The 144,179-nt window shown below is 38.3% G+C and overlaps 1 non-coding gene and 1 pseudogene across 2 annotated transcripts; one reads left to right on the top strand and one right to left on the bottom strand.

Moving 5' to 3' along the window:
- Positions 1 to 38,580: 38,580 nt before the first annotated feature.
- Positions 38,581 to 38,687, bottom strand: LOC145080732 (small nucleolar RNA R71). The gene has a single exon (XR_013695320.1). It is a non-coding gene; the product is annotated as a small nucleolar RNA R71 (small nucleolar RNA).
- A 4,963-nt stretch (positions 38,688 to 43,650) lies between these two features.
- On the top strand, positions 43,651 to 122,844 carry LOC145063059 (zinc finger CCCH domain-containing protein 64-like; annotated as a pseudogene). Its single transcript, XR_013687826.1, has 12 exons — positions 43,651 to 43,809; positions 44,821 to 44,913; positions 109,819 to 109,984; positions 110,137 to 110,266; positions 110,363 to 110,482; positions 110,567 to 110,692; positions 110,791 to 111,568; positions 111,734 to 111,790; positions 118,892 to 118,977; positions 119,039 to 119,077; positions 122,638 to 122,716; positions 122,819 to 122,844. The product of XR_013687826.1 is annotated as a zinc finger CCCH domain-containing protein 64-like (transcript).
- Positions 122,845 to 144,179: the final 21,335 nt, after the last annotated feature.

Raw genomic sequence — 144,179 nt, 5'->3', positions numbered from 1 at the left:
ATATTTCAACATTATAGCTAGATAAACAAAACCAACACATGAGCAAAACAACCAAAAACAAAATGTTGTTGTTATTGCTTTTGATTAATGAAAAATGGCATCGACCCAAAATTTACACTAGCTATCTAGAATAACTACAAACATGAAACGTAGATACGAACCACTTATATTTGACTTAGCTCGTTGGAAGGATACATTCATTGTTTAGATCATAAGAATCAAAGCGTATGAAATTCAAAATTGCAACAAAAAGAAAGGAAATGCAATTTAACATGAACCTAAAGTAGGTAGCAATGCTTGCATTTAATCCCTTTTTTCTATTTTCTAGTTTCGTGCAGATTCACCACTCAACTTCAAGTCCTTCCTCTACTGTTGGATCAAAATAAAATTAACCAAATTTCCAGAAAAATATGGATGGGTCAATCTTCGAACATTTTGTTTCATATATATTTCCTTCTAATCCAAATTTCAAAAATTATGAAACATGAAAATGACCAAACCTATGAGTAAACAAAGAAAGATGAATGCAACAAACTCATTTTGTTGTAATGAAACACTAAAGGGGCAATCTTGGAATACGTAGGATGCTTAACGAAAATGAACCCGATGGTATTATAGTATCCAACATCAACTCTACAATCCTATTTTTGATTAACTTCTATTACAAAATTTACCTAGTTCAGTTATCATCGTATTGGTTATTTTTTAAGAAAATGTACCTGATAGTATTGTAGCATGTAATTTCGCTTTCTCAAGAGTTCTAATACCTGCCAAATTTGGATATATCATGTCTTGCATACCTTTTTGAGATGATCAAAATGCACAGAAAAACCAAAATGACACTATACCTTAAATAATGCTAGAAAATCTATTGAAGATCGATTGATATCCAAGATTATAGATCATACATATGTATCCACATATAAATTTATAAAGAATGACAAAAGCCTTTGAAGATCAATCGACATATCTATCAATAGGTAATTTTATTGGAAATTTAATGAAATGTCAACTTTGATATAAGATGGAAAGTTACCATATTATTATAATGATCATAAGTGCTTCTGAAAATCAATTTTCAATATTGCTAGCAATAGAAACATACAAACATCAATTTTAATAAAAGTCGTTGCAAGGATATATATATATATATATATATATATATATATATATATATATATATAAATAAGAAATTTTTTTTTATTTTATTCATAAAATGTGGAAAAATTTGTCCTTACAACGTAATTACATATGAAAACTATGTTACTTAATATTTCTAAGCAATCTATCGTAACTCCTAAGAAGCAGCTCAAAAATTCGATCATCGAACCATGCGATCGAAATCCATCTATTCCAGACTTGATTCAGCTCATCCTTTAAGCTTCCTTTCTTTTCTTCGATCCTACAAAACATCAAAAGGCAATCTCATCACATCATGTATTAACTGAAACTTAGTCATACGTCTTGACTCTACCATCCTTATATTCTTTCAGGTAAGTATGGCAGCTTCATAACTAATGCCCATTCTCTTTGCATTAGAAACAAATAGACTCTTTTGGAACAACACATGGGACAACCTTTCTCCTTACCATCCAGTAAAACGATTTGACCTTGGCCGATCCCTTTCCATTGGGAAGAGAAGACTTTTCTGGACTTCCAATGTTGCCATTGTTAATGTCCATGGAAGTTTTGGGTGGCTGATCAACCTATAAAATTTGCTTGACGAGTGCGCCAAATCATTGTTGATTCAGCAGCAATAAGCAAATAGATAAGGTCAATGAGGGTCACGTCATGGTCCATCATCTAGTACTCTCTAATGAACTCACTCTATGAGTCAGGAAGCGATGAAAGAACCAAGTCAACCACCATCTTCCTTGAGATATCGACACCCAACATTCCCAACCTATCAATATGCAACTTTATATCCAAGACATGAGCATATACAAGCTTTCCATCTTCATGTTTGTTTACCAATACGGCTAGAGTGACCTTGAACTTTTCAAGTCTTCGAACATGTGGGTCAGGGGGAATTATTGGAGGAGGTGGAGAAAGTGAAGCATGATTTCCATTTCCATAATCCAATCTTGGAACATCATCTTCATATGGAAAACATTTTCCAAAGGATTCGGGAAGACCATAGTCATTTGACATCTACAAAACGGGAGAAAATTCAAGAGCTTTTACAACTTCCATCGCGATGTTTAACTGAAGCGGTCAGTTCAATGGTGAGAAGGCACCTGAAGATGGTCGTTTGGTGTCTTTGAGCATTACAAGTCGGAAAACTTGAGCGAGACTTGGACCTGGTGTGACGAAGACCTACAGTGGCATGATATCAGTGTGTTGGTTTCATTCTCTCCTGACATTTTCTTCTTTTGTTTACCCTTTTCGAGGAGGAAACAGATAAGTATACATAAGTGGATTAAAATTAACAAGAATCCAAAAATGGATGAACCGATTATGCTTATCAGTTTTGAGTAATGGATGTAACCGGGGATCTTAATGTTGTTGAGGCTTCAGGTTACAAATTTCCAAAAAAGAACTATTTTGATGAAGAGAACATGAAGTGAAAACTCTATAGTTGTTTTGAATGCATGAACTCGAGGTGAAAAGCAATTTGAGTAGTTGAATCCACATGGAGAAAATAGATTTAAACCGCTAAATCTGGTTCGTGAAAAAGACTCGTGTTGAAACTGAAGTTCTTTAGGCCACAAGATTAGGGAGTGCATAAATCTGGACTCATAATTGTAATGGATTATTGATGTTATATGGAGAAAAAGCGTTTGCAACCAACAATAGAGAGCAATATCATCTTCTTGAATCCTAGAAATGATTGAATCCGATGAGGAGTTTACATCCCCCCCAAAACTATATTCCCTTATTATCTTTTCTAATTCCTAAAAAATTTTCAGCACCGATTGCTAATGAGACGAATGAACATCCTGTGGAATGAGTTACCAATGATGGAGATGGGAAGGGTTTGAGGCGTAGCGACTCACGAAGAAGAAAGAGATGACGACAGTCGGTGTGAAATAATAGGTGTACGGTGGTTGGTCATAAAAGGACCAAATATTTAAGTTTATTAGAAATTGAATATATAAGGCGGAATATTTTTCCCTTTAAAAGTGAATATTGAATGACATGTAATTGAAATGACCGGTAAACCTTTTAAAATCATGAAAAATGGCTTAATTGATAGGTCAGATATTTAATGGTTTATTGTGCAAAAAAATAACTTTGGTGACCAAATCGGACAAATGACGAAACTTTAATGTGCTACAGTGTCATTTCCCCTAACATTATAATATAATCTAGTAATTATCTTAAATTTTGACCATAATCTTCCAATTTGATTAGGATATCTATTACTAAATTAAAAAATCAAATTTTTAATTAGTAAAATAACATATGGTAATTATCCTAACCTAAATTTAGCCAAAAATCTGCCATCAGAAAGCAAAAACTTATGGTACTCTCCAATTTGATTAGGATATCCATTACTAGATTAAAAAAAAAAATCAAATTTTTAATTAGTAAAATAACTTTTGGTAATTATCCTAACTTATGGTGATTTTCACCACCTCGTGGTTATCAGGCAGAAAGCAAAAAAAAAAAAATTCCAGCTTGGAACAATTCACATTTGCATCACATATAACAGAATAATGACCTAGGCTCTTATACCACTGATGGTTTTTAGCACTACAACATTCCAATGGTGTACATGCAACCCAAACGATTTGGATCTAGGTTTTCGTCATGTTATACATGCAAACAATCTTCCAAAGCATAAACCCTAATCTATCATGTCTAAGAACGAAATTCATATGTAAATAAGGTTTTGGAATGTTACCTTACTTGATATGTAGCAATAACAAGAACAATCCACAAAGTCATTGACTCTTGAAAGCATAGTTCCCCAAGTGGTGCACCTCTAATGGATTCATAAACACCACTAGCAACCAAGAAGAATATGAGAGAGAGGAATAGCCTTCAAAAACGTCTAGGACTCTCCAAGAAATCATTCGGACATTTGTGGGGGCCTTTAGGGTTCCTTTCATAGTTAAGGCTTCTAGGGTCATCAACATGGAAATCCTAATTCCCTTGCTTAGGCCCTAAGCAACATATGGACTCCTTAATGGACAAGCATTGGACTAAATCTTTATCGAGTCTCATAGAGATTTTATCCACCCTAGACCAATAAGGTCCATGAGCCCAAACTCTATATATTACAGATTTACATAATCAGTCCCCGTTAATTTAATCATTCTCTTTTGATCACCAAATTAATTCCAAATTAAATTTTGATCAATACTAATTAAATAATATGGTTTCTCAATTAATATATTATTCTTATATATATTCGTAAATCATAATTAATCATCCTTCTCCATAATTCATCCGATCAGTTGCTATGGTGAAGGCAACCTAAAAACACTTTAGTCAATTGGTCTTAGTTGGTCCTTCTCTTATCTAAAAAATCACAACTACCAATTAAAAATGTGCAAGAGTAAGAAAAACATTTTTTTTACTCCACATTTGATGGGTGTTATAAATCTAGTAAAGATGTGTCACTCAATGCACAATCTCGGAGTACGACTCTAAGACTTGTTTTTTTGAACGAAGTACGATTCACCTTTTGATTTAACCATTTCAACATTTTCTGATTAATCTTCTTAGCCATATTAGTGTACTATTGTTTCCATAGATGATCAATTCTGACACGGTTTCAAAATCAGTAAGTTAATCATAAAACACGATACTTAAGTGCTCTTCCTTCTTTTTAGATTGGAGAAACTTTCGTCTTTGTGCCTAATTGATTTTTCCTATTCTTTATGTTCTACATTGAAACCTTTTCAACGATTCAGAATTACACTTAATCTTGTAAGCATAACCATATTTACTAAATTTTTAACGAATCATGATGGATATACTTATCATTCTTTGTAGTGGACTTGACCTAGTGCACAACAATGCACACTAAATCCTTTAGTTCTTCACTTGACTCACATACTTGTGTGAACAAGGAATTAGTCTTAATTTCCCAAATGCGAAGGTTCTCGTTCATCAGACAATACAAGTCGCATGATTCCAAGTTTCTATCCAATTGAAACTTGGTGATGCGAATCATTTATTAATTGGTAAAATTTCGACATTGCCACATATAACAAAACTAAGAATCACACCAATTTTCAATATTGCTAGCAATAGAAACATACAAACATCAATTTTCATAAAAGTCGTTGCAAGGATATATATATATATATATATATATATATATATATATATATATATATATATATATATATATATAAGACAAAGAAAATTTTATTTTATTGATAAGCCGTGGAAAATTTTGTCCTTACAACGTAATTACAAATGAAAACTATGTTACTTAATATTTCTAAGCAATCTATCATAACTCCTAAGAAGCAGCTCAAAAGTTCGATCATCGAACCATGTGATCGAAATCCACCTATTCCAGACTTTATTCAGCTCATCCTTTAAGCTTCCTTTCTTTTCTTCGATCCTACAAATCATCAAAATGCAATCTCATCACATCATGTATTAAGAATGTATAAATAAGAACTTAATAGAGCTAGATAGTAGATTTTACCTGAAATTGAGTCATACGTCTTGACTCTACCATCCTTACATTCTTTCAGGTAAGTATGGCAGCTTCATAACTAAGGCCCATTCTCTTTGCATTAGAAACAAATGGACTCTTTTGGAACAACACATGGGACAACCTTTCTCTTTACCATTCAGTAAAACGATTTGACCTTGGCCGATCCTTTTCCATTGGGAAGAGAAGACTTTTCTGGACTTTCAATGTTGCCATTTTTAATGTCCATGGAAGTTTTAGGAGGTTGATCAACCTGTAAAATTTGCTTGACTAGTGTGCCAAGTCATTGTTGATTCAGCAGCAATAAGCAAATAGATAAGATCAATGAGGGTCACATCGTGGTCCATCATCTAGTACTCTCTAATGAACTCACTCTATGAGTCAGGAAGAGATGAAAGAACCAACTAAACAACCCTCTTCCTTGAGATATCGACACCCAACACTCCCTTCCCAACCTATCAATATGCAACTTTATGTCCAAGACATGAGCATATACAAGCTTTCCACCTTCATGTTTGTTTACAAATAGGGCTTGAGTGACCTTGAACTTTTCAAGTCTTCGAACATATGGGTCGGGGGGAATTATTGAAGGAGGTGGAGTAAGTGAAGCATAATTTCCATTCCCATAATCTATTCGTGGAACATCATCTTCATGTTGAAAACATTTTCCAACGGATTCGGGAAGACCATAGTCATTTCACGTCTACAAAACAGGAGAAAAGTTCAAGTTAGCTGATATTAATACTTGATATAACACCCAAATGAAATACCAAGGTTAGGATCCAATACAATATTCTGTAATTAGGAAGAAGGATGCCGTAATCCAATTCCAAAATATTTGAAAGTAGGTAAATGACGATTTACTAATTTCCAGCATGAAAAACGAAAATTGAAAATTAGGTTTTAAATGAATTAACACTCCCAGATCTTTTAAGATTCGCTGAACCTTTAAATGGCATGTTTAATCTTGATTATGCCCTTCAAGCTTGTGACTGGGATACCGAGGATCACAAACAAGGTGTGAATAACCATGCAAATTAGCTTGGTACTCTTGAAGACGTATATCATCTAATCAATGTGCCAACGAACAACACACACTTCATTGATCTATGATAATCTATGATCTACCCATTGCTATCCTTCATTGGTCCCATATTAGTGTGCCGCTTAACCACACACGCTTCACTAACGACCAACAAGGTGCAATGTGCAATTTCATGGATTAGCACCAAATTCACATATTTCCTAAAGTAACTAAGATTTGGGAATTTAGAAAAGGCATTTAGTTACTTCGTATTTCATTATACTTATATGGAAGGTTGGGTCCTATCCTACCTTTTCGGATAACGACCCTCCACTGGTCAAGTGTGCGGTGGGTAAGAGTGGACAACGAATGTCGGTCATTTTGCAAGCCGCTACCTTAAACACCCCTTATAAACCAGCTTCATTAATGATGCCTACTAACGGTAAGACTGAATTTTACTTATACATATATAATATATTAAACTTTTAATTTTATATAGTATAAGGGTGTATTTTCTACATTTAAAATACTAGATGGTTTAATCTATTAACAAATTAGACTCTTAATTTAATTAAATTTAAACCATGTCATTTTGGGTTTATTAATTCTGTTTTAATTAAATACTTAATTAAGTTAACAAAACCATAAGGGTGAAATTTGAACTATTCAAAATATCAAGGGCTTTAGAATTTTACTTTTCAAAATTAAAACTTTTTTATCTAATTTTAAATTCCAAAACCTGAGGGTAAGTTTTGAAACTTGTCAAAAATTTCTAGATCAAATTTAAAATAATTAAAATAATCATATAATTTTACCATTATCTAAATTTGACCTAATCTATTTTAATTTGGCAAGTTAATACAATTCAAAATTTACAAATAATTAGTTTATGGGAAAATGACACTGTAGCACGTTAAAATTTTATCGTTTTTCTGATTTGGTCACTAAAGTTATTTTTCTACGCAATAAACCATTAAATTCATATTTGACCTATCAATTAAGTTATTTTACGAGTATTTAATAGGTTACCCAGAAACATAATCTGATGTGGCATTAGTACTAATTTTTCTTTATTCTTTGGTATTGTGATGTGTGTGATGCGTATGGGAAGCTTCTAGTTCATCTCCATCTCTATCTTCTTGCCAGAATGTGTTACCCCTATCTCTCTATTATCTTTGTCTCTTGCCAAAAGAACTGTACCTGTTTCTTCTTTCTTCCGATTATGTTCATTGGAAATTCTCCCCACCAAAGAACCGCCACCGATCTCTTACTGTCTAACCTCCAAATCCAAGTCTGCTATAGTAACTATTTACTCACAACTCCTCTCATTTTTTTTAGATTTAACGAATTCCTAATAATTTCTGTGTTCCAAGCCTCCCATAGTGAAGCAGTCTTCATGTTTTCAATCATCTTGTTCCAATGAACCTAGCTACACAACCCCAATACGAATCTATGAGAATACTTGAACTTTGCATATCACGATGAGCAGAGGGTTGATTTAAGTGTAGAGAAATGCAAGAGCTTTTACAGCTTCCATCGCAATTTTTAACCGAAGCGGTCAGTTCAACAGTGAGAAGCCACCTAAAGATGGTTGTTTGGTATCTTTGAGCTTTACAAGTCGGAAAACTTGAGCGAGACTTGGACATGGTGCGACGAAGACCTACAGTGGCATGATATTAGTGTGTTGGTTTCATTTTCTCCTGAAATTTTCTTCTTTTGTTTACCCTTTTCGAGGAGGAAACAGATAAGTATACATAAGTGGATTAAAATTAACAAGAATCCAAAAATGGATGAACCGATTATGATTATCAGTTTTGAGTAATGTATGTAACGTGAATCTTAATGTTGTTGAGGCTTTAGGTTACAAATTTCCCAGCAAGAAGTATTTAGATGAGGAGAACATGAAGTGCAGACTCTATCGTTGTTTTGAGTAGATGAACTCGAGGTGAAAAGCAATTTGAGTAGATGAATCCACATGGATAAAAAATATTAAAACCGTTAAGTCTAGTTCGTGAAGAAGACTCGTGTTGAAAGTGAAGTTCTTTAGGCCACAAGATTAGGGAGTGCATAAATCTAGACTCATAACTGTAATGTATTATTGATGTTATATGGAGAAAAAGCGTTTGCAACCAACAATAGAGAGCAATATTATCTTCTTGAATCCTAGACATGATTGAATCCGATAAGGAGTTTACATCCCCACCAAAACTATATTCCCTGATTATCTTTTCTAATTCCTAAAAAAATTTCAGAACTGATTGCTAATGAGACAAATGAACTTCGTGTGGATTGAGTTACCAACGATGGAGATGGGAAGTGTTTGACGCTTAGCGACTCACGAAGAAGAAAGAGATGACGATAGTCGGTGTGAAAGAATTGGTGTACGGTGGTGGGTCATCAAAGGACCAAACATATAAGTTTATTAGAAATGGCAGAGATAAGGTGGAATATTTTTCCCTTTAAAAGTAAATATCGAATGACATATAATTGAAATGACTAGTAAACCTTTTAAAATCAGGAAAAATGGCTTAATTGATAGGTAAAATATTTATTGGTTTATTGCGCAAATAAATAACTTTAATGACCAAATCATATAAATGATGAAACTTTAATGTGCTACAATGTCATTTCCCCTAACATTATAATATAATCTAGTAACTATCTTAAATTTTGACCATAATCTTCCAATTTGATTAGGATATCCATTACTATATTAAAAAATCGAATTTTTAATTAGTAAAATAACTTATGGTAATTATCCTAACCTAAATTTAGCCAAAAATCCAAAAAATCTGCCATCAGAACCGAGTTCACGTCGTGGTGACTTTTACCACCTCGTGATGGCCCACCACCTCGTGGTGAGTAGACAGAATGCAAAAACGAAAATTTCCCAGCTTGGAACAATTCACATTAGCATCACATATAAAAGAAAAAACGACCTAGGCTCTGATACCACTGATGATTTTGAGCACTACAACATTCCTATGGTGTACATGCAACCCTAATCCTTTGGATCTAGGTTTTCGTCAAGTTATACATGCGTACAATCTTCCAAAGCATAAACCCTAATCTAACATGTCTAAGAATGAAATTGATACGTAAATAAGGGTTTGGAATGTTACCTTACTTGTTATGTAGCATTAAAAAGAACAATCCACAAAGTCCTTGACTCCTGACAGCTTAGTGGCCCAAGTGTTGCACCTCTAATGGAGTCACAAACACCACTAGTAACAAAGAGGAATATGAGAGAGAGGAATAGCCTTCAAAAAACGTCTAGGACTCTCCAAGAAATCATTCGGACATTTTTTGGAGCCTTTAGGGTTCCTTTTATAGTAAAGGCTTCTAAGGTTATCAACTTGGAAACCCTAATTCTCTTGCTTAGGCCCTAAGCAACATATGGACTCCTTAATGGACATGCCTTGGACTAAATATTTATGGACTCTCATAGAGATTTCATCCACCATATACCAATAAGGTCCATGAGCCCAAACTATAAATATTACATATTTATGTAATTAGTCCCCGTTAATTTCATCATTCTCTTTTGATCAACAATTTAATTCGAAATTAATTTTTTATCAATACTACTTAAATAATATGGTTTCTCAATTAATATATTATTCTTATAATATATTAATAAATCATAATTAATCATATTTCTCCTAATCCAACATATATCACCAAGGTTTCGTCACCTGGTAGGTGAATGTGAACGACCTTCTCGTAACACATAATATCGGAACGGCGAGGACTTAGCATGTCCATGCCGATGATAACATCAAAATTCCTTATGGTAACCGACATTAAGTCGATTTGAAAGGAGTGGTTATTCAAAGTTAGTGTGCATCCTATGAATACATCATTTGTTGTTTCGGTTTTTCCGTTGGCCATTTCTATGGTGAATGTTTCATTTAGTGTTTGAGGGTTTTGTTTGAGTAAATGTTTAAACTTATGACTCACAAAGCTTCTCTTCGCTCCACTATCAAATAGTATGCATGGATAAATGTTATTGAGGAGGAATGTATCGGTGACCACTACAGGATTTTTCATCGCCTGCTCGTGTCCTATTGCTAGGAATCTTCCCATTCCCTTAGTATTTCTGTTGTTGGCCTTTGGACAGTTCCTCTTGTAGTGGTCCGTCTCCCCGCAACCATAACATGCTTGGCTCACCCCAACGTTAGTGGGTTGGATGGTCTGTTGTGTGGCTGCTCTACAGTATTGGTTAGTGTGCCCCTTCTTGTTGCAGTTTGTACAGTGCATCTCCTGACAGGCGTCTTTGTGGTGAATGCTACCCTTATCACACTTTGGGAGGCTACCCGCATATGGCCTGGTGGGTTCTGTTGTGGTAGGGGCGGTAGCAGCATGAACCGCCACAATATGTTCTTTTTTCGCCGGTTCCTGAGTTGGTTGCCCCTTCGTCTTGTTTCCAAACATCCTCTCGTTATAATTTCCCTTTTTATGTTCGAGGGCAGGAATCATTATGCCTTTTGGTATTCCTTGGTCAACGAAGTTGAGGAGATAGCCACCATATTAAATGTTCTACTTTCTTGCTCTCATGAGTGATCTTTCCAAGTCATAGAATTTCCAGGTTGTTGACTATGGCAGTGTAGGCTTCGATGTATGTGTTATTCATAGTGAGATTCCAAAGTTCCTGTTCTAGCTTCTGTACCTCGCCCCTTGCGATATAGTCTACAAGCATCAAAAGCTTGAGAACCTCCCATGTCATCTAGTTCGCCACTGGGAGTCTTAGGGCCTTGACATGGCTATTCCACCATGAAAGGGCTCTATTAGAGAAAGTACAAGCTGCAAATTTGACTTTACTCTACTCTAGGCAGTGATAGATTTCAAATATGACTCCATCTTCTCAAAGCACTGTCTTAAAGAAATAACACCTCCGCTTCCATTGAAGGGCTTGGGCTTGTTGTATGTAAAGTCTTTATAGGTGCACACTAGTTGACGTCCCTGGTTTTCCCCTTGGTTGGAACTGACCATCCCATTCTTGTTTCCATTTTCATTTCCATTTGTACCATTGTGGGTGATCTGGGCCATAGCAGTACTTACAAAAGCTGACACTGCAGCCTAAAACATTACATAGTCCATTTCTGGAGGTGGTGGTGGTGGTGGCATTGTGGTGTTGTTGAAACGTCTATTATATCTTCCTGGCGGCATCTTTCTGGCACAAGTGGAATGACGATAAGTTTTTGATAAGACTTATGATTCGGACACTATTGTAACGGAACATCTTATTCATATATGTATTGAGTCTAGTTGTTATTGAGGGTTGTTTTGTATTTTTAATTAAAATTATACTACACCAAATAAAATGAAAAGAAAATACAAATCAGATAACAACATCCAATAAAATGAGATACATATCTATTTCAATGAAAAATAGAGTCCTAGAACATAACTTTCAGAGGATTGACCTCTAAGAAGGTGTACAATACATTAAAAGAGAAAATTTGGCAGCATAACGACCCTCCGAATAGTGTAATCACTTAAACGTAGGATCGGTCTGATATTGTGATATTTATACATGTTTTTAGGCAATATTTATTTACATTTTTACTAATAATTTGGTTTTTTGCATATAATATTGGTACTTATAAGCTTAAATTATATTTTGCAGCCAAATAGAAACATTTTCGAAGAGATGGGCTAAAGTTGACTAAACAAGGAACTTTGTGGGCTTGAAGGAAAGAAGAATAAAAAAATTCAGCAAAACATGTACTCGCGACGTGAGTAGTTATTGGCTCACGACGTGAGTGGAGTTATCTAGAAGATATGCACCGGATGAAAGAAGAGTCCTTTTCGAATACATTAATCTCGCACTCATGACGTAAGGCTTATTGGCTCATGACGTGAGATTGGAAAAATCGGAAATTATATAAAGCCTTGTCCATTACGACTTGAAAGAACTTTTGGCTACATGGACGGTTCTAGGAGATGATTTTTAGAGGAAAAGAAGGTTTCGAATAAGGTTTTAACACCAAAGGAGAAGGAAGTTCATAATTCGTTCTTTCGTTTGGTACATTAATCATGTCTGTTATTTTGATTTCTTCTAGTTTGATTTTGTGTATGAGCAGCTGAATTTAGTTACTCCTATTTAGCCAGATGAAACTTTGACTTATGGTTTAGCTAATTTATTATGGATTTGATTAGTTGGTATTAAGCTTGTGTCTGATTATTAATTCCTAGGATGCTAATATTTGATTCTTTAGTTACTTGAATTCATGTTCTGTGTAGCTTAGTGATAATTAACTTACATGAACTTGACACCTAGTGATTTAGTGAACATGAAATTGTAGAGCTAGGATCGACCAAATCTTAGGAAATCAATTGAACTAATTAAATTTAGCTGTGTTAGAGAGCATATGTTATGACCATAATTATGTTTGCCTAATAAATCTTACATAGCTTATTCATAATCATAACTAGTTCTGTGTTGGATTGTGTGACCATGTATAGTTTTACATGAATAAGCTAATTATTGGTAAATTTAGACCTAAATTACTAATATAATATAAATCTGATAACCAACTTTGATAATTCATAATTGTTCGCTAACTAGAAAGAAGAAGTGGATTCGAACTAAACGGGAGTATTTTTAGTATTGATTGAATTTGTGTTAAAGAGTTAAGTTCATCTAAATATGCAAAATTAGATAAATTTCATTTCTTTGTTAATAATTAGGTTAATTTAGCGGTAGATAAACTAATTAGTCATAAGCGTTCTCTGTGATCGACACCCGACTTACCTGACTGTTCTATAATTTGACTAGGTACACTGCCTAGGTGCAATTTAGTTAGTTAAGTTAGTTAGGTTATAAATATAAAATTAGGTGTAGCTACTTGCACGCATCAAGTTTTTGGCGCCGTTGCCGGGGAACGGCTTATTTGATTGTTTATTTATTTGCTTTAGATTGATCGATCTTTTTTGTGGGGTAAAACCTGCAAAAAGATAATTTTCCAGCTTTAGTTTAGTTTCAGTACCTGACGTGAGCCTTAAGCTCACGATGTAAATTCAGTAGTTTCTCGTTTTTTTTTTTAGTATTTTTTAGTTTTTGTTCAGTTTTACGTTTTTTTTTTTGCTTTTTTTGCAAGAGTTCATGACCAGAGGTTCCAACACACCTTTGGTCCAAGCACTTGAAGATCAAGAGTCGGTGTAAGGTCCTGAAACGGTTCTTACCAGTGATCAAACAAACAAAGCAATCAATAATAATAAGAATGAAGTAGAAACAGACATCAGAGCACGCTTGCACAAGCTTCTAGTAATTGAAAGACGTCTGGTACAACTTGTCTATGTCGACTGTGAACTCTGTGGAATCAACAACCATTAAATGACCTAGCTAGCATCCATATATAATGGACTTGGGCCGAGTTTGGGTTTACGGCCATAAAGAGGCTTACGACCGTAAACTCATAACACGGCCGTAAACTACCATTAACACTATCAAAATAGCATATCGACACAAAAGAACCTATTACATCGAAAGCCTAGATCAAACCATTAATTGGACCCTTCAATCTCCCCTTGGTTTGGTGCTAGCTTGAAGTTAATCTTCGTCAACCACCATCACATCTGCTTGCCCTATTGCCCCGTTCCACATACGTTTATTGATGATCAACCGTGGATGTGTTTTCCTTTGCGCCTGGCTCAAAAATCTCCTCAGGAACTATAATTTGATGAAGACTCAGATGATGAGTATCCCACTTTTTAAACTGGAACAAATCCCTTCGATCATAAAGACGGACACATCCACTTTTAAGCTTTATAACAGCAGATGATGTAGTCTCGTCAAAAACCCAGTACTCCATGGAGCTTAGAGATCCATCTGGGTAACTTTGACGCACAGGGATTTGTTTGACCTGATTGGTTGCAGGCCACATCACCATCTGAAGAGGATTACCAGTCTTGGGATCTATGACATCGGGATAATGCTTTATAATAGACTTAGCAGTCCTCATCGAAGGAAAACCCTTTTTCACCCGGTCTTCTAGAAAATGTTTGAACTGAGTTGCCTGTTGATTGTCTGAGGGAGTTGAAAAGGGAGATTTGGATAGCTCTGATAGATCCACTCTAGTACACGAATTGAAATCAGGACAATCTTTGTAGAGCTCCGTGTTGCCACTCTTTCTCCACACTAACCACATGTTTATGTATCATGAAATCCCCAAGAAATAATCCCAGACCTATCACCATATGTGTCTCTAAGGCGTACAGCCCCAAGATCCGTAACGGTGATTGTCGGTTGATCTACAGGGGCATTCTTGTCAGAACTCCTCTTAAACAAGAGTTGTTCCTTTTCAGTCGCTTTTTCTTGTCTATCCCGTACAATTTCCGCAACGTGTGGAGCATGAGCGAGCTCTTCTTCAAAACGATTAACGACCCGTGAAGTCTGAACGGTTGGCATGGCAACAGGCAAAGCTTGAGTATGTTGATTGATCCTGTACTCGCGTGCAGATGTTTGGTATTTGTCACCAAGATCTCCTTCAAGCTTCTTCTTCAAATCAAAGTAACTGCAGGTAAGGAGATTAAAATGGTATTGAAAATCAGAGATTTGCTTTGTCTTTATCGCTCAATCCTCCTAAATATTAGACACTTAAGATTTGAGTTTGGTATTCTCAATCAATAACTCATTGACTTGAATATCAAGTTCAATATTTTTCTAATCCAAGACACTGATCTTCTTTTGAAGCTCATCAACTGACGGTTTGGCTGCTCCTTAGTGACCTTCTTCGAAAGAAATTCCTTTGCCACGATAACAAGGATCTACATTTTTATTCTGAGTGAGATGCATAACCAATCGCACAGAGGCATCATCAAGACCTATCCTAGGAGGAGAGAATCCTGGTGGAGCAGAAGAGCCACCAACTTAAAAAGTGGTGCTAGGACCTCCATGAAACGGTTCTGTTGATACGATGGCAGGTGTAGTAGTTGGCGTAATCGGCATGTCATGAGACAAGTCAAAATTCAAAGGCCCAAACCTAGGATTCATGTCATCTTCTTTTAGATGGAGGCTTCATCACCCTGAAGTGGTTCAATAGTAGGTGAGGCAACGTCAAAGGGAGGAATCCCTGACACTGTCACCATCGGAGCAGTAGAATCAACCACTTCATCTGTAGACATGCTTGTCGACTCGAGAATGTCTTCTGGGTCCCTTATCTCCATTGTTGTGTGAGCAACATCACTGATATTATCAATCAAAGAGTTGAGGTTGACATTCGACAGAAAGTCATCATTACTTCCAAAGTTGGTTGGAATCTCATCTCTACCAAAACCTGTAAGATCAAGGTCTTCATACTGATTAGACTCAGTTGCGTTTGTAGAAGACCCTTCATTGTAATTAACTTCAACTTGGATTGATCGCACGTCATGCTCCTCAGCTACAAATACATTAGGAGCAATTGTCTCTTCCCCTACTTGATCTAATACCGTGATCACATCTTCTTCCGAGATCACCATTTCTGACGAACTAGACTCCGAAGATTTCTTATTAGAAGATCCGTGGGACTCGGTCGCTTCATTCGGCTCAGCAAATCGTCTGAATTTAACCAATGGATACAGTTCTTGAGAGATAACTTTCCCTTTGCGATTCTGTTTAATGAGCCCAATAATGTGAGGGCCCAAGGACTTCATATCAAGTGTTTCTCCCTCCTTTACCATGTCAGGAAATTGTTTGTTGATGAAGAGCTGGATGAATCTAGGATACATCAGGAAGGTATCCCGAGTGATGGCATTGATGTTGACTACAAACTCGTCCAGGATAAACCTAGAAAAGTTGAAGCCAATCCCCACAGCAAGAGAAAGAATAGCTCCAATGTTTCTCAGGGATATTTCATCCACACCAGACCTTCTGCGGGAGATGCAAGTCATGAACACGTGGGCTAAAAAACTCCAATAGGGCGGCATAAGTATTTTCACTGTAGGAGGAGAATCACCTTCATAGCCCATCTTTTTTAAAATCTTTTGAGCGTCTTCAATACCAATTTCAGTGGGAAAGCTGGGCAAGTCATTGATCAGCAATGTCTCTATTACGAACTGTTCATCGATCATAATCTTGCATCCTTTTACGACTACATCTACTGTCACTGCTCCATCATCGTCTCTTCTCATTTTGGCAGTCTGCCAGAACTCTCTGATAATTTTCTGATAAACGACGGCGTTCATGGTGATGGCGGAGGCCACACAACATTCCCTCAGTCAATGAATCATTGACTTAAATTCTACATGTACCACCGAAGGATCTGCCGGTACCATTGCCAGTGTGTGCATGTCTGCGAACTTTAAAGCTGCCATTTGATCTACACTAAAACATACCATATAAGAAACGAAAGACATTTGAGCAATGAATGTTTTTTTTTAGTTTAATTTACTTAAATCAATTTCAAGTTAATCCCAAAGTAATAAATTATTTTGACCAAAATCAATTTAACAGTCAACACACGATTTGCAATCAAACTGGAGTTTGCAGCTATAAACCCATGGCCGTAAGCTAATGGCAGTAAACTAAGTTTACGGATGTAAACTCTTGGCCGTAAGCTTGGGCGGTAAACTCCGACAGTTAGTTTTTCGTCGATTTTGGCTTCAAAACTCAACGATTTCAAGATGCAATTGCATATCCTTAGTCGGAATCCTCATACCTACGAGATGAAGGGAGCAATTTCACGAAAACAAAACAATTTTTTTTTGAAGTTCAGAGAGAGTGGGAGGAGTTTGCGGCCAGAATCAGAATAGTGAGGGGTTTCCGGCTATAAACTCATTTATATATCTTTGACCTTTTACCTGCTGTCCACACTGTGTAAGACATAGTCCAATATATTAAAAAAATTTCAAAAATAATACGTTGAGGACTTTAAAAATTAAAATAAGACTAAAAAATAGAAATAAAATTAAACTAACAAAAAAAATAAAATTAAATATTTCTAAAATTTTGACATACACAAAAATAGAATTAATGATAAAATAAAAATAAAACTAAAATTAAAACAAAAAAAAAATAATTTCCAAAATTGAAAATTTAAAATTTTGATAATTACAAAATAAAATAAAATAAAATAAAATAAAATAAAAAACAAAATTTAAGACAAAATAAACTAAACTTTATCTAAACGAACATTGAATATAATTTTTGTGGCTTATGGATCAATGTTGTTAGACAACCTTAGTCTACTTATCGATTCCTTTTTCTTCATGTCTATGTCTGATCGATCGTAGATATTGTGGTCCACTTAAACACGAAAAATTTATGACAATTTAGAATAGTCTAAGAATGACAAGACATTTTGATCCTATATTCTTAGATATATTTCCTAGGGACCATTTAGCTGACGACGACCAGGGATACTGTTGTCCACCTAAATTGAGCAGCGAGATCTACAGATAATCTGTATGTGTTCAATTTTAATTGTACAAGAACATGTTTCCCGCTTCCTGATATGCTCCAGTAATCAAGTATTTCCAGAATACTCCTTACACAGGGTGAGTAGACAATTATTAAGAGAGATGATAGATTTAGAATGCATATGTTATACACCTAGGTCAGATCTCTTACAATCATGTAGAGGATGAAACATATGACTAACTGAATTTTAGAGGGATTGAGGAAAAGAAGGATGCACATATTGTGTACCAGGTCGGATTGTGAGTCACGCAGAGGAGACAATATATGGCTAACAGATAGAAAGAATTGCATAGAATGAAGATGCAGAGAAATAGAATTGCATATGTTGCAGTCCAGGTCGGATCTCTCGATCACACAGAGGAAGCAACATATGGCTAACAGACAGAAAGAAAGAAAATAACCTTCTACATACCTAATTTATCGGAATTCCCCAGTCACCCCATCAATACCGGAATTAAGGATAGAATCCGCACATCGAGGAAAATTGAATCCACAGTTCTTGATATGGGTTCTTGTAGTGTGACCGGTAGATTCCCATGTATATCTCCCTGCTCAACCTATCCGAGCGTTGTATTGTCAGGCTAAACGGATCTATCTAGTTCAGTATTTGTCAAGTCCTTGAATTCCTTAAGTTCAACTCTTCCTAGTCAAGTCCATTTAAAATCTTTCGTGCCTACCGACGCATCGAGCACAAAGCGTAGACAATTCAATTTTGGTAGGTTACGTAGATTCAGATTGCCCGTTATTACATGATAATATCACTTCCCACCACATCACCTACAAACAAGATAATCAGCAACATATTTATGATTTTCTGATTTTTATTGGTTTTGGATTTTTGAATTTTTTAAATTTTTGTTTATTTCTCCCCCTAAATTTGTGCATGGGTGAGAATGAAGTCACGAAAATGCGCTAATTTAAACTAAGCTAACAAAAGATAAAAAAAATATAATAATTAAAAATAAAATTAAAATAAAAAACTTAAACTAAGTAAAAAGAAAAAAAATAAAATTATTCTTCAAAACAAATCATTTTCAAAAATCCCACAAGATCATCGAATCAAGCTTTGCTAAAAGGCTTGGTGAACAGATCCGCCACATTATTAGTAATGGGAACCTGTTCCAGCCGGATAAGTGAATGTTCTCAACAGTCTCTGATAAAATGAATTTTGATATCAATGTGCTTGGTTTTTGAGTGTTGGACAGGATTTTTAGCAATTTGAATCGCAGCCTCATTATCACAGTAGATTGCGGTTTCTAGATAATTCAACCCAAAATACAACAACTAATGTTGGATCCAGATGACTTGAGAGTAACAGGCAGATGCAGCAACGTATTCCGCTTCAGTTGTTGAAGTTGAGACGGTGTGTTGCTACATGCACTGCCATGACACCAGCCGATCTCCAAGATATTGACACCCTCCTGAAGTAAACTTCCTATCAAGCTCACAATCTCCATAATTACTGTCAGCAAAAGCATATAAATCAAATTTAGAATTTTTCAGATACCAAAGACCCAATTTTGGGCTGCCTTTAATATACCGAAAAATTCTTTTGACAGTAATAAGATATGAAAATTTAGGATTAGCTTGATAACGTGCACATTGACAAATTGAAAACATGATATCTGGTCGGCTTGCAGTAAGATACATCAACGATCCGATCATCGATCTGTAGTGTGTCTAATCTACGGATTCGCCATTAGCATCTGGAGTTAGAAGAGGTCTTTGAGCCATCAGCGTCGATGCAGGCTTAGCCTCTTGAAACCTGAACTTCTCAAGAGTATCCACCACTTACTTGGCTTGATGTAGCAGGATTCCGGTTGAATTTTGTTTGATCTGAAGCCGCAAAACATGGTCATTTCTTCCAACGAACTCATCTCGAACCGCTTTTTATAACACCTTCAAACTCCTTGCATAGTTGCAGACTGGTAGACCCGAAGATAATGTCGTCAACGTAGATTTGAACTAGAATCTGATCATTACCAACATGCTTTATAAACAGAGTTTGATCGATAGTGCCACGAGAGTATCCATGCTCGAGCAAGTGCTTTGTTAGAGTCGCATACCACACTCGAGGAGCTTGATGTAACCAATACAATGCCATGTCCAACTTGTAGACATGATTAGGAAACTTCGAGTTAACAAACCATGGGGCTGATCAACATAGACTTCTTCCTTCACCTTGCTATACAAGAAGGCAATCTTGACGTCCATTTGATAAACTGTGATGTTCATGTAAGAGGCATATGCAAGGAAAATACGAATGGCCTCCAAGCGAGCCACTAGAGCAGAAACCTCAGTATAATCAAGAGCCTCGACTTGTAGAAAACCACGAACCACCAATCTAGATTTATTTCGCACTATAACCCCCGAATCATCCTGCTTGTTTCGATAGACCCAGCGTGTGTGAAGAGACTTTTTGCCCTCTGGTAACTCAACCAATTTCCAAACCCTGAGTTTTTCAAACTAATTCAACTCTTCATGCATAGCATCTACCCAGCTGGGCTCATTCAGAGCCATTTCAACATTCTTGGGCTCTATTTGAGAGATAAATCAAGAATAGAGACATGTATTGACATCTCCACTCTGATTTCTGGTTTTAACGTCATCGACCAACTGACCAATGATGTTCTCGATCGGATGATCGCGATGAATTATTGAGGGTATCTCCTGACTGATATCATTAAGCGAGATGAGAAGATTGTGAATATTGACACCTCCTTCATTTGCTGATTGCTCCACACCAGATGACTCTGCTACAAACTCATTAGAAATGTCTTCAGGAAAGAGTAGTTCCATAAAAGTTGAAGTGATAGCGTAAGCATCTCTAGACATGAACTCCCTTTCAACAGGAGTGAGTGGTGTAGCCTCTGCATCAGGAGTATCATTCTGAACTGCAGATTTTGGACTATCAGGTGGTACAGATGACTCCCCCTCCGACGAAGCAGAGGAGTCCCCCTCAAATGGTGAATAGGTACCGTTGGGGGTCTGTAGACAAATTCTTCATCATCGTCTTCAAAAACATTCTTCGAACCAGAGAACGACCCATATGAGCTATCCGAAGACACATCTATGGACTTGACAAGCGATGTTTAATCAAATAACCAATCCGGGCTCACTCGAGCATCCATTTTGTTCTCCTCTAACCAGCGCACGTCATAGGATTCCACAATCTACTTCGTCTTCTTATTGTAGACCTTATATGCGGTGCGTGCAACATACCCTACGAAGTAACAATCATCGGCTTTGGCATTAAACTTCGGGTTGGACTCTACGTGAAGAAGGGTGCAAGGAAAGCCAAATACGTGAAAATGACTAACTGATGGCTTGTGACCATATAAAATCTCATACAGAGTCTTCATCTAAACTTTGTTGATCAACAAATGATTTTGAACGTAGCAAGCAGTGTTGATCGCCTCGATCCAAAAGAAAACTGGTAGCTTGGAGTCACACAACATCGTCCTTGCAGCATCCTTTGTGGTTCTATTTCTCCTTTCAGCAACACCATTTTATTGAGGTGTGTGAGCGGAGCTGTATTGACGCATAATCCCCTTTTCTGCGCAAAAATAATCTAGAATGGAGTTGTAGAACTCTGTTCTATGGTCGGTACAAAGCGCCTTCACCCGATGGTTGGGTTGATTCTCAATTAGCACTATGAACTTCTTTATCAGTTCAGCAACCCCAACTTTGTTGGATAAAAAGAAGACCCATGTAAAACGAGAGAAATTATCTATCACAACCAGACAGTATGAACTTCTGTTGATGCTAAGGATGTTGACTGGACCAAACAAGTCCATATGTAATAATTGGAGCGGCTGACTGATTGAGTTAACCTGCTTTGGCGGGTGTGGTTTTCTGTGATGTTTACCCTGTGCACACAACAAACACTTTTCAAATGTTATGAAATCTCTGACAGGTAAACCACGAACCATCTTTTTCTTAGCAAGACGATTTAGGTTTTTGGCATTAGCATGACCGAGTCTTTGGTACCACGACATTCCATTTTGTTCTGAGATCTTTAAAAAGAGGCACATAACTTGTTCTGGAAGATTGCTATTCATATCAATAATGTAAGCATTTCTATCCCTTTTAGATTTGACAAGAATCCACTCTATTGGGATGACAATGCCTAGCTTGAGAATCATACATTCCTTGTCAGTGAAATAAGTAGAATAGCCTTTGTCGCATATCTGAGACAGAATCAACAAACTATGCTTTAATTCGGGAGCAAAGTTGACATTCTCAAAACATAACACTCCATTTGTAACGGTTCCTCTCTGAGTGATCTTGCCACCTTCTCCACCCGCAAAGGAAACAGATCCACCATTAAAAGATTGAATGTTGTTCAGTTGGGAGATATCTCTTGTCATATGCCGGGAGCAGCCGTTGTCGACGAACCAAGGTATGACGACATTCCCCTGCAACTGTCGCTGCAAAATGTGCGGGATCCTTCAGATTTGGGAGCCCATGTCATCACTTTCCTGGATTGACCTGTTGCCATTTTAGATTTATCATTAAGTACTAATTTTCCAGAGGATACTGATGATGGATTGGAACTTATTTTGGGTAGGCATTGATACTTAGGTTTTCTAAAAGTCACCAATCGTTTTGAAATTGGATACTTATCAGTTTGCCTTGAGCATCTGGGTTTTCTTAGAGATCTGGTTGAAGACCCAGAGCTGCTCCTTGACGAAACCAATCTTGGATTTTTAAAAACTCCACGTTTTCTACTATGATCATCCTTCCTATCATCATTCCGAGAACGAGTTTTAGAGGATTTTCTAGTTAAAGACCTTCCTCTAAATTCGTTCTCTCCTCTTGGTGACATATAATGTACAAACATTCTATTAGGAGAATTAATGGCTATATGACCACCAATACCACAATTGAAACAAATCTATTTGTTATTGTTAAAACTTGTACTGCTCTTTACAGATTTGTTTTCCATACTGACACCCTTGCTTTTCTCCCAAGAACATGAACAAGAAGTAGGTTGTGAGATAAGTGAGGGTGTATCAGATGGAAAAACTTCTAAAACTGATGGTTTTTTTATTAATATCATCACAAACATCAGAATTTTCAACCATCTCATCAAACACTTTAAAAACATTAAAACCAGTATCAGAAGGTGTAGAAAAATCACAAAAAACATTGTCACTTTCAACATCAGAAAAATTAAAGTGTTTATTTAAAACTAAAACTTCAAGTTCAGACTCAGTTGTATTTTCAGAAACAGATCCTTCATCTTCGTGATTTGACTGATTTAAAGATTGATCTGCAGGAGAAGTAGAAATCTTAGTACTTTCAACATTAATAAATCCTACCGAAACAAAACCAGATGGCTTGTCATAAACCATAAATGGTTCATTGGCAATCTCCTCCTTGGACAAAGGTTGAAACTGATATGAATCGTTGAAAGGAGGAGGCACTTTATCATACCCTAGCTAGACCCTTTGACTGATTATGTTTAAATTGCATGCAGTGGTCTATCATGTTGGCAACTACTTCACTTGATACATCAAATTTTCTAAAATCAAAATCAGCAATTTCAAATTTGCTCTTTAATGTGTCAAGTTCAGTAATTAATTCAGTGTTCCGTCTCTTTATGTAGTCATAATTCTCACATTTATTACTGTAGTCTTCGTGAAGTCTTCTAAATTCCTTTATTTTAGTTTCTAACTGGGCCTTAAGGAGTTTTTGTCCTTTTCTAAGTTGATAACCCTCATATCTAAGGTCCTCTACTTCTCTACCCAATGTTTCTATTTCTTCATGAAGAATATTAACATAATCAATACAAGTTTTAGAGCATGAAGGTAGACTTACCTCAGTTTTCTTCGGTTCAGAAGTAGAAGATACCATCAACGCAAACTGAAGCTCCATCATCTTTTCTTCAGCAAAAATACTCTCCACAGAAGCTTCATCTTTGACTTGGGCTAGGTGAGTATTTTCAGGTTTTGAAATATTCAAGGCTTGCATTTGGTCCTCCCAGTAAAATGATTGAGCAACCATAGCCTTCTCGCTATTGACCTAAGCACCTCCCCGATTGTTTCCCGTCGCAACCATTGTACTGTCGTTGTTTAGTCTTTGGTCCGACATCGGGCACTCACGAGCAAAATGACCCAGCTCGTGACAATTGAAACAACAAAGCTTTCCTTTGTTGAACCCTACCTTCTTATCGGCACTCATACCCAAGTTGTTCTTCCCGGTCATCTTAGCAAACTTCTTCGCCCTGAATACTGCCATGGCAATTTGCCACATAATATCCATTTCTTCCATGTCTTGTAGATGAATCTGATCCAAATCAACAAACGACAATTATGGAGGAAGATCACCAGCTACAAGAGCATTATAGTAGTTAACAAGTCCTGTGGCGAGAGCAAGATTTTCATCACACTCCTTAGCACTTGACGTAGAAGCCCCAATAGAGGAGGAAGCAATGTGAGAAGTAGCAAATGATAGGTGTTGAGGAAGAGGCATGGATGACGCAGCAGGAAGTGAAGTAGCTGATGAAGTGGAAAAGGATTAAGTCTGAACTTGCTGAGCAGCATAAGGTTGACCTGTAGAGGGAAAAGTGAGAGATGAAAGAGCATTGTTAGATGAAATTCCAAGATTTGTAGCTGAATATGAGTTCACATGGTTTATCTCCCACTGTTTATCATCAATATCACAAGCCTTGATGATCACCATCATTTCAGCACGAGTAAGGCGATTTAGGTCTTTGGTCTTCTTGATAACAGCTACATTCATGTCCCATGACTTTGGAAGAGCATTTAGTAGCTTCTTGTTTATTTCAGACTTTGTCAAGAAGATTCCAGCTATGGTCATCTCAGTGGTGAGAGTTGTGAATCGTTGAAGCTGGGCCTCCAGGGTCTCACCAGGAACGTAATTGAACATGTTGAAATTTTGGCTTAGCATGTCCTGGCGAGTCTCCTTCATATCTTTGTTACCTTCATATACCTCAATTAGGGCTTCCCACAAAGCAATTGTTGACGTATACTCCCTAAAACATTGAGCTATATTTGGAGACAGGGCCCTGGACAGAGTGGCCAAAGCTCGTTCTTGCTCCTCAACCTTCTCAAAATCTTCATCATTGTAATTCTCAATCGCCTTGTCAAATACTTGCCCTGCAACAGTTGTGGTTATTCTAAAGGGATTCTTCATGATGCTTCTCCAAATTTTGAAGTCTTTCATTTTAATGTACTTCTCTATTCAGTATTTCCACTCTTGAAAACCATCTGCAGACAAGAGTCTTGGAATGCGAGTAGTTGTGCCCATGATAGAGTCCAGCTCATGGTGATGTGTTTGACTTTGTGAATCCATTGAATGTTAATTTAAATAAAAATTAAATTATTTCCTTAAAAAAATTGAGTTTCCGGTCAAAACAAGTGTTTATGGTCAAGGGGGTGTTTAGGGCCGTAAACTCGGTTTATGGTTGAGAGTTTACGGTCGTGAGTTTGCGGTCGGGAGTTTACGGTTTCTGTATACGGTTTATGAATCTATGTTTGCATTTATTGAAGATGCTTGATTTGCGGTCTAAGAACGAAGTTTACGGCCCAAGAAATTTCTTGAGCTTGCGGCCGTAAACTCTAGGCAGTAAACTCCAAAACTTCAAGAAAACACAATTTTTGGATTAAACTTGATTCCCTTTGCATAAAACACCAACTTCAATCGCAAGCAGTGAAGATTTTGGCCAAAAACTCGATTGTAAGATGCTTTGACACTGGTTTTGTTCTGATACCAATTGTAAGGTCCTAAAACAGATCTTACCAGTGATCAAACAAACAAAACAATCAATAATAATAAGAATGAAGTAGAAACAGAAATCAGAACAACCTTGCACACGCTTCTATTAATTGAAAGACGTCTGGGACAACTTGTCTATTTCGACCGTGAACTATGTGGCATCAACAACCATTAAATGACCTAGGTAGCATGTATATATAATGGACTTGGGCCAACTTTGGGTTTACGACCGTAAACAGGCTTACGGCCATAAACTCGTAACACAGTCGTAAACTACCATTACACTACCTAAATAGTATATCACAAAAGTATCTATTACATCGAAAGCCTAGAACAAACCATTAATTGGACCTTTCAATCGACCCTTCACAAAAAGAAGGATAAGAACGTGAAAGCAGATCAAACACCAAAGAAGACACCTTTACAAGAATTAAAGTCAGTGTTCTCAAAGAAGTCAGGAAAGAAACCGGAAGAGTTGAGTTCATCTTCAAAGAATAAGATCAAGGTTGAAAGTTAGATTAAATACCTATCCCAACCGAATCCGAGTACGACTCTGAGACCGAATTTGGACTATATACGAGTGAACCTGAGAACGAGCCAAGAAACGAGATGGAAAATATTGAAGAAATGTCTATAGGAGCTTAAAAGAATCGAATTCAAGATGATGTTGGCCCAGGGTTAGTACAAACCGCAATTCCTACCACTGCTACATTCAAGTTGAAGGGACACTGTGACAACCCGAAGTTTGTTCCATCGCCATAACCCGTTCCGTCAATAGAATACGTCCTCTTTTGAGTTGTTTCCGTTGCATTTTTTAATTAAGTCATTAAATTTGAGACTTTTATTATGACTTAACGAGTGTCCAAACACGTTAGTTACACAAGAAAACACCCCAAACTAGTAATTAGAAAAAATTTAGTTTCGACCATATCGGGTTACGACAACTTAATCGGGTGCGACCAAAAGCCTCGTCTAACGTCAGTATCGGGTAGAATTCCATCGTATCCCAAACCCGAACCATATATAAAGCTGAGTAAGCCTCATTTGAAGCCTTTTCCACTCTTTCTCTACTCTCTCTCCTCCAATCCAAGCTCTAGGTCCAAAATCATCAAATTAAAGCTCCAAATCATCAAGGTAACAATCCTAGCTCATAGTACAACATCTTTAGCCTTCAAATTCGTGTTTAATCTATGAAATAGGACCATTAACATGACTTTACGACCCTAGAACAGTTCTAGGTCGTGAACTCATATAAAATGGGTTTTGGAGCCCAAAAAAATCATCCCAAATCACTTATGGAGCTTGGAAATGGCCTTAGGACTTATTGGAATGGACTTGGAACACCTTGAACACATCATTTAGGGGATAAATATGAGTTTACTGCCCAATAACATGCTTGGGACATAAACACCATTTCATGGGCAGTAAACACATTTTAAGGTGTTAAAATGCCACTTAAACACCTCATAAGCCTTGGAATAAAGTCTAGAAGCAACTACAAACGAGTTAGGGACCTTAAACTTGACGAAAACCACCCCCATAGGAGCTTACAGCCGTAAACCCCCCAAGGATAGGTTCTTGGGCCGTAAACTCCTATATCTTAGTCAAATGATGCCCTAAATTCATTCCATGGCTTGTAAAATGAGTTTGAATTACATGTGATTAATTTAGGACCAACAAAACATCAAAGGAAGGTGTGTGAGGGAGCATACGGCCGTAAACTCTTAGTTTACCGCAATAAACTCCTTGTAATGGTACATATGTTGGTTTACTCACTTTCATAGCCTTAGAACCAAGCCTAGCATTACCCCACAAGAGTTGTAAGACCATTTAGCACCCAAGAACACCCCCACCATGAGTATACAGCCGTCAAATCATGGGGAGTTGGTCATTGTGCCGAAAACTCCATTCGGAGTTTACTCTTGAAGAGAAAACTCCATATTCAAGCCATGTACACACTTAGATGCCACCCGGGTCACTCCGAACATTGATTTGAAGTGTTTTCGCGTCTTGGAATGTATAATCGTATCTAATTAGTGATTTAAAGTCTAATTAGATACATTTGTGTATCATTTCATATGACATAGGAACCTTGCACATTCTCAAGCCCCAAATCGACATTAAGGATCCAAACCGACACGTTTTCCCATCTGGTGAGTTCATACCCCTACCCTTTTTCTGTGTTTTCAATGTTTTCAGGGGGGAATACAAGCAAAAGTATAAGGATATCTTGCACTTAAATTTATTATATCATTTGAAATGTTTTCATAATCCGTATACTTTTAACAATCGAAACCATATTAGCAAACTGTTTGACTTGCAGAGTTAGTTTTCAAACCAAGTTCAAATCTTATTATATAGTGTTATATTTTACATTTCACATATGATTGTTCACATTATTACTATTAAAAGTATGAACCTTATAACTTTAAAAACGTCCTTGATAACACTCCCCTTAGATACGAGAGTGAAGGACTAATAACAGTAAACTTAGAATATTAGAACTGTCCTTGGTAACACTCCCCCTAGATACGTGAGTGAAGGACTAATAACATTAAAACTTAGAACTTTAGAACCGTCCATGATAACACTCCGCTTAGATTCCAGAGTGAAGGACAAGTAAGTAGAGTTTTTCCGTATTAATATTACCTCTAAATGTCTTTAGTGTTACTCCCCCTAGATTCGAGAGTAAATGACAATTATTAAAATTCATAAATCTTATGATTGGAGACACGTCCTTGGTAATACTCCCCCTAGATACGAGAGTGTAGGACTACCCCTGTAACCAGAATCTCCTGGAGGGAGAGCGTGAGTTGAGTGTATAGATCTATATTGGATTGACTACCCCGCACCTGGCTGCTAGCTATAGCTGAACCGAAAGATTCAAGGGTGACAAAAGTCATAAAAAGATACTGGACCCGTTACGAGCCTTATCTAGTCTGTAGTATGGTTATGGAACTCACAATCGAGATTATGGAAACTTTTCTATTTACTTATTAGTTTTATATACATGTTAAAACTAATCTACTTTTTCAAGAATAACCGACTTTCAGGAAACTTCACGCACACACATTAAGTAGAGTAGATAGTTGTACATAACATTCAGATTCGATAACCAACCACAAAATTTTAAGCAAAATATGAGTTTTCCTGGGACAACTGAACTATTCTTAACTAGACCGTGTAACTAATGGATAACTAAACTTTACATATAAGAAAATATGGGATTTTCTTTGATTCGTAACTTTTTCAGAAAAGCGAAAGGAAACTTGTTCATTTTCATAAAACAAAACCACTTATGAACTCACCAGCTTTATGCTGATTTTTAAACTGCTTCTATTCTCAGGTTCTCCTTAGACAGGTATCCCGCGTTCTTTTGCAGAAGACGGAGCGTATGGAAGTCACGTCTTACTTTTGTTTAAACTTATGTATCTACAAAACTTGTATTACTTTACTTTCAAACAAATGTGATGAATCTATGTAATGTAATGTTTCGTGTTTACTTCGCTTACTATGTACATTGATTGTGATACTTAACATGAAGTCACCTCCACCCCGGAACGTTTCCGCCTTCGGTTTTGGGGTGTCACAGATTGGTATCAGAGCCCTTGTTTATAGCGAACTATGTATACCAAACCTTATATGGTCTAAGACTATAAACACTAAGGGGCCTAAGTGCTTTGAACTAAATGTATACTCTAAAATATAAGTATTTTCAAAAGTATACAAGTATACCTAACCGTAGAGATTCGTAACTACAAGTAGAACAAAACTAAAGTAAATGGGTGTTGTACGCTGCGGTTAAACCTTGGAAGTTATGTAGTCATGTCTAGGGTCAATATAGCCTGATCAACTATATTCATTCGAGACACGGCCAACATGTGTTTGGGAGTAACTGTGGAGTTCAGCATGCTCAAAAGTTACCCAATACCCAAACAACGAGCCATCGTCGCAGCGAAGCATAAAATACTATGGGAGTATTTCTCGAACCAATCCGTTGTAGAAATCCTCATTCAAGCGTTGCTCCTTGATCATTCCTTTAGCGACAGTTTATCTGTCTTGATAATCCATTCCTGCTTTATCGCTTTATAGAATTCTATGTCTGTCATAAAGAGATATCCCTTGTTTCATATCTCTTGATTTAATTCAGAGGACCTACCATCCTCTTTTTCCTAAACATTTTAGATCAAAATGTCTCCAGATAAAGGACCCAGCTCAAGGAACAACAACTCTCCGCCGCTATACTCTCCTCCGCTCGACCTCGTCTTATTTTAAAAAGCTGTTACTGCTGCAGTGACGGCTAAAATGACGCTTTTGAACCCTAGCAGATCCAGTGGACCACGAAGTAAGGTGCATCCCCAAAACCATGAAGATGACCAGGAGCACCAGAATGAATGTGATAAGAGTAAGCAGGTTATCTGGAAAAAGCAAATGGGTCAGAGTTCATAAGGACCCTCCAAGAAGCATGAAACTGTGGCAGTTCAAGCTGCCACTACTTCTGTTGCTGCGTCTATAGCTCAAGCACCTATCACTAGTTATGTTGGTAACCTACCTTGGTGCAACAGGTGCAGTTATCACCATTTGTATTCCTGGCCCATGCCGAGAGAGGATCTGCATCTGCTGTGGCAAGAAGGGCCACCTTGCTCGAAACTGCAGAACACCAGTTCAACAAACCGATCAAGCTCCCGGATCAAGTACCAAACATGCTGAACTGACCAAAAGCAGCAACCACCAACAACGCCAACAACACCGGGATGGCTCTGGCTATAAAGCCGGAAGAGGCAGCCACTGATCCCACTATCATCGCGGGTACGTATCTTCTTGACAATTCTCATACTCCCATCCTTTTTGAATCTAGTGTCAAAGAATTTTTATTAGTCATTCATTAAAATATATTCGTAAACATAGTCCTCGTCTAGTAACAAAAACATTTACCGTCGAGATGGCTAGCGGTGAGAATGAGTGCGCTAGCGACTTATTCCTAAGTTGTACCCTTAACTTGAGTAATCATTCTTTCCTCATTGACCTAATGTCAATTCAATAAAGTGCTTTGATGTTATCATTGGCATGTATCGATTGAGTCCCGGTCGTGCTGATATACTATGTTATGAAAAAGCTATTTGTCTCAATCTTCCTGCTGACCCGACTCCCATGAGCTATGACGGTAAACTTAATTCCAACTTTCGCATCATTTCCTATATCAAAGCTCTAAAAATTTTGTGAAAGGAGTGCTATGCATTCCTAGCCCATGCAATCAGCGGGAAACAGGAAGTTAAAGACCTTGAGAGCATCCCCAAAGTCTGCAACTTTCCTGATGTCTTTCCCGAAGAGCTCCCGAGAATTCCTTCCGAACGTCAAGTTGAGTTTCGCATCGATCTAATTCCTAGAGCTACCCCCGTAGCGAAACCTCCGTATCGCTTAGCTCCAGCAGAAATGCAAGAGTTACCCAGTCAACCTCTAGTTCACGAGAATGATGTTTCCAAGATGGCATTCAGGGCTCGACATGATCACTACGAGATCTTAGTGATGCCCTTCGTTATAACCACTTCATTTAGTCACGTAGTAAGCGAAGAAGACATACACGCGGATCCTCCAAGATCAAAGCAATAGTGAATTGGTCGGCACCAAGAATACCCACAGAAAACATATCAATTCTTGGGTCTCGCCGGCTATTATCGCAAACTCATTCAGAAAATTCTTTCAAAATTGCCAAACCCTTAACCACTCTGACACAAAAAGGTGTACCCTTTTTGTTGGAGTAAAAAGCGTGATACAACATTCCAAGCATTGAAGTACAAGTTATCATCCTCAGACAAATGGACAGAGTGAAAGAATTATCCAGACCATGGAAGACATGCTAAGAGCATGTGTCATCGATTGCAGAACGACTTGGAACAGCCATTTACTTTTGATCGAGCCCTCATATAATAACAGATATCGCACCAGTATCAAGACTGCACTGTTCCAAACCCTCTATGGTCAAAAGTACAGATTCCCTCGTATTAGGCTGAGGAAGGGGGCACACAGCTAGCCAAGAGTCGATTCCCTGGTAGTGCCCTCACTGGTCCTGAAGTCATCTGCGAAACCACCGAGAAGGTCATTCATATTTGACAACGATTGAAAGCTTCACGAGATCGACAGAAGAGTTACGCCGATATACGACAAAAACCTCTGAAATTCCAGGTTGGAGACTGTGTCCTGTTAATGGTCTAGCCCTGGAAAGAAATGATACACTTTCGAAAGCATGAGAAACTTAACTCGAGGTACATTGGACCTTTCGAGATCCTCGTTAGGATCGATCCCGTAGCCATCAAACTCCGAGTACCTTCAGAACTTAGTACCATCCATCTTGTCTTCCACGTCCCGAATGTTTAGAAGTGCCTGTCCGATGAAACCCTAGTAATTCCTCTTGAACAAATCGAGATCATAGACCGAGAGATCAAACGTACGAAACAAGTCGTATCCTGATAAGTGAAGGGTTCCCTCGAATGCCATGCAAGGACCCAAATTCACTTGAGAGCGCGACAATCCGATGAAACAGAAGTGTCTGTATCTCTTTCCAAATTCATGAGTCGTATCTAAAGTTTGAATTTCAGGACGAAATTCCCTCTAATGAGGGGATAATGTGATAACCCGAAGTTTGTTCCATCGTCGTAACCCGTTCCGCCAATAGAATTCGTCCTTTTTCGAGTTGTTTCTGTTGCATTTTTAAATTAAGTCATTAAAGTTGATACTTTTATTATGACTTAAAGAGTGTCCAAACATGTTGGTTACACAAGAAAACACCCCAAACTAGTAATTAGAAAAATTTTAGTTTCGACCATATCGGGTTTCAACAACTTAATCGGGTGCGACCAAAAGCCTCGTCTAACGTCAGTATCGGGTAGAATTATGTAACAACCCGAAGTTGTTCATCGCCAAAAACCCATTCTACCCGTATAACTCGTCGGAGATCGAAATGTCCCGATATCGTTTTTGGGTTTAGTTAACTAAAATTATATGTTTATTTTCATTCAATGAGGGTCCAAATCATTTAGGAACTCATGAATTTAGCCCAAAACATTTATTCCATAAGTTTTCGAAATATCCTCGTCGGGTGATGGAAACTCAATCGGGTGCGACCTAAAGCTTCGTTTAAGGCCGGTATCGGGTAGAATTCCACCGTGTCCAAGTTTTAGGAACTATATAAATGTCTTTAACCTTTCATTTGAAGCTTTTTCCTTCTCTCTTTACTCTCTCTCTAACCTCTCTCCTAAATCCAAAGATTAAGGGTCCAAAACTCAATTTTAAGGCCTCAAATCCCTAAGGTACCTTCCTAGCCTTAATCTATAGCATATTTGGCTTCCAAATTTGACATTTAATCATGAAATGGGACAACATATATGAGTTTACGGCCCAGGAGGCTGCCTAGGCCGTAAACACCAATTTGAAGTGTTTTAAGCCCTTAAACTCCTTCCTAAACTCATTTGGACTTTAGATATGACTAAGGGACTTCAAGATATGGACTTAGAACATTTAAAACATGAATTTTGAAGACTTTGAAGGAGTTTATGGCCAAGGCACAAGCTTGGGCCGTAGACTCATATTTAAGGGGTTTTCTTGACCTTAAACCCTTCCAAATCACTAGTATGGCTTAGATATGAATTATAGAACATTGGTTTTAGCATTTGGACACTTGAAACATGATTTTTGGGGGATTTAGGTGAGTTTACGGCCAAGGCATGTGCTTGGGCCGTAAACTCCTCAAAACATGGCATAAATTCAATTCTAAGGTGTTAGAAAGCCATCCAACACCACCAAAAGCCTTGGAATAAATCATAGGACCAACCAAAAATAGTTTAAGGACCTTAAACACATTATTTGAGGGATTTCTGTGAGTTTACGGCCAAGACTTGTTCTTGGGCCTTAAACTCCTTGATTCATGGTTTTAGAATGCTAACTAAACACCCCTAAAGCCTTTAGATGAATTGTAGAAGTCCTTCCATGCAAGTTTTAGGCCTTAAAACACTTTGTATCACCCTATAGAAGAGTTTACGGCCATGAGGGGGTCTCATGGGCCGTAAAGTCCATAAACCCCTCAAATGTCACATACAAACTCATGTTAGATCTTGAAATAATTCTATTAATCACATGTGATTTGTTCTAGCACCATTTAACACTATTTTCATGAGAAAATAGGAGAAAATAGCACCATAAACCACCCCCACCATGAGTTCACGGCTGTAAACTCATGGGGAATGGGTGTTTTAGACCAAAAACTCTTATATTAGTTTACTCATAGGGAGTAAACTCAAGTCCCAAGTCCCAAGTCCCTAGTCCCTAGTGTCATTTCACGTCCTTAAACGCCACCCGGGTCTCTCCAAACACTTGTATCGGAGTGTTTTCGCGACTTGAAGCAAGTGTCCCTAACATATAAATAAACTAAGTCCTAATTAGATACAAATGTGTATCTTTACATTATAATTAGGAACCTCGTGTAATTACAAGCCCCGGATCAACTCTTAGCGTTCAAATCGACACATTTCTCGTCCGGTGAGTTCATACCCCTACGCCTTTTTCCGTGTTTTTCATACCCCTATGTCTGATTCAGTTTATCTCCGTATCATTTGAATGTATTGCCAGGTAGTTTCTTGTATGTAACTATTTTCACTGTATCATGTCTTAAAATCTTTGTATGCCTGGTATCGTATGAGAATCCTGTGAATAGTTTAATACTAGCTTGTGAGATAGTCACTACACTTTATGGATGATCAAGTAAATCCTCTCCAAAAGTGTAACCAGAGTCTCCTGGAGGGAGAGCGAGGAATTTGTGAATAGATCTATTCGGGACTGACAATCCCACACCTTAACTGCTAGCTACAGTTAGGCGGGCATGCCTGGGGTGACAAATTCTGTATATCGTCCGACGTCTGACTAACGCCAAGGAGGTCTCGTTGTCGTATCAATATGGTTACCCGACTCACAATACATATTAATATTAACTTATTCACAGCTAGGATTTGTTTAGAATCTAAATCTTGTTCGGGATGATAATCCCATGGTCTTGTATCTATATCTCGTTCGGGATGGTAATCCCATGGTTTTATGTCTATATCTCGTTCGGGATGATGATCCCATGATCTTGTGTCTATATCTCGTTCGGGATGATAATCCCATGATCTTGTGTCTATATCTCGTTCGGGATGGTAATCCCATGGTTTTGAAACTAAATCTTATACGGGATGATAATCCCATGATTTTATCAATCTATCATATATCTAGTTTCGGGATAGTGATCCCATGGTTTTTATCAAGCTATCTTACATCTATTTTCGGGATAGTGATCCCATGGTCTTTATTGAATTATCTTATAATTGGTTCGGGATGTTAGTCCCAAGGTTTTCAAAATACTTTCTATCTACAGTTCGTCTAAATTATAGTTTTGTATGTTAAACTATACTCTGTGTTATTCAATCAATCTTGCATTTAGGAAAATATGGGATTTTCCTGGGGTTAACTTATAACTTGTAACAGAACTGTAACGAAAGATAACTTAACTACTTTACATAAGAAAATATGGGATTTTCTTGGATATCAAACCTTTTCAGAAAACTAAAGGAAACCGATATATTTTCACAAAACAAAACCGCTTATGAACTCACTAGCTTTATGCTGATTTTCAAACTGCTTGTATTCTCAGGTCCAAGTTAGACAGGTACCCGGTGATATCTTTTGGTGAAGACGGAGTGCATGGAAGACTCGTCTCTTTTATTCATATGATATATGTATAACTTTTGTACAATTTACTTTTGAACCAAATGTAAACTTTCATATATATGTAATGTAATGGTTGTTTACTGTGATTACTATGTACATTGGATTTGATACTCAACGTGGAGTCAACCCCGGGAACGTTTCCGCCATTGGTTTTCGGGGTGTGACAAATTCCATCATGTCCCAAACTCGAACCATATATAAAGCTGAGTAAACCTCATTTGAAGCCTTTTCCATTCTCTCTCTACTCTCTCTCCTCCAATCCAAGCTCTAGGTCCAAAATCATCAAATTAAAGCTCCAAATCATCAAGGTAACAGTCCCAGCTCATAGTACAACATCTTTAGCCTTCAAATTCGTGTTTAATCGATGAAATAGGACCATTAACATGAGTTTACAGCCCTAGAAAAGTCCTAGGTCGTGAACTCATATAAAATGGATTTTGGAGCCTAAAAAACCCTACCAAATAACTTATGGAGCTTGGAACTGGCCTTAGGACTTATTGGAATGGACTTGGAACACCTTGAACTTATCATTTAGGGGATAAATATGATTTTACTGCCCAAGAACATGCTTGGGCCGAAACACCATTTCATGTGTAGTAAACACATTTTAAGGTGTTAAGATGCCAATTAAACACCTCATAAGCATTGGAATAAAGTCTAGAAACAACTACAAATGAGTTAGGGACCTTAAACTTGATCAAAACCACCCCCATAGGAGCTTACAGCTGTAAACCCCCCCAAGGATAGGTTCCTGGGCCATAAACTCCTATATCTTAGTCAAATGATGCCCTAAATTCATCCCATGGCTTGTAAAATGAGTTTGAGTCACGTGTGATTAATCTAGGACCATCAAAATATCAAAGGAAGGTGTGTGAGGGAGCTTACGGCCATCAAATCTTAGTTTACCGCCGTAAACTCCTTCTAAAGGTCCATATGTTGGTTTACTCACTTCCATAGCCTTAGAACCAAGCCTGGCATTACCCCACAAGAGTTGTAAGACCATTTAGCACCCAACAACACCCCCACCATGAGTTTATGTTCGTAAACTCATGGGGAATTGGTCATTGGGCGGAAGTGTCCATTAGGAGTTTACTCTTGAAGAGCAAACTCCATATTCAAGCCATACACACACTTAGATGCCACCCGGGTCACTCCGAACACTTGATTTGAAGTGTTTTCGCGTCTTGGAGTGTATAATCGTATCTAATTAGTGATTTAAAGTCTAATTAGATACATTTATGTATAATTTCATATTACATACGAACCTTGCGCATTCTCAACCCCAAATTGACGTTTAGCATCCAAACCGACACGTTTTCCCGTCTGGTGAGTTCATACCCCTACCCTTTTTCAGTGTTTTCAATGTTTTCAGGGGGGAATACAAGCAAAAGTACAAGGATATCTTGTACTTAAATTTATTATATCATTTGAAATGTTTTCATAATCCATATACTTTTAACAATCGAAACCAGATTAACCAACTGTTTGACTTGCAGAGTTAGTTTTCAAACCGAGTTCAAATCTTATTATATAGTGTTATATTTTACATTTCACATATGATTGTTCACATTATTACTATTAAAAGTATGAACCTTATAACTTTAAAAACGTCCTTGATAACACTCCCCTTAGATACGAGAGTGAAGGACTAATAACAGTAAACTTAGAATATTAGAACTGTCCTTGGTAACACTCCCCCTAGATACGTGAGTGAAGGACTAATAACATTAAAACTTAGAACTTTAGAACCGTCCATGATAACACTCCGCTTAGATTCCAGAGTGAAGGACAAGTAAGTAGAGTTTTTCCGTATTAATATTACCTCTAAATGTCTTTAGTGTTACTCCCCCTAGATTCGAGAGTAAATGACAATTATTAAAATTCATAAATCTTATGATTGGAGACACGTCCTTGGTAATACTCCCCCTAGATACGAGAGTGTAGGACTACCCCTGTAACCAGAATCTCCTGGAGGGAGAGCGTGACTTGTGTGTATAGATCTGTACGGGATTAACTACCCCACACGTGGATGCTAGCTACAGCCGAACCGAAAGGTTCAAGGGTGACAAAAGTCATAAAAAGATATTCGCCCCGTTCCGAGCCTTATCTAGTTTGTAGTATGGTTATGGAACTCGCAATCGAGATTATGCAAACTTTTCTATTTACTTATTAGTTTTATATACGTGTTAAAACTAATGTAATTTTTCAAGAATAACCGACTTTCTGGAAACTTCACGCACACACATTAAGTAGAGTAGACAGTTGTACATAACATTCAGATTCGATAACCAACCACAAAATTTTAAGCAAAATATGAGTTTTCCTGGGACAACTGAACTATTCTTAACTAGACCGTGTAACTAATGGATAACTAAACTTTACATATAAGAAAATATGGGATTTTCTTTGATTCGTAACTTTTTCAGAAAAGCGAAAGGAAACTTGTTCATTTTCATAAAACAAAACCGCTTATGAACTCACCAGCTTTATGGTGATTTTTAAACTGCTTGTATTCTCAGGTTCTCCTTAGACAGGTATCCCGCGTTGTTTTGCAGAAGACGAAGCGTATGGAAGTCACATCTTACTTTTGTTTAAACTTATGTATCTGCAAAACTTGTATTACTTTACTTTCAAACAAATGTAATGAATCTATGTAATGTAATGTTTTGTGTTTACTTCACTTACTATGTACAATGGTTGTGATACTTAACATGAAGTCACCTCCGCCCGGGAACGTTTCTACCTTCGGTTTCGGGGAGTGACAGACACATCCTTAATGCACTTAAGGATGTTCCATTTTATGGAAAAGATCATGAGGATGCTTTTAAGCATCTAGATGAGGTCAATGACATTGCAGATTATTTCAATGTCCCGAATGTTAATATAGATACCATCTTGCTAAGGATGCTTTCCGTTACTTTTAAGGGAGCTGCTAAGGATTGATTAAAAGCACTTTCACCCGGTACAATCATTACTTGGGCTCAAATGTGCAAACAATTTATGGACCAATTTTGCCTACCATCAAAGATAGCTAAACTCAAGAAGGCAATGGCCAACTTTGAGCAACAACCAGGGGAGTCACTATACGAGGCATGAGAGTGTTACAAAGGATTGTTAAGGAATTATCCTCAACATGATCTTAATGTTCAACAACAAATGTCTATTTTCTATGATGAGGTCAATGTTATGACAAGGCAACTCCTTGATTCTCAAGGGCCACTAACAAAGAAAAATACAAGGGAAGTCAAGGAGTTAGTTGAATATTTCGCAAAACACTCTCGTGTGTCACACCCCAAAACCGAGAATGGCGGAAACGTTTTGGAGTGGCGGACGTCATGTATGTATCACAACAATGTAAAGTAGTAAACAAGCAGCAACATCATCCATTTCATTAATAGAATAATTTTGTTTACAAGTGTTATCTTTCATAGTATAAAACAACATAATGAATACTCAAAATAAAACATGAGTCTTGACTGCTTCATCTTGGCAAAACCTGGTCATCGTACCTGTCTACTGGTGACCTGAGAATACAAGTTATTTTGAAAGCGAGTGTCAGCAATAAAGCTAGTGAATTCATAAGTATTTAATGTCATTGTTCGTATAAGTTGGATGATAACGTTTGAAAATTTTCAATGTAATTGTTTGTATATGTCTTGAAAACTCCTAGAAAATCCCATATTTCCTACTAGTATAAAAAGTAGTCTTCTACCAAGACCTGACCGTTTTGAAAGTAGTCTTCTACCAAGACCTGACCGTTTAGAAAGTAGTCTTCTACCAAGACCTAAATGTTTTGAAACTAGTGTTCTACCAAGACCTGACCGTTTAGAAAGTAGTCTTCTACCATGACCTAAATGTTTGAAAGTAGTCTTCTACCAAGACTTGACCATTTAAAAAGTAGTCTTCTACGAAGACCTAAATGTTTGAAAGTAGTCTTCTACCAAGACCTGACCGTTTAGAAAGTACACATCACTATAAATGTGACGGTTTTTCCCATGTTTAACTATTATTATAAAAGTTATAGTCTACCTCGTCGTTTGTGTGTATGAGTCACAATATAAAGGTAATAAGGTAAATAGTTTATCTATATCGAATATGTTTTTAATACTCCCTGTGATTCTTTTGTTTAAGTAAAACTGGTTAAAATGGTGTTTATCCCGAATTGTGAACATGCTAATAATATCCCATGGTATAGTTATTACCCCCTGAGCATGATTGAGTTAAATGTATATTACTATGTACAAGAGTTGTTGTTTCCGCTGTTGGTAAGTTTCTCATAACCATACTAGACGTAGTACTAATGTCGACATTTGTCACCCCAAACCTGCCGGCCTAACTGGAGCTTACAGTTTAGGTGCGGGTTCGTCAAACCCGTATAGATCTATACACAAATTCGCTCTCCCACCAGGAGAATCTGGTTACAGATGGGGACTTTCCTTTTGGTACTAACAAAGCTATTGACTCACATGTTTGCTAACACCAAGTTCACAAGTAATATAATGAAATATCTTTTGTATGAAAAGATTATCCTTATTATGAAGAATGCATACTTGTAAATAAAATGTTGGTATAGACTCCTGAATGAACTGACTCTTGCGTGATTCCTTGTAATAGGACTAATGTTTTGTATCCCCTAAACTATTCCTATAATAGTTTACTGGAATGTAATTGATGAGTGTCCAAGTAGGTTTATACACCCTTGCTACCCAAGAGTGTCGGAAGTGAACTAACTGATGGAACTTTTATGTCTATATAGCTATACATGATCTATATAACTAATATTTAGACGACATTCGTACTAATAACTGATACCCTAAGGCCACATCCAAACGAAAACAGAAAAATAAATAAGGCGAGCTAGCCGTTCTAAGTCTTTTAAACCTTTCTTATTTAACTATACATATATAGCAATCATTTAACAATAAGTATAAAAGAAGTTTTGTAAAACCTTTGAAAATTTTAATAAATAAGAATTTATGACTTGATGTCAGTTTATAAAACGATTCGAAAACAGTTGACAAGACAGTTTAAGTGTAAGAAAACCTTTGTTTGAAGCACAACTATAACAGATTCAAAAAGGAAACATATGGTTTGTAAGACAATTTCTAAAAGTGTTTTAACATGAAAAAACGTTTGAGAAAGCTATTTGAAATACTCTGTTTGGTGAAACGGCTAAAAGTGTAGTAAGTCCAATTGTATGTTAGTTACAAATCACATGTAATTGATTTCATAACCAAAAAGTATAACAAAGATTTATGTCTTTCACACGGGGATAACCGTGTGTTTACTTGTATTCCTCCCCTTAAAAGTGAATAAAAGGTATTTATAAAGCATTTGAACGTGTATTTTATAGGGGTATGAACTCACTTGATTGAAGTGTTTGATTTGAAGTATTCGAGAGAGGAATCGAGCAGAACTTCGACAGGAAGAGTTGAAAACGTAGGAAAATCTCGGGATTCTCGGGAATTTCGGGAATCTTGGGAACACAAAACCTTCCTTCGGGACTTGAAGGTGAAAATCGGGGCTTTGGGAGGGTCTCGGGGGCTTAAACGCAGAGTTTCGGTGCGAGAAAGAAGGGAACTGAGCAATGAAACCCGGAGCCCTTGAAATCTATTTATAGGGGTATTTCTGGTGTGCCACGTCGTGTCAAGGGATGGCCACGTCGTGGGGAGTCAAACTTATCCTCTTCCATTCATTGGACGCCCTCAGTCACTTGTCGGGTCGCGGCAAAACTGTACCACGTCGTGGCAAGCCTGACAGCCTCGGATTTCGGGCCTCGAACTTGTAAAATCCGTAACTTTCGTGTACGAGCTCTGTTTTCAACGTTGTTTATATGCATGCATAGCTGAAAATATGATCTACAAATCTTGTTTAGACTTCATCACCAAATTCTGAATTTATTTTTAATTATATATTTTTAACGGGCCGGGACACGAAAATTCCGTTAAAAATCCATAACTTCCTCATCCGATGTCCGTTTTCGTCAGACTTTTCATCGTTGCACTACTATTGTTGAGACCTTCGATTCTGATTTAGGTTGTTTTGGCGAAAAGTCTCTCAATCTCTCTTTCGAGTTTTTAGCTGTCTACTGCTATATCCGGATCTTGGAAAAATCATAATTTCCTCACATGAAGTCAAATTTGGACGTTCTTTTTATGTATGTTTACGGTTTACTGTTATCTAGAACTTTCATTAAGATACTTAAGGCTAAAAGCTATTGTATTGAAACTTTGCGTTTTTCGTTTAATCGGTGTTGTCAGTTTTGTCAGGAATTTTAGAATGGTTATAACTTCTTCGTTATAACTCGGATTTTAGTGTTCCTTATGTGTATGAAAACCTTGTTACGATTCCTACTAATTTATTTAACCCAAATAAGATTTTAGGAAAGTTATATTTTGACCTAAATTTAACTGGTTTTACATTACATTGTCTCTAAATATCGGGTTGTCACATCGTGAGTACCACCACCCAAGACAAGATGGAGCAAAAGGCATTGGGGGTACACATTATGAAGAGATGGCTACTATGATGGTGATGCTCAATACTACGGATCAGAGATTGACCCGTATGGACCAATCAATTCATGCAATAAGGGTTGGATGTGAGAGATGCAGTGGACCACACTTGACTAAGGATTGACATTTGGATGAATATGGGAACAAAAAGGATCAAGTTTGCTAGTCGAGTGGGGATAAGCATGATGAAGACTAAAGGAAACCAAAGAATGAGTGGCTGCCATACGATGAGTATAAGAAACAAAAGGAATAGAAATATAAGAAGACAGGCCAAGACATCTACCTAAAAGAGGAACCACCAGCCGAGAACAAAGTAGACTTGGAAAATATTTTGACCCGATTTATGGTGGCATCCGAGAAAAGGCATGATGATACTGATGCACTGCTAAAGGAACACATGAACATGATGAAAGAACAACACAAAATGATGATTGACCAGCAAGCCTCATTAAGAAATCATCAAGCATCAATCCATAATGTAGAAGTCAAAGTTGGTCAACTCACTACGTTGGTGAGCAACAAATTATCCTCACAATTTCCCGAGAAGAATGCTCAATCACATGTTATGATGATTGATACTGAAGAAGAGGCCATCTCTGAGTTCTTAGAAGCACTAGAGTAGGAGCCAAAGCCATCCGGGGCGAAGCCAATGAAGTCGAAGCTCGAAAACAAAATTGTTGACAAAACACTACACTCACGTTGTGAGCCCGCCATGCTCACGACGTGGGCTCGGTTTGAACAGAAAAATTCAGAATCCGTTCCGGCTTACCGACCGCCTTTGACGTTTCCATCTCGAGCACATATCAGTGAACTGTAAAGGTAACATCTGGAGGTTATTCAGCAAATAAAGGGTATTCCTATTATACCCCTTTTATTGATTCACTTTCAAATGTTCCAGAATACACAAAGTTCCTACAAGATCTTGTAGACACTCGTCAGTAGTTGAAGAAAAATTTAAAGTTCATTCTTATTGAACAAAGCTCAAAAGCTTTATTAGGAGAGATACCTAAGAAAATGGGAGATCCTGGACGTCTCACTCTTGCATCTGAGTTTGGTAACAATTTGAAGACTTATTCTTTAGCCGATTCCGGGGTAGCATAAATTTGATGCCATATTCATTCTATCAAAAGTTGAATATTCAGAAAATGAAGGCTACAAAGATGACCATTCACATAGACAATCGCTCGGTGAAGCACCCAAGGGGAATCATAGAAGACATCCTTGTTAAAATTGGGAAATTTGTTTTCCCAGTTGACTTTGTGATTGTGGATATGAAGGAGGATGTAAATGTCCCAATCATTCTTGGTCGCCCTTTGCTAAATACTGCTAGCGCTTTAGTTGATGTTCGTGAATACAAGCTTACATTGAGGGTTGGTGATGATAAGGAAGATTTTGGAGTACAAGATGGGTTTCAAGGAGATGATGTTCAAGGAGAGGTGTTTACTATTGATAAAGATAGTGAACATGAAGAATTAGAAAAGATCATGGAGGAAGAAATCAACACAATTCATCAAGTCAAACACACCAAACCTAGAGCATCCGTCCCGTTCTTCGTTGAAGTCATTACCTACACAAGCCAACAACTTTGATGAGTGAGGAAAGTGATGATTTGTCAAGTGATGAAGACGAGGCTACTGCCAAGGAGACGATTCCAGTGGTGAAGGAAGAAAATATTCCTATGGAGCTTAATAAGAATAATGAAAAATTAAAGACTAAAGGGTTCAAACGCAAGCTCGATGTAAATGAAGTAAAAACTTAAAAAGAGAATTTAAAGAAGGCGTACATTAGACGAGTTCAAGTGTACAAGAGGCGATGGAAAGAACAAAAGGTGTAGGTGGTGGACTCCACTAACAGCTCAACGTAGGAAGCACGGAGTCCAGCTCACGACTCCTTCAAAAAGAAGTGGTTTTCGGGAGGCAACCTGAGTTTGGTTTGCATTTTCTTTTCTTTTTAGTGTTTCCATTTTTTTTTGTTTTTAGCCAATTTTGATTACTTCATCTAAAAATCCTCTGAATGGAAAAATCGAGTGTGGGGGTCCCTAACATTTAATGGTCTAATAATTAAGTGTTGTCAACTGATTTTTTTTTCAAAGAATAGCGACCTCATGTCGTGAGCACGTATGGCTCACGATGTGAGTCTAGACTGACATACATTTATCCATAAATCTTCTAGGCCTATTTATAATTATTTTAGTAGCCCATTTCCATTAAACAACCCAAATAATTGAGCCAAACATTACTCACGACATGAGCGTTATTGCTCACGACGTGAGACGCCAGACGCAGGACCACTTAATAAAGAAATGAGATTGACTTTTGACCTACCAATTCTTATTCCATCCTCGTCGGCAACTCTTGGTCCCCAACTCAAGTTCGTTTTCATATAAAATTTTCAATATTCCACTCTTTTGCTCATGTTAACATCAAGAAAAGGTACACTAAGCCAACTTTTAATGTTTAATTTTGACTTGTTTGGTTAGTTTAGGGGTTATGGTTTGTAGTTAATAAGATCAAAATACCCTCAAAATCTTGATTGCATGTGAGTTGAATTTACTCAGAATCCCATTGGAATGAAACCCCAATATAGTAATTGTCCCTATTTATGAATTGACTTGACGATTTGCGTTGTTCGTGACGAACTAATGATGTGAGCCTTAGTGCTCATGACGTGAGACCTGGGCACTTTGGTTTCTATTTGTTGTTAACTGTTTAACTTGTGTAGTTTTTGTTTTGTTTTTCTTGGTTTATTTGTTTTTCAGGGAATGGCTTCAAGGGGATCCAATGAACAATTTCAAGGGCATATGTCAGCCCGCCACATGTTATACCGCCTTCCCGTTGGCATGCCAACTCAAGTTTTAACCAACTTTACAAACAAATTAGGATGGCTGCACAACAGGGAGATTGCAATTTCTCCAAGAATTTATTGGGCTAGATTTGAGGAGGTTGGATTGATAGAGAGGATGGGTCCATTTTTAACACAACATTTTTTCTGTGGATAACTTTTCTTTCACTTGTAATGGGTGGAGAAACTTGTTTGCAATCAGTAAGCCTGTGTATCAGGAACTTTGTGTGGAATTTTTCGCTTCTATTTATTTTGAAGCTGAAACAGTTGATCCCATTTATCCTAGGGCACTCGTATTCCATCTTGGGTGCCAGTATATGTAACACCCCCAAACCAGAATGCCAGAAACATTCGGGGGTGGATGACTTCACATAGTATCACAACAATTGAATATTATAAAGAAAGTAACACAACCATCATATATATGATAAAAACGTATATTGTTGCGTTATACATATTTTCAGAAAGAATATTACAATATGATGATGTAAATGTTTAATAATAAACGTCCTTAGCGTTCCTTCTTCCAAAGCTGGTGGTTACTTGTATTACTGATTCCCTGAGAAATACAAGTGGTATCGAAAAAGTGTCAACAATTAAGTTGGTGAGTCCATAAGTGTTTTGTATTAAAAAGTGTGTACTTTTGGTAGAAAATCGATGAACGAACTTTTCAGAAAATCCAGTATTTTCTATAAATAGTATGAAAAGTTCCCAAAGTTGGAGTGCGTTAGTATTTTTTGTACTTGAATGATAAAGATAAACTTTGTGCTCAAAATAATGTAGAAACTGAATGCATATATGAATCTCGTAATTCAAACTTGTTTTTATCCTTTCCTATGAGTCTTATAACCATACTATTGACACAGACTGTCTGTAACAACATTCTTCAGGTATTGTAGTATTATGACATTTGACACCCCAGACCTCCCGGTCTAACTGTAGATAACAGTTTAGGTGCGGGGTTGTCAATCCCGTATAGATATATACACAAGTATCACGCTCTCCCTCTAAGAGGTTATGGTATATAATACAAGACTTGAAATGCATACATCACTTAGTATAAATAGATTTACAATAAGAAAGACTTTACTTCGTTTTTTGTTGAAAGCATTTCGTTTTTCAAGATGTATACGAAAGAGTGTATGAATAACTTCCTAACTATACCCATTATAGTTTTTCAGAAAGTATGTTCCATTTGGTGAAAATAACTTGATGATATACTAGCCCTTTATATGTAAAGTAAGATGTTGGTATCGATAATTAATATGATAGATGTAACATTTATGTTTACAAAACGATACTTTTACTTGTATTGTACTTGTATTTCCCTCCTAAAACATGAAAAGACTTGAAAGGTAGGGGCATGAACTCACTTGTTTGGTTTGAGGAGAGTGGGGCTAGAGTCGAGCAGAACTTCAACCACGGATAGCTGCGTCTTCGAGCTCTTTGGGGATCTCGGTAGCGTAGAATCTTCGTCGGGGGCTCGGGTGCGGATACCGAGGGCGTCGGGACAGCTTCTGGTGCTTGTAAGTATGTGGGAGTAAGTGGGAGTTTGAGAAGGTGTGCGAAAACCCGTAGCTCATGCCTTCTATTTATAGTGCTGGAAAGGCGAGTACATTGGGCGTACCACCGGAGTACACTGGGCGTACGCGTTATGCTGGGCGTACTTCGGTTACGCTGGGCGTAACTTTACGTCATGGCTTATGACTCGAGTCTAGCTAGGCGTAGAGCTGCAGCCGATGGGACTTGACCCTGCACCTGAGTATGTTGGCCGTACTCCTACATTACGCTGGGCGTAATCCTGGCTTCCGTCTTCTAAATTCCGTAACTTTCGCGTACGGGCTCCATTTTTCGTATTCTTTATATCCACGCGTAGGTGAGATTATGCTCTACAACTTTCATTTAGACTATGTCGGCTAGTTTTGAATTTATTTTTAATGATATGTTTTTAATAGGCCGGGACTGCTAAAGTCTATTAAAAATTCATAGCTTCTTTATTCGACGTTGGTTTTCGTTTATCTTTTTATCATTTTACTCCTATTGTGGAGACCTTCAACTTTCGTTTAGGTTGCGATAGCTAAATAACGCCCGATCTTCAATTCGAGTTTTTAGCCCTCTACTACTGTTACGAAAATTAGAAAATTCGTAACTTCTTTATACGAGGTCCAATTTGGGCGATCTTTTTATGTACGTTTACAGTTTGACGAACTCTACAACATTTGGGCTAAAATGCATTTTATTGTAATTTCAGTTTTTACGTTAAATAATGTTTTAACGGTGTGCCGTAAATATTCGAGTGGTTATAATTTCTTCAATATAATCCGGTTTCGAATGTTCTTTATGTTTTTGGAAACCTTGGCACGATATCTAACATTTGATGCATCCCAATTTAGATATTTGAACACTTTATTTTTGAGGTTAATTTCATTGATTCCAAATAGTTTTCGTTGTATTTGAGTTTTGAGTGTTACATCGCTTTTGGAAAATATAGGGTTGTCACAGTATAAGGAATGTAACCTGATCGAGTTTGCCTGGAGAATGGGAATTTTTGAGCAGTAGGAAACTCAAATACTTGCTTTTGAGCTTCTTTTGAGAACGGCAGCACAAGAGTATTTACCGGGCGCATTGGGACATAAGTTTTGGTTGATAATTGCCAATGGGATATTTCATTCTAGGGTATCACAATAGAGTCAGATTTGCTCCCCAATTTACCTTTTTCTCCATCGCTTGATCGGTTTTTCCATCAATCACAAGTGACATGGGGATAAGGTTACTAGCCTTAACCTATTTTTTTTTTCTGTGGACCATTGCTACACTATGAGTTTTCTGCAACATCCCGTACCATCTGGCTAACTATTTGGGCAGCAAGGATGCAATTTCTCGAGCTGGTAGCCCCATTAATGGGGGTCATTTTTTTACACGCCTTGTGAGATCCTATGGTCTGCTTATCCCATGTTTGACCTGGACTTTGATACGCAAACTTGGGGATGATCTCACTATAGGATACTTAGAGTCCATGCGTGTGGTAACTAATGAGGGGTCATATTGGAGTATCCTAAGGGATGATGATGTGGAGTACCAAGACCAACCACGACCTCGACGGAGAAATGTTAGAGGTAGAGGAGAGAGAGAGCAGCTGTAACATCCCAAAATTCAAGGCCAAAAATTTCTTTTGATTAAGTTACTACATAAAATGGCTCATCAAACATTGCCCAAAATCATGTCAATACATAAAACCATAATATCAAGTCACAAATCTGTCACACCCCGAAAACCGTAGGCGGAAACATTTCCGGGGTTGACTCCACGTTGAGTATCAAATCCAATGTACATAGTAAGTAAAGTAGAACAATCATTACATTACATATAAAAAGTTTTACAATTGTTTCAAAAGTAAAGTTGTACAGTTCTGATACATAGTATATATATATGAACAAAATGATACAAGTCTTCTGAGCACTCCGACTTCGGGCAAAAGGATCTTCAGTACCTGTTCTAACATTGACTTGAGAACACAAGCGGTTTGAAAATCAGCATAACACTGGTGAGTTAATAAGTGGTTTTTATTTTGTGAAAATGTTCATGTTTCCTTACTGTTTCTGAAAATGTAACACACGCCAAGAAAATCTCACATTTTCTTAAAAAGGTTGGTTGTTGTTTCACATTATGGAAAGTAAAGTTGTACACTGAAAACATGTTTACCATTGTGAAAATGTACATTTAAGTTATCTGTTTTGTTATACTATTCTGGTTATGTACCAATGGATCCCCAGGAAAGTCCCATACCATCCTGATTGTATGTTACCATTTGTCAAAGATGTAAGGTTATCCAGTTTGTTACACTTATCTAGTTATGTAATTGTTTTCCCCAGGAAAGCCCCATGCTTTCCTGAATGTTGGTTACCTTTTTGTAAAAGATGTATTCTGGTTAGACCTGGTTATGTACAAGGTTTCCCAGGAAAGTCCCATACTTTCCTGAATGTTGGTTATCAATGTAAAAGATGTATTCCGAGACATGAATATCTTGTGAAGTATATAAAGCTGTTCATTATTACTATAAGTATATCTCTGTTATCCTAATTGTGAGTTCCATAACCATACTATAGACTGAACCTGTGGCAATAAGTAGTCCACAACCTTATGACTTTCGTCACCCTTGAACCATTTCGGTTCAGCTGTAGCTAGCAGCCAGGTGTGGGATAGTCAGCCCCATATAGATCTATACACTCACGTCACGCTCTCTAAATCCCAGAGATTCTGGTTACGGGTGTAGTCCTCCACTCGCGTATCTCTGTGGAGTGTTCGCCGAGGACGTGTCTCCAATCATACAGGAATAACAAATTTACTAGTAATAATATAATAGTCCTCCACTTGCGTATCTCTGTGGAGTGTTACCGAGGACAAACAGTGTACAAATTATATTGTTCATATGTTCTAATATCATGCTTTTAACTGATAAAATATGGAAAACCATTTGTGAAATATATAAAACATAACAGTTTATAAAACTCATTTCACAAATAAACGCTTACGTCATATGCATGTTCAAATGGTTATCTGTCGTATAAATCAGTATTAAAAGCATATAAAATGTGAAATACACACACGAAAAGAATTTTTTGAGTACAAGAAACCCTTGTACTTTTCTTGTGTTCCCCCCCTGAAAACAGTGAAAAACAGTGAAAAAGGGTAGGGGTATGAACTCACCAGACTCGGAAATGCGATGGTTTCGGACACTAGACGTTGGTTCGAGGCTTGAGTACTTGTGATGTCCCTATGTAAAATGTAATAATGTCCATATATAACTAATTAGATTTACAATCACTAATCATATGGAACATTACACTCCAACGAGCTTAAACACCTCAAAACGAGCGTTTGGAGTGACCCGGGTGACATCTTCGGACGTGTAATGACACTATGGACTTGGGATTTGAGTTTACTCCCCAAGAGTAAACATATTAGGGAGTTTATGGCCATATATCACCCACACACATGAGTTCATGGCAGTGAACTCATGTTTGGGTTGTTTTGGGTGCTAAAATGGCTTAAATGGACAAAGGAATGTTGCAATGAACTTCTAAAATGCCTTGGATTAATTTGTTTGGATTTATACCATTTAAAAGGGAGTTCACGGCTGTAAAATTGAAGTTTACGGCCGTAAACTCTCCTATGGTCAAGAGAAAATTGATTTGAGGCACTTAGAGCAATCACATGTGATTCTAGTTAATTTCCCAAGCTTTGGGATGGTTTAAAGGCATCAAATGACACACTTTTATGAGTTTACGGCCTAAGAGTATGTGCTATGGCTGTAAACTCCTAAATGTGGGGTTTTGTTATGTTTAAGGCCTCCACACTAATTTTAGATGGTTCTATGATTTATTCCAAGGCTATTGGTTAAGTTTCAAGGCATTCTAACATGTATAAAGGTGTTTACTCCCCATGTTTGAGGAGTTTACGGCCCAAGCACATGCCTTGGCCATAAACTCCCTCTTGTCCCCCAAAATTCATATTTTAAATGTTTCAAGTCCCGATTTGTAATTCTCCAGGTCGTATCTAAGTCCCAAAAATGATTTGGAAGGGTTAATTGGCTTAAAACCCCCATTTTCAAGTGTTTACGGCCCAAGCTTGATCCTTGGCCATAAACACATGTTCCAGGACCTAAGTCTCAATTTAAACATCAATTTGAAGGCTAAAGAGGTTAGATAACAAGTTAGAGATGTTACCTCTTTGATTTGGAGCCTTAAATCTTTGGTTTTGGACCTTTGATTATGGATGAGGAGAGAGGTTGGAGAGTGATTAAGGAAAGATGCCCAAAAGCTTCAAATGGAAGCTTTGAGTCCTTTAAATAGTGTTCGGGAATTGGACACGACGGAATTCTACCCGATATCGGTGTTAGGCGGGGCTTTTGGTCGCACCCGACCAAGTTGTCGTAACCCGATATGGTCGATTCTTGAATTATTCCGATGACTATTATGGGGTGTTAGAATGATTTCAAATGGCATTAAGACACCCATTAAGTCATTTTAGATCAATACAAGTTAATGACTTAATTAAATGGCGAAATTGGAAATGGATTTGGAAACGGCGTTTAGTTGATCGAATTGGATTAGAATTTGAGTTACAAGAGGTGATATGAAATTTTGGGTTGTTACATTATCCCCTCCTTAGAGGGAATTTCGTCCCGAAATTCAAGAAAAGATACAAGACAAAATACAAATCATGGATCTGGAAAGAGTTGCGGATACTTCTGTCTCATCGAGTCTTCCCGCTCCCAAGTGAACTCCGGTCCCCGCTTGGCATTCCAGCGAACCTTCACTAACGGGATGCGACTTTGTTTCGTACGCTTGACTTCTCGATCCATGATTTTAATCGGTTCCTCCACGAAGTTGAGGTTTTCATCGATCTCGATCTCGTCTAAAGGAATCACTAGGGTTTCATCAGATAGGCACTTCTTGAGATTTGAAACATGGAAGATGGGATGGATGTTACTGAGCTCATGAGGTAAACGAAGTTTATAGGCTACCGGACCGATCCTGGCAAGGATCTCGAAAGGTCCATTGTACCTCGGATTAAGTTTCCCACGCTTACCAAAGCGTATAGTGCTTTTCCAGGGCGAGACCTTCAACAGGACATGGTCTCCAACCTGGAATTCCAATGGTTTCCGACGGTTATCAGCGTAACTCTTTTGGCGATCAAGTGAAGCTTTCAGTCGTTCTCGGATTTGGATGATATTCTCGGTGGTTTCACGGATGATTTCAGGACCAGTAAGAGCACTGTCCGGGACTCGACTCTTGGCTAATTGTGTATCCCCCACCTCGGCCCAGCACAGAGGGGATCTGCACTTGCGACCGTATAGGGCTTCAAACGGGGCAGCCCTAATGCTAGTGTGGTAACTATTGTTGTACGAGAATTCGATCAAAGGTAAATGTGTGTCCCATGACATTCCAAAGTCAATGACACATGCTCTAAGCATGTCCTCCAAGGTTTGGATTGTTCTCTCACTTTGCCCATCGGTCTGAGGATGATACGTCGTGCTCATATCTAGTTTGGTTCCAAGAGCTTTTTGAAGAGACTGCCAAAATCGGGAGGTAAACCTGCTATCTCGATCTGAGATAATGGATGCAGGTACACTATGGAGTCGGACTACCTCTTGGATGTAAATCCGCGCGAGTCTTTCCATCTTGTATGATTCTTTGATCGGAATGAAGTGAGCAAACTTTGTCAAACGATCGACAATTACCCAAATGGTATCATACCCACTCGGACAATTGGGTAGTTTGGTGATGAAATCCATGGTAATCATCTCCCTTTTCAATTCGGGTATCTCGGGTTGCTGGAGCAGACCCGAGGGTTTCTGGTGCTCAACTTTAACTTTGGCGCAAGTCAGACACATGCGCACAAATGTAGCTATCTCAGCCTTCATGTTTGGCCACTAGTATTGTTTCCTGAGATCTAAGTACATCTTGTCAGAGCCCGGGTGAACAGAGTATCTGGTTCAGTGCGCTTCCTCCATAACTATCTCTCTAAATCCTCCGAACTTGGGAATCCAGATCCGATCCATAAAACAATGGACTCCGTCACCTCTGATCTCAAGTTTCTTTTCCATTCCTCTCAAGGCTTTGGTCGACACATTCTCGGGTTTGAGGGCTTCTAACTAGGCTTCTCGGATTTGCATGGGTAGGTTGGAATGGATGGTCATCGTCTGGTTCTTCACTTTACGGCCTGCACTCTCCTTTCGGCTAAGGGCATCTGCTACCACATTTGCCTTTCCGGGATGGTAACGGATTTCACACTCATAATCACTGAGTAGTTCTACCCATCGCCTTTGCCTCATGTTTAAGTCTTTCTGGTCAAAGATGTGTTGTAGGCTCTTGTGGTCGGTGAAGATCGTGCACTTGGTTCCGTAGAGGTAGTGTCTCCAAATCTTCAATGCGAAGACTACGGCTCCTAACTCCAAGTCGTGTGTGGTATAGTTGACCTCGTGTGCTTTCAACTGTCTAGAAGCATAGGTAATTACTTTTCCCTTTGCATAAGCACACAGCCTAAGCCTTGATTAGACGCATCGCAGTAGACAACGAAGTCCTCTGTCCCTTCGGGTAGGGACAGAACAGGCGCGCTGCACAAGGCTTTCTTCAGCGTCTGGAATGCAGTTTCTTGCTTATCACTCCAACAAAAGGGTACACCTTTCTGTGTTAGAGTGGTTAAGGGTTTGGCAATTCTAGAAAAGTTCTGGACGAATCTTTGATAATAGCCAGCGAGACCCAAAAATTGTCGGATTTCTGTGGGTGTCTTCAGTGCTGACCAATTCTCTATCTCCTTTATCTTAGAAAGGTCTACATGAATACCCTCCTCGCTTACTACATGACCGAAGAAAGTTACCTTCCGAATCTAGAAGTCGCATTTGGAAAATTTCGCGTACAACTTCTCGGATCGCAGGGTTTCCAACACTAGCCTCAAGTGTTGTTTGTGGTCTTCTTCGCTTTGGGAATAAAATAGTATGTCATCAATAAACACAATGACAAACTTGTCCAGATAAGGACGACACACCCGGTTCATCAGGTCCATGAACACCGTCGGTGCGTTGGTTAGACCAAAGGGCATCACTACGAACTCGTAGTGTCCATATCGAGTCCTGAAAGCTGTTTTGGACACATCACTTGCATGAACTCGTAGCTGATGGTACCCTGACCGAAGGTCTATCTTGGAGAAGTAACTGGCTCCCCGGAGTTGATTGAAGAGGTCATCTATTCGCGGAAGAGGATATCGATTTTTGACAGTCAACTTGTTCAGCTCGCGATAATCGATACATCCGAAAGGACCCATCTTTCTTCTTGACAAATAGAACCGGAGCTCCTTAGGGTGAGGAACTCGGTCTAATGAATCCTTTACTGAGCAACTCATTGAGTTGACTGGATAACTCCTGCATCTCTGCTGGAGCTAAGCGATACGAAGACTTCGATATGGGAGTAGCTCCAGGAATTAGGTCAATACGGAACTCGACCTTACGCTCGGGAGGGATTCCTGGAAGCTCTTCGGGAAACACATCAGGAAAGTTACAGACTTCGGGGATGCTCGCAAGGTCTTTAACTTCCTGTTTCTCGTTGATTACATGGGCCAAGAATGCAATACACTCCTTTCGCAGGAGTTTCTGAGCTTTGATGCAGGAAGTGATACGAAGGTTGGAACCGAGTTTATCGCCATAGATTACGAGAGTTTGACCCGAAGGAAGGTTGAGCCGGATGGATTTTTCGAAACAAAGGATATCCACATGATTGGGACTCAACCAATCCATGCCAATGATGACATCAAAGCTCTTTATGGATACCAGCATGAGATCGATAGGAAATGAATGGTCGTTCAGGGTAAGGGTACAACCTACGAACACTTTGCTCGTGTTTTCTTTCTTACCATTCGCCATCTCGATGGTAAACGTTTCGGTTAAAGGTTGGGAATTATGTTTTAGGTTATGTTTGAATGCATGACTAATAAAGCTCCTCTCAGCACCCGAGTCGAAAAGAATATTAGCATATGAGTTGTCGAGAAGAAACGTACCCGAGACAACAGTGGGATCGGTGACCGCTTCCTCCCGTCCCATGGCGAGGACCCTTCCGGTGTTATCAGCAGTAGACATCTTAGGGCAGTTCCTTTTAAAGTGCCCAGCTTCACCATAGTTGTAACAGGCTTGACCAACGCCTGCTCTAGAAGATTGACTGGCCGATTGGGCCAGAGCATTGCAGAATCAGACTATATGCCCCTTCATACCACAATTTGTACAGGAAAGTTCTCGACAGGGGCCAGGGTTGTGGTGATACTTGCACTTGTCACAAAGAGGGAGATTACCAGCATACCGACTCGTAGGAGTTGGAGCTGTGGATCCCACAACAGAAGCAGCATCAACGGGGGTAGTAGCAGCATGGACTGCTACTGTTTGCTGTCTTTTGGAGGATCCTTGGGAAGATTGACCCTTCTTCTTATTCCAGAACTTTCTCTTCTCACCACTGCTTTTAGTCGACTCAGGAGCAGTAGTGGTTTCCTCGACATCATCACTATGGTCGATTATGGCTTGGGCTAAAGTCTTAGCACTATCATATGTGTCCGGGCGAGCAGCTAAGACATGACCTTTTGTTGGATTAGTTAGCCCCCAAATAAACCTCTCGATCTTTTTGCTTTCAGGAGTGACCAAACCAGGGCAAAGGAGTGCCAGATCATCAAATCGGGAAATGTATGCAGCAATGTCGGAACCTTTCATTTTCAGGTTCCAGAGCTCGTGCTCTAGCTTCTGCATTTCACCACGGGGACAGTATTCAGCAAGGAGGAGTTCTTTCATGGCGTCCCAGCCCATGGCATTGGCTACGGGTAGGGTCAAGGATTTGACTCGGCCATTCCACCAAGTCAAGGCTTTATCACTGAAGGTATAGGCTGCAAATTTGACTTTATCGGACTCAGCACAGGCACAAATTTCGAAGATGGATTCAATTTTCTCAAACCATCAGGACAATGAAATGACACCACCAGTGCCATCGAAGGATGAAGGCTTCCCATTCATGAAGTCCTTGTAGGAACCCTCCTTTCGGTGTTCCTGATTACTTTCTTGATCTTGAGTACCACCTCCCGAACCTCGGGTGTTTAATTGGGACATAACAGCTTCCACCGTGGCGGTAACAGCTGTTTGGAATAACACGGGATCAATTTTAGGAGGAGGTGGTGGCGGAGGGTTGTTGGTCTTTGAGCTGGGTCTCTTTTTGGGAGGAATCTTGATCTAATAAAATCAAGAAAGAGAGGATGATAAGTCCTCTGAATTGAATCGAGAGATATGACAGATATTTATTTCAAATAAGCGATAAAGCAGAAAAGAGTTATCTAAGCAGGTAAATTATCGCTAATGGATTGATCAAGGATCTATACGCGAACGAGGATTTCTACAAAGAATTGGCTCGAGAAATACTCCCATAGTATTTCATAATTCATTACTACGCTGGCGCGATGTTTGTGGTATTAGGGTAAGTTTTAGGCATGCCGCATACGACAGTCACTCCCAAGCACATGTTGGCCGTGTCTCGAATGAATATAGTTGGCCAGGCTATATTGATCCTAGACACGACTACATAACTGCCCAGGTTTAACCGCAGTACACAACACCCATTTACTTATGTTTTGTTCTACTTGTAGCTACGGATCTCGACGGCTCGGTATACTTATATACTTTTTGAAAATACTTATAGTTTGAAGACACTTTTATTTCAGAGCACTTAGGCCCTTTAGTGCTTATAGTTTTATACCATGTAAGATTTGGTATACTTTATTCACTATAAACAAGGGCTCTGATACCAATCTGTCACACCCTGAAAACCGTAGGTGGAAACATTTCCGGGGTTGACTCCACGTTGAGTATCAAATCCAATGTACATAGTAAGTAACGTAGAACAACCATTACATTACATATAAAAAGTTTTACAATTGTTTCAACAGTAAAGTTGTACAGTTGTGATACATAGTATATATATATGAACAAAATGAAACGGGTCTTCTGAGCACTCCGACTCCGGGCAAAAGGATCTTCGGTACCTGTTCTAACATTGACCTGAGAACACAAGCGGTTTGAAAATCCGCATAACGCTAGTGAGTTCATAAGTGGTTTTTATTTTGTGAAAATGTTCATGTTTCCTTACTGTTTCTGAAAATGTAACACACGCCAAGAAAATCTCACATTTTCTTAAAAAGGTTGGTTGTTGTTTCACATTATGTAAAGTAAAGTTGTACACTGAAAACATGTTTACCATTGTGAAAATGTACATTTAAGTTATCTGTTTTGTTATACTGTTCTGGTTATGTACCAATGGATCCCCAGGAAAGTCCCATACCTTCCTGATTGTATGTTACCATTTTTCAAAGATGTAAGGTTATCCAGTTTGTTACACTTATCTAGTTATGTAATTGTTTTCCCCAGGAAAGCCCCATGCTTTCCTGAATGTTGGTTACCTGTTTGTAAAAGATGTAAAAGATGTATTCTGGTTAGACCTGGTTATGTACAAGGTTTCCCAGGAAAGTCCCATACTTTCCTGAATGTTGGTTATCAATGTAAAAGATGTATTCCGAGACCTGAATATCTTGTGAAGTGTATAAAGTTGTTCATTATTACTATAAGTAAATCTATGTTATCCTAATTGCGAGTTCCATAACCATACTATAGACTGAAACTGTGGCAATAATTAGTCCACAACCTTATGACTTTCGCACCCTTGAACCATTTCGGTTCAGTTGTAGCTAGCAGCCAGGTGTGGGGTAGTGATCCCCATATATATCTATACACTCATGTCACGCTCTCTAAATCCCAGAGATTCTGGTTATAGGTGTAGTCCTCCACTCGCGTATCTCTGTGGAGTGTTCGCCGAGGACGTGTATCCAATCATACAGGAATAACAAATTTACTAGTAATAATATAATAGTCCTCCACTCGCGTATCTCTGTGGAGTGTTACCGAGGACAAACAGTGTACAAATTATATTGTTCATATGTTCTAATGTCATGCTTTTAACTGATAAAATATGGAAAACCATTTTGTGAAATATATAAAATATAATAGTTTATAAAACTCATTTCACAAATAAACGTTTACATGATCTGCATGTTCGAATGGTTATCAGTCGTATAAATCAGTATTAAAATCATATAAAATGTGAAATACACACACGAAAGAAGTTTTTGAGTACAAGAAACCCTTGTACTTTGCTTGTGTTCCCCCCCCCTGAAAATAGTGAAAAACAGTGAAAAAGGGTAGGGGTATGAACTCACCAGACTCGGAAATGCGATGGTTTCGGACACTAGACGTTGGTTCGGGGCTTGATTACACACGATGTCCCTATGTAAAATGTAATAATGTCCATATATAACTAATTACATTTACAATCACTGATAATATGGAACATTACACTCCAACGAGGTTAAACACCTCAAAACGAGCATTTGGAGTGACCTGGTGACATCTTCGGACGTGTAATGACACTATGGACTTGGGGTTTGAGTTTACTCCCCAAGAGTAAACATATTAGGGAGTTTACGGGCATATATCACACACACACATGAGTTCACGACCGTGAACTCATGTTTGGGTAGTTTTGGGTGCTAAAATGGCTTAAATGGACAAGGGAATGTTGTAATGATCTTCTAAAATGCCTTGGATTAATTTGTTTGGATTTACACCATTTAAAAGGGAGTTCACGGCTATAAACTTGGATTTTACGTCCGTAAACTCTGCTATGGTCAAGAGAAAATTAATTTGAGGCACTTAGAGCAATCACATGTGATTCTAGTTAATTTTCCAAGCTTTGGGGATGGTTTAAAGGCATCAAATGACACACTTTTATGAGTTTACGGCCTAAGAGTATGTGCTATGGCCGTAAACTCCTAAATGTGGTGTTTTGTTATGTTTAAGGCCTCCACACTAATTTTAGATTGTTCTACGATTTATTCCAAGGCTATTGATTAAGTTTCAAGGCATTCTAACATGTATAAAGGTGTTTACTCCCCATGTTTGAGGAGTTTACGGCCCAAGCACATGCCTTGGCTGTAAACTCTCTTTTGTCCCTCAAAATTCATATTTTAAATGTTTGAAGTCCCGATTTGTAAATCTCAAGGTCGTATCTAAGTCCCAACAATGATTTGGTAGGGTTAATTGGCTTAAAACCCCATTTTCAAGTGTTTACGGCCCAAGCTTGATCCTTGGCCATAAACACATGTTCCAGGTCCTAATTCTCAATTTAAACATCAATTTGAAGGCTAAAGAGGTTAGATAACAAGTTAGGGATGTTACCTCTTTGATTTGGAGCCTTAAATCTTTGTTTTTGGACCTTTGATTATGGATGAGGAGAGAGGTTGGAGAGTGATTAAGGAAAGATGGCCAAAAGCTTCAAATGGAAGCTTTGAGTCCTTTAAATAGTGTTTTGGAATTAGACACGGCGGAATTCTACCCAATACCGGCGTTAGGCGGGGCTTTTGGTCGCACCCGACCAAGTTGTCGTAACCCGATATGGTCAATTCTAGAATTATTCCGATGACTATTATGGGGTGTTAGAATGATTTCAAATGGCATTAAGACACCCATTAAGTCATTTTAGATCAATACAAGTTAATGACTTAATTAAATGGCGAAATTGGAAATGGATTTGGAAAAGGCGTTTGGTTGATCGAATTGGATTAGAATTTGAGTTACAAGAGGTGATATGAAATTTCGGGTTGCTACAAAATCCAAATCATCTGAAATAACAAAATATCAGAATACGATCCCAGAAAACAATCAGCGGAAATCATAAGTGTGCTTGTTTGATGTGTGACAACCCGAAATTTATATCTTTTAGACTTATGAAAATCTATCAAAGTCAGACTCATTTGTGCTATCTTCTAGCATTGTTTAGAGTCCAATTGAAAGTTCTAAGCCTAGTATAACCAAGGTATAAGGCTAGGGATGAGTGTACTTGAGTTTAACACCTTTCAATTGAGCCAAACACCCGTTCATGAGGTGTGTGCGGCCGCACACATGGGTGTACGGCCGTGTACCCATCCCAACCGTAGACTCTCATGTATAAATGAGACTCATAGCCTTCATTTACTTCTTTTAACACTCCTAAGCCAAGAAATCAACTTCTCTCTCAAGTATAATCCGATTTTTCTTCTAGATCTTCAAGTTGTAACTGTTTCTTTCTTTGATTTGATGATTCATTAAACTATCTAGTAAGGATCTATCATTTTATCCTTGAAATTACTCCTTTTGCTTAGATCCTCAATTGTTCTCCAAGAACACCTACTAAGTTTTTGGACCTCAAACACCCTTAAAGGCTTCTCTATTGTAAGTACCGCTCCTTATATTTGTTACATACTAGCTTTACTCCTTAGAAAACGTCAAAACCATGATCATTAGGGAGTGTACAGCCGTAGAAACCCGATGTGGCCGTACACCCCCTAGTTTAGTGTTATTTGGCTTCAAAATCATGTTCTATGGTAGCACTTGATCAATAACACTTAGGGGATGCAAGTTAGAGACTTAGAATATGCTTTTGACAATATTTACATGATCAACATGGGGGTAAGGCCGTACACTCCTTGTGTGGCCGTACACACCCTTTTTAAGTTCCAAAATGATATTAAACTTCCATTAAGGCTAAGCATTGGTCAAGACACACTTCCTAGATGCTTAATAAAACTTTTAGTAACTCAATGGCATGATTCACCATGAGTGTGCGGCCACAGACCCACTTGGTACATACACTCTGGCCGTACACACACCTGAAACACACCATTCTGGCCTTACACTCCTATGTGTGGCCATACACCCATTATATGCGACCCTTGGTACTTCTAGCACTTGAATCTAAGCGTTTTCTATGTCCTAGGGTGTATTTCCTTTCATAATTAGTTGTCTATACACTAATTATGTACATATATGTGTCATTATATGCTTATTAGGATCCATTGTGCTTAAGTCCTCACTTGACTCTTACCATCCTACAAACCGATATTTTCATCGTGTCAGTCAGTACAAGTGAGTTCATACCACTTAACTTATCTTTTAAATGATTTTAAATGCTTTTATGGGGGAATAAAAGTAGAAACATTATAGTTATTATGTCAATCACTTGTGATTAATAACTATCAAACAAACAAATTTACTATACTTCAAACTGTGTTATCAAACAAACTACTTCAAATCGTTTTACAAATTCTTTTATATGCAAAACTCCTTATTAAAGTCTTTCAAACTTATATTTTCAAAGTCATATCTATATAAATATAGTTATATAAGTAGGATTTAAAGGACTTAGGATTGATAACTCGCTTATTTCCTGTTCCTTGTTTGGTTGCGGACGTAGGGTATTCGGTTGTTTGTCCGACGGTTGTTTGAATCTTAGTTATATATTATGTGTATGTATATGGATTTTAATGTTCTACATTCAGTTCAATACCTTTGGGTAGCAAAGGTGTACAAACATGTTCATTTATACAAATAACTTTCCTATTAAACTTTAATAGGTATAGTTTAGAACGTCACTAATTACTATTTCTAGTAAAGTGAAACAAAAAAAGAGTCAGTTCATTCATGAGTCAATACAAACATACTATGATGAGAAACTAAGATAACATACAATACACTACACTATACAAGAGAACATACTATGATAGGAAACTAAGAGAACATGCAATACACTACATTATACAAGAGAACATACTATGATGAGAAACAAAGATAGCATACACTACACTAGTACAGAGAGAACATGCAATACACTAGAACATACTATATGTGACAACTGTCAAATTCAGGTCATTCTTGGACTCATGCATCTTTAAAAAAACCATTCATGCACATCATGCCATGGCCTAGTAGTATAGACTAGGTCAAAATCTTGCATAAACTAGGATCCAACTAAGATCTAGGACTAATATACTTGACACTTACGATTCTAGTAAGTTGCTTAACTACAATAGGAAATGCCAATGCGATAATTTGAATGAAACTTTCAAGCTTTGTTATAATTGAAAAAGGGTATAAAACCCTAAAAATAAATTTAAATATTCTAATTATACTTCATTATGATGATGAACATCAAACAATATTCCAAAAACCCCAAAGAGCCCAAAATCCAAATTTATAAATCTTAAAGCTTAAAAACTTTATAATGTTTGGCTATCAACTTCCAAATATCAAATTTTATTAATCACATTATGGATTATACTAATGAAATACAAATATAAATTAACATGCATTAATCATAATGAAGAGGGAAATTATTAATTTGAATTTTTGGAGAGAGAGGGCTCCTAATCCACTAAAAAACCGGCCATCTCCCCTCCCCCATGCTCCCTCTTCCCAAAAACTTCAATCATTAACTCATTTCCTACACTCTACCTCTTCTCTCTTTACTCTCTCACACTCCACACTCCTAACACATAAACTCTCTTCCTCTCTCTCTCTCTCTAACTCACGAAATTTCTCTCATTCCTCTGCCAAATTTCGAGATTTAGAAGACCTTGAAGTGTTCTTACTTCTCTCAAAGTCAAAACCAAGGTAAACAACAACATCTTCTCTCATAGTTTCATGATTTTTACTCCTTCTTCTTCTTAGTTTTCTCTTCTTTTCGGATTCTATGCCTTTCCATGGCTAGAAATACTTATTTTTCCCTTGTAGTTTGTAGATTCTCACCATAACACAATGCATGTGTTTGAAATGGTGAAAATCCTGGATCAAACCCATGCAAGGAGTGAAAATGATGCACATATGTTCATGTGACTTCAAAAACAAGTATTACATATTCTTCTCCATTTCTTTTGTGTTCTTACATGATCAAAAGCATTTAAACCATTTCTAGTACATCTTGGATGCTCATTCACTCCATGCATGTGCTAGAAATCGGACCTTAACAAAGGCATGCATGATGTTCTTGTCAAAATATCTTAAGAATGCACTCAAAGCAAACATGCAATTTGCCAGATTACTTTGTTCAAATTTGAACGACCATAACTCGGTCATTAGTTAACCAAATCATGATATTATTTTTTTTATTGGATAGTGCCATGAGTTAACTTTCAAACCCAACTGGTCTCACTGTAAAATATTAAATATCGGATTTTTGGCAATTTTTACAAAATAGTTGCGCAAACAGCTATTTTTCTGTGATCACCATTTTAGCCTTCCATGATCAATGGCCTTCAACCCAACCATAAATCTGATGAAAAATGCTTTAGAAACTTAACATATCCAGTGAATGATGGCTGAAATTTCGTGGCTTAAAACCTCACTGAATGGGCTACACGAATTCATGAACTTCAGCCACATTTACATCTCATGCACCATTGCATGCAACATTTCTTAACTTGTTTGGGTTCAATACCCCTATTTCCCTTCTGAATAAATTTTGAACATTTTTCCTTTAGAAAGCCCTCACATGCGTGTGATAATCTGTAAAATACCAAAAGTTTTTACTATTTATTATTTATTTGATTTATTAGAATTATTGCTAGAAACCAAGGGCATAAATCACATAAAATACTTCCAGAGGTAAATAAATCCGGAACAAATTCATGGATGACCCGTATGATGGATAAAGACCCCTCACTAAATTTCATCGATTTTTGTTGCTGTTTGGTATGATTTCCGATTTTCTTTTTGTTAGGATATAATAAATCACAAAACCACTTTTCGCATACCTTACCTGTGATGGGTGACTCAGAAAAATAATTTCAACATTTGTCATCGTGCCTTGCTATTTTTCCCGATTTTTGGTAATTATAATGGTTTTAAAATGGGAAAAATAGTTCTGATTATCCAAAATTCATGAAAATTTACCAGAACATCATATTGTACGGTAGGAGGCTACATAAAAACTTTGAGGATTTTTCTATACTGTAAACTATTTTTCTCTTATTTTCTAAAGTTAATTACACTTAAATACACATAAATACACATAAATACCCAAAACCAGATTATACATTATGAAAACCACTTTTGATATTTTTCCCAGATTACTTACACTGTAAATGATGTTACAAAATTTTTTTGGTAATTTATTCTAACTGTTTAATATTATTTCTTCAATTAATGATTATTTAAAGGAATAAAACAAGGAAAAATAGAAAAACCAACTGAAAAATATCTTTTATATTTTTCTCAGCCTAGTTATGTATAATAACAGTTAAATAAAAAGTTTGAGTAATTTTGGAAACTGTTTTCTATTTATTTAAATTTTTATTGGAATAAATGATCAAAAATCATAAAATATAATTAAACAGCTTGGAAATCCATTTTTATATTTTTCCCAGCTTAGTATTGTGTAATAACAGTTAAATAAAAAGTTTGAGAATTTTTATCCTTTGAATGCTATTTTTTGTGAAATTATGTTGTTATAAAGACTTAAAAATTTGGAAAATCAATATCCCAAACTTGTAATTAATCGCACGACTTGTAGAATTTCATTATTTCAGAAAAAGTGTAACCAATTAATCCAATACTAAAACATAAATTGGCATTTCACTATATGTAGAATTTAGTATATTAGCATTAGATTTCGACATGGAAACTCACTAGTGTGTGTTTGATGTCGTAGGATCCCGGTAGTAAGACGTTGGTGCATTCCGAAGTACCACTTGTACCTACTCGAAACATTGTGAGTATTCACGCACTCCCCTATTTTCAGTTTTTATGTTTTGGGGTGGAAAAGCATGTCCAGAAAAACTATAATTTGCATGTTGTATTTAAATTGATTTGTATCAAACATGATTGCTATTGTATTGCTATGTTTCTTTATGTATATCTATGCAACACAGAACATGAGCACTTATCGTACTAAGGCCCTTCCCTTATCTCTAACCATTAACTCTTTGAGCCAATGGTCATTATGGATAGCGCTATTAGGAATTGACAACTCCTCACTCGCCCGAATCACTGGAGTGCATGATACCATATTCATCTATGGAACGATAAGCATAGATCTCGATAGGGCTTCAGTCATAGGTTTGGTTGAGACTCATTGTTTGCTCATACACATACACACTTGTTTCTCGTTATAGCAATAAACTTGTATTCATTAATAGCAATCAACTCTGTTTATCATTAAAGCAATGTACTTGTATTTACGAAAAGCCTTATTTCAAGCTCGATTTTATAAACTTGTGAACTCACCAACTATTTTCATAGTTTACACTCGTTTTACATGCTTTTTCAGGAAATAATTAGTAAGTGGATATAAAGATTCATCATCATAGAGCATGCTACATCGTGTTGAAGCTATTATGAAGCTATATTTTGAACAATGTTGTTTTGGAAAAACTTGTACTCTGTTTCATTTTAAATTATGGGTTGTAAACTTTTAAATACTGCTATGGTGATGTATCTTTATCTTTTTGCAATGAAACCGTTATCGCTGTCATATCTTGCGTTTCCGCTTTAGCGGGGTGTGACACTATACAAACAATAGAACACTATAACATTAATGTGGGCCACTACTTCATGACATGCCAAGAAATTTTTTTGTCACGTTTTGCAACTACAGTCTCTTGGAGGGAGAGCGTGAGTTGGTGTATAGATCTATATGGGATTGACTATCCTACCCCTTGATGCTAGCTACGGTGGGACCTGCAAGTCTACAGGTGACTAATGTCATACCATTTCAATGCCTTAGAGTGTCGTGTTTTAACTAGTCAATCAAGCATGGTTACGACTATATCACATTTTGCCTGAATTAAAACAATGGTTTTAAGTTCGTAAAATATTAGTAGCTATATATTAATACTACAAGTACGTCATTATTATTTTCCCATTACATTCATATTGTGCGCTTCTCACGTAAACGGTAATGTAAACTATATTTCTGGTAAATGATAGTCTATCCTTGGGGAAAATTCCACACTTTTACAAAGAAACAATATACAGAACATTCAGAGCTTGGTAGAAGGCTACTTTTAGTAGAAAATATAGGATTTTCTATGAGATACAAACATTTACAAACAAACATTTACATACAAATATTTACAAACACTTTCATACAAGCAATGACATTAAAATAATTATGAACTCACCAGCTTTAATGCTAATCTACGCTTTCAAAATAACATGTATTCTCAGGTCATCAGTAGATAGGTACCGATGCCAGGTTTTTAAGAAGATGGAGCACGTTCAAGACTCATCTCTTACTTTCATTTATATTTTTGGTGTCTTATAATCTATACGGAACACACTTGTATTAAAATTAAATTATTAATGAAATGAATGATGTTGTATCTTGTTTACTATTATGCATCGTTGTGATACTATACACGACATCCTCCGCCACAAAACGTTTCCATTGTTCAGGTTTTGGGTGTGACAGGTTAATATCAGAGCATTGTTTATAGTCAATCTAGTATATCAACCCATAAAAGATATACAAACTATAAACACAACGGGATTAAAATACTCTGACCAAGAGTTTATACATTTAATTAATAAATTATTTAACTAAGTATACATACTAGGATGCATACTAAAATCAGTGTCACTTGGACAGAATAAAAGTATTGCGGTTGTTGGACAGCACAAGTACGCTTGGCGACATATAATCAGATCTGGGAGTGATATATCCTGATCAACTATATCTTTCCGAGAAGTGATTAGCATGTGCCTAGGAATGGTTGTGGTGTTGCAGCAAGTCTAAAAACTTACCAATACTACTACAATGAAAATAATAGAATAGAACATAAACTTCAAATACTATAGGAGTATTTTGTGTTACTATAATTACTTATCTGAGAACTAAAGGTCTTTATTAGTAAGTCGATAGCTGCCTGGTGGATACGCTAAGGTTATATGTGACTAGGATGTCATAGACTAATAATTTGTGATCTTTGCTTTACTTCCTATTCCTTGTTTGGTTGTTGATTTGGAGTTAGGTTCACTTATTCAAAGGTCTATCCTGTTTTGATTACATGTAACTAGTATGCACTATGCAAGTATTGAAGTAACTGATAAAGATCATGTTATAATTATCTAAATTAGTATGTCAAGTAATTATTTCTTTTATCCTTATTCTCGCATAGATAGCATGGTTGGATTCCATACCCACAGTGACCCGTACTTTCCCAACCAAGGTAACTGAGAGATGGCTCGATGTAGAGCCAGAAGAGAATCATCCAATCCCTCTGGATGACGACCTAGCTGAGAACTATTCGAAGGATTCTGGCTTTGAACACGAAGTCAATAACCATCCCCCAATGGCTCAAATCTTGAACCCTAACCCTCGTCCAACATTTTAAGGCCCCACACCTCTTTGGGCAACAAACTGGAATAGATAGAGCCACGAACAGGGTCAACCCTTACCTTACATCAGAGACCGAAACTTCTATAACTTGAGCGAGGGAGGCTCAACGGACAGAGTCCTGCCTATTCTGGTCCGTAGGATTCCTCGTAATGATGAGCATGGTAGAGCGGCCATCAACCGAATCCTGAAAGTTGATACCGATGCGGGAGTCAATACCGTAAGCAATCGCTATCTAGAGTCTGCTTATGAAAGGACTCAAAATTAGAATGCGGCTCTGCAGAGAGATCTTACTACAACCCAAGGGAACTTCGAGCTCGTCAGGCAACATATTAAAGGCACATGAGAGACATGAAGTGTTGTCTGTCAGAATCAAGGACTCATTCCAGTGGTTCTCGTAGTAGATAAATCCTACTCAACTTTCCCTTTTGGATGTAACATAAGTATATGTAAAACTCTAGTTTGAGTTTCCTATCTATGAGAAGACTTTGAACTTGTTATGTCTTGTTAGGTCTTAGTTCTGTCAAAATTTTCCTATCTTGGTGTGATGTAGGACCTACTCCTAGGTCATTTTCCCCCAAACTTGCTACATCTGTAATACCAATATTATTGACAACTATCTAATCTCATGGAAATTATTATCCAAGTGCTTTCATCTTTCTAGTGCTAGATCTACACTCAATCATACATTCATTGTGTTGCTGGGCTATGGTGAGTTAGTCCATGAGTAACTCTCATCATTCTGTCAATTGAATTCTTACCAATATCTTCATCATTGTGATCTTATAGCTACAAGATGCCTCCATGCCGATCAGCGAGGCGCACTACTCTGATAACTCCAATTCAACCACCAGCTCCTCCACAATACGATTTTGCAGCCCTCCAAGTTGTAGTATCTTCAGTTGTTGCGATAACCTTAGCGCAATTCGAAAATAGCGGCACTAGTGGTGGTGGCGCAGCTGCCCAGTCTGGTCAAGGCGATGCTCCAGTATCTGCAAGGGAGTGCTCGTATAAAGACTTTACCAGCTGCAAACCCAGGTCCTTAAATGTTATTGGTGGAATCATTGCCCTCTCGTAATGGTTCGAGAAAACGGAGTCGATCTTCGAGATATGGTCTTGTCCGGACGGGAGCAAAGTAAAATTTGCCGCCTGCACCTTCGCAAAAGAGCTATAACATGGTGGAATAGCCATATCAAGTCACTATCTCTTATAGTGGCTAATGCTATCAGCAAGGAAGCACTGAAGGAGCTCATGATCAAAGAGCACTGCCCGAGGGGCAAAGTTTAGAAGTTGGATCAAGAGCTCTGGAGCTTAACCATGAAGGGCTCTGACATAGTTTCCTACACTGCCATATTCAACGATTTGGTAGTGCTATGTCCGGGAATGGTCCCTTCTGAAGAAAAGAAGGTGGAAAGGTATATTTGGGGGCTAGTGCCTCCATTTCAGGGGAATGCAGTGCTCCAACTGCAACAGGAAGGGGCACACTGCCCATTTCTACAAAGCTCTGGCAAGGCCAATCAACCAAATCCCCAGTGCTGGTGTGGGCCAGGCTTGCTACCGTTGTGGCAAGGTGGGACACTACAAAAGGAACTGCCCGAAGGCAGGGAATGCTAGTGGAGTAGGAAGAGTTTTGGCTATAGCCCACGAGGAAGCCGTTGCCGACCCCACCGTGGTCACTAGTACGTTTCTCCTAGATAACTCTTGTGCATGTATTCTGTTTGATAGTTTAGCGGAGAGGAGTTTCATGAGCCAAAATTTTGCTCTCTTACTTAGCCAAAAATCATGAGCACTTAAAGAACCGTTCACTGTAGAAATGGCTAACGGGAAGACTCAGAGCACTTGTAGTATATACATAGGATGTACTCTAATTCTAGATAGCCATTCATTTGCAATCGACCTCATGCCGGTCTCAATTAAAAGTTTCGACGTCATTACCGGCATAGATTGGTTAAGTCTACATCGTGCCGACATCATGTGTTATGAAAAGGTGGTTCGCCTTAATCTGTCCTTTAGTGAAACTCTATTAGTGTATGGCGACAAACCTGGCACGAACCTTCGTATCATCTCGAGTGTTCAAGCCTAGAAGTATTTGTGAAAGGAATGTCACACATTCCTTGCTCATGTTGTCGATGTGAGCCAAGAGAAGAAAGACATAAAGAACATCCCAGTGGTACGCGATTTTCCCGACATCTTTCCATAAGAACTCCTAGGATTACCTCCGCAACGTCAAGTCGAGTACAAAATTGACTAAGTTTCAGAGGCTACCCTAGTAGCCAAATCGCCCTATCGTCTAGCACCAGCTGAGATGCAGGAACTGTCCGGTCAAGTTAACGAACTGCTTAGCATGGGCTTCATTAAGCCAAGCTTCTCACCTTGGGGAGCACCGGTCTTGTTCGTCAAGAAGAAAAACGAATCATTTCGTATGTGCATCGACTATAGAGAACTGAACAAACTAATCGTTAAGAATCATTACCCTCTGCCTCGCATAGACGATTTGTTCGACCGACTACAAGGGGTGAATTAGTTTTCAAAGATATATTTGAGATCCGGCTATCACCAGTTACGAGTGCATGAGGAGGATGTCCCGAAGACAGTCTTACAAACTCGTTACGTACACTACGAGTTCGTAGTGATGCCATTCAGGTTGAAAAATGCACCCGCAGTATTCATGGAATTAATGAATAGGGTATGTCGTCCTTACTTGGATCAGTTCGTCATTGTCTTCATCGATGACATACTTATCTACTCTTGTAGTAAGGAAGAGCAGAATAAGCATCTATGTCAGATCTTGGAAACATTACGATCAGAGAAGCTGTACGCGAAGTTCTCTAAATGTGAGTTTTGGATTCGAAGAGTCGAATTCCTGGGTCACATTGTTAGTGAAGAGGGAATTCAGGTGGACCCTTCCAAAATCAAAGCCATTGAGAACTAGTCAGCACCGAAGACGCATATAAAAATTCATCAATTTCTAGCCCTCGCTGGCTAGTATCGCAGGTTCATTCAGAACTTCTCTCGGACTGTGAAACCGGTTATGACATTGATCCAGAAGGGCGTGGCCTTTGATTGGGAAGAGAAAAAAGAGAAGGTGTTCCAAATGCTAAAACGAGCCTTATGCACCGCACCGATACTATCCCTCCCAGAAAGAATAGAAGACTTTGTGGTCGATTGCGATGTGTCCAATCAAGGGCTCGGTTGTGTTCTGATGCAACGAGGTAAGGTAATCGCCTATGCCTCAAGACAGCTAAAGACGCACGAGGTCAACTACACGACACATGATCTTGAGTAAGGAGCAGTTGTGTTTGCTCTGAAGATCTAGAGACACTACCTATACGGTAAAAAAAAGTTTTATCTTTACAGACCACAAGATCCTACAAAATATATTCGACCAGAAGAAGCTCAATATGAGACGACGGTAGGTTGAGCTACTTAGTGACTAGGAATGCAAAATTCATTATCATCCAAGTAAAGCCAATGTAGTAGCTGACACCCTAAATCGGAAGGAATACACTGGTCGTAGAGTCAAATCATTGACTATGACTGTCCATTCACACTTGTCCACACAAATTAAGGTGGCTCAGCTCGAAGCCTTGAAACATTAAAATGTGGCGGGTGAATCCCTGAGAGTGGTGGACAAGAACTTGGTAGTCAAGGGTAGCAAAGCCTTACATCTCATTGTCCGGATCTGGACACCGAAACACGGTGGCTTTAGAGACTTGGTCATGACCGAAGCGCACAACACTAGATATTCCGTCCACCCAGGTTCAGAGAATATGTATCTAGATCCTAAAATGTTATACTGGTGGCCTAACATGAAAGCAGAGATTGATACATTCGTGAGTAAATGCCTTACTTGCACAAAGGTTAAGGTCGAATACTAGAAACCTTCAGGGTTACTCCAACAACCAAAGATACCTGCCTATCAAAGAAAGTGACAAGATGGATAAACTCACTAGAACATACATTAGGGAGATAGTACGACTGCACGGTGTTCCCGTATCCATTATCTCTGATAGAGATAGTAGACTCACTTCGAGGTTTTGGCAGTCGCTACAAAGTTCCCTAGTAACCAGGCTGGACATGAGTACAGCCTACCATCCGCAAACGAATGGAAAAATGAGCGGACTATTCAAACTTTGGAAGATATGTTGTGAGCCTGTGTGATAGACTTTGGGAAGGCATGGGATACTCATTTACCCCTTGTAGAGTTTTCCTACAACAATAGTTATCATACAAGCATAAAGGCTGCTCCATTTGAAGCACTCTATAGCCGAAAGTGTAGATCCCATATGTGTTGGGATGAGGTGGGCGACACACAGTTAGCTAAAGGATGAGTTCCTGAAAGCACTCTCACAGGTCCAAAAATCATTCGGGAAACGATAGAGAAGATCATTCAAATTCATGAACGGTTGAAAGCCTCTAGAAACCAACATAAAAGCTATGAAGACAAGAGAAGGAAACCTTCGGAATTCCAAGTTGGCGACTATGTCCTATTGAAGGTCTCACCCTGGAAGGGCTTGATACGCTTCGGAGAGTGTGGAAAGCTAAATCCAAGATACGTAGGGCCTTTCGAGATTCTCGCTAGAATCGACCCTATAGCTTACAAACTCAAACAACCTCACGAACTCAGTAACGTACATTCTACTTTCCACGTATCGAACATAAAGAAATGTCTGTCTGACGAGACTCTTGTCATCCCACTCGACTAAATCCAGGTCAACGAGAGCTTCAACTTTGTGGAAGAACCTAAAGAGATCATGGACCGAGAGGTCAACCAAACGAAGTAAAGCTGTATCCCGATAGTGAGGGTTCGTTGGAATGCCAAGCGAGGACCTGGATTCACTTGGGAGCGCAAGGATCAAATGAAACTGAAATATCCTCATCTTTTTGCTTACTTATTTATAATAGCTTGTTTGCTTATACTCTAATTTTGGGACGAAATTCTCTCTAACGGTGGATGATGTGACAACCTGAAATTTCTATCTTGTACACTTATTCAAATCAATCAATGTCGGACTCGTTTTTGCTATCTTCTAGCATTTTTTAGAGTCAAATTGAGAGTTCTAATCCTAGTATAACCAAGGTATAAGGCTAGGGATCAATGTATTTGACTTCAACACCTTTCAATTGAGCCAAACACCCCTTCATAAGGTGTATGCGGCCGCACACATGGGTGTACGGCCGTACACCCATCCCAACTGTACACTCTCATGTATAAATGAGAGTCTTAGCCTTCATTTACTTCTTTTCGCACTCCTAAGCCAAGAAATCAACTTCTCTCTCAAGTATCATCCGATTTTCTTCTAGATCTTCAAGTTGTAAGTGTTTCTTTCTTTTATTTGATGATTCATTACACTGTCTAGTAAGGATCTAACATTTCATCCATGAAATTACTCCTTTTGTATAGATCTTTAAGTGTTTTCTAAGAACACCAAGAACACATACTAAGTTTTTGGATCTCAAACACCCCTAAAGGCTTCTCTATTGTAAGTACCAGTCCTTATGCTTGTTACTTACTAGCATACTCTTTAGAAAACGTCCAAACCATGATCATTAAGGAGTGTACAGCCGTACACACCCCATGTGTCCGTATAGCCGTTAGTTTAGTGCTATTTGGCTTCAAACTCATGTTCTATGCTAGCACTTGATCAAGAACACTTAGGGGATGCAAGTTAGAGACTTGTAATACACTTTTGACCATATTTAAATGATCACCAGGGGTGTACAGCCGTACACTCCTCTTTTGGCCATACATACTCTTTTTAATGTCCAAAATGACATTGAACTTCCATTAAGGCTAAGCATTGGTCAAGACACACTTCCTAGATGCTCAATAAGACTTTAAATCACTAAATTGCATGTATCACCATGATTGTGCGGCTGCACACCCACTTGGGCCATGCACTCTATCCATAAACACACTTGAAACACACCATTTTGGCCTTACACTCCTATGTGTGGCCATACACGCATTATATGCAACCCTTAGTACATCTAGCACTTGAATCTAAGTGTTTTCTATGTCCTAGGGTGTCTTTCCTTGCATAATTAGTATTTTAATCACTAATTATATATATATATATATATATATATATATATATATATATATATGTGTCATTATATGCTTGTTAGGATCCGTTGTGCTCAAGTCTTCACTTGACTCTTAGCATCCTACAAACCGATCTTTCAATCGTGTCACTCACTATAGGTGAGTTCATACCCCTTAACTTATCTTTTAAATGATTTTAAATGCTTTTATAGGGGGAATACAAGTAGAAACTTTATAGTTATTATATCAGTCACATGTGATTAATAACTATCAAACAAACAAATTTACTATACTTCAAACTATGTTATCAAACAAACTACCTCAAATCCTTTTACAAACACTTTTATATGAAAAAGTCTTTAGTAAACTCTTCCAAACTTACATTTTCAAAATCATATCTATATAAATAAAGTTATATAAGTAGGATTGAATGAAATTAGGACTGATAACTCGCCTTATTTCCTGTTCCTTGTTTGGTTGTTGACTTAGGGTATTCGGTTGTTTGTCCGACGGTCATTTGAATCTTAGTTGTATATTATGTGTATGTATACGGATATTAAACTTCTACATTCAATTCAATAACTTTAGGTAGCAAAGGTGTACAAACATGTTTACTTATACAAACAACATCACTAGTAAGCTATAATAGGTGTAGTTTACGAAGTCACTACTCACTATTTCTAGTTCAATGAAACATAGAAGAGTCAGTTCATTCATGAGTCGATACAAACATACTATGATGAGAAACTTAGAGAACATACAATACATTACAGTATACAAGAGAACATACTATGATGAGAAACTAAGAGAACATACAATACACTACATTATACAAGAGAACATAATATGATGAGAAACAAAGAGAACATATACTACACTAGTACAGAGAGAACATACAATACACTAGAACATACTATACAAACACTAGAACACTATAACATTAATGTGAGCCACTAATTCATAACATGGCAAGCAATTGTTGTGTAACGTTTTACAACAAGAGTCTCCTGTAGGGAGTGCGTGAGTTGGTGTATAGATCTGTACGGGATTGACTATCCTACACCTTGTTGCTAGCTACAGTGGGACCTGCAGGTCTACGGGTGACTATTGTCATACCAATTCGATGCCTTAGAACATCATGTTTTAACTAGTCAATCAATCATGGTTACAACTATATAACATTTTGCGTTAACTAAAACAATGGTTTTAAGGTAGTTAGTATAATAGCAGTAGCTATAAACTAATACGACAAGTACATCATTATTATTTTCCCATTACATTCATATTGTGAGCTTCTCACATAAACGGTAATCTAAACTATATTTCTGGTAAATAATAGTCTATCTTTGAGGAAAATTACACACTTTTACAAACAAACAGCATACAGAACATTCGGGCCATGGTAGAAGGCTACTTTTAGTAGAAAATATAGGATTTTCTAGGAGATACAAACATTTACAAGTAGTTACAAACATTTACATAAAAACATTTACAAACACATTCGTACAAGCAATGACACTAAAATACTTATGAACTCACCAGCTTTAATGCTGATCTACGCTTTCAAAATAACTTGTATTCTTAGGTCATCAGTAGACAGGTACTGTTCCCAGGTTTTTGAGAACAAGGAGCACGTTCAAGACTCATCTCTTATTTTGATTCATATTTTTGGTGTCTTATAATCTATACATAACACACTTGTATTAAATTTGTATTATTTATGTAATGGATTATGTTGTAGCTTGTTTACTATTATGCATCGTTATGATATTGTACATGACGTCCTTCACCCCAGAACGTTTCCGCTGTTCGGGTTTTGGGGTGTGACATGATGCGCTGCTACACCTCCGGCTCCTTTCCCTTTGATGAAGAGGTTCCTGAAACTATAAGCACAAAGCTTAGTGAGTTCCCCCATCATACCACATACCATACAACCACATATCATACATACTATCAGGCAATTCTGTGGCGCCCTTTCTACCCGTGTCAAGCCATTTTGTGGTGCTGACCTACCCATGTGAAGCCATTCTAGGGTGCGGACCTACCCATGTCAAGCTATTATACGGTGCTGACCTACCCATGTCATCCTATTCTGGGGTGCTAACCTACCCTTCGGTCTATCTCAACCGATCACGGGGACTATTTTACCCCCTACTACTAACACATAACATCATATCACAATCATACTGTCAGACATATCTGGGGTATCCGACCTACCCATTGGTCCTAACGACCGAATCGGGGACTAGTCCTCTTCTACTAGTTCTATCTCATATAACATGGCAATTAGCAAACTAGCATAATCACATATATAGCGGTTTAGCATACTCACATATACAACAATCAGTCCAGACAGTTATCACAAAGATAACCATCCCACTAACAACTACTAGTGGGTCGGCCTTGGTGCCTTAAACCCACTTTTACTGGAAGGTAACGCACCTCGATGTCGTGTAGTGTCTGATCTGTCCTCGGCGTGATGGTCGGATATCCTCGACTCCTTAATCACTACACAACAATCCTCCAATCATCAATAGAGCATACAACACAGATCAGAGTCAATAACATAACCAGACAAAGTCAACACCCTGTTGACCTGACTTGCCAAGTTGGTCTACCAACTCGTCAAGTCCATACTCCACTAACCTTTTCTAGCTACGGCTCCACTCGTCGAGTCTAGCAAGAACTCGATGGGTTCTTCTTCATTCCAACCGCTGGGACCGTCTTCATCCGACTCGTCGAGTTCTTCCTTGAACTCGACGAGTTCATCTCCCTCATAGAACATGTCCAGTCTACGACTCGCCGATTTGTATGAACAACTCGTCGAGTCCATCTTCAAAGGTTAGGAGATTGGCTTGGACTCGCCTAGTCTGTTCTTACAGTCTTCAAGTCCCATGATTCTCAGGTCGTCTTCCGCATCTAAACACCTACGGGACTTCCTTCCCTAACAACTAGTCCGTTCCCATAATGGATCTGGTGGTCATTACACCTCAACTCACTGAGTCCCAAGAACAACTCGTTAAGTCGAGCCTTGACTATTAGTATACAGTCGATTTAAATGGGTCTTAACACATCAAAGCCATAGATCAGGCCTCCTAATGTCCATTTTTATACATAATGTTAGAATCTTGGTGCACATATATGGGGTTTTTTGCTCAAAAACCCATAAAAGGTGCTCTATAATGTGCTTGGGGCTCTCATGGCCATAAAGTTGGCACCATTATGCCATGAGACCCCTCCAATGACCCAGATCAGAAAGTCGAACCCCATGAATCACTTCACAAATCCAAAAATGGCTTGGGAAACCCTAAGTGCACTCAAAACCTAAGCCCTAAAGATGGACAACCAAAAAGGAAGACCAAAACACGGGGCATTTACCTTGATTGAGCTGAAGATGGAATAAGATCACTGGATCTACAAGCCCCAATGCGAATTTCCAAGCTTCCTCCTTGCTTTCAAGCTTCACAAACCACCCAAAAGCACAAAAATGGCCTTGGATCACACAAAAATGGTTAGGGTTTCGATATACAGCTTCTTGGGAGAGATAGGGACGAGGAAGGCTGAGTTAAGTCGTTTAAATAGGGTGCAAACCCTCAAATTTAGGGTGTCCCTCAAACAACACCTACTCGGCGAGTCAGCCTCCCGACTCGTTAAGTAGGTCACTTAAATTGCCTGCGGATCATGACCCTACTCGACGAGTTGGGCCACCAACTCGTAGAGTCCCAGAGAAAATATAGAAATGCTTAAATTAAATGTGTACCAGGAATCAGGTGTTACAAATATCCCCTACTTATTCTAGACTTCTTCCTCGAAGTATGTTGCTTGATCAAGAAAAAGCTTGGGGTAATGCTCTGTCACACCCCCAAACCTGAACGGCGGAATCGTTCGGGGGCGGAGGACATCATATTCAGTATCATAACAGTTCATAGAAAGGAAAGTACACACCACCATAATATAAATATGTTTGAAAAGTTTACATGATTGTAGGTGTTACATGTTTGCAAAAGAAATCAAATATAAAATGGTGATCCAAAATATGTTACTAACGCCAATGCGTTAGTCTTCAGAAGTAGTTGCTACCTGGCTAGCGGTTTCCTGTGAATATAAGTTATTTCAAAGAAAAAGTGTCAACATTTAAGTTGGTGAGTTCATAAGTAGTGTTTTGAGAAGATGTATGCCATTCGAAAGTGTTTGCATGTTTTCCAGAAAAACCCTTATTTTCTTATTTAAAGTATGCAATGCATATGAATGTTCGTGATGTAAATTGCAACTAATTGTACCAAGAAAATCCCTTATTTTCCTATTAGTTGTTTGGTTTGTATACAGGAAAAACCCTTATTTCCCTGACATAACTGGCAGTCTCTAAGACCGAAAATCGCAAGCAATCGACGTGCTCGAAAGGTGTGGCATAGTTTTACATAGTAAAGCTATACGAAGATCGCACTTATTAGATGAAGAATAGTTTTAATGACTACTCGTTCATAAAAGCATAATACCATAATAATTGTATATCCGATGAGTTTTATAACCATACTAAACATAATATGCCTGTAGCGACGTTCTTCAGGCGTCGTAGCGTTATGACAACTGTCACCCCATAAGACGAACTGTAGCTAACAGTCAGGGCGCGGGATCATGACTTCCCGTATAGATCTATACACATTTGACACGTTCTCCGAACGGGAGACTCTGGTTATAGACAGGACTTGTTGCATTATTTTCTAATAAAGAAAGTAACGTTTGAAGATATACACGACTCATGGATTCTCAACTAAGTCCGTAATAAGGTAGTAGTTTGTATGCAAAGTTTAACCTCTTTCACAATGTTTGACAAAGCATAATCATAAGTTCTTTGAATGCATGAAATGATTTAGTAAAGAATGTTACCCTTGATATGATGTGTTTGTATGTAAACGTATAAATAAAACATATTTCTATTTATAAACATATTATATCCCAAAGAGGGTAAAGCTGTGTTGTGAGGGGTTTTGTATCATAATAACTTCACAAGATAGTTAAAACAACAGTATGAAAAGTATATCAAAAGGTTAATGTTTCACACGAATTTAGTCATGTGTTAACTTGTATTCCTCCCCGAAAAGAGTATAAAACATTTAAAATGTATTTAAAGAGTGTTCAAAGGGGATATGAACTCACTTGATAGTTTGAAGATTGTGAGGTGGAAAACCGAGCAGAGTTTCGTCTCGGGAAACTGATTTTTCTTGGGATTCTCGGGAATCTCGGGAGTAAAATCGGCCTTCGGGACTTGAGCCAAAAAGACCAGAGCTTCGGGTTTGAACGGACACGGAAAACGAGGAAATGCTGAGAGAGAGAGAAGAGAAATGAACCCTTTCTTTGGAAACCCTCGCATTCTATTTATAGGAAGGCAAGTCTGCCTCGGTACGCGGGGCGTACGCTCGTACGCGCTGCGTACGCGTACGTCATGCATGACCGAAGCCTCGACTGCCTCGGTTCGGATGGGACGGGTTCTTGGGTTATCGGGTCGGATGGGACGGGTTGCTGGGGAGGTGGGTCGGATGGGACGCCGGGTCGGATGGGACGTCGGATCGGACGGGTCGGACGGGTCGGACGGGTCGGCTTCCTCGGATATGGCGACGTGGACGATCCGAGGCCAATCCTCTCGGTTACGCGGGGCGTACAGGAGTACGCAGCGCGTACTTCGGAGAAGGACGCTGACTCCTCTTCGGATAATATCCGAATTTTGAATTAAATAATTAATTAATTTATTTAATAAACTTCAAAAATCCATATCTTCTTCATACGAACTCCGTTTTCGATGGTCTTTATATCCACGCGTAGGTGAGACTACGATCTACAACTTTCGTTTAGACTCCGTTGGCAAATTCCAAAATTATTTTTATTATTTATTTTATAACTAATCGTTTTTAAGGAATTTCTTTGAAAAATCATAACTTCCTCATGCGAAGTCAGATTTGGACGTTCTTTTTGTGTACGCTCACGGTTTAATGTTATCTATGACTTTCATTTAGATACCTAAGGCTAAATGTTATCGTATTGAAACTTTGCGTTTTTCGTTTGATCGGTGTTGTCGGTTTTGACAGAAATCTTAGAATGGTCATAGCTTCTTCGCCATAACTCAGATTTTAGTGTTTCTTTATTTATTTGGAACCTTTAAGACGATATCTACTACATAGCGTACTCCAAATCAGAGCTTTTGAACAATTCATTTATCGATGATATTCCCATTACATTCAAAAAGGGGTTACAAGACTCGGTTTATAATGCCCGGGATAACGGGTTGTTTCATCATCCCCCCGTTAAACGGAATTTCGTCCCGAAATTTAATACAAGGTAAGAGTTTTAGGGGCTGAGGAAGAGATGCGGATACTTCTGTAGCATTTGGTCTTCCCGTTCCCATGTGAATTCGGGTCCTCTCTTAGCATTCCATCGAACTTTTACTATTGGAATGCGACTCTGTTTGGTCCTTTTAACTTCCCTATCCATGATCTCGACGGGTTCTTCCACAAAGTTGAGATTTTCGTTTAACGCGATTTCATCGAGTGGGATTACAAGTGTTTCGTCGGACAAACACTTTTTCAGGTTCGACACGTGGAATACTGGATGTACTTTGTTAAGCTCGATTGGAAGTTGGAGTTTGTAGGCCACTGGACCAACTCTCGAAATGATTTCGAAGGGTCCAATGTACCTGGGGTTTAGCTTTCCACGCTTCCCAAAGCGTATCATGCCTTTCCAGGGTGAGACCTTCAGTAGCACACGGTCGCCAATCTGGAATTCCAAGGGTTTACGTCTCCTGTCGGCATAGCTCTTTTGTCTATCCCTTGAGGACTTCAGTCGTTCTCGTATTTGCACGATCTTTTCGGTAGTCTCCCTGATGATCTCTGGGCCAGTAAGGGTGCTCTTAGTGACTAGACCTTTTGCCAATTGGGTGTCGCCCACTTCCGTCCAGCATAGGGGTGATCTGCACTTACGGCCGTAAAGGGCTTCGAACGGAGCGGTCTTGATACTAGTATGATAACTATTGTTATAAGAGAACTCGACCAAAGGCAAGTGAATATCCCATGCCTTGCCAAAGTCGATTACACATGCTCGCAACATGTCTTCCAAGGTTTGGATCGTCCTCTCACTCTGTCCGTCAGTTTGAGGGTGGTATGCTGTACTCATGTCCAACCTTGTTCCCATGGATTTTTGCAGTGATTGCCAAAATCTGGAAGTGAACCTGCTGTCTCTATCTGAGATGATGGACATTGGTACTCCATGAAGTCGTACGATCTCCCGGATGTAGGTTCTTGATAGTTTTTCCATCCTATCGGTTTCCTTGATAGGTAAGAAATGGGCTGATTTGGTTAATCTGTCGACGATTACCCAAATAGTATCTTGGCCACTCTGAGTTTTGGGCAGTTTGGTTATGAAGTCCATGGAAATCTGCTCCCATTTCCACTCAGGTATATCAGGTTGTTGGAGTAGGCCTGAGGGTTTTTGGTGTTCTATTTTTATTTTGGCGCAAGTTAAACACTTGCCCACGTACGTAGCGATCTCCGCTTTCATGTTTGGCCACCAGTAGAGTTGCTTGAGATCTAGATACATTTTGTCTGACCCTGGGTGTACGGAGTATGGGGTCCTGTGTGCCTCGCTCATAACTACCTCTCTGAATCCCCCAAACTTTGGTGTCCAGATCCGGTTCATGAGGTAGCGTGCTCCGTCACTCTTGATTTCTAAGTTCTTGTCCATTCCCCTAAGGGCCTCACCTGCCACGTTTTCGGGTTTCAAGGCCTCTAATTGAGCTTCCTTGACTTGCGTTGATAGGTGCGAATGGATCGACATAGCTAATGACTTCACTCTCCGGCCTGAGTACTCCTTTCGACTAAGGGCATCGGCTACGACGTTTGCCTTTCCCGGATGATAGTGAATATCGCATTCGTAATCACTGAGTAGCTCGACCCATCGCCGTTGTCTCATGTTGAGCTCCTTCTGATCGAAAATGTGTTGTACGCTCTTGTGGTCGGTAAAGATAGTGCTCTTCGTTCCATACAAGTAATGTCTCCAGATCTTCAGGGCAAACACTACTGCTCCTAGCTCGAGATCGTGGGTCGTGTAGTTAACCTCATGTGTTTTCAACTGTCTCGAGGCGTAGGCGATGACCTTACCTCGCTGCATCAGAACACATCCGAGTCCTTGGTTTGATGCATCGCAATAAACTACGAAGTCTTCTATTCCTTCAGGAAGGGATAGTATTGGTGCGGTGCACAAGGCTCGTTTGAGCGTTTGGAACGCTCTTTCTTGTTTCTCTTCCCAGTCAAAGGCCACACCTTTCTGGGTTAGGGTTGTAAGAGGCTTCGCTATTCGTGAGAAGTTCTGAATGAACCTGCGGTAGTAACCAGCGAGACCTAGAAATTGGCGAATTTCTGTAGGAGTCTTCGGTGCTGACCAGTTCTCAATGGCCTTAATTTTGGATGGGTCCACGTGGATTCCCTCTTTGCTTACCACGTGTCCTAAGAATTCGACTCTTCGGATCCAAAATTCACATTTCGAGAACTTCGCATAAAGTTTCTCTTTTCGTAATATCCCTAGAACTTGTCGCAGATGATCGCCATGCTCTTTCTTACTTCGGGAGTAGATCAGGATGTCGTCAATGAAAACGATGACGAACTGATCCAAGTAAGGTCGGCATACTCTATTCATCAGATCCATGAAGACTGCGGGCGCATTGGTCAATCCGAATGGCATCACCACGAACTCGTAATGTCCGTAACGAGTTCGGAAGGCGGTCTTCGGCACATCCTCCTCTAGCACTCGTAACTGGTGATACCCGGACCTCAGATCAATCTTAGAAAAATAGCTCGCCCCTTGCAGTTGGTCGAATAGATCATCTATGCGTGGTAGAGGATAACGATTCTTGACCGTCAGTTTGTTGAGTTCTCTGTAGTCGATGCACATTCTGAACGATCCATCTTTCTTTTTCACAAACAACACGGGTGCTCCCCATGGTGAGAAGCTCGGTCTGATGAATCCTTTTCCCAGTAGTTCATTCAGTTGACTGGATAGCTCCTGCATCTCTGCCGGGGCTAATCGATAGGGTGCTTTGGCTACTGGGGTAGCTCCGGGAATCAGATCGATTCTGAATTCGACTTGTCTTACGGGTGGTATCCCTGGAAGGTCCTCGGGAAACACATCGGGAAAATCGCATACGTCGGGCACATCCTTGATGTCCCGGACTTCGCGTTTCACGTCTACAACATGTGCAAGAAATGCGTGACACTCCTTTCGTAAGTGCTTCTGAGCTTGGATACTTGAGATGATTCTAAGAGTGGTACTAGGTTTGTCGCCCAAGACGAGGAAAGTTTCGCCGGTTGGCAGATTAAGGCGAACGGCCTTATCGTAACATAGAATGTCCGCACGATGTGAACTCAGCCAATCCATGCCAATGATGACATCGAAACTCTTAATCGAGACTGGCATGAGGTTGATTTGAAAGGGATTATCGTTTAGAGTTAGGGTGCAGTTTAAGTATATCTCTTTAGCGCTTTCAGTTTTCCCGTTGGCCATTTCTACTATGAACGGTTCACTTAATGATTGTGGTAATGGTTTTAGCATGCTTTTAAAGTCGTGACTCACAAAACTCCTTTCCGCTCCACTATCAAACAAAATGCATGCATACGAGTTATCGAGAAGAAACGTACCCGTAACAACAGTAGGGTCCGCAATGGCTTCATCTTGTCCCATTGCGAAAACTCGGCCTCTCCCGCCGATATTCCTGTTGTTTGCCTTCGGGCAGTCCTTGCGGTAGTGTCCTGTGCTCCCGCACTCAAAGCAAGCGCGGCTTACTCCGGTATTAGCAGTGGGGGCGGATTGTTGGGTTGGCTCCTTGCAATAGCGGGCTGTATGACCCTTCTTATTGCACCTGGTGCATTGAAGGCCATGACAGAGACCGTGATGGTGGAAGTTGCACTGGTTACATTTCGGTAGCTTTCCATTGTATGAACTTGTGGGGGCAGAGTTGGTAGGAACAGTAATGGCGTGGGTCGCTATCACTTGTTGTTTCTTGGGGTTCTCCTGGAGGATTTGTCCCCTCCTCTTGTTCCAAGGCCTACTCTGTCCCTGAGCCTCCCTAGGTGGATTTGCGGCTGTTGTGATGGTACTCTGTTTCGCTCCGTGATCGATGAGTCGTTGCGCCAGGCGTTTAGCGCTGTTGTAGGTGATAGGGTTGGAGGCTAGGACATGCCCTTGAATCTGGGGTGACAACCCCCAAATGTACCTTTCGACCTTCTTTGATTCTGGGTTGACCATGGTAGGGCACAAAGCAGCGAGATCGTTGAACCTAGCTGTGTAAGCGACTAGGTCAGACCCGACCATTTTCAAATTCCAGAGTTCTTGCTCAAGCTTTTGCACTTCGCCCCTTGGGCAGTATTCTTCCAGTAGTAGTACCTTCAGTTCTTCCCAACTCATGGCGTTAGCGACAGTGAGTGTCACTGAGTTCACATGGCTTTTCCACCAAGTGAGGGCTCGATCTATGAAGGTGCAAGCAGCGAACTTAACCTTGCTTGTTTCTTGGCACGAGCAGATCTCGAAGACCGTTTCGGTCTTTTCGAACCATTGCATTAGTGCAATGACTCCTCCTGTTCCATTAAAAGTTTTTGGTTTAGCGTTAGAGAACTCCTTGTAAGTACATTCTCTTCCTTGGCCATGACCAGTGCCATGATTTGGATGATTCGTGCTGCTTCCCGCCCCTCCATTCCCTTGGGAGTTTATTTGCGAGAGGGCTGCGGTTACCGCTGCTGTGATAGCAGCCTGAACCATGGCCGGATCATAAGCTGGTGGTGGAGGTGGTGGTGGTGCCGTGCCCGGCCTGGGCCTTAAGTTTGGACGAGGAGGCATCTTGCTGCCAAAAGAAAAATATGGAAGAAAATTATAAGTTTTGGCAGTTCAAAGTTGAATGATATTGAGTTAACTGCCTTAAATAGATTAAGAATTTGGTTTGATCAACAATGGGTTTTGAGCTTGATTTATTAATAACGTTTGAATGGATGCATTTATGAGTTGAACGGAATACACATATTGAAAATCAGAGAAAGGGGGGGGGGTATGCCCCATATATATAAAACATATAGTCGTGTTACATCCGAGTTTAGACAAAACTTTTTGACCTTTCTAAAGGTCTCCGATTACAGAAAGTTTCAACGAAAAGGAAATTCTTATCCGAAGTCCTAATTTATAACAAAATTTGAAATCCTGGCAGGCACTACTTGCGACGTAGGTTGCGCTTGGAGCTTGACTCCGCATCCGATTGCTTCGATTCCATTAGGCGTCGATCAAAAGCGGCTTGTTGCTCCCTTAACTCGGCTAGGGCTGCAATTATCTGTGCCTGAAATGCCTCAGACTGGAGTTGGACATTATCTTGTATCTTGTCCAGTCTACGGATATCGGAAGTGTGAACCTGCACTTCCACGTTGATATCCCGGAGTCGGCTTGCTTGTACTCCGGACTGATAGGACTGATTGGCTAACTTACCAACCATTACCGGGAGTGCTCGATCAGCCGAACTGCCACCGCGGACATCGTAGAAGTCCCGACACATGCCGTAGGGAGGGCGTATGCCTTGTTGTTGGCTCCAATGATGTAGGTGACTTCCCCAGACGGGAGTGGGTCCTTGGAAGTTCCTCACATGGACAGGAGGTTGAATGGGTGGTGGATCGATCACTTCAGGTTCTGAGTCAGTACCGGAGTCATCACCCAATTCTATGGGTTCCTCATCCTCTTCTGGATCATCTTCGATCCATCCTCCGTTGCCTTGGTTGGGAAAGTAGGGGTCATTGGGGTGGTGAAATCCAGCCATTTGACTGTACGAGAAATAGGGTCATAAGAATTGAATAAAGTCGGAACATGCACAACATGTAAGTTAGTTTAAATAGCAACTACTCCTATAGCATTTAAATTATTGTGTTTGATTCTAATAACGGTTTGGTAAGTTTTTAAAATTTGTTGTCCACTGCAGACACCCCTCGGCACACGTTAGTCGGCTCTCGGACAAATATAGTTGATCAGGCTATATCCTTCCCAGTTCCGATTACATGTCCCAAGGCGTACCTGTACTGCACAACTCATTAATAATACTTCTAATATGGTACGATGTGGAACTGTTATTTATTACTGAATGAATGCATGCTTACTTACAAAAACTAAATAGATTAAATTTTCAAAAGCATGACTCTTCTCAGAGTGTTTTTGCCCAGTTGAGTTTATAGTTGTATAAAAAAAATGGTTTTGATATACTTAATTCACTATAAACGAAGCTCTGATACCAATCTGTCACACCCCCAAACCTGAACGGCGGAATCGTTCGGGGGCGGAGGACATCATATTCAGTATCATAACAGTTCATAGAAAGGAAAGTACACACCACCATAATATAAATATGTTTGAAAAGTTTACATGATTGTAGGTGTTACATGTTTGCAAAAGAAATCAAATATAAAATGGTGATCCAAAATATGTTACTAACGCCAATGCGTTAGTCTTCAGAAGTAGTTGCTACCTGGCTAGCGGTTTCCTGTGAATATAAGTTATTTCAAAGAAAAAGTGTCAACATTTAAGTTGGTGAGTTCATAAGTAGTGTTTTGAGAAGATGTATGCCATTCGAAAGTGTTTGCATGTTTTCCAGAAAAACCCTTATTTTCTTATTTAAAGTATGCAATGCATATGAATGTTCGTGATGTAAATTGCAACTAATTGTACCAAGAAAATCCCTTATTTTCCTATTAGTTGTTTGGTTTGTATACAGGAAAAACCCTTATTTCCCTGACATAGCTGGCAGTCTCTAAGACCGAAAATCGCAAGCAATCGACGTGCTCGAAAGGTGTGGCATAGTTTTACATAGTAAAGCTATACGAAGATCGCACTTATTAGATGAAGAATAGTTTTAATGACTACTCGTTCATAAAAGCATAATACCATAATAATTGTATATCCGATGAGTTTTATAACCATACTAAACATAATATGCCTGTAGCGACGTTCTTCAGGTGTCGTAGCGTTATGACAACTGTCACCCCATAAGACGGACTGTAGCTAACAGTCAGGGCGCGGGATCATGACTTCCCGTATAGATCTATACACATTTGACACGTTCTCCGAACGGGAGACTCTGGTTATAGACAGGACTTGTTGCATTATTTTCTAATAAAGAAAGTAACGTTTGAAGATATACACGACTCATGGATTCTCAACTAAGTCCGTAATAAGGTAGTAGTTTGTATGCAAAGTTTAACCTCTTTCACAATGTTTGACAAAGCATAATCATAAGTTCTTTGAATGCATGAAATGATTTAGTAAAGAATGTTACCCTTGATATGATGTGTTTGTATGTAAACGTATAAATAAAACATATTTCTATTTATAAACATATTATATCCCAAAGAGGGTAAAGCTGTGTTGTGAGGGGTTTTGTATCATAATAACTTCACAAGATAGTTAAAACAACAGTATGAAAAGTATATCAAAAGGTTAATGTTTCACACGAATTTAGTCATGTGTTAACTTGTATTCCTCCCCGAAAAGAGTATAAAACATTTAAAATGTATTTAAAGAGTGTTCAAAGGGGATATGAACTCACTTGATAGTTTGAAGATTGTGAGGTGGAAAACCGAGCAGAGTTTCGTCTCGGGAAACTGATTTTTCTTGGGATTCTCGGGAATCTCGGGAGTAAAATCGGCCTTCGGGACTTGAGCCAAAAAGACCAGAGCTTCGGGTTTGAACGGACACGGAAAACGAGGAAATGCTGAGAGAGAGAGAAGAGAAATGAACCCTTTCTTTGGAAACCCTCGCATTCTATTTATAGGAAGGCAAGTCTGCCTCGGTACGCGGGGCGTACGCTCGTACGCGCTGCGTACGCGTACGTCATGCATGACCGAAGCCTCGACTGCCTCGGTTCGGATGGGACGGGTTCTTGGGTTATCGGGTCGGATGGGACGGGTTGCTGGGGAGGTGGGTCGGATGGGACGCCGGGTCGGATGGGACGTCAGATCGGACGGGTCGGACGGGTCGGCTTCCTCGGATATGGCGACGTGGACGATCCGAGGCCAATCCTCTCGGTTACGCGGGGCGTACAGGAGTACGCAGCGCGTACTTCGGAGAAGGACGCTGACTCCTCTTCGGATAATATCCGAATTTTGAATTAAATAATTAATTAATTTATTTAATAAACTTCAAAAATCCATATCTTCTTCATACGAACTCCGTTTTCGATGGTCTTTATATTCACGCGTAGGTGAGACTACGATCTACAACTTTCGTTTAGACTCCGTTGGCAAATTCCAAAATTATTTTTATTATTTATTTTATAACTAATCGTTTTTAAGGAATTTCTTTGAAAAATCATAACTTCCTCATGCGAAGTCAGATTTGGACGTTCTTTTTGTGTACGCTCACGGTTTAATGTTATCTATGACTTTCATTTAGATACCTAAGGCTAAATGTTATCGTATTGAAACTTTGCGTTTTTCGTTTGATCGGTGTTGTCGGTTTTGACAGAAATCTTAGAATGGTAATAGCTTCTTCGCCATAACTCAGATTTTAGTGTTTCTTTATTTATTTGGAACCTTTAAGACGATATCTACTACATAGCGTACTCCAAATCAGAGCTTTTGAACAATTCATTTATCGATGATATTCCCATTACATTCAAAAAGGGGTTACAAGACTCGGTTTATAATGCCCGGGATAACGGGTTGTTACATGCTCCCTCATCTCGTCCTCCGGCTCCCAAGTCCATTCCGAGCCCTTGCGGTGCTGCCATTGCACCTTTACCAGCTCCTCCTTCTTGTTCCTCAAATCCCTTGACTTCCTGTCAAGCATCACCACTAGCCGCTCGATGTAGTACAGACTGTCATGAAGCTGAATATCCTCTAAAGGCACCACTGCTGAATCGTCCACCAAAAATTTCCGCAATTGAGAGATGTGAAAGGTGCTATGAATCTGACTGAGCACGACTGGCAGATCCAGTCTATATGCTACCTTGCCTACTGGGTCCGTAACCCTGAAGGGTCCAATGTACCTGGGGCCTAGCTTTCCATGCTTTCTGAATCGAATAATGCACTTCCATGGTGACACCTTCGGGAGTACCATGTCCCCGACCTGAATCTCCAGGTACGATCGACGCTTGTCGGCATACCTTTTATGCCGACTCTGAGCAGTCTGAAGCCTGCTCCGCACCTGCTAGATCCTCTCGGTAGTTTTGAGCACCACTCCACACCTGCTGGATCCTCTCTGGTGCTCATCCTTGACCTTCTTGCTGGTGAGGCATCTTTCCACAAACCAAGTTATGTCCCTCTTCATCCAGGGCCATCAATAATCGAGATGAAGATCCCTATACATCTTCGTCGCCCCGGGATGGATGGAGAACCTAGATTTGTGCACCTATTCCATCAGTACCTGGCGCACACCCCCATGATACGGGACCCACACCCTACGGTGAAGAGTTAACAATCCCCGACTATCATAGCCGAAGGAGGACACCTGACCTACAATCCTCTCACTCTTCCGATGTTCCTCCTTCATGGCCTCCTGCTGAGCCTCCCGAATCTGCTCCAACAACAGAGTCAGAACTGTCATCCTCAGTCAGATGTCCCTGATCGGTGCCGCCTTGCCGTTAAGCGTATCGGCCACAACATTGGCCTTCCCCAGATGGTAGACAATCTCGTAATCGTAATCCTTTACCACATCAAGCCACCAACGCTGCCTCATATTCAGAGTTGGTTGATCAATGAGATACCTCAGGCTCTTGTGGTCCGTGTAAGTAGTACAACGAACCCCAGAGAGGTAATGCCGCCAAATCTTGAGGGCGAACAAAACATCCCCCAGCTCAAAATGATGCATCAGGTAATTCGCCTCGTGAGGCTTCAACTGCCTCGAAGCGTAAGCAATAACATGCCCCCGCTGCATCAACACTACGCCCAAACCAGAGATCGACTCATCGCACTATACAACAAAATCCTCCATGCCCTCTGCCAGGTCTAATATTGGCGCCTCGCACAATCTCTGTCTCAATATCTCAAATGCCGCCTCCTACTCTGGCCCCAGCGAAAGACCACGACTTTCCTTGTCATCCTGGTCAGTGGTATCTTGGAGAAGTCCTGAATGAATCTCCGATAGTTGCCTGCCAGCCCGAGGAAGCTCCGAACCTCAAATGGAGACCTTGGAACCTCCCACCTCATCACAGCCTCCACCTTGGCCGCATCCACCCAAATCCTGTTCTGATTGAGAAGGTGCCGTGGAAACTACACCTTGCACAGCCAGAACTCGCACTTGGAGAACTTCGCATACAACCTCTCCTTCCTCAAAGTATCCAATACCTCTCGCAAGTGCTCCTCATGATGCTCTTGCGTCTTGGAATAAACCAATACGTCATCGATGAAAACAATCACAGACTTATTCAACATCGGTCTTCATACACAGTTCATGAGATCCATGAATGCGACATGAGCATTGGTGAGCCTGAAAGGCATCACCACAAACTCATAGTGACCATAGCGCATCCAAAACGCAATCTTCTACACATCCTCTTCTCTGACCCTCATCTGATGATACCCTGAATGCAGATCATTCTTGGAGAACCAAGATGCTCCTTTGTCACACCCCAAAACCAAGAACGGCGGAAACGTTCCGGGGTGGAGGGCGTCATGTACAGTATCACAACAGTGCAAAGTAGTAAATAAGCAACAACATCATACATTGAATTATAAGTAAAGTGTTAATACATGTGTGTTCTTTCATTGTAACAAGACACCAAAAATATACAATCAAAATAAAAGACTAGACTTGTCTGTGCTCCGTCTTCTCAAAACCTGGCCATCGTACCTGTCTACTAGTGACCTGAGAATACAAGTTCTTTTGAAAGAGAGTATCAGCTTAAAGCTGGTGAATTCACAAGTATTTAAGTGTCCTTGTCTTGTTTTTGAAAAGCTGTTATGAATGTCATGTAAATCTTTAAGTGAAAAGTTGACATAAGTATGAAAAACCCTAGGAAATCCCTTATTTCCTATTAGTATGAGATCTAGTCTTCTACCAAGACCCGAATGTTTTGTAAGTTAAAATGATGGTTTTTCCTTTCTATTGACTAGTACTACAGGGGTAGTTCCTGGCACTAAGTCGATTCTGAACTCGACTTGGCATTGTGGTGGTAAACCGGAAAGTTCCTCTAGGAAGATGTCGGGAAAGTCGCGTACTTCTGGGATGTTCTGAATGTGTTTCATTTCTTTACTTGAATCAACTACGTGTGCGAGGAATGCATGATATTCCTTTCGCAAGCACTTCTGGGCTTGTATGCACGAAATGATGCGAAGGCTTGTACTGGGTTTGTCGCCATAGATAACTAAAGTGTCGTTCTTAGGAAGGTTAAGACGAACTGATTATTCAAAGCACATGATGTCGGCGCGAAGAAGACTCAACCAATCCATGCCGATGATCATGTCGAAACATTTAATTGGAACTGGCATGAGATCTATCTTGAAAGTATGGCCATCTAAAGTTAAAGTACAACCTACATATATGCAGTTAGTACTCTCCATTTACCCGTTAGCCATTTCTACTGTCAATGAACTATCTAATGCACATGGTTTTTGTTTAAGTAGGTGTGCAAATTTATGACTTATGAAACTTTTCTCTGCTCCACTGTCGAAAAGTATGCAAGCATATGAGTTATCGAGGAGAAAAGTACCAGTAACTATCATAGGATCAGCTACCGCTTCCTTGTGGCCTAGGGCCATAACTCTTACTACTCCGCCAGCCATCCCCGCTTTAGGGAAATTCCTGTTGTAGTGGCCTACTTCGCCACAACCGTAGCAAGTTTGTCCCATACCGGCGTTAGGAACCTGGGCAGCCTGAGTTGTTGGAGTCCTGCAGAAACTGACTGTGTGCCCCTTCATTTTGCAGTTAGAGCACTGCATCTCCTTGCAAGGTTTGTGGTGGTGGAACTTACACTTGGTGCACTTCGGGAGAGTTCCAGCATATGTTTTTGCTGGTAAGGGGTTCACAGGGACAACGGGAGTCACCGTGACAGCATTGATCGCCACAAGTTGTTTCTTGGAGGATTCTTGCGAAGCCCCTCTTTTCCTCTTATTCCACCCCTTCCTGTTGTTGTCGGGGTTGGACTTTTTTGGTACGGGTGTAGGGATTGTTGAGTTCTGAGGTTTCCTGTGATCTATGAGAGATTGTGCCAGTTCCTTGGCACTATTAAAAGTGATAGGCCTGGAAGCTAACACACTTGACTGGATCTGGGGCGACAGCCCCCAGATATATCTCTTTATCTTCTTGATCTCGAGAGCAACCATATCAGGACATAGGTTTGCCAGATCACATAACCTATTTGTGTTGGTTGTGATGTCGGATCCTACCATTTGTAGACCCCAGAGTTCTTGCTCGAGTTTTTGTACTTCACCTCGAGGACAGTACTCTTTTATCAGCATGTCCTTCAATTTCTCCCAGCTGATGGAATACGCCACCACCAAAGTCAGATATTTAACATGGCAGTTCCACCATGTTAGTTCTCTGTCAGAGGAGGTACAAGCTGCAAACTTGACCTTGTTGCCCTCCTGGCAAGCACAGATTTCAAAGACGGATTCCATCTTTTCAATCCATTGTCACAACACCATAACACCCCCAGTTCCATTGAAGCTGTGGGGTTTGGTGTTCGTGAAGTCCTTGTAGGTGCATTCCCGAGGGTGTCCATGGGTTTCGCCGTGGTTCGAGGGAGGTGCACCTGTTCCCGATCCACTAGGGGCAGGAGCGTTGATTGCTGACACAGCAACTGCAACTGCTGCTGTGAAAGTTGCCTGGAACACATTGGCATCGAAGGGAGTAGGTGGTTGAAGAGGTTCAGGTGGTGGTATCGATGCTTCGTTTTTTGGGTTACACCTAGGATTTTTGCGAGGCGGCATCTTTAACTATACGTTTAAAAGATGACGACATTGATAAGAATAAATGAATAATGAATGTGTCTCATGGACTAACTCCCCATAGTGCAACAACAACATGAATAGAATGACTAAATGAAGATGACAGCATTTGGATAATAATTTCCATATGATTAGATATCTGTCAATAATACTGGAATTACAGATGTAATATGTTCAGGAAAAATGGCCTAGAAGTAAGCCTTACATCAACCAAGATATAAAATTTTGACAGAACTATGACTAGATCAAAACCTAACAGGTCTAAGATTTATAAAGATAGGAAATTAGACCAAAGTTTTACATAAACTAGGTTATATCCAAAAGATGAGTCGTCGAGATTCTATCGGCGACGAGAACTGCTAGCATGAGTTCTTGATCCCGACAGTAGACGTTCTACGTCCCTTATACGCCTGTCCGCTCTCACTTGTTGAGCTCGAAGTTCTCTAACTTCAGCTTGAGTTTCAACAAGTTCTCTCTGCAGGTTTGCATTGCGGACCAGATTCCTTTCATGAGTAGACTCTAGTTGGCGAATGTGGACAGTGTTAACGCAAGAGTTGGCTTCGATCTCCACAACTCGGTCGATAGTTGCTTGACCCAATATCGTGTTTCTAGAAATTCTACGAACCATGATGGATAGGACCCTGTCAGCAGAACCTCCTTTAGTGAGGTTGTAGAAACTTCGGTCTCCATTGTAGGGAATGGGCTGACCTTGTTCCTGACTCCATCTAGTCAAGTTCGTGGCCCACAGAGGTGTGGGTCCTTGAAACGCGGGACGGGGGTTTAGGTTTGGGTTTTGAGCAGCTGGGGGTAGGTTGTTGACTTCAGGCTCCGAGTCAGAACTATTAGAAAAACCCTCAGCATGGTGATCATCCACAGGGATTGGGTGATCATCTTCTGGTTCTACCTCTTGCCAACCAGCATTGCCTTGGTTCGGGAAGTATGGATCGCCATGATGAAATCCAGCCATTAAAATCTACGCGAGAAAAGGGATATAAGAAATAGCTAAATAGACGAACTGACTAAGATAATTACTGTAAGACCAAATACCCCTATGGTATTTCTTTATCGTTGTGTTGGTAAGTTTTTAGACTTGTTGCCTATCACAATCATTCTTGGGCATATGCTAATCACTCCTTCGCCCAGCATAGTTGATCAGGCTATGCCATTCCCAAGACTGAACATATATCCCAAGGCTTACTTGTGATATTCAGCAATCGTAATACTTTTGTTCTTGTCATTGTGACACTGATTTTAGTACGAATGCATGCATGTATACTTACTTAAGTATTTTATTATTTAAAAGTATAACTCTTAGACATAGTATTTTAATCCCAATGTATTTATAGTTAGTATATCTTTTATGGGTTGATATACTATATTCAATTTAAACATTGCTCTGATACCAATATGTCACACCCCAAAACCGAGAACGGCGGAAATGTTCCGGGGTGGAGGATGTCATGTATAATATCACAACAGTGTAAAGTAGTAAATAAGCAACAACATCATCCATTGCATTATAAGTAAAGTTTTAATACATGTGTGTTCTTTCAAAACCTGGCCATCGTATCTGTCTACTAGTGACCTGAGAATACAAGTTATTTTGAAAGAGAGTATCAGCTTAAAGCTGGTGAATTCATAAGTATTTAAGTGTCCTTGTCTTGTTTTTGAAAAGCTGTTATGAATGTCATGTAAATCTTTAAGTGAAAAGTTGACATAAGTATGAAAAACCCTAGGAAATCCCTTATTTCCTATTAGTATGAGATGTAGTCTTCTAACAAGACTCGAATGTTTTGTAAGTTAAAATGATGGGTTTTCCTTTCTATTGACTAATACTAATGGCAGTTAGTCTAACTCTTCGTTTATGTGAATATATATCACAAAATAAAGTAAACAGGAAAAAGTACTAATGGAAGTGTTATCCCCAGGTACTAGGGCTAACACGCCATCACGTAAAGCGAAATGTATAACCTGATGAACATCTGAAGATTGTCCACTCATCCTCTGTAGCAGCAGCAGGGTGGAGGGAGGGTTAGTCCCGAAATTGATCTACCTAGTATAAGTAGTAACCGTAGGCATCCTTAGATGTTCATCACCCACTGGTGCTAACAGCTGGGCTCCGGAATGGTCGGTTCCGTCTAGACATCCCCTTCAACTGGGATGGGCAGGAAAATTTACACAGAAGGTACGAATAAATCTTCCCCATAACTCTAGGTACAAGTATCCATGTAAGCGTGTTCATGTATCTTGTAAACATATGTAAACATACTCATGTATCAGGTAAGTATATGTATATGTACTCATGTATAAGGTAATGTACTGGTATAGACTCATGAATGAACTGACTCTTGTGTGATTCCTTGTAATAGGAATAAAGGTTGAGATCTTCTAACTATCCCTATGATAGTTAACTGAAAGGTAGTTGATTGTTCAAGTAGGTTTATACACCATTGCTACACAAGAGTGTGGGAAAACTAAATGAAGGATGAAAACTATAATCTCAAAACATTTATATGAACATAAGTGTATAAGTATAGTTTTGATCAAGAAAGTAAAAATAACGGTTTTGGTAAGATAACTAAGAGTTTTGAACAATAATTAACAATGATTGATGTCATTTTAAATAACATTTCAAAAGTAATACATTTGATAACAAAGTATTTTTAAGATAAAAAACCATTTCATGCATCACATTTTGTAGTATGTCAAATCTACTGAATGAAAACACAATTATAAAATACATATGGATGATTTAATAACCCGCTATTTTCTACTTGTATCCCCCCCCCCCCATTAAAGCATTTAAAATCATTTAAAACATTGATTAAGGGGTATGAACTCACCTATAGATGGTGGTTTGGATGGAGTGAATGATGTAGGATGGCTAGGTGACAAGTGAAGACTTGTTCACACTCAATGATCCTAGTGAACATATAATCACACATATATGTACCCAATTAGACTTTAGACCACTAATTGACAAAGTTAAGACATCCCAAGGCATGTAAAACACCTTATATAAGTGCTACAAGCCATAAGGATTGCATCTAAGTGCTAAAGGACCTTGCCATTGTGTTTGGGGCTCAAGGGTAAACTCCTTTGGAGTTTACGGTTTTCATGACCTTGACCTAATGAGTTTACGGTCGTAAGCTCCTCTTCTTTTTACCATATGTAGTTTTGAGGATTTGCAAGTCCTTAGAGGCATTTCTACTTGGTGGTTTGGACTTTGGAAGGGATTATGGCAACAAAACACCTCCTTTGAGGAGTTTGCGGCCTAATGGCATTTTCCTTAGGGTGTACTACCGTAAACCCTTATAGAGAAGTGTATTGCCATGTTTTCAAGTCCCTAATACAATTTGGTAAGTGTATGTGCTAGTTTCTAAGACTAAGGAAGGAAAATAACCCATTTAGACACACTTTAGGGTGTTTACGGTTTTGGGAGGTCCCCAAACCGTGAACACATGATCATGGCATTATTTGGTGTTTTTCTTGGTTGAAACTCCTCAAGGGAAGGTTCAAACATGATAAGGAAGGCTTAAACATCCAACTAGGGCTTAGATTTGTGACTTAGGCACACTTTGGTGCCTTATATGGTGTTTACGGCCCAAGAACCTTCTTGGACCTTAAACACCTTGTTCCATGTGTTCTTGGCATATTTTCTTCATGCTACCTTGTAATACTAACTCAATAAGACTCAAGTAGTGAAGTACTTACTATAAGGAAGCTTGAAGTATGCTAAAAGTCCAAGAACACTTAGTGTGTGTTCTTGGTGTTTTTGGAAATCTAATCAAAACACAAAAGTGAATGGATGAATAGATGCACAAACACTAGATTAAGTGTTTAATCAACTTGAAATGGATAGAACACTTACAACTTAGGAGATCTTGAATTGTTTCTAGTTTGCTACTTGAGAGTGTTTCTTGAGTTTACTCTTTTGGGAGTTTACTCTTTTGGATAAATGGGGAGTAAACTCATATTAACTAGACTTAGGGAGGAAACTCATGGATAAGCATGAGTTTTCGGATTTTGGTATGTTTTTTCGACTCAAACGAAATAGTTTGTCCGGGAACTTCTAAGACGCGAGGTGTTTGCGGTTTTCAAAATTTAAAACCCGAGACGGCACTTTCTCACACCCGTTCGTTTAAAGATTAATATTAAAATAATAAAACAAACTCTAAATTTCTTAAAATAAGAATTGATGACATTAACTTATAATAAGAAGTGATTTACTTCTAGGGTTTGACCGAATAAAAATTCCAGGTTGTCACATCCTTTTAGCTGGTGAAAGAGGTCATCAATCCTCGAGAGTGGGTAGCGGTTTTTCACCGTCACCTTATTCCGCTCCCTATAGTCTATACACATCCGTTGTGACTCGTCCTTCTTCTTCACAAACAAAATCGAGGCTCCTCAGGGTGAACTGTTCGGTCTAATGAATCCTTTGTTTAGCAGTTCTTGCAGCTGTGTAGACAACTCTTGCATCTCAGGAAGAGCCAACCGATACGGTGCCTTGGCTATCGAAGCCACACCAGGGACTAGGTCGATCCTGAACTCTACCTTCCTTTCCGGAGGCATCCCAGGCAACTCCTCGGGGAATACATCCGCAAACTCTCGTACCACGGGCACATCACCCACCGTTGCGTTACCCGCCTCTCAGTATCCATAATATAGGCGACAAACCCTACGCAACCCTACTGAAGGTAGCGCCTAGCTCTCGCTGCTGAACATAAAGATGGTCCCCGTCGTGGTCTGTCGCCCTAAATTACCCGTTCTCCCCCACTTGGGGTCCTGATCCACACCAACTGTTACGCGCAGTCAATCACTGCCCCATTGGGGCTTAGCCAATTCATATCAATAATAAACTTGTTCCCCCGCAAAGGTATGGGAACTAGATCTACAAGGTAATGCTCCTCGAACATCCTCAAAAGACAATCTCGGTAGACCTCTGATGTTTGTATTGACCGGTTGTTTGCAATCTTGACTTCTAGAGGGAAATGCAACATGCCCGAAGACTCATGAAACTTCTTGCCAAGCGCAAGAGAGACAAACGATCGAGTAGCACCCGAATCAAACAATACCTGGATTGGGATACCGTTCACATGGAACGATCCTAACAGAGAACATGCATATCATATCAAAATCACAGCGACACAATATAATATAAAAGCATAAGAAAGAAATCGTACCCGTTACCACATCGGGTGCAGTGCGTGCCTCCTCGGCGGTCAAAGGAAATGCTCGGTTCCGCACCATTGGAGCCTCCATCTTGGCCTTACAGCCATCCAAAACCCGTGCCGACGAAGGGTCGGCACCACCACTGGCGCTGTTGTTGTCGCTGCTGTCAATCTAGGGCAGTTGGCCTTCTTATGGCCCCTCTGATTGCAATGGAAGCAAATCAGGTCTGACATCTGCACTGTGGGGGCGGGGGTAGTACAATCCCTCCCAAAGTGCCCCGTCCTGCTGCATTTGTAGCATCTTGATGATCCCGCTCTACAAGCTCCCTCATGCGGCCTGTCGCATTCCTTGTAGCGGCTCTCTGAATCGGCTGGCCCTTCAACCTAACGTCGGATCCCTTGGGTTTCTTCCACGAAACCCCTGTCACCTGATCAGTCTTTGCTTTCCTCTTCCTAACGTACTCCAAATCGAGCACCCTCTCCCACGCCCTGGAAATCATGGACTCCAGGGTCAGGCAGGCTGAATAGCTGACATCCTCCCTGATATCAACCCTCAACATATCATGGTAGCGGGTCTTCCGCATATCCTCATCCCCTACGTACTGGGGTACCAACAACTCTCTCTCCCAGAACTTGGCAGCAATCTCCACCACAGTCTTTGTAGTCTGTCTCATATCCAAAAACTCCCCGGCCAGCTGTTGAAGCTCTATAGCCGCCGCAAACTCAGCTCTGAATCTGGCTACGAAATCTGACCACGTCATACCCTCGACAGTTGGGGCTCCCAATGAGTCACCAACTGACTCCCACCAGTCTCTAGCTCTATCCCTCAGACACCCCACAGGAAAGCACACCTACTACCCTTCCAGTTAGAAGCTCGTCAACTGCGCAGACTTGATGTATGCGATCCACCACCTAGCAGCAATGGGGTCCTTCACCCCATGAAAATCTAAAACACCATGCCCTCGGAAGTTCTTAAAGGACAGTGTGTGCGTACTTGACTGGCTGGACGCCAAGTCGCTCCTGAATGCTCGGAGGCAATCCTCCATCAGCTCAACAATCCCTTCCTTGATCGACCAGAAGATAATCGGGGTCGACTCAAGGATACCTCTCATGATCGCAGACACAGTGAACTCGCGTAGCCCGTCATCAACCTGCTCGGACCCTGTACCCAAGCCCGATCCTAACCCTGATCCTGAACCTCCCGCTCCATGTCATGTGATCTCCATACTACAAATAAACACACAAACATCAGGACCATACATGCTCTCGAGAGGTCTCACACACTCTCCAAGTTCCCTGGTTCCATCTTGGCCCTCCTTGCCTCGATTACGGATCCTCTACTTCAAGTAGTACGGGCCCATACTACTTCCACATCTATCCATACTATACTCAAGGATTGATTCAACTTCACACCACCCCTTTACCGATACCCTTTTCCATTAATCTCGTCCTAGGCTTTCCTATGGCACTGTCCAACCTACTCTCCGCCATCAGCTACACTAGGAGCCCCTACTCCCCATCCCTAACTAACTTGCGGATACTGCTACATATTTGTTCGCTAGTTATTTATGGTTAGTCAGGACCCCTTAAGCATAAAGAAAACAACATTCGAGCATTGAGTAACCACATCAAGCATAACCTATCCAGGCCATCCTATTGCTGACTACATAGTCGTAGCATACAACTCATACAGCCGGCATATAAGGCATGTTTCCTAGATCCTCAGCCCTAATCTAGCATGCAGTTTTTAGAATCATATATCAGGCGTACAAAGCATCCTCCAAGATCCTTAGCCCTAATCTAGCATGCAGTTCTCAGAATCATATATCATATAACATATCATAACATGTATGGGTATCTTAGGGAAAACTTCCTTGAGCTCGGTCGGTTGCACACATCACATACATTGTCTTTTATCATATTTCTTTATCTTAAAATAAAAAAAAATTGCTTTGTTGTGAAAAATCTTTTAGTCCCTCGGTTTGAGGTCATACAGCCCCAAGGGTGTGTCCGAATCCCTCAAACTAGGGCTCTAATACGAACTTGTAACATCCCAAAATTCGAGACCAAAAATTTCGTTTGATTAAGTTATTACATAAAATGGTTCATCAAACATTGCCCAAAATCATGTCAACAAATAAAATCATAATATCATGTCTCAAATCAAAATCATTTGAAAACAAAAAACATCATACTACGAACCTAGAAAACTATCATTGGAAGTCATAAGTGTGCGTGTGTGATGCGCTGCTACGCCGCCGGCTCCTTCCCCTTAGATGAAGAGGTATCCGAAACCAAAACTGAAACTGTAAGCCCAAAGCTTCATGAGTTCCCCGATCATACCACATACTATACAACCACATATCATACATACTATCGGGTAATTCTGGGGCGCCCTTCCTATCCGTGTCAAGCCATTATGGGGTGCCGACCTATTTCAATCCATTCTAGGGTGCTGACCTACCCATGTCAAGCTATTCTAGGGTGCTCACCTACCCATGTCAACCTCAACTGGGGTGCTGACCAACCCTTCGGTCTATCTCAACCGATCACGGGGACTATTTCACCCCCTACTACTAACACATAACATCATATCGTAATCATATTGTCAGACATATTTGGGGTGTCGAACCTACCCATTGGTCCTAACGACTGAATCGGGGACTAGTTCCCTACTACTAGTTCTATCTTATATAACATGGAAATTATCAAACTAGCATAGTCACATATCTAGTAGTTTAGCATACTCTCATATACAACGATCAAACAAGACAATTATCACAAAGATAACCATCCCACTAACAACTACTACTGGGTCGGCCTTGATGCCTTAGACCCACTTCTACTGGAAGGTAACTCACCTCGATGTCGTGTAGCGTCTGATCTGTCCTCGGCGTGAAGGTCGGCTCTCCTCGACTCCTCAATCCCTTACGACAATCCTCCATCCATCAATAGAACATACAACCCTAACCAGAGTCAATACCATAACAAGTCAAAGTCAACCCTGGTCCAATTCAACACCCAATTGACCTGACTCACCGAGTTGGTCTACCAACTCGTCAAGTCCATACTCCACTAACCCGATCCACCTACGGCTCCACTCGTCGAGTCTAGAAAGAACTCGATGGGTTTTTCTTCATTCCAACCGTCGGGACCATCTTCATCCGACTCGTCGAGTTCATCCTTGAACTCGACGACTTCAGCTCCATCATAAGAACATGTCCAGTCTACGACTCACCGAGTTGTATGAACAACTCGTCGAGTCCGTCTTCAAAGGTTGGGAGATTGGCTTGGATTCGCCGAGTCTATCCATATACTCACCGAGTCCCATGATTCTCAGGTTCTCTTCCGCGTCTAAACATCTACGGGACTTCCTTCCCTAACAACTGGTCTGTTCCTAGAATGGATCTTGTGGTGATTACACTTCGACTCACCGAGTCCCAAGAACAACTCGGCGAGTCCATCCTTGACCATTACTATACAATCGATTTAAATGGGTATTAACACATCAAAACCATAGATGTGGCCTCCTAATGTCCATTTTATACATAAAGTTCCAAACTTGGTGCACATGCATGGGGTTTTTTGGCTTAATAACCCATAAAAGGTGCTCTACAATGTGCATGCAGCTCTCATGACCATAAAGTTGGCACCTTTATTCCATGAGACCCCTCCAATGACCCAAATTTGAAAGTAGAACCCCATGAATCACTTCACAAATCCAAAAAGGCTTGGGAAACCCTAAATGCACCCAAAACCTAAGCCCTAAAGATGGACAACCAAAAAGGAAGACCAAAATAGGGAGCATTTACCTTGATTGAGCTGAAGATGGAATAACATCTCCGGATCTACAATCCCCAACTCGAATTCACAAGTTTCCTCCTTCATTTCAAGCTTCACAAACCACCCAGAAGCACAAAAATAGCCTTAGTCCACAGAAAAATGGCTAGGGGTTCGATATATAGCTTCTTGGAAGAGATAAGGATGACGGAGGCTAAGTTAAGTCGTTTACATAGGGTGCAAACCCTCATATTTAGGGTTTCCCTCAAATAGCACCTAGTCACCGAGTCAGCCTCCCGACTCGTCGAGTAGGTCACTTAAATTGCCTGCGGATCACGACCCTACTTGATGAGTTGGGCCACCAACTCGTCGAGTCCTAGAGAAAATACAAAAATTCTTAAATTAAATGCGTACCGGGAATCAGGTGTTATAACAGCCGGTGCATCAATATGCACCTTTTGGAGCAGCAGTTTTGGAGGAAATATGGCGGGATATTTTAATCAATTATCATTGAGTACTAATTGGATCGGGGGTACAATGGAGAACATGTCTGGCATTTTGGTGTTGAGAACCACTACATTTGCGGGGTCAATACCCCATTTTTCCTACATGCAGCTCTTACCAACATCCAAGGGGAGATGAAGCAGGAATGAGTGGATCCCTAGATGATGAGGAAGATGATTGATCATTTTCGTTTTTATTTTTCTTTTTAGTTTAAATTTGTGTTGTTTTGTCTTTGAACTTCTTTGGATTTGTTAAACTCTTGATACGATATTATGTTACTTTTATTTCCTTTTGGTGGTTGAATTTCAGATTGCTAAAGGAGTCTCGGGAAGGAAAGTTGAGTCGAGAGCGTATACGTCTAGACAAGTCTCATTTAGAGTCTAAAGTCAAGAGTCGAGACCCACAATTAGAAATAAGTGTGGGGTGAGTCGCGAGAAAGGGTAGAGTTAGAAGAGTCGTCAAATAATGCATTTAGAAAGGTCTTAATTCATTAGGACATTGGTTGGAGTTCACTCATTTACAAGGAAGATGGGTTGTTTAAGTTTTTGTTTGCCTAGTGTTCATGTCGGGAGGCCTTATTTCTCACGTCGTGAGTTGGGTTATGAAGACATTCTAAATTTACATTTAGTGACCTCACATGGTGAACACTATTACTCACGTCATGAGTCCTATATTATCACAAACAAAAAACCTTTTCATTCACCTTTTCTACATGCTTCACCACCATTCTCTTTGGAGTTATTTTGAAGATTATTTTGGCTCTTTTCCTCCACTATATAATGTGGCGTATACTTTCCCACATTATTTTTCATGTTTTGGAGTTTTATAGCTCATTTGTTGAAGATTGAAGTTTCGATTCGTTATTGGTGCTTTATATATCTAACAAGATCAAGATCCAAGTCCCTATTTCGAAGAAGTTCCATATTTGAGAAGCACCTATTTTGTTTGTCAAGAAGAAGGATGGTTCACACCAGATGTGCATTGATTACCGGGAGTTGAACAAGCGGACGATCAAGAACCGTTACCTGTTACCGAGGATCGACGATTTGTTCGATCAGTTGCAGGGAGCATCTTGGTTCTCCAAGATCAATTTGAGGTCTAGATACCATCAGGTGAGTGTGTGGGATGTGGACGTCCAGAAGACAACGTTCAGGACGCGTTATGGGCATTATGAGTTTGTGGTGATGCCTTTTGGGCTCACCAATGCCCCGGCTGTGTTCATGGATCTCATGAACCGTGTATGTAGACTGATGTTGTATCGGTCAGTGATTGTATTTATCGATGACATTCTGATATATTCGAGATCTAGAGAGCAGCATGAGGAGCATCTGAGGGAGGTCCTTGAGGTCCTGAGATCGGAGAAGCTTTATGCAAAGTTCTCCAAGTGTGATTTCTGGTTGCGGGAGGTCCAGTTCTTAGGACATCTTGTTAACCAGGAAGGGATACTGGTCGATCCGGCTAAGGTTGAGGCGGTGATGAGTTGGGAGGTGCCGAAGTCACCCTCTGAGATCAGGAGTTTCCTTGGGTTGGCAGGGTATTATCGGAGATTTATCAAGGATTTCTCCAAGATCGCAGTGCCACTCACCAGATTGACCCGGAAGGGTGTTACTTTTTCATGGGGTCCCGAGCAGCAGACCTCCTTCGAGACACTTCGCCAAAGATTGTGCGAAGCCCCGGTATTGGCTCTCCCGGAAGAGATGGAGGATTTTGTAGGATATTGTGATGCATCGAATTTGGGGCTGGGAGCGGTGCTAATGCAGAGGGGGCATGTGATAGCATATGCATCGAGGCAGCTGAAGCCTCATGAGACGAGATATCCCAGACATGATCTAGAGTTGGGGGCAGTAGTGTTCGCCCTCAAGATTTGGTGTCACTACTTGTATGGGGTTCGGTGTACAATATACACGGACCATAAGAGTTTGAGGTACTTGATGGATCAACCCAACCTAAATATGCGGGAGAGGAGGTGGTTGGATGTGGTCAAGGATTATGATTGTGAGATCATGTACCACCCAGGCAAGGCTAATGTGGTAGCCGATGCGTTGAGCCGCAGGGTGGAGAGCACTCCACTGCGGGATGTATGTTGGAGATTGACCGTGATAGCTACGGTACTAGATGCCATTCGTGGGGCACAGGCCGAGGTTGTGCAACCGGAGATGCAGAAGAAGGAGCGGGTCGTTGGGTTGGTTTCGGAGTTCATTACGGATGGACGAGGGCTTATGACTTTTCAGGGTCAGATTTGGGTACCGTTTGTGGGCGGTACGCGTATTACTTTGATGGAAGAGGCTCATCGGTCGAAATTTTTGATCCATCCGGGGGCTACGAAGATGTATTTGGATTTGAGGAAAGAGTATTGGTGGCCCTGTATGAAGAGGGATGTCGCATGGTTTGTTGAGAGGTACTTGACCTGCCGTAGGGTTAAGGCCGAGCACCAGAGATCGCATGGCAAGTTGTAGCCATTGGAGGTTCCCGAGTGGAAGTGGGAACAAATCACCATGGATTTCATCACCAAATTGCCGAGGACTGCCAGAGGAGTTGATGCAATTTGGGTGATTGTGGACAGGTTGACGAAGAGCGCTCACTTCCTTGCCATCAGTGAGAGTTCTTCAGCGGAGAAATTAGCGGAGGTGTATGTGAGAGAAGTGGTATCTCGGCATGGGGTACCGATCTCGATTGTTTCGGACCGTGATCTGCGTTTCACTTCCAGATTCTGGAAGAAATTTCATGAGGAGTTCGGTACTAGACTGCATTTTAGTACCGCATATCATCCCCAAACAGACGGTCAGAGTGAGCGGACGATTCAGACGCTTGAGGACATGCTCCGAGCATGTGTGTTGGATTTCGGGGGTAGCTGGGATGCGTATTCACCCTTGGCAGAGTTTTCCTACAACAACAACCATCATTCGAGCATTGGTATGCCACCCTTTGAGCTGTTGTATGGGAGAAGGTGTCGGACCCCCATTTGTTGGGGAGAGGTTGGGCAGAGAGTGATGGGCAGTACAGAGATCGTGCTTCAGACGACGGAGCAGATTCAGCAAGTCAGACAGAGGTTGTTGACTGCCCAGAGCCGGCAGAAGACTTATGCGGACAGACGCCGGTCCGAGCTTGAGTTTCAGGTCGGCGATCTCGTTCTCGTGAAGGTCTCTCCTTGGAAAGGATTGATTCGGTTCAGGAAGAGGGGCAAGTTAGGGCCCCGCTATATTGGTCCATTCCGTGTGATCGCAAGGGTAGGCCGGGTAGCCTATCGTTTGGATTTGCCGGCAGAGTTAGGGCAGATTCACGACACTTTTCATGTGTCGCAGCTGAGGAAGTGTATAGCCGATGAGTCGGTCGTGGTTCCATTAGAGGATATTCAGGTAGATGCGAGCCTGAATTATGCCGAAAGGCCGGTAGCCATCAGAGATCGGAAGATCAAGGTTCTGAGGAACAAGGAGGTACCCTTGGTGTTGGTTCAGTGGCAACATCAGAAGGGATCAGAGATGACCTAGGAGCCGGAGCGTGAGATGCGTGAGCAGCATCCGGAGCTATTTTCAGAGCGAGACTTCGAGGGCGAAGTCTAGTTCTAGTGGGGGAGAGTTGTAACAGCCCGAATTTCCAGGTATCTTTTATGCTTTCATTTTTGAGGTTTTGTGAGGGGACTTGGTGAGTTGGGGCTCAGACTTGCCGAGTAGGATCGCGATTCTGGACGCGGGTTCGCGTCTGGACTCAGCGAGTCCAAGGTATGGACTCGGCGAGTCCGCGTTGTTTAATGAAACCCTAATTTCTCGGGTTTGGGACCTATTTAAAGGGCCTTATGGCCGTCATTTGTGCTCACCAGTCCCATGAGTGAAACCCTAATCGAGTGTGAGCATTTGGAGCATAGAAGGAGGCCATTATTGATCTTGGAGGTGTCATCTTGCAAGGGAAAGGGAGGATCAGCTAAGGGAAAGCAAGAGGAGCCACTTCCTAAGAGTTTGGGGTCCAGAACATCACATTTGAGGTAATATCTTCGAGCTATCCTCTGCTATGTTGATGTTTACATTGATTTAGGGCTTATTGAGCCCTTTTGTGGCTAGATCTAGTGCCTCCTTGGTTCCTTAAGCGATTTAGATTATAGATCTGGACCCTTGGAGGTCCAGAGTGTCCCTTTGCCCAAGCTTTTTGTGAATCAATGGAGGTTTTGGATTGGAATCCTTATGCCTTAGGTCAAAATACTATTTATGAGCCATGGGGTGTGTTATGAACACCAAGATAGGGACTTTACGTGATGAATCAGTCTAGGAAGGCCAGATCTATTAATTGTTGGAGCAGATCTGACCTTAGAAGCAAGTTTGAGTGATTGCATGGCATGGACTCGCCGAGTCCGACAAACAGACTCGGCGAGTAGCTTGAAGATTGCCCTTAGATCGCCCAGTGAGTGGTCCAGTCGAGTCGTGGGTTGACTCAGTGAGTCAGGGCGAGTTAGAGAGGGTTGACAGGTGGACTGAGTCGAATTGGGACTCGTCAAGCTGTTCTTCAGACTCGGCGAGTTGAGTCGGGGTGGCCCCGCGATTCTTCCAGGTGGAACTCGTCGAGTCAGGGGGAGTACTCAACGTGTCAAAAGGGAATCCTAGAGAGTTGGTGAAAACGTCTAGACTTGCCGAGTCGCCCTAGTGCACTCGCCGAGTCCGGTCAAAGTTGACCGTTGACCAAGAGTTGACTAGTGTTGACTTAAAAAGGGTAGTCAACCTTAGTGGTAAAAGTGTTAATAAGAGATGTATGATGATATAGGGAGATTGTAGCTCGGAGGATCGAGCACGAGTGATTTCGGGATTTGCTAGCTATCGATATTCACGAGGTGAGTCTTCTCACTATACTGTACCCGGAAGGTTTTTGACCGTGTGACCGGAAGGTCGGATATGGTATGAGACATATGTGCTATATGTGATAAGTTAATTGTTATATGTGTTATGTATGATATGCTTGATATGGGCCGAAAGGCATTAAGTTATGGGCCAGAAGGCGAATATGTTATGGGCCGGAAGACGTTGTAATGTGGACCGTAAGGTTGGCGTGGGTAGGACCGGAAGGTTTACCCAGCAGGGACGGAAGTCCCCTGATACACATGGACCGGAAGGTCAGGGCCTAGAAAGGCGTATGTGCGTAAGTTGTATTTTGGGGAACTCACTAAGCATTTATGCTTACAGTTGTTGTGTATGTGTTTCAGGTACTAGCGAGGACCGTGGGAAGGCACCGGCGTGATCTGTACACACTGATGGATGATTTATGATCTTGGGATTTATATGATTTGTATTATGACATGATACGTTGGATATTTATGCCTTGTTTTGGATGAAAATACATTTTTAGAAATGAAAAGTTTGTTTTAAAATTTCCGTTGTTACAAGCAGTGGATGAGAACAAGGAGAAAACAATTGAACAATCCAATGACTCATTGAACTCTTAATATGTTGCTTCTAACTCAGTTACTTCTGATCAACTTGCTGTTGGTAAATATAGGCCACCAATTCACGCTAAACATAGTGCTTGCTGTAATTGTGCTTATAGGAACAACAAGAGACAAGGCATGGACACGCCACTAGGGCCAGGAAGAAACAACTTCACAGTGAAGAAAAAGTCTTGTTTTCACTGTGGAACACCTGGACACACTGCCCGAAACTGTCCAAATCGCGCATATGTGCCCTACTATGCACAAGGGTGGCAGAACGCGCCAAGAGGGAGATACTCCGAAAGAAACCCCTCAAGGTCACGTTCAGACAATGGTGACTGGAATGCCACGAAGGGTAAGAGTTCAACTCCCAAGGCTAAGAAATCAAATCCCAAGGTCAAGAAGGGAATGTCGGACAAGAAGTACAATCCAAGCGATGCTCCAGTGAAGCCAAGACCTGTTAGGTTAAAGTCATCTCGGTAATCGACTTTAAATTCAAAAGCAAGTGATAAGGCACCCATCGGATCGACAAAGAAATGGGTCAAATCCGACTATAGATGGGTACCAAATGTTCAATCTCCCAAATTTCCTAATGCTTCTATCGTTTCTTCATCTTCTGTTTGTGATAAACAAGATATGTCTTGGGAGAGTTCCTTGCACTGATGACAAAAGTCAACCCAGTTTCAAAATGGATTGGGTTCCAAAGACTAACTGATCCCGTTCTGTTTCGGAGTAGCTATGGAGGCATATCATCAGACTTCGATTTGTTGATAATGGCTGCTCCTGGCACATGATAGGGGACATCTCTAAATTGTACAACACTCAGAACTTTGTTTGAGATTATGTGTCCTTTGTGGGAGAAAGGAAAGAAGGAGAAGATCACATGGGGTTTGTGCTTAACGAAGTGAAGAATTTTCGGATCTCATTTGAGATTACACGTGCTGTTCTCAGACCTTCTGGATGCGAATTGAATCAGTGAATTACGGTTTGAGTTTTCTTCTCTATATTCCTGAGTTTATCTTCATTTGATTCATTTTAAAGACAATTTTTATTTATTTCCTTATACTTTTTCATTAGTATTGTTTGGGAAGTGATATGAAGTTACAGTGAGAATGGGCAGTGTAAACCAGTGTAAAGGACTGAATCTGAATTGTCTAGACTCTGTGTTCAATGTGTTGGTAGGCACGAAGGATTTGACAGTGTGGATTTAGATAGGATTGTTTGGACTGACCATACGACGCTCGGGTAGATTGAGTAGTGAAATCAACACGGGAACCCACAGGATACACTAAATTAATACGCATCTAGAACTATGGTTTAACATTTCCTTGATGTACGGACTTATGTCCTTAATTCGGGTTCTGATAGGGCGACTGGGGGGTTCTGATAAAGTAGGTATGTAGGAAATTATTTTCTTGCTTTCTATCTGTCAGTCATATGTTGCTTCCTCTACGTGATTGGAAGAGATCCGACCTAGAATGCAACATATGCAACTCTATTTCTACACACCTCCTTATCTATGAAATTCTTTCTATCTGTTAGAAATATGTTGTCTCCTCTGCATGATTAAAACATATCCGACCTGGAACATATCATATGCATCATTCTACCTCTCAATCCCTCTATCTCTGTTAGTCATATGTTGCCCCCTCTGCGTGATTGAAAGAGATCCGACATGGGACACAACATATGCATCTATCTTCAAATCTGACTTCCTTCTTAATAATTGTTACTCACCTAAAGTAAGGAGTCCTTAGGAAGTTCTTGATAACCAGGGTATATTGGGAAGTGGGGAACACGTTCTAGTGCAACTAGAATCGAACCATTTAGAGGTGCCTGTAGATCTCGCTGCTTAATTTAAGTAGACAACAATACCCGTGGTCGTCGTCAGCTAAATGGTATATTTAGAAAAGTTTGTCAATAGTCTTCGTGTTTAAGTGGACCAGAATACCGACAATTGACGAGATCTATTCATGAATATGAAGGTACTGATAAACAAGTTCAGGTTGTCTCACAACTTTGATCCCAATTATGTTTGTTTTTGTTAAATTTGTTCATAGTTTTCCTGTATGCACAAATTTAAGGGGAGAACTAAAAAAAATTCAAAATCAAACAAAAATCAGAAAAATTCAAAAATCAAACAAAAATCAGAAAATTCAAAGTCAAAAAAATAGTGTTATATTCTGTTTTATTTCTTGTTCAAGAAAATCAAAAATCCAAAAATATATTTGTTTCTGTTTTTTTCTTTTTTCAGAAAATATGAAAAACCCAAAAATATTGTGTGCTATATTTTCTTTTAGTTTTGTTTTGTCTTGAAAAGTGAATTCAGGTGAAGATGAAACTCATCACTACAAGAAAAGTTCTTATTAGTGACCAATTTTTAGTGACAACCTAAAATTTAGTCACTAACAACATCATTTAGTCACCAAAAATTTAGTTGTCACTGAATTTTAGTAATCCTACAAATTTAATGACCAATTATATATGGTGGTCACTAAATCGGTCACTAAACCATGAATATAATTAAATATTTTTGTTTCATATCAAAATAACTATTAGTGACTAAAAAAATGGTCATTGTGTTTAGAGGCCTAGTGACCAAAAATAGTGGTCCCTGTATTGAAGGTTGAGTGACCAAAAATAATGGTCACTAACTACTCTTTATTATTCTAAACCTAAGCAGCTAAACTGTGTCGACTAAGTGGTAATTGATTTACAAATTGAAAAACAATTAATGACTATCCCTTGTTGTTATAAATTAATATTTTTTTTTTTTATTTTTGAAAATGACCAGAGCTTTATCTTCTTTACGAACATAATTTTCTAAAGACTCATTTTATTTATTGACAAGTCGTTATCTAAGTCCATGCACGCTCATCCTCACAGCTAACCAAAACCATCTTCTCAAACATATTTACTATCCTACCCTTCTCAATATAGACGACCTTTCTTGGGCCCTTTTATATTTATTATTCTTGGGCCTCTCTCGTCAACACATCTATCATATTTGCCCTAAATCGACATACCAACAATCGGCGGTTTGGCACCGGTGTTGCCGGTCAATCGTTGCCGATCCATCGTCCCCGGTCCGTCGACTTCGATCAATCGTCGCCGGTCCACACCCTCCCATGGACGCACCTCGGTTCTCCGCTAGAGGTCAAACAATTGTTCAATTGCTAATCGATCGGATCATGATTCCCTTCTACCAAATAGTAGCTAAAATCATAGCAACTAGAAACATGGCTTTCTCAACAAACAGAAAAGCTTGATTAAATTAGCACATAGTTTACAATCAGCGGCTTTTTTGTTTATTATGCCATTCTACCAAACTGTTGAATTCGTACAATGCTCTGAGGTTATCTCCATACTTCTCTTTCATCAGTCACAACGGAAATCCAAGTGAAACCACAAGTATTCTAATCTTGTTGTTATTCACACTCCATGGTATGTTTCATATAAAAACCCTCCAGACTTCATTTTAGGTTTTTGATTGTTGAAATGCACAATAAATCAATAATGCAGTAGAAATGTACTTGTTATCTTCCAACTTCTTTTCATTTCAGTAGTTACCTAACTGTGATTGCTGATTACTGTAGGTTTATCTGTGGCATACTTGTCTAGTAAGCGATCACGAAGTGGTCTAATTTATGGAACTTACACTCAAGATGATATCGATGCTCTGAGGGCATTAGCTGAAGAACCTGGAATCATAGACATATTCCTCACATATCCTTCTTACCTCTTTCACTCCATTCTATTTCTTATAGTTACATGGGTGATGATTTTATATCATAAGGTTTCATTTCCTTAACTGCTATTCACTAATGAATGGCCCGATGGAATCTTGAATAGAGCTTCAACATCCAATATTCCTCTGGGAATATCAGATTCCACAGGTAGTGATGCTGCAATATCAGAGCTAGTTGCAGAAATCAAGCCCCGGTAAGTTTAAAATTCAAATGTTACAAGTTTATTTATGGTTGATCTTAATTAAAGTTGCTCTTATGGTCTATGTGCCCATGGTAGGTACCATGTTGCAGGATCTAAGGGTGTATTAGTGTATATTATGCCAGAGAACCATATATGAATCATGATGCTGCACATCCAACCCATTTTATTGGATTAGCCCCAGTAGGAGATGCATCTAAGCAGGTTGGTTTTACATTTTTAGTCAACTATTTAACTATTTCACATTATTTGTTATCTGTTAATCCTTATTATTTTTTTTGCTATGAGTAAATTTCTCTTAGAAATTTATTCATGCAATTTCTCCAACTCCAGCATCTACCATGTCTTCTACTGAGAGATATCTACCTAACCACCAAACACCACCTTATCTCCATATACACAAGCAGAACCAGAAAAAAAATCTGCTGAAAGTCTTTCTGATTCACAGTATTGGCAATATGATGTCTCAAAAAGGCAAAAACTTGGAAGTGGTGAGAGTGATAAGTCGTGTTTCAAATTCATTTTTTCTGGTTCTTGTCCACGTGGCGACATGTGTAACTTTTGCCATGATATGGAAGCAAGGGAACAATCCATGAGAGGTGTATGTTTTGAGTTTTTGAATAAATGAAAATGTGAAAGAGGTGAAGATTGCAGCTATAAACATAGTTTGCAGGAGAAAGTCGAAGGGAGAACAAATTCAAGATCAAAGGAATGTTGGTTTTGTTTATCGAGTCCAAATGTGGAATCACATTTGATTACCAGTGTTGGTGAAAATTGCTACTATGTTCTTGCTAAAGGACCATTGGTTCAAGATCATGTACTTATATTAACAATTGAACATCTACCAAATACTCTCACCTTACCTCCAGAATGTGAGATAGAGTTGGTTAAATTCCAGAAGATTCTTAAAGATTATTTCAAGAGCCATGGAAAAGAAGTTGTTTTCTTTGAGTGGGTTTATGTAAGCAACTCATGCAAATCTACAAGCGATTCCAGTTCCTTTATCAAGAGCATCTGTTGTTCAGGATATCTTCAATTTAGCAGCTGAAAAGTTGGGATTCAAGTTTATGGTGCTAAAAAGTAAGTGACTGTTTCTTTTTTACTTAATGAGCTTAATGTTTTAAGTACTTTTTTTTTATCTAGACGGAATGACTTAATGGGTTAACCAAAAAAAACCTGACTTAATGTAAGGGTAAAATGGTCATTAGGTTGAATCTTGATCTTGTTTTTTTATTGCTATTGTAGGTGACAAGAAAAAGTATGGAGAAGTGAGTCAACAACCGACTACAAGTGAAACCAAAAGTACATGTACAACACTCTATTCAGTCATTCTGTTGCTGAAGGAGCTGAGGGGTTAAAGATAAGCTTCAGGGAAGAAGTTGATGTCGAACAAGAATGAAAGAATAAAGATGCAATAGTGGTGATGTAAGTCTCTTTGAGCAAGTTGTACATTTATTTATTTATTTGTTTTTTACCCACTTTTTTTGACTTATCTTGAGTTAATCATAATATTTTTTTATCTTCTTTCTTCATACCCTGATGATGTATTCACTAATTCATTTATGTATCTGTTCTTTTAGCATCTTCAGAGTTGCAACAGTCGAAAGAAGATTGTATCTAGTAAAAAGGTATCCTTTTATTTGTGTGATCAAAAGATAATAATAAGTATGTATTGATTTGATCTTTAGTTTGATTTCATTTTTTTAACCACAATGATGACTACATATTTCTATCTATAATCTTATACTTAAAGTTAATCAGTAGCTTGTTACATACAAATGCAGTTCTGATTGTGCCTTGAAGATCTTGTTCCTATAGTTCTTGGGAGGTACATTAAGGCACTAATATCCGAAAGCATCTTATTTGGGTAAGCTGTCTCTAAATTAACTCTAAAATTTACAGTTTTGACCCCCTCTGTTATGTCACTTTTTTTAATATGGTTCAAAAAGAGTCCTTGCATTTTTCATTCCTATTTACTGTTTCTTAACGTTTTTTGGCTATGAATTGTCCATGTAAACAGCCATTTCGTTAATTTTATGAAAATGACCATTTTGACCTCATATTTATATTTTAGTAAAAAATTATTCTGCCAGCCCCTTCCAATTTCTGAATATTCCGGTGTTCGCATGTAGTAGGTTGGTGGATAACAATTTATTAATTATTAGTTCTGATATCATTAGATTATGGATTCGTAATTAGGTTTGATTTCATAAAAATTTCAGCTTTTATGAAGAAGATAAGGATAAAATGGTAATTTTATTCTTGATTTAACGAAATGACTTGTAACTTTTATGAGGCGAAAAATGTTAAGTAGTAAAATAGGGCCGGAAAATTCAGCAAGATTCATCTCTGCTCTAAATTGTGTATCCAAAAAAAAGTGATACAACACAGGAAATTGCAGGATTTCCATTTCAGTTTGTGCCCTCAAGAGCTTATTCGTGCTTGCAGGGCAGTTTTGTCCATCACTTTCATGGTAGAGTAGTTTTGTGTCTCGATCAACTCAGAAAGATAAAAACAATCAGTGACTATCAGTTGTGATTAATACATTCTTATGCTCCTATGCAGATAGGTTGGAACTTTATCGAGTACACTCGGAAAACTCGTTCCTCGTCATCTGGAAGAAAATTCAATCAAATCTACTTTTAATCTGCATTGATCTTTATATGTATGGATTTTGTTTTTTAAAATGACATTTAATATTTCATATTATAAATGTGAAGATTTATTTGGTTATTGTTGTTTTGCAAAGATTTATAGCATTTGTGTTTTCTTCTCTCTAATTTTATTTCATATTGAAATCGACATTTAATATTTCAATAATTCCTTAATTATTGACCTCTTTTTTTGTCTAATTGGATAAATCAGTGACGACATGTTATAGTCACTAATCGGATACACCAGTGACGACTTTCTATGGTCATTAATCAGATAACACAGTGACGACTTTTATTGGTCACTGAGTAGATATAATAGTGACGACTTTCATTGACTAGTGACAACTTTTAGTGACGAAACTGGTCGTCACTGATTTAGTGACGCATATATTTTAGTCACTATATAGTGACCATATTTTATTTTTGTCACTAAATCGGTTTTGTGACGGACCTATAGTGACGAAAAGTGACAACCAGAATTTTGGTCACTAAATCATTTAGTGACGACTTGTTCTATTGTTAATGACCATTTCGTTTTGGTCACTAATTGGTGTTTTTTTTGTAGTGCATGGAGTTTGTGTCGGAGATTTCTGAGCCGAAGCTTCATCCGTGAGCATTGAAGAATTCTCATTCGAAGGAACAAGAAATGAAGATTATTCTTTCAACATTCAATCCTTCAACCGCAGAAGCAATGTCAAGTTCTACTTGAAGATTATGTGAAGGATTGCATTGAAACCTCCTTAATCAATCTACTGCTATCTATAAACCTCCTGAAGTGATCCAGAAGATTTTTTTTCTCTGATGTTCTCTCTGAAGATTCTCAAGCTGAAAGCGCTACCTTTCAAGAATCAGTACAAGAAGCCTCCTCACCCTATGTGCGTTAAATGTCAAATTCTGAAGAAAAGCTGTGACAACCCGAAATTTTCATTCTATATAACATATCAGGTAAATAGAAGTCAGAACAGTTACTGTAAATTTTCAGACCTTTTGGAATAAGTTTGAGTATTTCCGGAATTAGACTTTAGCAGAAATCAGGAGAGAGGATGCCCTAGAGTATTATGTGCATCTTAGAAGTTTCAAAACTCCACGAGGTTGGAGTTTACGGCTCAAATGATATTTTGGACCAAAAACCCCAAGGGGTATAAATATGGCCCTTAGCCATATTTGTTTCATTTGTTCCATTTTCAACTACAGAAAAACCCGATTCTTTCTCAAGGATCTTCAGCTTTTCATTCCAAATTGTAAGTCCTTCTATCTAAGAGTGTTATAGGGCTTGTTATGTGTCTTAGCATCAAGAAATCACAAGGAAAAATCAAGATCAAAGAGTTTACGGCCCAAGAACATCTTGGACCGTAAACCCTTCTTTGATGGCCAAAAGTGTGCCCTAGTCCCTTCCTTTCCTTGTGAAACTAGTCTAAACTCATACCTTAATGTGTGTGGGACTTGAAAGCACAAAATACCATGGTCCATAGTAGATTACGGCCGCAAACACCAAAGGATTTGGTCATAGGGTCGTAAACCCCTTTTAATTGGATTAGTCTATAGTGCAGGGGTTGTCTGACTATTTATTAATAGTTGAGGAAAAGTCTCGAGTATCTTCTTGTATGAGGCTGGAAAAAAACTTCTAGGAAGGGCCTAGAATTTTCGTGCAATGGCTCTTGGATGAAGGCTCATGGGTTGTTTGATGACCAAACAAAACGATTAGGGTTTCCTCATTAAACCCTAGCTTTGGCTTTAAGCTACCTCACCTATATAAAGAGCCTTAGGCTTTACAAATTCGACACTGCTTACCCTACGAGAGTTCTAGCCGAAAATGTCACTCTCCCTCTCCATAATCCTTAGTTGCTAGTCTTGGGTGTGAACCATCAGAGGCACGACACTTATCGTGCTAGCTACCAAAAGATTTGAAGAAGGATTCATGGATTGTTTATAATAACAATCTTAAATGTTAGTTTTCTTATCTTATGAATATGTTTACTTATAGGAAAGTTTTTTATGCTAGTGTTCATAGTATGTTGCAAATATGTGAAAGACATAGATCAAACCAAATTATACGTACCATCATCAATTGAATTGTTGTAATGACCCAAAAATCAAGGGTAAAAATTTTAGTTTTGTTACAGTGAAAACACAGATATCCTTTAAATCCAAGAATTTCAAAAAATTGTTAATTAAAACATTTATCAGAGTCCTTCCCAAAATCATATGTTACGGTCATTCCTTTCCAAACCGATTATACCTGAAACAATATAACAAAACTGTAAGCACGAAGCTTAGTGAGTTCCCCAGAGCATACCCCACACAATCCACATAACCACATAATCCATATCAGCTATAAAAGCTACATAAACCATATCAATCAAGTAAGCCATGTCATATAAACATATAAGGATAACGTGGGCTCCTCCCGGTGTCTTACTCCAGGATGCTATGGGCTCCCTCACATGGTCTTACACCTAAGTTCCATGGGCTCCCCCATGGTCTTTAGCTAAAAAGCCATGGGCTCCCCCATACGGTCTTACATCTAAATGCAATGGCTCCCCTATGGTCTTTAGCTGAGAAGCCATGGGCTCCCCCACATGGTCTTACATCCAAGTGTCATGGGCTCCTCCATGGTCTGTACCTGAAAAGCCATGGGTTCCCCCACATGGTCTTACATCCAAGCGTCATGGACTCCCCCATGGTCTTCCATGCAAGTATCACAAAGACAACTAATATACCACATACCACATAGTCAAATAGCATACCACATAATCACTAGCATACCATGTATACATGCATACTAGACATATTAGTAGTGAATCTACAATAAAAACTACAATTAACTTAACGGGCCGACCTTGGTGCCTTAGACCCATTGGTATGGTGAGGAGATCAATAATTTCCTTAGTCCATAAATATGTTCCCAATTGGCCCATGAAGGCCCACAACAGCTTAGTCAAATAAATGGCTCAACATGAACCCAAACCCAATTAGGGTTTTTCATATAATCTGAAGATTAAGGTTAAGTGTTTCTTACTTAACCTAGTAAGGACTTAATCCATTACGGAATTAATACATAGAGTCCACTACTCCGCTAGACCAACATACAAAGTAATCGGGTGTAATTCAAAATTCCAAATCCAATGGTCCAAACGCGGGTCCCGACAAATCAAAAATTCACTTTCCTAAAATTAGGGTTTTCCAAACCCTAATTAGGGTTTCTAACCCAATAGCATTCTAATTAGTCCATTTGTCAAGTTTTCGGTCAAATTAGGGTTTCATTAGGTCATCTAGGGTTAGCTAAGTCGGGCACCACCTACTACCACCTCAGGTAGTGCTGGTCAACTGTGGCTCACGGTGGCGGCCATCACCTCGATGTGGTGGTTATGATTCTAGCCCAAATCATGTCTGAGCATCCAATCATACACAAATGCAAACCGCCACCAACACGGAGGCTGGTGGCGGCAGAAGGCGGTAGCTACCACCTCACAGTGGTGGTGGTGGTGATTTCCTTGATTATTCTCGCTAAAAATCCGATTATACAACATGATATCTAAAGTAAACACACAATAAACACCATTCCACATACATAGCCACCACCACACAACGAGTAGTGGTGGCATGGAAGGAAACAATGACGGCAGCCACCATCGTTGGCAGCCAAGGTGGTTCTCTTTTACTTCCGACTGACCAAGTACACACATGCCGATAAAATCTGAAATACACGTCCAAAAGTGAGCAGAAATACTCTTCCTCACATGAAACACGAACGCCTCTCAGTGTGGCAAAGGGTGACCGGAGTAGCAACGAACTGCACATGCGGCGGCAGTGGACCAGTGACAACGCAACAGAAGAATAACAGGGAAGGAAAAGTGGTCGTGACCCCGACTGGTGAACGGCAGCGCAAACAAGTCACGTTCCACTAACCGCCCACTGACTCGACAACCAAGGGTGGCCTTCGTCTTCAACTTAACGAATGCAACGGCGACGGTGTGACATCCCCAAAATCATGGCCAGAAAAGACTGGTTTCATTTATGCTTTTAAAATAATTTCACAGTAAATCCATTGACTTAAAAGAGTTACGGAATTAATCCCTGTGTAAGTTATTATAACCATGGTTAATGTGACTGATATGCCTGAACGACATTCTTTAGGCGTCAGAATTGGTAGACATTTGTCACCTTAGACTTGTCGGTCTAACTGTAGCGAACAACTTAGGTGCGGGTTGTCAGTCCCATATAGATGTATACACAACTATCTCGCTCTCCTTCCAGGAGACTCTGGTTATAATGCAAGACATAATGTGTAGGGTAAGTAGGTACGGTGATGAGAATGTCGCACAAGAGCATCAACAGCTTTACATGAACTAGGGCTCCTTTTTCTTTTAAATGAAATAATTATACCGTTGGATAATTATAAGTTTTTTTTTTTCTAAAATGAGAGCATGACTTATGTAATTCCTAAACTATACCATTTATAGTTTATCTTGTATGTTTTGTTGAGAATATTTATATAATCTTTTGTATAAATATAAAGTTGTATTCTTGATTAGTGTAAAAATGCGTAACCAAAACATAACATATTTGGGTGATAACCCACCAAAATGGTAAATAACTATAATATCACTATTTTACTAGGAAAACTATTATGTAGTAAAAGCTTATCAAACTTGGTAGTTTTTCCAACTCATAATTTTCTATTGTCATTTGTCTCATATAACGAGATATGTTTCTTTTTGTTAACTTTAAAATCAAAAATATCATATACCATGATTTTTGGTGTAAAAGTGGTGAAAACTATATTTTGTGCATATATCATTTCATGTTCAAACAATAAGAATAAAGCATGCTAATATCCACGAGACAAATAATTTTGATTTGTATCCCCCCTCCCCCCCCCTAAAAGCATGTAAAACTCGAAAAATGGGGGTATGAAACTCACCTTGAGTTGATTTTGTCGATGGTTTGCAGGAAGAAGATGAGGATTTCGAGCCTAACTTCTTGGATAGAGTTGATGGTTTTCTTTGGAGGTTTGTATTTACTAAGGGTTTTACACATGAAAAAAAAAGTGCTTCAAATGGAGAAATTTACATGAAAATGTATTATATCCTTACAGGGTTTCGAAACTACTCACCAAAATTCCTAGGATAAGCCTTGAGGGATTTCGATCTTGTTCTTGGAGAGAAGAAGCAGTTGGAGTAAGAAAGAGATGTCAAGAGTGCGATAAACTCAATCTCGGCCGAGAGTTAAATAGGAGAGGGAAATGTGATGGGGTGTGGATGTTTGGTGGTTATTTAGGTGTGATTCATGAGACTTGGTGTGTATTTGTATATAGGGTATGGAGAGACGGTGGTTAAAGAGATGTAAAGTTAGGAGGTACTTAGTCCCACCGAGATCTCAGTCCAATGAGACCAAGAACTAGGTTCTTGGTTCCAACCGAGAACTATGTGTGCGAGGGTTTTCGGTCCGAGGGAAAAGGGAAGGTTTTCAGTTGCGAGGCCTATAGGTTTGAGGGCATTTCGGTCCAAATTAAACATTTCAAGTACATACTTTAGATTTCAAACTTCTTAATCCAAACATCCTTCATGTAAATTGAGATTTCTAGAAATTTTGGTCCTTTTCAATAAATTTTTCAAATGTCTACTATAACAATATTGTGATGATGTTTTATACTATCTATAAATACACCGTGTTTGGATCAAAATTTCCCGGTTGTCACATATACTTCGTACATAAAAGAGTTTTTATTTATTTGATTTTGTTATAGGTCTTGGTGGAGTTTCATCGTATTTTGACGCATCTAATTTTTTTATTAATGAAGACCTTTTTGAGATTAATGAATGCAAGAAAAAAGTTTGTTTCATTATTACACTCTTTTAATGTGATACATAACTCTTGATCTTTTTTTTTTTAGATAACCCCCTTCATATTTGAACTTATTATTCTCATCGTGGTAAATAGTCTAAAAGTAGTATAACTGTAATTCCGAGTCATACTTTTTCATATCATGATGAGTTTAAAGGTGCTTCTGAAATAAAAAAAACGTTTGTGATATCATCAAGCCATTGTAGGTATATTATCACCTTTAAAGTTATTTATTATCTTTTTTGACATACGAAGTTTTATTAATCTACTTTTGTTATGGTTACAGGAAAGTAAGTTTATTTTACATGGAGCAATCAAAGGAATTAGGCAGGACTATCCTTGGTTTGATAATGCATGTCATTCCCAAAAATGCATATCATATATGTAACGTATTTTTGGTGGCTACGACAAATTTTAGCAACAGGTTTTTCCGTCGATAATTAATAACCAATCACCGATGAAAATATTTGTTTGCAAAAGATTACTGAAAAAATAACTCAATAACGGATTACTGATGGAATCTAGGAAAACTAACTAATAGATTACCAAAAGATTTTATGTGTTAGGTTAACGAGAAGTTTTGGCATTATGAAAAAAATATAAATTCATGAAAAAATTAAAAATAATTACATATTAGACACAAAAAAAATCTTAAAACACATATCAAATCTACATTTTAAAACTAACGAATATAAATCCACCAAAAGAGTATTCATTATCCACTCATTCATTGTTTACTTTACTTCCCAATGGAAAGATTAAAACAAAAAATATCTTGAAAAATAACAATATACTATAACTCCATCTTAAGGCCCCACCACCTCCTTTTCTAACCAATATGGTCCTTAGAATGCTACCATTGATGTCAATTTTTGTTTGTATTCACTCTGTTATGCTAAAACCACACATATATAATATAACATGTTTGTAATATAAAAAAAATGACTGATACATTATAATAAGAATTAAAAACCCACTTAATAATAATATAATATTACGTAAGTTGGGGTTAATTTTCCAAGACAAAATTTCTAAATCCCCATGGATTTAACATCCTCAGAACCAACATCTTCTTCACCTTCATATATGCAAAAAGTATCTCAAAGCAGTTGAAGAATACTTGAAAGTACCCTTGAATTCAATCAATCTATTCATACATTTTTTATATGTAAAAAATAATAATAATTAACCGCTGATGTTTAAAATGTGTTATGCAATAATAATATAATATACACATAGCGTCCCTTGGTTGGTTTCACTAGAAGCAACTATCCGAAGCTCTGGAACATCATCCCCAAATACATGAAGCAATCCAGCTGTAACAACTTTTGAGCTGCATAATTTATAATATTAATAATAATAGTAATAATGATGATAACTTTATACTGCATATGAAAATAAATACAAAATAAAAAGTGTGAGCATACTTTATTGTTAGCATATCACAATGAGAAGTTACGATTTATGTGTTAGTCATCTTCTAGTCATACAAACCCATAAAGATTGAAACTTTATTGTTTGGAATGATATTTGAGGGTTAGATCCGCATTTGGAGGAAGGGACTTAATGCAATCAACACTTAATGGGAAAATGACATTTTTCCAAGTACTCCAGGCGTACTCCCTTGGGAGCCCTGATATAGATATTGAATATGCTAATCGTACATCCTGTGTACACAAAACGTATTCAGCCTGTGTAAACTCAGTTAACTATTTGACCCTTGATCGAATTTTAACAAAGTTGGTCCGAGGGGTATTTTGTTATTTTGAGTTATGGTCGAGTTTGGTCATTATTAGCTGCATAGGTGACTAGTGGAACGGAGTTGCAGAGCAGTGTCCTGTTCAACTATGTTTTCAATATGAGAGGTGGGTTTTTCTCACTTTACAAGTGGGTCTAAAGCACCAATGTCAACCCACTAGGTTATGTGCCATGGTATAAGAGATGTTGTTATGATGTAGTGATTTGTTAGATTTGTATCATGGTATAAGATGTTATGATGTAGTGATATGTTAGATCTCTATCCTGGTATATAGGATGTCGTTAATCGTAGTGATCTGTTATATCTATATCCAGGTATATAGGATGTCGTTATGGTGTAGTGATATGTTAGATATATACCATGGTATATAGGATGTGCTATATGATAATGATCTGTAGATTTGCATGTCCCTTGTTGATTGTGTACATGTTTATCTATTGCATATTTCGACATAGGATGGATTGGGGTTGAGGCTTTACTGTTATGTGTGTGAGCCAGCAAACTGGGGGTAATCCAACCCGATGGCTGTGGACCCGAGGGTATACTAATCCAATGACTAATTGGACTCGTTGTATAGTGGGATTCTACTCCGATGACTGATTGGGCCGGGGGTAATCCAACCCGATGACTATATTCGACCCACTTTTTATGCAAAAAAAAAGCAACGTGTATTTTTTTCCACAATCTCATAAACATGGAAGTTATGGGTGATTCAGAAATATAAACATCTTCTTAGGGCAGGGGTATTTTAGGTAGTTAGATTATTTTAGTCACTTCTGCACAGTACATAAAGTGTGTAGGTAAGAAGACAAAAAAAGCAAAGTATATTGCTATTACCTAGCAATTTCTCATATAATTTAACAACAAAGTACATTGATATGTCTGACGTTTATATAATTGTATAATTGCATTTGTTAACCATTTATTTTCATAATAATATCAACTGCCAAAGTTAATTACAAGACATTGGAGCAGTATCACATGGTACAACATTTAAGGTTCGTGTGTCGAGGATGAGCTAATTTATACCCAAAATAAGAAAGAAGTGTTATCAATCGCACCAATTATTATAAATGAATAGGTTATGTACAAAGTTTATTAGTTACATTTACATATAGTATATGATTTGATAACATGCTAATTTTTTAACAGGTCACAAAAATTGAACTCGTGTTTTTAAGAGTGACTTCATTAGGTTCGAAAATCTTTTAAAAGTAAAGTGAAACTTATGTAATACAAAACCCAAACTTGGCTGCAAAAAGTGAATGTTTTAGTATAACTAGCCTAGACCAACAAATTATGCTATAATGGAAAACTCTTCTTATGAAATGTTCTCATTTACAGGTCGGCTACATGCCTTTGTTTTTGTTGACTCTACTTCAATTCTACAGCAAACTTACTTGATTAATTTCTGTTTTGGTTAGTTATTTTATGTTTTGTATATTCTTTAAATAATTCATGTAATTCCTATTATTGTTTTGTAAATGTGTAGATGCTATCGGACATATCATATCACGATGTATTCTAGACACATCTAATTCTAATCCATCAAGTCATAACATGAAGTTGACTTTAAGCAACATAGAGTGAATTCTTAAACGTTTTTAATTGTGATATTTCTCATATATATGTTCTACGTTTATTTTTTAACGAAATTACTTTTTTATTGTAGGGGTATATGCTAAAGGCTATTTTGTTTGGACATCAAGCTCATCAATTATCAGATTTTATGATAAATAAATAAATATATAAATAAATAAATAAAAATTGGTGTTATTTTAGAACTAGTTTGCTACACTCAACTTTTGGAATGATTCGTTCTATTAGTCAAATATTTAGTTCGTACATAAAAAGTGTTTTTTTATTTGATTTTTTTTGCACTTTTCTAGGTGGAGTTTCATCTTATGAGAACATATCTAATTTGTTTATTAATGCAGCCCTTTTTTAGAGTAGTGAACAAAAGAAAATGTTAGTTTCATTATTACAATCTTCTAACATGATGCATAAGTACTCTCTATCTTGATCTCCTTCATATTTAAACTTTATTTTTTGTTTTTTACATAATAACAGATTGGAAGGTGTTCGTGGGGACATGAAGTCTTTAAGTAGTATTACTGTAATTCTAAGTCATAATTTTGCTTAAAATGATGAGTCTAAAGGTGATTATGAAACAAAATTTTTATAATGCGTGCACTAGATGTGGAAAGAAGGTTATAGAGGGGTACAGTACAAACCATACATCTAATTCCCAAAAAACGCATATGATATATGTAACGGATTTTCACCGGCTACAAGAAATTTTAGCAATGGATTTTTCCTTCGGTAATTAGTAATCAATTACCTACGAAAGTAATATTTTGCAGGAAATTACTAACGGAATAACTCACTAATGGAATACCGACTGAATCTTGAATAAACTCATTAAAAAAATATAAATTCATGAAAATATTAGAACAACTAAACATTCAACACAAAAAATATTACAACAGACATCAAATCGTGTAAAACCAGAAAATGTAAATCCAACAAAAGGGTGTTCATTTTTCATTCATTCATCGCTTACTTTATTTCTCCATAGAGAGACTAAAACCAAAACCATCTTCAAAAGTGACTGCACTTGATGCCCCACCACCTCCTTTTCTAACAAATATGTTCTTTAGAATGCTACCATTGATGTCAATGTTTGTCTCTATTCCCTCCGCTATACCAAAACCATGCATATATAATATAAGTTGTTTGTATTAATTAGAATCATGAAAGATTATAATAAGAATAAAAAAACCATTTAATAATAATATAATATAATAATACCTAAGTTAGGGTTACTTTATCAATACCAAATTTCTAAATCTACGTGGATTTAACATCCTCAGCAACTGGAACCACCATCTTCTTAACCTTCGGATAACGAAGAAGCCTCTCAAAACAGTTGAAGAAAACTTGACAGTACCCTTCAATTCAATTACTGTATTCATACATTTATTATATGTTAAAAAAATAAATAAACCACTAATGTTTAAAATGTGTAAAGGGAATAATAATATAATATACACATACCTTCCATCGGTTGGTTTCACTAATAGCAACCATTGGAAGCTCTGCAACATCTTCCCCAAATACATGTAACATTCCAGCCGTAACAACTTTTGACGTGAACAAAATATAATATTAATAGTAATCATAATCATGATGATGATAAATTTGTATCACATATGAAAATAAGTACAAAATGAAAAGTGTGAGCTTACTCTATTGTCAACATAGCACAATGAACACTTGTGAAATTGGAATCACCCATTGTCTGCCTATTGGTTGGAGAAAATGATAAGAAAAAAAATTAGAAGTTAAGAATATAAAAACAAAAGTTAAGTAAATTGTCTATACTTTCTTACCCATGAATAAAATCACTTCCCGTAATGGAATCAACAATATGTTTGAAGCATTTCTGTTACAATCAATGAAAACCCACAGAACTAAAATAAATGGTTTTTAATTGATTAATCTGTAGCAGCAGTGTAGAATAAGAATAAAAACACTACTTTATAGTTTATAGTTTATACTCACATGGAAGATATCAACAGCTTGTGAAAGCAACATTTTGTTGCCATCAGAAACATCTTTGCCAAGGAACACAATCCGCTTGACATCGGAAAGGGTAAGGTCAAGTGACCTGGACAAACCCACAAAACCAACCCTTGAAATGCTATGAACACCTAACTGGTACCGATCTGATTCTACTTGACTGACAACAGATCAAGAAAGTGTGAGTGACAGGCGAACAACATATATAAACTTCAAAACAACAAAAAAAGGACTAAAAAGCTTCAAAACACATGATTCAGAATGATAACTTACATGTTTTTTCTTACAAAATATTGCGGATCTTTGCTAGTTTTTGGATCTGTGTGCATGATAGAGAAAAGTGTGCATAAAAGTCTTGGTGATTTGCATGACCCAAAAATACGCAGATCAATAACTTTAGCAAAACAATGCATGATTTTCAGATATGCATATCCTCCTAAGCCAGTAGTTGAATATTTTGATGTGTGGATCCTGGATCTAGATTTAGTGGATTATGACAGCGGCTGTGGATCCTGAACATCGAATATATAGTAAGAAAAGTGTGGGCGTCAACCCTAACCCTGATCTTTAGCGATGGTGATTTGCATCAACCTCCCCTAAAATTGTACATTTTTTCACATACAGCCCAACCATTACCCAAAATGACAATTTTGTGGCTTGATGAATAAAGTGTATTTGATTTTTCATTTGTAGTCTTTTTTTATGAGCTCTTATTTGTAAATGACCGTAGTAGACTAGTAGTCCTTACTATACGTAACTATTTTTTTAACTGCTCTTATTTGTAAATGGCCATAGTATCTTTATTTATATTTTTTTTCAAAAACACTTGTTACATTTTTCATTCTTTTTTAAGTGAGAATATCTTCTATAATTTGACATTGTGACTATTCCAAGTTGAGTACACCATATTCAGCGTTTCAACATGAAAGGTTGTAATTAGTATAAACTTAATGTAATGTTTGGTGATAAAATTAATGGTTTTTAAAATTATTATTGTGTTTAATGAAATCATAATAATCATATATACTGACAATTATGTTTATTTTAAAATTTAATTGATGCAAATAATGTACGTAAGGCAAAATTGTACATATATTTATCGTTTTATGTTCCCTCGAGTTAACATCAATAAGCCTAAGAAAGCTCAACTAAAAAGATTTGATTTTGTGAATGTTCCGTCGGAAAGTTTGTTTGGATGATTTTTGGATTAGTCACACCCGGTGTTTTGAAATTTGCACATTGTGCTATATTTATTGTGACTTTGCATTTAATTTAAAGTATATTTGGATTCCTTTTTTTGTTTCAACGCAATGTTTATTATAGAACATGTTAACGACAGTTGAACGAATTTTGATATGCATGCAAGAAACATAATACATGCACAAACATCCAATGAACGATTTACTCTCAAGTATCAAGTTTGATGGTAAATATGCATTGATGGTCGATCATTAATTGCTAGAAGAACATGGTATATGTTATTTATCAAAATATATTTGTAAAATTGGTCTAAGTTTGAAAAATAATGTTGGATTTAACGACCTTACCAAAATTAGCTATAGGTAACGTCATAATTGTGTCAAGCATCTCTTACATGGTATTGCTCCATGAGTAATGCTAAGAAACCCTAGCCTCCTCATCGATACTATATACTCCACCGCTAACGTTCTATATCCCTCAATAAACAAGAAGAGGGAAACAAAATAAGTTGCATTTATGTCATTTTTCAACATCTTACTTTAGTATAATGCTACTTAATATAATTACATATACTACACTTTATATTGAAAAAAAAAAGCAATGTATTTTTTCTGTTGCCTCATAAACGTTGAAATTATGGGTGATTTAGAAAAAAAATAGCATCTTCTTAAGGTAGGGGTATTTTAGGTAATTGGATTGTTTCATTTTCTGACGCACAGTACATATAATATATAAAGTACATGTATAGAAACAAAGTTGATCCCACCTATAGGCCAAGGGTGTCCATGGACACCCCTTATTTTTGGATTCTTTTTAGAAGTTATATAATAAATTTTATACGGACACCCAGTTTTCTAAAAGGCGCGCCATGTCGTGACGCGTGGCTCCGCCGTTACGAAAAGCATCATAACGTTGCTGTTAGGCGTGGCGCATGGCAAGGTGTGATATGGTGCGCCATGGCGCGTTATGGCGTGTTATGGCGCGTGTTTTTTCGTTTGATACATAGTTTTTTTTCTCTTTGTTATGTCTTTTCTAATCGGAGATACAAGTATTATGGTTTTTGTTAAAATTTTGTTACTAGTTATTGATCTAACACTTCTAAAAAGTAGTAATATTTAATATAAATTTATATTTATGTGGTAATATAATTTTAAATTAATACAAAATCGCCGCCTTACATCACGCCTTGAAAAACACCATGGCTCGCCATGGCTCTTTAAGCTTGAGGCTTGACCTTACAGCCACGTCACGCCTCACGCCATTTACAACCTTGCGGATACCTATTAAAATTAGTTTAATGGCTAATATATATATATATATATATATATATATATATATATATATATATATATCACAGATTTATTTGGATCATAGTATATACTTATAGGAAAGAAATCGTATTTATAAATATCATATTATATATTTGATTTCTCAAACTTGTTAAATATAAGAAATCAAAAAAATATTCTTATAAACCAGTTAAATAGAAAAATTAACAAAGAACTTTGAGGAATAAAAGATAAAAAGACTGAAAATACATAAATCATCAAAAAAAATTACATCAGCTTTACTCATTGTCACCGTCCTCTACCGCTCTTAAGCCCATCGACATTGTTTGTTGAGCAACGACACAATCATCTACCACTCTCCGATGACTGAAAAGGTTGAACTTCATTTTCCGATCTCCACATATGTCTCAAACTCTCCATTTTTTTGTGAGTCTATGTTCAACCTGTTGGATTAGGTGTCTAAGCTCATAACTATAATTGGTATAAAGTTAAAATGATAGTAGTACAATCCTTTTAGGTTGCCCCCGAAACAAGCAATTGGACAGGATTTCTTGGAGAGAGAGAATAAATTATTTTTTGATTAATAAATTGAAATAGATAATTTAATAATATAATATGATAATATTATATTAATTACAAATTATGATTAACAATTAACCAGAAATTAACTAGAATTAATTTTGGGGTTAATTGGAAAAATCTATAGTGCAGGGGTTGTTTGACTATTTATTGATAGTTGAGGAAAAGTCTCGAGTATCTCCTTGTATGAGGTTAGAAAAAACCTTCTAGGGAGGGCCTATTATTTTCGCCGAAGGGCTCTTGGATGAAGGCTCATGTGTTGTTTGATGACCAAACAAAACGATTAGGTTTCCTCATTAAACCGTAGCTTTGGCTCTAAGCTACCTCACGTATATAAAGAGCCTTAGGCTTTACAAATTTGACACTCCTAACCCTAGGAGAGTTCTAGCCGAAAATGTCACTCTCCCTCTCCATAATCCTTAGTTGTTAGTATTGGGTGTGAACCATCAGAGGCATGACACTTATCGTGCTAGCTACCAAAAGATTTGAAGAAGGATTCAAGGATTATTTATAATAACGATCTTAAATGTTAGTTTTCTTATCTTAGGAATATGTTTACTTATAGGAAAGCTTTTTATGGTAGCGTTCATAGCATGCTGCAACTATGTGAAAGACATAGATCAAACTAGATTATATGTGCCTTAATCAATTGAATTGTTGTAACGACCTAAAAAACAAGGGTAAAAATTTTAGTTTTGTTACAGTCAAAACACAAATATCCTTTAAATCCAAGAATTCCAAAAGATTGTTAATTAAAACGTTTATCAGATTCCTTCCCAAAATTATATGATACGGAGAACACAGGTGTGCACTGCGATCAAGCCAGGTCGTTCCTTTCCAAACCGATGATACCTAGAACAATAAAAAAAAATTGTAAGCACGAAGCCTAGTGACTTCCCCAGAGCATACCCCACACAATCCACATAACCACATCATCCATATCAGCTATAAAAGCTACATAAACCATATCAATCAAGTAGGCCATATCAATCACATAGCCATATCATATAAACATATAAGGATAACGTGGGCTCCTCCTGGTGTCTTACTCCAGGATGCCATGGGCTCCCTCACATGGTCTTACACCTAAGTTCCATGGGCTCCCCCCATGGTCTTTAGGTAAAAAGTCATGGGCTCCCCCATACGGTCTTACATCCAAATGCCATGGCTCCCCTATGGTCTTTAGCTGAAAAGACATGGGCTCCCCCACATGGTCTTACATCCAAGTGTCTTGGGCTCCCCCATGGTCTTTACCTGAAAAGCCATGGGTTCCCCCACATGGTCTTACATCCAAGCGTCATGGGCTCCCCCATGGTGTTCCATGCAAGTATCACAAAGACAATTAGTATACCACATACCACATAGTCAAATAGCATACCACATAATCACTAGCATACCACATATACATGCATACCAGACATATCAGTAGTGAATCTACAATAAACACTACAACTAACTGAATGGGCCGACCTTGGTGCCTTAGACCCATTGGTATGGTGAGGAGATCAATAATATGTTCCCAATTGGCCCACGAAGGCCCACAACAGTTTAGTCAAATAAATGGCTCAACATGAACCCAAACCCAATTAGGGTTTTTCATATAATATGAAGATTAAGGTTAAGTGTTTCTTACTTAACCCAGTAAGGACTTAATCCATTATGGAATTAATACATTAAGTCCACTACTCCACTAGACAAAACATACAAAGTAATCGAGCGTAATTCAAAACTCCAAATCCAATGGTCCAAACGCGGGTCCCGACAAATCACAAATTCCCATTCCTAAAATTAGGGTTTTCCAAACCCTAATTAGGGTTTCTAACCCAATAGCATTCCAATTAGTCCATTTGTGAAGTTTTCGGTCAAATTAGGGTTTCATTAGGTCATTTAGGGTTAGCTAAGTCGGGCACCACCTACTACCACCTCAAGTAGTGCTGGTCAATTGTGGTTCACGGTGGCGGCCATCACCTCGATGTGGTGGTTATGATTCTAGTCCAAATCATGTCTGAGCATCCAATCATACACAAATGCAAACCGCCACCAACACGGAGGCTGGTGGCGGCAGAATGCGGTAGCCACCACCTCACGGTGCTGGTGGTGGTGATTTCCTTGATTATTCTCGCTAAAAATCCGATTATAAAACATGATATCCAAAGTATACACCAAATAAACACCATTCCACATACATAGCCACCACCACATGACGGGTAGTGGTGGCAGGGAAGGAAACAATGACGGCAACCACCATCGTTGGCAGCCAAAGTGGTTCTCTTTTACTTCCGACTGACCAAGTACACACACGCCGATTAAATCTGAAATACGCGTCCAAAAACGAGCAGAAATACTCTTCCTCACATGAATCACGAACTCCTCTCAGCGTGGCAAACGGTGACCGGAGTAGTAAAGAACTACACAGGCGGCGACGGTGGACCAGTGACAACGCAATAGAAGAATAAAGGGGAAGGAAAAGTGGTCGTGACCCCAACTGGTGAACGCCAGCGGCAACAAATCACGTTCCACTAACCATCCACTGACTCGACGACAAAGGGTGGCCTTCGTCTTCAACCTACTGAATGCAACAGCGACGGTGTGGCATCCCCAAAATCATGGCCAGAAAAGACCGGTTTCATTTATGATTTTAAAATAATTTCACAGTAAATCTATTGATTTAAAAGAGTTGTGGAATTAATCCCTATGTGAGTTATTATAACCATGGTTAATGTCACTGATATGCTTGAACGACATTCTGTAGGCTTCAGAATTGGTAGACATTTGTCACCTTAGACTTGTCGGTCTAACTGTAGCGAACAGCTTAGGTGTGGGTTGTCAGTCCCATATAGAGCTATACATAACTATCTCGCTCTCCCTCCAGGAGACTCTCGTTATAATGCAAGACATAAAGTGTAGGGTAAGTATTTACGGTGAAGAGAAAGTCGCACAAGAGCATCAACAGATTTACATGAACTAGGACTCCTTTTCCTTTTAAATGAAATAATTATACCGTTAGATAATTATAAGTTTTTTTTCTATAATATGAGAGCATGACTTTTGTAATTCCTAAACTATACCATTTATAGTTTATCTTGTACGTTTTGTTGAGAATATTTGTATAATCTTTTGTATAAATATAAAGTTGTATTCTTGATTAGTGTAAAAATGCGTAACCAAAATATAACATATTTGGGTGATAACCCACCAAAATGGTAAATAGCTATAATATCACTATTTTACAAGGAAAACTATTATGTAGTAAAAGCCTATCAAACTTGGTAGTTTTTCCAACTCATAATTTTCTATTGTCATTTGTCTCATATAACGAGATTTGTTTCTTTTTGTTAACTTTACAATAAAAAATATCATATACCATGATTTTTGGTGTAAAAGTGGTGAAAACAATATTTTGTACATATATCATTACGTGGTAAAATTTGGCGGCTACGACAAATTTTAGCAATGGATTTTTCCGTCGATAATTAGTAACCAATCACCGATGAAAATATTTGTTTGCAAAAGATTACTGAAAAAATAACTCAATAACGGATTACTGATGGAATCTAGGAAAAACTCACTAATAGATTACCAAAAGATTTTATGTGTTAGGTTAACGAGAAGTTTTGGCATTATGGAAAAAATATAAATTCATGAAAAAATTAAAAATAATTACATACTAAACACAAAAAAAATCTTAAGACACATATCAAATCTACATTTGAAAACTAACAAATATAAATCCATCAAAAGAGTATTCATTATTCACTCATTCATTGCATACTTTACTTCTCCATGGAAAGATTAAAACAAAAAACATGTTGAAAAATAACTCCATCTTAAGGCCCCACCACCTCCTTTTCTAACAAATACGGTCCTTAGAATGCTACCATTGATGTCAACGTTTGTTTATATTCACTCTGCTATACTAAAACCACACATATATAATATAACATGTTTGTAATAACAAAAAATGACTGATACATTATAATAAGAATTAAAAAACCACTTAATAATAATATAATATTACATAAGTTGGGGTTAATTTTCCAAGACCAAATTTCTGAATCCCCATGGATTTAACATCCTTAGAACCAACATCTTCTTCACCTTCATATATGCAAAAAACATCTCAAACCAGTTGAAGAATACTTGAAAGTACCCTTGAATTAAATCAATATATTCATACATTTTTTTATATGTTAAAAATAACAATAATAAACTTCTGATGTTTAAAATGTGTTATGGAATAATAATATAATATACACATACCGTCCCTTGGTTGGTTGCACTAGAAGCAACTATCCGAAGCTCTAGAAAATCTTCCCCAAATACACGAAACAATCCACCTGTAACAACTTTTGAGCTGCATAATTTATAATATTAATAATAATAGTAATAATGATGATAACTTTGTAGTGCATATGAAAATAAATACAAAATAAAATGTGGGAGCTTACTATATTGTTAGCATATCACAATGAGAAGTTACGATTTATGTGTCGGTCATCTTCTAGTCATGCAAACCTATAAATATTGAAACTTTATTGTTTGGAATGATATTTGAGGGTTAGATCAACATTTGGAGGAAGGGACTTAATGCAATCAACACTTAATGGGAAAATGACATTTTTCCATGTAATCCAGGCGTACTCCCTTGGGAGCCCTGATATAGATCTTGAATATGCTAATCGTACATCCTGGGTACACAAAACGTATTTAGCCTGAGTAAACTCAGTTAATTATTTGACCCTTGACCGGATTTTAACAAAGTTGGTCCAAGGGGTATTTTGTTATTTTGAGTTATGGTCGAGTTTGGTCATTATTGGCTGCATAGGTGACTAGTGGAACTGAGTTGCAGAGCAGTGTCCTATTCAAGTATGTTTTCAATATGAGAGGTTGGTTTTCCTCACTTTACAAGTGGGTCTAAAGCACCAATGTCAACCGACTAGGTTATGTTCCATGGTATAAGAGATGTTGTTATGCTGTAGTGATTTGTTAGATTTGTATCATGGTATAAGATGTTATGATGTAGTGATATGTTAGATCTGTATCCTGGTATATATGATGTCGTTTTTTGTAGTGATCTGTTATATCTATATCCTGGTATATAGGATGTCATTATGGTGTAGTGATATGTTAGATATATACCATGGTATATAGGATGTGCTATATGATAATGATCTGTAGATCTGCATGTTCCTTGTTGATTGTTTACATGTTTATCTATTGCGTATTTCAACATAGTATGTCTTGGGGTTGAGGCTTTACTGTTATGTGTGTGAGCTAGCAAACTGGGGGTAATCCAACCCGATGGCTATAGACCCGAGGGTATATCGGTCCAATGACTAATTGGATTCGTTATATAGTGGGATTCTACTCCGATGACTGATTGGGTCGGGGGTAATCCAACCCGATGACTATATTGGACCCACTTTTTATGCAAAAAAAAAAAAGCAACGTGTATTTTTTTTCGGTATCACATGATATTACAAGACATTGGAGCAGGATCACATGATACAAAATTTAAGGTTCGTGTGTCGAGGATGAGCTAATTTATACCCAAAATAAGAAAGAAGTGTTATCAATCGCACTAATTATTATAAATGAATAGGTTATGTACAACGTTTATTAGTTACATTTACATATAGTATATGATTCGATAACATGCTAATTTTTTAACAGGTCACAAAAATCGAACCTCGTGTTTTTAAGAGTAACTTCATCAGGTTCGAAAATCTTTTAAAAGTAAAGTGAAACTTATGTAATACAAAACCCAAACTTGGCTGCAAAAAGTGAATGTTTTAGTATAACTAGCCTAGACCAACAAATAGTGTTATAATGGAAAACTCTTCTTATGAAATGTTCTCATTTACAGGTCGACTTCATGCCTTTGTTTTTGTTGACTCTACTTCAATTCTACATCAAACTTGCTTGATTAATTTCTGTTTTGGTTAGTTATTTTATGTTTTGTACATTCTTTAAATAATTCATGTAATTCCTATTGTTGACTCTACTTCAATTCTACATCACGACGTATTCTAGACACATCTAATTCTAATCCATCAAGTCATAACATGAAGTTGACTTTAAGCAACATAGAGTGAATTCTTAAACGTTTTTTAATGTGATATTTCTCATATATATGTTGTATGTTTGTTTTTTAACAAAATTACTTTTTTATTGTAGGGGTATATGCTTAAGGTTATTTTGTTTGGACTTCAAGCTCATCAATTATCAGATTTTATGATAAATAAATAAATAAATAAAAATTTGTGTTATTTTAGTTAACTAGTTTGCTACACTCAACTTTTGGAATGATTCGTTCTATTAATCTAATATTTACTTCGTACATAAAAAGAGTTTTTTTATTTGATTTTTTTTGCATTTTTCTAGGTGGAGTTTCATCTTATGAAAGCATATCTAATTTGTTTATTAATGCAGCCCATTTTTAGAGTAACGAACACAAGAAAATGTTAGTTTCATTATTACAATCGTCTAATATGATGCATAAGTACTCTGTTAGTTTCATTATTACAATCTTCTAATATGATGCATAAGTACTCTCTATCTTGATCTCCTTCATATTTAAACTTTATTTTTTGTTTTTTACAAAATAACAGATTGGAAGGTGTTCGTGGGGATATGAAGTCTTTTAACTAGTATTACTATAATTCTAAGTCATAATTTTGCTTAAAATGATGAGTCTAAAGGTGATTACGAAACAAAAATGTTTATGATGCGTGCACTAGATGTGGAAAGAAGGTTATAGAGGTGTACACTACAAACCATACATCTGATTCCTAAAAAAGACATATGATATATGTAATGGATTTTCACCGGCTACAATAAATTTTAGCAATGAATTTTTCCATCGGTAATTAGTAATCAATTACCAACGAAAGTTATATTTTGCAGGAAATTACTGACGGAATAACTCACTAATGGATTACCGACTGAATCTCGGATAAACTCATTACAAAACACAAATTCATGAAAAAATCAAAAACAATTAAACATTCAACACAAAAAATATGAAAACATACATCAAATCTTGTAAAACCAGAAAATATAAATCCAACAAAAGGGTGTTCATTTTTCATTCATTCATCGCTTACTTTATTTCTCCATAGAGAGACTAAAACCAAAACCATCTTCAAAAGTGACTGCACCTTGATGCCCCACCACCTCCTTTTCTAACAAATATGTTCTTTAGAATGCCACCATTGATGTCAATGTTTGTCTCTGTTCACTCCGCTATACCAAAACCATGCATATATAATATATGCATATATAATATAAGTTGTTTGTAATAATTAGAATCATGAGAGATTATAATAAGAATAAAAAAACCACTTAATAATAATATAATAATATAATAATACCTATGTTGGGGTTACTTTATCAATACCAAATTTCTAAATCCACATGGATTTAACATCCTAAGCAACTGGAACCACCATCTTCTTAACCTTCGGATAACGAAGAAGCCTCTCAAAACAGTTGAAGAAAACTTGACAGAACCCTTCAATTCAATTACTGTATTCATACATTTATTATATGTTAAAAAAATAAATAAACCACTAATGTTTAAAATGTGTAAAGGGGATAATAATATAATATACACATACCTTCCCTTGGTTGGTTTCACTAATAGCAACCAATGGAAGCTCTGCAACATCTTCCCCAAATACATGAAACATTCCAGCCGTAACAACTTTTGACCTGAACAAAATATAATATTAATAGTAATCATAATGATGATGATGATAAATTTGTATCGCATATGAAAATAAGTACAAAATGAAAAGTGTGAGCTTACTCTATTGTCAACGTACCACAATGAACTCTTGTGAAATTGGAATCACCCATTGTCTACCTATTGGTTGGATAAAAAGATAAGAAAAAAAAATTAGAAGTGAAGAATATAAAAATAAAAGTTAAGTAAATTGTCTATACATTCTTACCCATGAATAAAATCACTTCCCGTAATGGAATCAACAATATGTTTGATGCATTTCTGTTACAATCAATGAAAACCCACAGAAATAAAATAAATGGTTTTTAATTGATTAATCTGTAGCAGCATTGTAGAATAAGAATAAAAACACTACTTTATAGTTTATAGTTTATACTCACATGGAAGATATCAACAGCTTGTGAAAGCAACATTTTGTTGCCATCAGAAACATCTTTGCCAAGGAACACAATCCGCTTGACATCGGAAAGGGTAAGGTCAAGTGACCTGGACAAACCCACAAAACCAACCCTTGAAATGCTATGAACACCTAACTGGTACCGATCTGATTCTACTTGACTGACAACAGATCAAGAAAGTGTGAGTGACAGGCGAACAACATATATAAACTTCAAAACAACAAAAAAAGGACTAAACAGCTTCAAAGCACATGATTCCGAATGATAACTTACATGTTTTTTCTTACAAAATATTGCGGATCTTTGCTAGTTTTTGGATCTGTGTGCATGATAGAGAAAAGTGTGCATAAAAGTCTTGGTGATTTGCATGACCCAAAAAGACGCAGATCAATAACTTTAGCAAAACAGCGCATGATTTTCAGATATGCATTATCCTCCTAAGCCAGTAGTTGAATATTTTGATGTGTGGATCCTGGATCTAGATTCAGTTGATTATGACAGCGGCTGTGGATCCTGAACATCGAATATATAGTAAGAAAAGTGTGGGCGTCAACCCTAACCCTGATCTCTAGTGATGGTGATTTGCATCAACCTCCCCTAAAATTGTACATATCGTCACATACAGCCCAACCATTACGCAAAATGACACTTTTGTTTCTTGATGAATAAAGTGGTACCGGATTTTTTATTGTAGTTTTTTGAACAGATCTTAAATATTTGTAAATTGCCATATATAATACTCCTTACTATACATAACTATTTTTTTTTTATCTTTATTTATATTTTTTTCAGAAACACTTAATACATTTTTCTTTCTTGTTTCATTGAGAATGTCTTCTATCATTTGACATTGTGATTATTCCGGATTGAGTATACCATATTCATTGTTTAGCCTTTCATCATGAAAGGTTGTAATTAGAACAAACTTATTATAATGTTTGGCTACAAAATTAATGGTTTCACGAAAAGTTAAAATTACGAGTGTGTTTAATGAAATCATAATAATATTGTATATTGACAATTATATTTATTTAAAAATTAAATTCCATGATGAAATTGATCTTAATAATGTACATAAGGTAAAATTGTACATATATTTTTCGCCTTGCATTCCCTCGAGTTAAACTCTCTAAGTCTAAGAAAGTTCGACGAAAAAGATTCAATTTTATGAAAGGTATGTCGGAAAGTTTATTTGGATGATTATTGGATTACTCACACCCGGTGTTTTGATATTTACATATTGTGCTATATTTATTGCGACTTTGTATTTAAAGTATAGTTGGATTCCTTTTTTGTTTCAACATGATATGAATTATAGAACATGTCAACGATAGTTGAATGACTTTTGATAGGACTGCAAGAAACATAGCACATGCACAAACTTCCAATGGACGATTGATTCTCGAGGATCAATTTTGTTGGTAAATATCCATTGATGGTCGATCATTAATTGCCAGAATGTCATAGTATAGAAAATTTATCAAAATATATTTGTAAAGTTGGTCTAAGTCTTAAAACTAATGATGGATTTAATGAACTTACCAAAATTAACTATGGGTAATGCGATAATTGTGTCAAGCATCACTTACATGGAATTGCCCCATGAGTAACGCCAAGAAACCCAAGACTCCCCGTCTGATACTATATAGTCTACCGGTAACGTTCAATACTCCTCAATAAACAACAACAGGGAAACAAAACAAGTGGTATTTAGGTGTAAAATGGCCATTTTTACCATCTTACTTTAATAAAATACCACTTAGCACATTTACTTATACCCCACATTATATGCAAAAAAAAAAGCAACGTATTTTTTTTCTGCTATCACATAAACATGGAAATTATGGGTGATTCAAAAAAACAAATAACAACTTCTTAGGGCATGGGTATTTTACGTAATTTGGTTGTTTTAGTTTCTTATGCAAAGTAAATAAAGTAAACATGTAGATAGACTAAAAGAAAAGTATGTTGCTATTACTTAGCAATTTCTTATATAATTTAACCACAATATATATTGAAATATTTGGACATTTATATAATTATATTTAATTGCATTTGCTCACCGTTTATTTTAAGAACAGTGTTTACGTAACACCTCAAATCTTAGACCAATTTTTTTCGTTTTTAATTTACCAAAAACAAGTTTCAGAAACAAAGTTATCAAACACATAGTAATCCAGAATAACCATTATCACAAAATATTAGAGTTTCACGAACTATCCCAGTAACAATCCTCCCAGTGAGTTTGTACAATCAAACATTCGCCATCCTACGGTTCTCATAAGCACCTAAAACACATAAATCAACGACTATAACCACAAAGCATAGTGAGTTCCCCAAGATACAACATACAACACCACATAAATAAAAACTATGGGTTATCAGCAACCCTGCGGACTATCAGCGGTCCCAGTGGCCAACAGCATGCCCTATGAGTTATCGGCAACACTAGAGACTATCGTTAGTCTCAGTCATGCATAACAGCATAACACATAATAACAGTAGACGCAACTGGTCATCAATAATACAACTATTCTACCACACTTGTAAGAATAAGTGAGGACACTCACATAATACTAACAACAAGTAAATCTCACACTCCAATTGTCAGAACTGGACTTCTCTTAGTCAACGAAATAATTAACCCTTATTAATATTTAAGGTCCAAAGCTCAACTCACGAGTCCAATTCCTACAACTATGTCCTCTAAGGGAAGAAAGACCATTTTCCATTCTCAAGGTCCAAAACCCTAAATCTTGGCCAAAAGTCAAAAGTCAATGAAAGTCGACTACCCAACACGTATGTTGGGCATACACTTCCTTAAATGAGGTGTATAATGCGAACAGTGGCCAGATAGCGACGGACGTAGCCAGGAGTACGCCCGACGTGTCTTAACCCAAAAAGTCATTGACATTAGCTTTTGCATGGCTAAGAAGGACCCAATGCAACAAAATTTAGCTTCCAACACACTCTAAGCTACTATACTCATGCACGAGCCATAGGGAATGATCAAGCAACCATTTTTATGAATCTATAAGTCCTACAATGCTTGAAAGGATAATTAACATTCCCTAGAGTGCTCCAAACTCATAAATGTCCGATCTTGCGGACAAAAAGCTCATTAAGCTTCAATCATGGAGATCGACTAGGAAACTCATCATGGTATAAACTTTATACTTGAAAAAGATGCACAATAAGGAAATGTTTTTTGTATCCACAAGCTTCCAAGCAACAAGTCCTTCTCCTCTAGCCTCCTCTTCAAAAATATGCACCAAAATTACTTAATATACTGCCAAAACTCACACAAACGACTTAGACTCAAAATTAGGGTTTGAGGATAAAATGGTAGCTGATAGAGATAGTCCAAAAGGAATATAAAGTTGTTTAAACAGCAAGCAACCCTTAAAATTAGGGTTTGGAGGTTAGGCTAGTACACCCAGCGTACCATACGTACACCAAGCATATGGCCAAAATGCAATGCTTTTCTCTCAAGGAACCAATTGTGCAACTTTTTGTTAACTTAAGAGCAATAATAATAATACCTTATATTTGGATGTTATAGTTTACTGCCAAAGTTACTTACTTACAAAACATTGGATTAGTATCACATATACAACATATAAGGTTCGAGTATTGAGGATGAAGAAATTTATACCCAACATAAATAAGAAGTGTTATCAATCGAACTAATTATTATGGATGAACACGTTATGTTCAAAGTTTACTATTTACGTTTACTTATAGAATAATATTTGATAATATTAGTTTATATTACTCTTAGCCCATCATTGTTCGGTATCAGAGATTTTCTCCCTCTAACCCTAGTTGTCGTCATTCCTACCTTCTCCCCTTCTTCTCTTTCTTTTCTTTCATGGCAGATGCAAATCTCAAACTGTTTAGCATCAACAAAATTAAGTCATTTTTTCCCTTGATTCTTGACTTGAATATGTTGAATAATGACTCTTGGAGAGTCCTTTCGAGACCCACTACATCACTTACGGAGTTTATGGTCATCTTGATGGTTCCTCCCGTCCGAAGGATGAAAAGGACGAGCCATGGCACAATGTTGATATCCTCGTTGTCGTGTGGATCTATGGCACACTCACTCAACCCCTTCTCACCATGGTGCCCAAAAGTGGTTACAAGGCTTGAGACGTCTGGAAAGTACTTGAAGACCTTTTCCGAGACAACAAAGATGCACATTCTATAGAACTCAAGAATGAACTGCGTTCTATGGTATTTGGGGACCGAACCATTGTTGAACACTATCAGAAACTCAATGTTGTTGCTGAACTATTAGCAAACATCGGGTATCCTGTCCTCGAGAAAACCTTGGTCATGCATCTCCTCGATCGCTTGGGTCACAAGTTGTTGGATTAGTGTCTAAGTCCATAACTATTTTGGTATGTACTTGACCTGATTATGAGCATGATCCTTTTGGGTTGCCTTCACCATAGCAATACGTAAGATGAATTAAGGAGAGAAAGGTTTAATTATAATTGATTAATATATTATGAGAATACTATATTAATGGAGAAATCATATTGTTTAATTGACATTACTCAAGAGTTAATAAAGAATTAATTTTTTGGCTAAAAGAGATTAATTAAACTTGGGGGACTGGAATTGTAATTATAAGATAATTGCAATTGGGCTATGGATCACCTTGGAATAATAGGTTGGACGAATTCTATGGGAAGCCCATTAGAAATCATCCAAGGCATGTTCCAGAGAGGGTCCATGGGCTACTTATGCCTTAAGCAGTCAAATTAGGGTTTCCTTGTTAGATAACTCTAATTGCCTACCTATTTAAAGAACCCTTGAGACCCAAAAACGTGGCTAAGTGTTCCTTTAGGGTTTCCAGCTGTTTTTGGTGCCTCCTCTCTTCTCCATCTTCATCCAAGTTGCTTAGTGGTGTTTCTGACTCCATTAGAGGTGCAACACTTGAGGTACTAAGCTTTCTGAAGCCAAGGATTGATTGTTATTGCTATATAACAATCAAAGGTAAGATCTAAACCCTAATTTGAGTTACAGTTTATTAGATCTAGGGTTTATGGCTTTGGATTATCAATTGCATGTTCATTAGAATCTAGGAAAAACTCACTAATAGATTACCAAAAGATTTTATGTGTTAGGTTAACGAGAAGTTTTGGCATTATGAAAAAAATATAAATTCATGAAACAATTAAAAATAATTACATATTAGACACAAAAAAAATCTTAAAACACATATCAAATCTACATTTTAAAACTAACGAATATAAATCCACCAAAAGAGTATTCATTATCCACTCATTCATTGTTTACTTTACTTCTCCATGGAAAGATTAAAACAAAAAATATCTTGAAAAATAACAATATACTATAACTCCATCTTAAGGCCCCACCACCTCCTTTTCTAACCAATATGGTCCTTAGAATGCTACCATTGATGTCAATTTTTGTTTGTATTCACTCTGTTATGCTAAAACCACACATATATAATATAACATGTTTGTAATATAAAAAAATGACTGATACATTATAATAAGAATTAAAAACCCACTTAATAATAATATAATATTACGTAAGTTGGGGTTAATTTTCCAAGACAAAATTTCTAAATCCCCATGGATTTAACATCCTCAGAACCAACATCTTCTTCACCTTCATATATGCAAAAAGTATCTCAAAGCAGTTGAAGAATACTTGAAAGTACCCTTGAATTCAATCAATCTATTCATACATTTTTTATATGTAAAAAATAATAATAATTAACCGCTGATGTTTAAAATGTGTTATGGAATAATAATATAATATACACATAGCGTCCCTTGGTTGGTTTCACTAGAAGCAACTATCCGAAGCTCTGGAACATCTTCCCCAAATACATGAAGCAATCCAGCTGTAACAACTTTTGAGCTGCATAATTTATAATATTAATAATAATAGTAATAATGATGATAACTTTATACTGCATATGAAAATAAATACAAAATAAAAAGTGTGAGCATACTTTATTGTTAGCATATCACAATGAGAACTTACGATTTATGTGTTAGTCATCTTCTAGTCATGCAAACCCATAAAGATTGAAACTTTATTGTTTGGAATGATATTTGAGGGTTAGATCCGCATTTGGAGGAAGGGACTTAATGCAATCAACACTTAATGGGAAAATGACATTTTTCCAAGTACTCCAGGCGTACTCCCTTGGGAGCCCTGATATAGATCTTGAATATGCTAATCGTACATCCTGTGTACACAAAACGTATTCAGCCTGTGTAAACTCAGTTAACTATTTGACCCTTGATTGAATTTTAACAAAGTTGGTCCGAGGGGTATTTTGTTATTTTGAGTTATGGTCGAGTTTGGTCATTATTAGCTGCATAGGTGACTAGTGGAACGGAGTTGCAGAGCAGTGTCCTGTTCAACTATGTTTTCAATATGAGAGGTGGGTTTTTTTTCACTTTACAAGTGGGTCTAAAGCACCAATGTCAACCCACTAGGTTATGTGCCATGGTATAAGAGATGTTGTTATGATGTAGTGATTTGTTAGATTTGTATCATGGTATAAGATGTTATGATGTAGTGATATGTTAGATCTGTATCCTGGTATATAGGATGTCGTTAATCGTAGTGATCTGTTATATCTATATCCAGGTATATAGGATGTCGTTATGGTGTAGTGATATGTTAGATATATACCATGGTATATAGGATGTGCTATATGATAATGATCTGTAGATTTGCATGTCCCTTGTTGATTGTGTACATGTTTATCTATTGCATATTTCGACATAGGATGGATTGGGGTTGAGGCTTTACTGTTATGCGTGTGAGCCAGCAAACTGGGGGTAATCCAACTCGATGGCTGTGGACCCGAGGGTATACTAATCCAATGACTAATTGGACTCGTTGTATAGTGGGATTCTACTCCGATGACTGATTGGGCCGGGGGTAATCCAACCCGATGACTATATTCGACCCACTTTTTATGCAAAAAAAAAGCAACGTGTATTTTTTTCCACAATCTCATAAACATGGAAGTTATGGGTGATTCAGAAATATAAACATCTTCTTAGGGCAGGGGTATTTTAGGTAGTTAGATTATTTTAGTCACTTCTGCACAGTACATAAAGTGTGTAGGTAAGAAGACAAAAAAAGCAAAGTATATTGCTATTACCTAGCAATTTCTCATATAATTTAACAACAAAGTACATTGATATGTCTGACGTTTATATAATTGTATAATTGCATTTGTTAACCATTTATTTTCATAATAATATCAACTGCCAAAGTTAATTACAAGACATTGGAGCAGTATCACATGGTACAACATTTAAGGTTCGTGTGTCGAGGATGAGCTAATTTATACCCAAAATAAGAAAGAAGTGTTATCAATCGCACCAATTATTATAAATGAATAGGTAATGTACAAAGTTTATTAGTTACATTTACATATAGTATATGATTTGATAACATGCTAATTTTTTAACAGGTCACAAAAATTGAACTCGTGTTTTTAAGAGTGACTTCATTAGGTTCGAAAATCTTTTAAAAGTAAAGTGAAACTTATGTAATACAAAACCCAAACTTGGCTGCAAAAAGTGAATGTTTTAGTATAACTAGCCTAGACCAACAAATTATGCTATAATGGAAAACTCTTCTTATGAAATGTTCTCATTTACAGGTCGGCTACATGCCTTTGTTTTTGTTGACTCTACTTCAATTCTACAGCAAACTTACTTGATTAATTTCTGTTTTGGTTAGTTATTTTATGTTTTGTATATTCTTTAAATAATTCATGTAATTCCTATTATTGTTTTGTAAATATGTAGATGCTATCGGACATATCATATCACGATGTATTCTAGACACATCTAATTCTAATCCATCAAGTCATAACATGAAGTTGACTTTAAGCAACATAGAGTGAATTCTTAAACGTTTTTAATTGTGATATTTCTCATATATATGTTCTACGTTTATTTTTTAACGAAATTACTTTTTTATTGTAGGGGTATATGCTTAAGGCTATTTTGTTTGGACATCAAGCTCATCAATTATCAGATTTTATGATAAATAAATAAATATATAAATAAATAAATAAAAATTGGTGTTATTTTAGAACTAGTTTGCTACACTCAACTTTTGGAATGATTCGTTCTATTAGTCAAATATTTAGTTCGTACATAAAAAGTGTTTTTTTATTTGATTTTTTTTGCACTTTTCTAGGTGGAGTTTCATCTTATGAGAACATATCTAATTTGTTTATTAATGCAGCCCTTTTTTAGAGTAACGAACAAAAGAAAATGTTAGTTTCATTATTACAATCTTCTAACATGATGCATAAGTACTCTCTATCTTGATCTCCTTCATATTTAAACTTTATTTTTTGTTTTTTACATAATAACAGATTGGAAGGTGTTCGTGGGGACATGAAGTCTTTAAGTAGTATTACTGTAATTCTAAGTCATAATTTTGCTTAAAATGATGAGTCTAAAGGTGATTATGAAACAAAATTTTTATAATGCGTGCACTAGATGTGGAAAGAAGGTTATAGAGGGGTACAGTACAAACCATACATCTAATTCCCAAAAAACGCATATGATATATGTAACGGATTTTCACCGGCTACAAGAAATTTTAGCAAT

This window comes from Lactuca serriola, chromosome 1 (assembly GCF_051521515.1).
Source record: "Lactuca serriola cultivar US96UC23 chromosome 1, Lser_US96UC23_V15, whole genome shotgun sequence".
NCBI classification, from domain to species: Eukaryota; Viridiplantae; Streptophyta; class Magnoliopsida; order Asterales; family Asteraceae; genus Lactuca; species Lactuca serriola.
The sequence above is the reverse complement of the archived record's forward strand: the minus strand, read 5'-3'. Positions and strand labels throughout refer to the sequence as shown.